We start from the raw sequence: 128,686 nt of genomic DNA on the forward strand, positions 1-128,686 counted from the left end.
AACAATCTCCTTGCGTCCGGTGGGATGCTCCTCTGAGACAGCGACGGGAATAGAGGCGACACAGTCTGTGAAGGTGCCGCCTCGGTCGATACAGACACGAATACTGTTCTTGCCTTCTGTTTTTAGCATTTTTTCTCTATGTGGTGCGTTTCTATGGGATGGAATGAGAATATGAATGAGGGCACAGGGAGTGGGATGGGGAAGCAAGGAATGAGCGAAGGATAAATGCGTGCGAAAAGAAGGGATCATTTTAAGTCACATCTCAGTGATCATTCGTGGGAAGACCAGGGAAATCTGCACGGACTTCCACAGTGCGGACAGGCACTGGTACATATATGGGTTCGTCTCCATGTTGATTGATACAATTAAACACCCTGACTCCGAGTCGTTGCTTGCGTTGCAAGGAAGACGCGACCTCCGACTGCGCGGAAACAAAGACACGATCCTAAGCGAGGAGAGTTGAACATCGTCGGGCCAGATGGGTGCCCAAGGATGTCGCTATAGATGATGCCATAGCAAGACTGTTGACGGCGATTAGAGTGCTCCTGTTGCCTCTGCGTGTTGGGTGTGAGTGAAGTGTGACAATGGGAACACTGGGTTCAAATTTGGTGGCGATATCCCAGAACGCGCAAGGTTCAATAATAGGCAAAGACGCCCTGCCCCTTGGAAAGGAAAAAAATTCTCTGTACGTTTATTCAGGACGACGCGCGCTCCACCTTCCTGTAAAGATCGCCTCACAACATCCATCCTACACGATCAATTCTGCGCCCATCAACTATTCGCCGTCGACCCGACTACGAGCCGATAACAAATAAATACAGTCTGGAGAGGACCCGCATAGCTCTGCCCACGGAACAGTGGAATGTCCTGGAATGATTTCCTGCCCGAGCTGGCAGTCAAGCATGAGGTCCTCGAGTCCCTCTATGCTGACATTGGAACCCCAAACGATGAGAAAGTAAAGCAATGTCAGTCGCTCTTCGACAATCTCATGACCGTCGTCAGCCAGCATATCGAAACCGTTGAGCGGGAAAGGACTCGTCGTGTTCAGGAGTGCGAACAAATGATGGACGATATCAGGCGCATGACTGGACTCGTCGGACAAGGCGAAGAGGGGATCACAAAGCTGGCCGAAACATTGCATGGTATGGCTCTATGGGATCGACACTCACTACTTAGAGAGGAGTATGCATACATATTTGAGGTGAGTTCTGCTTCCACGTCGCACCACTTGTTATGATCTTTTGAGCGTTTCAGACGCCACTTGATGGCGGTGTCAGCTAATGTAGGAAAATGTCGCTCCGCCATAGCATTACAATCAAAAGCTGGAAGAAATTAGGGCACTCCATCGGGAACTATCGGGATACGCAACTGTTCTTGGACCAACGTACGTTCAGCCTGGGCCTTATCCAGAGGAAGGTGCGGCGGTGACCTTTGACGTTATCCAACAGTTCTCGGACAACATTGACGCATGTCAAAGGGAGCAGGTAGGATGTCTTTACCTGGCCTCCTAACTTCATATGGATGCTATATCAGGATAATTCAGACTAACGCATGTTACCTGTCTGCTCTTTATAATTTTAGAAGCGGCGCATTGGGGTCGTCGAGAGTGCGATCGTTACCATAAAACACCTCTGGAATGAACTTGGACTGACAGCACAGGATGGATTCGAGCGAGAGATTATCGATTCTGATCAAGGAGATATTCCTATCTCAGACGACGCTATGAGACGGCTGGAAATGAAACAAGCTATGGTAATGCAGATGGAATTGCAATATCGATCGCTCGTGCACACTGATGATATGCATACTGATCTTCTACCCTATCCATATCATAGTTGGAAGACGAACGATCCAAACGGGAAACTCTTGTTAAGGATCATATGTCAACGATCACCTCTCTTTGGGACAAACTGAGGATCGAAGAAGATGAACGCGAGGAGTTTCTCACTGCTCATGTCGGGCTGACTATGGATGTGATCCGAGGCGTAAGTGGTACTTGAAGCCTGTGGACATTGTGCTCATTAGTCTCATCAGGTCGTAGCCATCATTAATGATCTGTTCTATATTTCGTTGCTTAGTACAAGGCGGAGATGAGCAGGTTGGAGAAACTGAAGAGTCAAAAGTTAGAGGATTTTATTATGGAGGAAAGAGATGCTCTAGATGAGCTATGGGACAAATTGTATTACTCATCGGATCAACGCCAGGATTTTTCACCGTTCTTTGACGAGGATTTCACGGATGAAAATCTCGCGCTCCATGAGGCCGAGGTTGCACGCCTAAAGCAGGAGGTCCAGGATAATGAGCATATATTGCACGCAATTGAGCAGTATAGGGCAATGCTGGACGATATCAGGAACTTCGAGATCAGCTCTATGGATGCACAGCGACTCTTCCATCGTGATCCCGGTCGCCTACTCCGTGAAGAAAAGTTCCGCAATCGGATAGCCCGAGAATTCCCCAAGGTCGAATCAGAGTTAGAAAATGCGTTATACGAGTGGCAGCAGAACAAAGGACGACCTTTCTTAGTGTATGGCGAGGAGTACATCAACACCATGAAGCAGCACGCACAAGAGGCACGAGAAGGCAAAGAGAATGAGAGACTCTGGAGGGTAAGGCGTCCAAGACCTTGACTTGTCGCATTCAATACGTGGTCGAGGAGAAGCTATTCTAATTTGCGTTTTATTCAAATATCTGAACATACAGGAACAACGGAAGCAATTGATGTTGCAGAGGGATCTGCGGTATGGCTCTAAGAACCCAAAGAAGGTCGCACCGCAATCGCCTCACCCACGGCATATTTCTACAAGCCTTATTCCTTCAATTGATCCACCTGCTACCAGCGTATCGCTCCCACAGACCCCCACCTCTAAACGGATCGGGATACCAACAAGTCGGCCAGGAACCCCCAGTTCACAACACACTAGGACTATATCGTCGTTCATCTCAGCCATGCCAACTACACCCACGAGAGCACGCTCACAAACACACCAGACAGGTTTAACCTCGGCTATAGGGTCGATCCCATTCCCCTATTCACCTCGGAGCCATCAGGCGCAACGACATTATGCACAAGATGTCAAATATTATTCTAGGAGCGAATCCCCAGCAACAATGTTTTCCTTGACAAAACCTCCCTCAACCCCTACCTCCAAGAACAACGGCATGCGCAGCTCTGGGCCTGCAGCGATGTCGACAACCAGAGAACAAGTCAGACGGAGCAATTCTGTAATCTCAGTTTCATCCGCCACAACTGAAACCCAGGCAGAGCCCTCGACGCCAACGCGGCCTCGAATCAACCACCCTATCAGTTTCGATCTCACTCGATCCTCTATTCAAGAAGAAGACGAAGTGCTGCTTTTATCGCCACGACGACTCAAGAGGACTGCAGCTGATCTCTCCTCACCGTCGCATACACCATCTGGATCGACAAGAATTCGCCGTCAGGATCACAGGAGGAAGTCAAGAAGCCTCTCGCCTCAGGCAGAGATTTCCTCCGCAAAGAGTCGACTTCAAACAATGGAGTCTCCATTTGTGTTGAAGACTGCAGACAGACTGGGCCCCGCACAGCTAGCCGCAAAGGGGGCAGAGCAAGGAAATCGGTTCCTGAAACAGCTTCTAAGAGCAGCAGATGAGCAAGACGATGATATTGATGACGAAATGATGGGCATCGAGGACGATAGCATAGAAGAGGAGGACAGCGTTATTGAACTCGATCGATCTGAGGCTGAAAAGATCTTTTCGACTCCACGGAGGGCCGTGGAGGTCGTGGAGGTTCAGGATGGCCAGGATTATGAAAGTGATGGCTGGGAGACTGACAACGACGAATCGCCACGGTCAAGGAAACAATCAAAGGTCAATGCTCCAGAAGCATCATCGAGCGCCCTACAAACGCAGCATGAAGCGAGTAGAGATTCGTGGAACAGTGATGGCGAGGCTTGTCGAATCGAAAGGATGCCATCGTCTTCTACACCATCCTCCAAGCAGGCGCCGGGATTTGAGATCAAGTCTGGAGGTTGTTGACGTGGCTGTCCAGGCCATTCCTATTTGTGATATCCTACTCTATACTTAATGTTACCAATCTTTTTTCTTTGTGTTTTTTGTCTGCTTCAATCCTGTACATTACGCTTCGTTTTCATGTAAATAAACCTATATTTATCTTGTCTTCTAAGCATTTTATTTCGTTTTCCGGTGCGGTAGAAGCAGCTTTAAGCAGTGGTGGCATGCTTCGCAGCACCACGTTTCATGTTCTCCAGCAAGATGGCACGGATACGGGGCCAATCATCCTCAAAGAGCTCGTATTGCCAGAGAGAGAGCCACTTCTCGGTTGCTTGACACCATACTTCCTCCTTGCGGATATAGGCCATCGGCACACCGCATGTCTCTTCCAGGAACTTGCGCATACCCACATTAGCCTCCGTCGTCTCGTAAAGCAGCTATTGTTTGTCGTCCAGAGGTTGCTCGTTGATTAGTGAAAATGTACATTTTCCGCAGAGATCCTTTTCAAACACAAGAGTTTGTAGTATTACCTTGTGCAACTTCAGATCCTCAAAAAGCCCACGCATGAGCTCGAACAACGCTTCTATGCCATATCCTCCGGACCAATATTTCTTTGAGAGAATGATTCCAACTGTTGCATTGCGATCCTTCATATTGATCATATTAGCGCCCATGACGCCCGCAAGCTCTCCTGTGGACTTGTTGTGGATATAAAATGTCGATCCCCGTTTATCGTTCATGGTCTTGATGTGGTTCTCGCGACGCGCGACTAATTCCTCGGGTTTCCAACCGCCTTGCCATGATTTGGCCATGTACTGGAGGTGGACCATCGTTGCAGGGTCCGAGAGCATAGCGCCCATGGCGGCATCGTCCACAGCCGAGGGTGGGTCAAGTGAGAGACGAGCGGTTTCGACCTTGGAGGTGCTACTGGCGGTATTGTCGGCCATAGTGTGGGAAGAATGAAGAAAACCGAGCTGAAGAAGGTTACATTTTATAAACACTGGAATGTTGTGACACTTTCAATGTCACTCAACGTCAAATTTCTTCTCCCAAAGACTTTTTCACATCCTATCCCGCCACGCATATTAATCCAACTGAACGACCATGTCGGCTATATACACGTACATGGAGAACCTGTTCAAGGAGTCTCACACCCTTCCGACGATCGTTGTCACCGTCGCCTTGGCAATCCTCATCACCCTCTTCCAGGACCAGCGAAAGCAAAGCAAGAAGGAGGACGACAACCAATTAGAAACTACAGACCTTAACAGCCAAGACAAAAAGTCATCCGACGCTGATGCATCCGAGTCCGCTGCGCCGAAACCCAAAGCATTCGCACTTCCCTCTACGTATGTCTTTTGCACTCTTGTTCATTCTGCTTTCTATGAATCAGTCCGTTCATCCCAAATAACCTCCCATTTGGTAAAAAAAACAAATCTTATATGGCACGCTGTAGCCCATTGCCACCACCAAATTGGTCCCGGATCTTCTCACAGGACGAGCTCGCACAGCATGATGGCGCAGCCGATGAGGACAAGCCTATCTATGTAGCCATCAAGGGTACCGTCTTTGATGTCACCACCAAGAAGGCCATGTATGGACCATCGGGCGGATACCATTGCTTCGCAGGAAAGGATGCCTCCAAGGTAAATAAAATGCGCTGCAGAATATTCCGTGGGAAACATGGTTTTGCATTTTGCATGGCTCAAATATGGCCATCCATTAATCACGCCACTGTGTTTAAACAAACAGGCACTCGGAATGAGTTCGCTCAAGGTCGAGGACTGTGTCGCCGACTATAGCGGCTTGGACGAGAAGGAGGTAACGAGCAACTAGAGTTGTCAAAACAGCGAGTGAGGATGACTATTGCTGGTGATGATAGATCATTAATGTCTTTTTTGCTTTTAATCTGAAATAGCGAAAGACCCTGGATGACTGGTACACGTTCTTCGAGAAGCGCTATCCTATTGTTGGCAAAACTGCCGACGCGTAAAGAAATCCAGATCGGTATAGAAAAAAAAAAAGAAAAAAAAAAAGAAAAAAAAAAAGAAATAAATCGGTTCGCGAAGACTTTGGATCTACGTGCTGTGGCTCTTCATTCCTGCTAAGCGGTGATAGAAAGACAGGGGAAATCCATGCGAGGTCAACGCCTTTGACAAATGTATGTGGTTGATGCGCTGTTTTATTCGAGTTCATAGCCCAATTGCTCCTGTTCTTGCGATTTGATCTAAATGGGCTTAATCTAAACGATAGCACATATATGAAGTAGAGACATGAATACTGTGCCTCATCTGTAAAAGAGAACTCTGTGGCCACATCGAAGAAATGAATAGACAGCCTTACCTTCCAATGCAGAGTGATCAATGAGAATACTAGGCACTTGAGGTCCTGCACCAAGTAGTAAAAGACACGGAGACCCTCGGGATCTTCGCTTCCCTGCACATCCACAAGCGAGCCAATCTTGGCGGTCTAGTAGGGTGATGATTAATAGAGAATTGATCCGAAATCAGTAAAAAGTCCTGTATTGTTTTTTATGAGCATTGAAAATTATCCGCGTTCTTGGGTCGCCACTCCTGAAGTGTCCTTTGTCAACCCGATGTACTCTTCGAACCGTGTCCTTGGACATGGTCAGACTGGATCTGTTCCATGCACTTATATTCCTATAACAGCTGACTGGTTACTATAACCATGCCGTCCAGTTCCCTGACATCTCGTATCCTGCAAATGTTCTATTGCCAAAATTCCATTGCCATGATCCTTGCCCATAGCTATCGTAGAATGATCCTGATGGTATTTCGCTGGAACTTTACCTCAAAAGAAACGTGCTCGTTGCCAAGGCGAATCTCGAGCTCCTGCTTTCCGACGACGTTCTTCTTGGGCCACTTCTGATCATCTTCCTTCATCACTTCCGAATCCGCAATGATCCTCTTGAGCTCCTTGATCATCAACGAACTCACAGTCACTGCAACGAGCGATGTTGGTAACAAATAAGAGCATAGAGTGAGTCCATGCATCCCGATGATATTGATTATAGCATAGGATACGGAGTGATACAGGGTACAATAGCACATACTCTCCTTCTTGATCAAAGAGTCGTTCCTGTAGTTGGAGTTGTTGGCATATCGGCAACGTCCGTCAGCGTGGAACTCAAACTCGATGAATTCGTGTCCATATCGGCCCTGGTGACCCGAACTATGGTCAAAGAAATAGTGAATAAAGGTAGATGTCTGAGGGTAAGCATGGATACGCGCTATGTCTGTGTCTTCATGCCTTTGCCTCCTCAATGACCACCATGAGATCCACTCTTTTGAGGTCGTCCTCCTGTTCCATGAGTTTAACTCTGACAAGGCTATCCTGACTTACTAGTATCGCACATAGAATTCCTCGGATGGCATGATGGATGTGTGTACTGTCCGATGAAGTGCTGGAAGGCGGTCGGCTTGACTTTGGGAGAGGAGCTGATTCGATGCTTGCTCAAGAGTCGCTGATGCCCTTACGTTCAAAGGCAGTCTTCGCGCGAAGTGGCCTCCCATGACGTAGTCAGCGAGTGCTTCCGCTTGGAAATCCATTCGAACCAAACCGCGGTCGAGGACATTTTAAGTTTTCTGCATGCCAGTGCAGCGGGACATGACGCACCGATGCAACAAACCGAACCGCAGTTGTATTTTATTTCATCCGCAGCTGTGCATCCTTGGGCTTTGCTCCTCTGATTTGATATAAAAAGGCTCTTTTCTTTCTTCCTTCACCCATTTACCCACTTTCTTCCCCTGGTCATTTACTCTACTCGTTCTTCGTCCAGCATCTCTCTCGATACCTTGTCACATACACCTTTAAACTCTCGTAAAAAAATGCCCTCCATCCGCCTTACACTCGTTAATAATGCAAAGCAGACGCAACGGTCAGCAGTCATTCTCAAAGTAGACGACGTTGGATCTGGCGATCCCATCAATGATATCCTTATCCTAGCTAAGAACAAGTTGCGACTCAAGAAGGCAAAGACCTTGTACCTGAACCATGGAGTCGAATTCACCGATCCAGCCTGGCTGATCAATGGCAAAGTTGCTCAGGATAGGTACTCTCCTCGAAGTCATTGCCAGCTTGAAAAGTATACATTTAGAATGTCTTATTAACGCAACCGGTTTCCTTTCTGCGCGCTCTAGTCTGATCTACGTGTCTTGCGGGGAGGGATATATTGGACAAACTATGGCAGAAGCCGCGCCATCACTAGTACCAGTATCGTCGTCATCGACAGCGGCACAAACAGCTGGCGAGTCGTCAACAACATCCGGCGAGAATGGATCTACCGAGTCCAAAGAAAAAAACGATTCAACTACCGCAGCAGACTCATTGGCCCTTGACGCACTTGTGCTCGACAGTGATATATCTGCAACCATCGCCATCCTCGCCAAGAAGAGCTATATCGACCCGGACGCAAACTCACAACTCAATAGGACAGCAATGTTATCCGGGATGCGTCGAGTCATCGGCCAACCTGACCTCCACCCAGGTAAGGAGAAAAAAACACGACTGTTTGCCTCCTGATGTAAACTTCGCGGTTCAAATCTCGAGCTGACACTTTTTTCCCCGGGAATGTTACTTATGAAATGAAAGGCAATCAATATCCCATTGGAGCAACGTTCATCACCCAAAAACTCATTTATCCAGCCCTGATCGGAAATGATATCGTAAGGATTGTGTATTCACTTTATTTTCAGGCACAAAAGAGATCCATGCCAAGTCAGCTAACAGCAAAGCGCATTGATCTCATACGACTATAGGGGTGTGGAATGGCCGTGTACAAAACACGGCTCTCCTCCAATATCAAACCGCAAAAGATCGTCGACAAACTTCACAACCTCGAAGGACGCTGGAAAGAAGGCGACCCTCACGCCTTCCTCATCTCTCAACTCGGCGAGGAACATTCCGAGACTGGCAAAGCCCATCTTGATCAACTCGGCACCTTGGGCGGTGGAAACCACTTTGCGGAATTCGTTGTGATTGAAAACCGCGTCGATCTCGAACTCTGTGACTCCTTTGGGCTGACCGATGACAAGACCTACCTTATCGTCCACTCTGGCTCTCGAAAGTTTGGCCAAAATGTCCTTGAACTCTCCAACAGTATGCAGACCAAGGCCGAGAAGAAGCATCTTGGTATCGATGCCGATTCCGACGTCGGTCAGACTTATTTGAAGCAGCACGATCTCGCCTGCGCCTGGGCCAAGACCAACCGCGAGCTCATCGCTCATCGCGTGCTTACCCGCCTGAACGCCGAGGAGGACGCGGCAAAAATCCTGGATATCTGGCACAACAACGTCGAACAAAAACTCATCGAGTCCATCGATCCTGAACGACCCTGCTGGGTCCACCGCAAAGGTGCCGCACCCAGTGATCGCGGACTAGTCGTGATCCCGGGCAGTCGCGGTCATTTCTCGTACCTCGTGCTTCCTGAGGGTGATCAGGATAAGAACGGATTCTCGCTCGCGCATGGAGCAGGTCGCTTATTGCCCAGAGCCAAGGCCTTACAGAAACGACCTCAGACATCCAAACAGGCATCAATTTCGGCACTACAGACGACCGAGCTGGGTTCAAGTGTTATCTGTGAAGATACAGATTTGTTGTTTGAGGAGCAGCCGGGTGCTTACAAGGAGATCACAGATATCATTGACGATCTGGGACCGTTTGTCAAGGTCGTGGCTATCCTCCGTCCCATTTGCACGTACAAGATGCGCAAAGAGAATCGCACATAGACACCATAGACACATTATTCTTAATACACAGCGGAGTGCTCAGCGCTCGAACAGCGTTTTTCATTCGTGTGATTAGAACATGGAGTTTTTTTTTTATTGAAGTTTGAAGTTTGTATGATACACGGGGATTGTGGTAGAGAGAATTTGTAGTGTCCGCGTCTAAGCACGGGTCAGCTTTCCGTAGATGTGAAGAGCAAAGACAGAGGCAATGAAGGCCAAGGACAAAACGAGGACAACGACAGGGTCACTAAGCATGAGCAATAAAAACGAAAGATATTAGTCAATTGCTGCTCCCCAAGATCCAACCAATCGGTTGTAGAAGACAGAATAAATGTATGGGCAAAAGAGGTGTGGGATATGTGTGGTCGACGGACACAGTAACACCTCTCCAGCATCTTCGACTGCATATCGCGCCTCCCGATTGAACAATTGCGACCCATTGAAAGCAAAGCAGAGAGTGCACTTACACGCGGAGACCAGGGGAATCGTCCGTGTAGATGCGCATCATTCCAGAGGTGCTGGGACCAGGAGCGCGGGAGGTCTGGCCCTTGGAGGCAGTCGTGCGTCTCCTATTCATTGTGAAAGAAACAAAGAGTTGTTGCCGCTGTTTAGCCTCATCAGATCTTCTAGCTGATCAGGCTCATTCAAAAGACACAGGTTTCCAAGTCGTCGAGAGTCGAGGCATCGGTCCTTAAAGTAAGACTGACAGCCCGGACGCACCTGACAGCGGCAGCGCGGGGAGAGGCACCGGCGGGGTTGGGGGATGGAGCAGAGTCAGACTAAGAAAAGACGAGAGGACAAGAATAGGATGTTAATCATCTTTATCCAGATCTGATCCTGTACTGCGGTTTCACTGCTGAGTAACATGGCTGCTTGAAGGCTCTGCTAGAAATAGTCATTGCCCAAGTTATCGTTCGCAGGCTTGCATACCATTATGAGGAAATGAGGAAGGAGTGAGTGAGTAAAAGGGAAGGATGAAAAAGAAAGTGGATGAAGAACGATGGAACGAATAAAACGCTGCTCGAGGCATGGGCCAATAAGAACGCGCCTTTTCAGTTCCCCTGGGCAATATCTTTCCCGCAGATATTTAAGCACATCTTTTTGTATTCTCCACACATCAGCTTCATCCTTTCTCATCAACTTCACTCTAATAGCGCATCAACCATGGCCAACCTTACAGCCTCCAACTTTGCTGATCGCACTTATCCTGACACCATCTGCCTGTTCGATGTCGACGGCACTCTGACCCCTGCTCGCTTGGTAAAACTCCCCCCTTGGTCGTGTTTCCCCTTCCTGTCCTATATGAACCCCAATTGAACATGCAATTGCTAATACCAAACGAACTTTCTTATCTTTCGCCCCTCACAGGAAATCACAAAGTCCATGGAGGAGACTTTGGTTGAGCTCCGCAAGAAGTGCGTTATCGGTTTCGTCGGCGGATCTGATCTCAGCAAGCAGGTTGAGCAGCTTGGTCCCAATGGTAAGTAAGCGGCCGTATCCATGCCATTCATGTACCTGTATCGGTCTATTTGTTGGAATTCTGTGCTGGACCAATTGATCTTTGACACGTTGAACAATGAAGTCGATCTTTGGGCCACTGCTTCCTGCCGTCCCCCTCTCTCTGTGCTCTAAAATTAAATGTAATAATAGATCGCTAATCTTGGTCGTCCATCTCTCTTTGAAAAATAGTGCTCCAGAACTTTGATTACTGCTTCTCAGAGAATGGTCTGACGGCCTACAAGATGGGTGTCCAGCTCGCCTCTCAGGTAACTGACTCCCACCCTATTCTGACAGATCAAGACCAGTTCGTTTTGTCTTGAGAGAATAAGAAAAAAAAAGAGTCTAACTTTGATGTATCAATGCGATCATAGAGCTTCATTGGTCACTTGGGCGAGGACCGTTACAAGAAGCTGGTCAACTTTGTCCTTCGCTATATTGCCGATATGGATATCCCTGTTAAGCGGTACGTCTTAGGGGGAAAAAAAAAAAACGCCTGTTCGCGCAGAATGTATTCTCCAGTCTATGATTCTTCTTGCCTTCTTTTCGGTTTAGCTGACATTCTACACATTTTCGCTTTCTACAGTGGTACGTTTATCGAGTTCCGCAACGGAATGATCAACATTTCTCCCATCGGACGAAACTGTAGCCATCCCGAGCGTAACGAGTTCGAGAGGTTCGATTTGGTATGTATACTGCCCTTCAATCACGACTATCGAGAAAGGACCGATCGTATATGGTCTGATATGTCTTCGATCTACTAACACTCTAATAACCATATGGATCAATAGGAGCACAAATTGCGCGAGAAGTTTGTCGCTGCTCTCCAGAATGAGTTCCCCGACTACGGCCTCACCTACTCCATCGGTACGCAGCCACGAAACAAAATAGCACAACGAAAAGAAAGAGCATATACATCAGAACCAAATACTAACGGTGCTCTTAACAAACTTGCCTGAATTCTGAATTTGCAGGTGGCCAGATCTCGTTCGATGTCTTCCCAACTGGATGGGACAAGACCTACTGCCTCCGCCACATCGAGCACGAGAACTTCAAGACGGTCCACTTCTTTGGTGACAAGACCTTCAAGGGCGGCAATGACTATGAAATCTACAGCGACTCGCGTGTTACCGGTCACGCTGTCAACAGCCCCCTAGATACTGAGAGGATCTTGAAGGAACTTTTCTTCTAAAGTACATACATAACTTCAACCATAGACACCACCACTTCCAATGTAATCTTCCGCTTTTTTAAAAAAAAAATATACTTCTCATCTCTTTGCTTGAAAGAAGGGCCGTAGACTTGTCATATCCGCGTATCATTTGAGATTTTCAAAAAACTGAAAGTGTGCGTTCTTCAAAACAATTCGGTTTTCTATGCAAATATGATATTATTTATTCATCTGAAAAAGACGCGTAAAATAGTACGCATCGTGTAACATCCATACTGGCTCGCTATAAAAACCCAACATTACTCTTCCGTCTGATCAAGAATGAAGGTCCATACTTCTGATACCCCGTCTTCATAACTATCACCTTCTCGGACGCTGAAGGTGACTTCATAGTTACATCTCCGATCTGCATCGATAGCTGACGGTTTGGACGGCGCAACCACCTTGGTTTTAGAACCCTGGAGTGGCTAGCTTGCTTAATTTCTTTTGCAGACGCTTATCTGGTTTTTGCAACAGGGGTCATCCCGTCGGATAGGACGGCGTTTCCATACAAACTCCCAGAGTTCGGACGTGGACTTGTTGGTGGGGACCGTTGCAATTTTTGTGGGCTGAACAGTACTCTGTGGGACACTCAAACCTACATGAAATAAGATAGTACCAGAGAGATTGTCTAAGACAAAAGGCATACAACAGAGCAAATAACTGAAGTAGGTATTTACCAACAGAAGTTTATTGAATTCCGTGGCATTTTCATCTTGGAGACCCATAGTGCCTCAAATATCCTCAAAGCCCACTCTGTCACCCAACTACTCCAGCACCTCCTCAAAATCATCCGCGATATAGGTCTCACTCTAGCTGGTGAAAGGATCACTCCGCCATCGTCAGAGGCGTCTTTAGCGTGCTTGTCAACTCCTTCCCTGCCGGATTTAACAAGCCAAGGAGACACATGTTCGGCGCACGCATTTGTTGCACTCTGCTGCATTGAAGGCCCGTTCGTGCGCAAATAATTTATTCATTGGGCGTTGCATCTGTATCGACGTACTGAACATCGAATAAATTGCGCCCAATAGAGTACCGTATAAGTTGCGAGGTGATCTGATTCAGGATGAATGCAGAAAGCAACATGAGCGTTGCATCAGTCTTCTGTCTTGTTCCCCATGAGCTCCCTTTTCCCCCACTTGTGTCGATTTCTTTTTTTTTTTTTTTTTTTTTTGTAGAATAAAGAGAATAAGGCCCCCTTTGGGGCCTTCAAAAATTAGTTCGCATTACCGCGCGATATAATGCGATTCGATCCTCAGATGGTCAACAACTCTGGTGCTTCTGCTCGCTCCTAGGTACGCGTGCCCAACCCCATCATTAAGTGTCCCTGTCTACCCATTGTGTGTGGGGATTAGAGTGCGCGTCACGTTAACGTTGGAGACTTTCAGGGGAAGAGTGCGTACCAAAAAGGTCATTGCATTTCGCTAGCCATTGTCTAGGACCATAGAGGTCTGAGCCATTTATGAGGAAGAAGAGAAGGGAGAAGAATGGTCTTTTTATACTGGGAAGGAGCTAGTCACTCGGAACAATTGATCAAACCGTTGGACCATGTTTGTCCATTTGCAATTGTGGGACCCTTTGTTCAAAAGCACAACAGTCAATTTGCATGAGTGAGACAGCGCATGACTTTTATTCAGTAATGCTATTGAAGTGAACTTCCAGCCGTATTTTACAGCGGTCAAGGAAGAAGTTCTCCTGGCACACACATAATCGAAACAGCGCTGCAGACATCCTGCTTCTTCGACTGCTCTGAGTCCTCAAGAGTCGGTTAGCTAATCAACGCAGCCGACCATATCGAATAGGAGTGTGAACCTTGAGCGCTCTCATTGTAAGACAGAGCTGTCCATTCTGCACAGGCCAGGCAATGATCACATTTTTGATCTGAAGCATAGTATGCCATGGTGTTGTAAGAAACCAACGGCAGCACCTTCATACGTCTGGAGCACCCGCCCTTTCATGAGCCAGAGGAGTGCCAGCCAACTTCCATCATCCGAAGAGTGGCGCCATGTACGTAAAAGCATGCGTACATATTGTATGAGGATGCGACCCGGTGACGCGTCGTTTTTATTTATTTTCCTCCCAAAAGCACAAACAGCATCCCTCATCTCTCCATCCATCCATCTATCGATGATACAATTAGCACCTCGGTGTCTTTCAGGTATGTTACTGTGTGAATGGAGCTGTTCATTCTGCTTCGCGAACTGCGATTTGTTGTTCCCTGGCTGCATGGTGCTGCTGTCTAACGATAGTGCTGTGCTTGTGCCTGAGCCCACTCTGTGATTTCCATTTTTCTCACACTTGTTTACTCCGCAGTTTTGCACTTTGCTTCGCCCATCAGTGTCTCTGCCTCGCTATTCGAGCGAGACTGACACAGACTCAGTGACCCAAGAGCTGCAGTAGCCACACAGCTGCAGCGGATCACCGCAGTGGCCAGCGAAGCTTCAGAAAGGTATGCTTTGGAGATCCAGTTGCTGATATTTTCCTTTCGTGAATATGGATGCCATCGTCCTTTTTTCTCAGCATTAATGCCCGCGCCTGACGCCAGAGGGTGTTCGTCACTTGATTTCTAAGCGTGCTTTTCTTTTCTCTTCTTCTTCAGGGAGCGAATGAATCTCCACTCCACCGCACCTGCCATTCGACTACAACGGCCTCGATAGCACTCTGACCCTGTCAACTGAGACCCTTCAAGGAGAAAGAAGCAGAAGTTTATAAAGGTATTATGGACGGCCATTACCTACTGTCGTACTTGCGGATAACAGGTACCTGTGTGTGTGTTTCTCGCTTCTTAACTGTTGCTCCCCTTTGAACTACTTTTCTTGTAGCCCCCACTCCCTTCTACTTCAAGCGAGATGCGGCAGCAACCATGCACCGTTTACTCGCAGCAAATGCCCCAGTCCAATCAAGCCTGGTGCTGGACACACGCAAAGAGGCGAGTGCGCTATGGGTTCAAGGCGGTGGCGGAAGGGGTAGGGGGAAGGCAAGAAGAAGTGCTGACTGGGGCCGCACAGCAGACCATCCTCTCTCAGCCGAAGAGCAGCAATTTCCGCGTCCTGGGGGTTGCTGGTCGCGAGCTCGGCTCCTCTGCGGAGATGGTCAATATGTACGGGGCACAAGAGGGGGAGGGAGTTGGGATATTGTCATAAACGATGAGGAAAAATGGTGAGAGAAGAAGCAAAAGAGTGCGGGCGATGAATAATGGAAGGGTTCAAGAGGGGTATAAGAGGGAGTACAAGAGGGAGTACAAAAGGCACGCGTGGGAGGCATTGGGGAGTTGTGCAAGGTCCATCTCGGGTTCGAGCAACCAACAAGGTAAGTACCATTCCTCTGATATGTTTCAATGGTATTGCACATCGATGTCTTCGCTAATAATTCTTCTTATCGTGAACACTGACCAGGAGGCCCTAAGCCGATGTCATAGTGGTGTCAAGGCAAATCACCACATGAGGACTCGCTCTTCAGAGCTGTCGCTCGTAGACCACTGCTCAAGCACCGGCTGCGACGTTCATAGCAGTGCCATCAAGAACTGCAGTCTCAACTGAAGTGGTACCAGTTCACGCTTACAAAACCAAGTCAGTGCGCCAGCAAGATATCGCAGCCATCAATACCAACAAGCAAAACGAATAGTGCTAGCTGCAATAGCTGCGACACACACAAGGCGCGGGCCGAGGCAAGACTTGAAGTACATGCAAAGAAATGCCAAATAGGACATCCAAACGATAAAGGGCGGCATTTGGGTCGATACCGAAGTCCGAAATTCTATTGACTCACAAATAAGAGACATTGTTTGCTGTATCGATGAGAGCGAGGCAAGCGAGTGACCGGGGGAAACACAACCGCCAAAGTACTTTAAACCCCTATCAAGAAAAATATAAAAATAGCCTCAATAAAGTCCTCAATAAACTATACGAAGAACAGCAACAACGGCCTTGAATTCTACCTCTGCAAATAATACAAATGCTCGGGTAAAGATTATGGAATAGAATCGGCTTCTGTGCGTCTGGTGAATCGGAAGAGGGCTCTTCACAACTGTTGTGCTTGATAACTGGACCTATCGCCTTGCTATCCTTTTTTGTTGAATTCGTTGGCCGAATCCAATTAATGAGGATAATACCCTGAGCAGACAGCCTCTTTATGGTGTTCATCAGTAGGTACTTCATTGATACAGGCTTCATTTGGTGTACCCCGTTTGTCTGGCGTAAGCTTGGCCCTATATTATGTTCAAGGGAAGCAATGAAATATCATGGCTCTTTACTATTCCAAGTATCACCAGCGCGACCATATTTCTGACCACAAAGACGTCCGGTATCAACACATCTGCCCTTCGGGATGATATGCCAAGCTATTGCTGAACTGCTGGCTGCTGTGAACAAACCTAATATCATTTTATTTGCTTAAATATACTGACGAACTAACTGATACATGGGGATGGCTTCGGAAGGGAGAGAAGGAGACGTAAGGTGGGTGGATGGCATATGCGCGCATGCTTTTTTTTTTTTTTTTTTTTTTCATAGAGGTCCCATCAGTAGTTGTTGAGCGGATGATGTTCAGTGTAAACAGGATCTTGCATGTAATTACTCCGCGCGTTGTGTCTGGTCAGTCCCGTCAAAAACTGCAGTATTCAGTGAGCTAGGTCATGGTCACTGTTTTTATGAAGCTCTCCTGTAGAATAGTTTGCGCTGTTCTGCGTCAGACGCGACAACGTGCTGTGCTCGGCCTTAAGGTTTCTCGCGTCGACGCGACATGTCACCTGATACTTCAAATTGGCAAACCCTGGGAATTCCGGGCCTTCGAGCTCACAGGGCGGGGGGATCTGATCAGCTCTCAAGGCACGACTCACCATTCGACCATGTCGAGCTCCACATTCCTACTGAGGCAATGGCCTCGCTGCGCACGCGGTGCAGGAACACTATCGAGTCCACGGTATCCCACCCTGCAGCTCCTCAAGGCGCGCGCTCTTATCTGTCCACATGCAGCCCTCTACAGCACTCAAACCACCTCGCCGGATCTGGCAGAAAAACCGTACTACATTACAACGCCCATTTTCTATGTCAACGCCGGTATGGAATTGGATCCTGGTTATCTGGAAGCGAGGCAAATTGACCTTGACCAATAGAATGATTCATTGTTCTGACGAGCTATGGTTTGGTCGCGCTTTATCAATTAATAGTTCCTCATATCGGACATCTGCACTCGGCGGTACTGGCGGACACATTCAAACGGTTTCAGGAATTCAAGGGCTGCAAAGCGATGCTCAGTACAGGAACTGACGAACATGGACTCAAGGTGTGCAAGCTGATATATACAGTTATGTACCATGGCGATCACATTCGAGCAAGACTGTACTGACTAACGAATCATGTCTTTGCGCATCGATAGATCCAACAAGCGGCAGAGCAGGCAGGAGTGAAAGAAATTGTACTCTGCGACACTGTATCTCAGCATTTTAGGGCTCTATTCGATGCAGCCAACGTCAGCTATACGACATACATCAGAACAACAGAGCCTCGCCACGCAGATGCAGTCAAGGAATTGTGGGATCAGTTATGGACAAAGGGGTACATCTACAAGGGCAAGCACGAAGGCTGGTACTCGGTCTCGGACGAGGCTTTTTATTCGCCATCTCAGGTGGAAGAAAAGATGAACGAAAAAACAGGAGAGAAATACCATGTAAGGCAAGCTTCTGTGCACAGTGTTTCCCTCTAGTCCACGGACATAGATTCTCATACATTTTATCAACCAATTAGGTCGCAATCGAAACAGGGAAGCATGTTGAGTGGATGATGGAAGAAAATTACAAGTTCAAGCTGAGTGCCTTCGCAGACAGGTTGCTTGATTGGCTAGAGCAGAATCCCGATAGTACGTACCAGTTCTGTCTATTTTCGCTAATTCTACTGTCACTTTCTGGACTTTAGGTTGGAACTAACACGTCGTCATGCTTGAATAGCCATTTTACCGAAGAGTAGACATCAGGAAGTTCAGGGCTGGCTCAGGAATGGACTTTCAGACCTTTCAGTTTCACGACCCAGATCAAGGTTGACTTGGGGTATTCCTATCCCCGGGGACGATAGCCATGTCATGTACGTCTGGATGGATGCTCTTACCAATTACCTCACTGTTACTGGATACCCATGGAGCACTATTTCGGAAGCACAAAAGGCTGTTTGCGGATGGCCTGCAGATGCCCATGTGGTCGGAAAGGACATTCTGCGGTTCCATGCTGTCTACTGGCCTGCATTCCTGATGGCCGCAGAGTTGACGCTACCCAAACGAATTGTGGCGCATGCACATTGGACGCAGAGCAAGATGAAGATGTCGAAGAGTATTGGAAACGTCGTTGATCCCTTCACGGCCATGAAGGAGTTTGGCACGGATGCAATCCGCTTCTATTTGATGAACGACGGAGGCCTTGCTGACGATGCAGGTAAGGGCACGACCCAAACACACATTAGTGCTATCACCATGTCCATGAGGAACGGGAACTGACGCTTTCGAAATTTCGTCCGCAAAGATTACTCGTCTGCATTGGTAACGGAAAGATACAGGAAACTGCTTGCTGGTCAGCTTGGAAACCTATTGAGTAGATCGTGTTCACTGGCATTGAATCCATCGTCAACAGTTCCTGCGTGTCCGTCCATGGATAATGTGAATTTTGGCGATAAGGTTCTGCACTCGAAATTGGAGCAGCTCCCAGAGATGGTTGACGAAGCCATGAGCAACTACAGAACCACACACGCCACGCAGGCCATCTTTGACATGCTTGCAGAGGTATGATGTCCTTCATTATTCACGTATCTGTACGGATCGGTCTATTTCGCCACATTGCGTTTATACTAACATCATCACGTTTGGTTCTATTATTTGATACAGGCAAACGCCCATTTTAGTCATTGGGAGCCATGGAAGCTCGTTAAGGACCCAGCCAGCAAGGATCGTCTGGATACTGTTCTGTGGTATGCCATGGAGTCAACGCGTATGGCTGCACTGCTCCTCCAGCCAATCATGCCCACGAAGACCTCAGAGATGTTGGATCAGCTCGGCATTCGCAAAGACGAACGTTCGTGGGAGTTTGCTCGCATTGGACGTGGCTGGGAGACGGGGGCCGAATTGAGACGCGTCGTTGCAGGCAGTGCGCCCATGTTTCCTCAGTTGAAAGCAAAAAAGCCATAGTCTGAATCCGGCTGAAATACATATTAGAGGCATTTTGCATTGTAAACATTGAGTATCGGGTCGTATCAGGGTCTTTGGGGCTAGCGAGCTTGCGCGTTCATGATGATTTTTTTTTTCTGCAAATGCAGGGTTCTTTATTTGCTACGCGTGAGAAGAACGAATGTTATGTACAAACAATCAAAGGGGAAGGTGCTGAAAGCGAAAGGAGCCGAGAGATAAAACGACTTGACTTGTTCTTTGTCACAACGATATAGTGCGGATTTGACTTGACGACCTTGTACTGGGACTTGACAACCGATTTATCCACCGAAACCATAGAGGGTACGGCCCTGGCGCTTGAGGGCATAGACGACATCCAGCGAAGTAACGGTCTTGCGCTTGGCGTGCTCAGTGTAGGTAACGGCGTCGCGGATGACATTCTCGAGGAAGACCTTGAGGACGGAGCGGGTCTCCTCGTAAATGAGACCAGAAATACGCTTGACACCACCACGACGCGCGAGACGACGGATGGCGGGCTTGGTGATGCCCTGGATGTTGTCGCGAAGGATCTTGCGGTGGCGCTTGGCACCACCCTTTCCGAGACCCTTGCCTCCTTTGCCGCGACCAGACATGATGTTGAGGGAGAGTGAGAGAGAGAGAGCTTTTTACGAGTGAAGTGGAGGTGTGCTTTAAATTCGTTTAACACGAAAAAAAAAGAAAGTGATGTGGGAAGGGACGGACGAACGAATGAAAGGAAAAGGAAAGAACACGGAAAATCGAAATGTATTATGTCCTCCCTGGTAAAAATGCGGCTTTGCACAGCATGCTTACAGCAGACCGACCGTGAAGAGTAAAGGACGTCCATGCCCCATCAACCTTGTCTTTGACAAAGAAGTCCGCTCGACCCTCCTTCCTCGTCACATCCCTCGAAAGATCCTTTACCGCCTCGCGGACGAACAGGAACAACCTTACTCTCGACAGCAGCGCCATGGCAAACCATGTCCAGGTCCTGGGACCCGACGGTCAGGACTACCTGATCGAGATCGCAAAGCACTTTGACAGGGTCTCGGCCTCACAGCACAACTCGTCAGGGATGTCCTTCACCACCGGCCTCCTTCTCGGCCAATTGAGTGTCGTCCTGCTCGTCATTGTCTGCTTCAAGTACTTGCTCCTCGAAGATGTCCGATACGGTCGCAAGGTAAAGGATGCCTTGTTCTACATTTTGCTATCCAGTTCTAGGGTCTCCCACAACCTGTACCTTTTCTCTCAAGTCTAATTGCCGTATATCATTGACATTGCTCGCTGTTAGCCCCGATCGTTTTCAAACAGAGGAGTGGTAATCCCAGCACCCCCGACAAAACCTTCACTTCCATCAACAACGACAATCTTGAACAAGACCTTTTACGATATCTACGACCATACTCCCGAATCACTCGATTGGATGTCGGTCTTGATGGCCCAGGCGATCGCTCAGTACAGAGACGACTCCAAAGTGAACAACAGATTGATCAAGGCATTAGCAGAAGCATTGAACGGGGGCGTCAGGCCGGACTGGGTGGTAAGGGCGTGTGCTTCACTTCATGGAGAGCGCATCAAATTGTGCACATGTGTTTGTCGGCAGAGTTTTCGCTCACACCCACGATGGCTGACTTTTGTTTATGATACGATTAGGGACATATTCGAGTGACAGAACTCAACCTCGGCGAGGATTTCCCGGTCCTGAGCAGGGCTAGGATCAGACCGGCAGATCATCCTGCTGGCACTGTGGTACGGAACATGGATGCAGCAGTATCAAGAGAATTTTTGGACAACAACTGGTGGCCATGAACGGATTCAACTGACAAGAGAACAAATTGCTCCATTTATATGTTCATACAGAGGGCGGAAATCGATATCGACTTTAATGACCAGATCATGTTGGGTATCGAGACGTCAGTGCTGATCAACTGGCCACGGCCGAGGATAGCGGCCCTGCCAGTGTCACTCGTTCTCTCTGTTATCAAATTCCAAGCAACGGTATGGCCACTCGACTCGGCTTTTTTATTCGATGGACGGAGAGAATACCCGAGGAGGATATTGCGCACTAATCAAGCAAATTCGCCTCCCCTTCCTTGACAACTCTGTAATAGATAACGATGCAATTCAACACGATCGACGGACAACAACATATTTCAATATCAACACTCCCGGATTTCAATCTTGAATTCGGGGTGCAATCGCTTCTAGGCGCCAGGACAAAGTTGGAGGACGTACCAAAGGTCACGGATCTGATCACGTCCAAGTTGCAGAGCTTCTTTGTCGACAAATGTGTTTATCCGAACGGACGTAATATTGCGATGCCGACGTTCTGGGCGAAGCGCGACATTTATGCAAAGAGCCAGAGTAGTAGTAACACTGGCGGTCCCAAACAGCAATGAAAAAGAGCGTGTTTTTTGTACAGTAATTTTTCTTTGGCTTTGTATAAATCTGAAGTATCGACTACTGACACGAGAAAAAACGGCATTAAACCAACGGAGGGCAAATGAGTCTACCGATATTGTGACGGCACCAGCACTGCATGAAGCGCATCAAAGAAAGAAAGGGAATTGGAGGAAGGGGGGCTATTTCGCCTACGATGGTGCTTTGTGCTTGTTCACAGCTCAATGCCTAAACAGCGGCAGTGCTGTAAAGGTGCTGGTGTCCATCACAGGAGACTCGATTCTCTGTTGCGGCGACAAAAACCTCTGCTGCTGCTGCTGTTGCTGTTTCTGGCCCTAACCTCGAGCCTGCTGCTGCTGCTGCTGGACTGTCGCTCTCACACCACCAGAGGGGCTCATCCGCAGATTCCTGTCCTTATGTCGACTCGCGAGCTCCTCCCTCGAAAAGGCCATCATATTATCTACCCCGGCATTGATCGTATCCACCACATCTGCAAGTGCATGGCATATTGCCTGCTCTAGACCCTTCCGAACCCTCTGAACCAAAAGTGCGTGCATCAACGTGTGCATCACAGGGTGCTTTGTCGATAGCACCTGGATGTCGAGTTTCCGAACACGGACCTTGCACTCCTTCACGTCCAGGAATCTCTTTCGATTGAGCTCACGGTCGTGGCCCGTTGAGCGGGTGTCGTCGGAAAGGCCGGGGATAGTAGTCCTAGATCGATCTTGGTCTTCTTCTAGAGGGTGACCCGGCGTGCTGGAAGTCTCGATGGGGTCACGATAGTAGTCCCGCACGGCCGCAGTTCGGGATTCGAAGGAGATGCCGCGACGGCGTGCGCGACCCCAGGTAATGCGGTCGCCTGAGGCGACCCGGTTCGAGAACATCTGCTCAACGCGGTGCAGGCTTTCGTAGGGTTCTTCGAGACTCCGCAAGGAACGGTGGCGTGGCTGGTTCGGGTAAAGAACCGAGCGGATGACCCTAAAGGCGGTGCTAGCGTCCTCTCGGACCACGTCTCTAACATGTTCGCCGACTTGGGCGCCGGTTCTGGCTAGGGATCGTCCCATCTCCATAGCCCTGTAAGCAGGTTCCGAGTGGCGTCTTCCAGTTGTCTGGTCCTGTGCAGCGGAGACGCGGAAGGGAGATCCGCCGCTGCTCTGTCGACGTGTGTGGGCTAAGTCTGTGATTATGGCGTCGGGAGCGGAGGATGCTTGAGGCGAGAGCGCAGCGTAGGCGGCGGTGACGATGGGATGGGTCTTACCAGGCTGTTCTTGAGCGCGACGGAGGGCCGTGGTGGCGCCGCGACGGATCTCGGGGACCGTTACCGTAAACCTGATGTCGAGGTCCAGACTGTTAGGTGGGACCCTGAGGCTGATCTCGCCAACGTCGACAAAGCGGCCGCGCAAGCGGGACTCAGCGACGTAGAAATATGGAACGTTGTTGACGACGGCCTCGACTCCTTTGCTATATATCGCAAGTTGACAACGCAAACTTGTGTTAATGTATCTGAAAAGAACAAGATGAAGACGTGCTGTGCTCGGAGACCTCGAGAATGATGATTACACTTTGAGATCCCACTGCCGACAGGGCCTGTTACTTCTATCAAACCCCGTAGACGTCTGCAGTTGGATGCCACCTGGGACCAAGTTCGGCAAATGAACCTCCATCGCACCCAGACAGATCTTCGAGTCGCCACGCGTCCAAACGATACTCGGCAAGGGGATGGGCGTCGCGTCGTTGCTGATCGCCTGCACAAACTGTTCAAAGTCCTCCATCACATCCCATCCACCTACTCCGGATCCCGCATCCTGGTCTCCCTCAGTCCCGGACGCGCGAAGCAGCTTTTTGATCACAGTCGCCAAACACTTCTCGATTACAAAACTCATATCCGTTGTCCTCCCACCCTCCCAGAGCTGATAGGTTGTGCAAACAATATTCCGGATCAAGCGCTGGGTCGGTCCGCGGTAGTTAGTATTATACAGAGTCTTCTGCAGGTTCTCGAGCACTTCATGTCCCTCATCCACCCAATCGGACGCCGACGCAAAGTTGTACTGTTTGAGCGATAGCATCACAAATTTGAACAACAAATAGGTCCCGGACTTGACGGCAGGATCATTTCGGCCGGTCTGCAACAGGTTGCGGTACTCTTGGACAATGGCTGCATGTCCAGGAAAGAACTCCTTGATGATCTCTGGCAGGTCTGGTTCGGTCTCCTCGAGCTCCTCGGGCTTCATGCGCATCCCATCCATGGTCCACTCGTATACGACCGTCAAGAACCGTCTCAGACTGGCCTGGGCGATGGGCTGTTCAAACAGATCAATAAACACATCCCGCAGTTTCTCTAGGACGAAATTTCTCTCATCTCCCAAGAGCGGACGCGGGTGCTCGCCAAAGGCCTGGCCGTTCATGATCCCGAACCCAGCCTCGAGAAGATGTGCAAGCAGGCAGATTCGGAAGCGCAGGAGGGGTTCTGTGAGGAGAAGATAGAGTAGCAAGAGATCATATGAAGACTCGCGGGTCTTCTTGATGACCGCCGGCATTTCAGCTGGCCGTGGGAACACGACGCGCCTCTTGCTTGCTATCGTTGTTTCCGTTATTTTTTTATAGGCGTTCAGATGACAATGGGCAATGTATCGGTTGATGATCAGCGATGGAATAGCATACTTAATGGTCAGGTCGCATGACGCATGATCCCTTCCCACTTCAATGGAAAAGAATAAAATATCGATCGATCAAAGCAAAGCAAAGCAAAGCAACACAAAACAACGAAAGAAAGAACTCAAAAAAACGAAGCAGGCCTTACTGAAGGTAATTCGAGCAGCCTCTTCGAGAGTGACAAACTGTTTCCTCGAGAGTCTGGTAACCCCATCTGGTTGGAGATACAGCGCTTGCACAATACGATCGATCTGGTGTCGTTCCAGAAAGTGCTGATAGACCATTTGACAGGCATCTTTCAGATCCTGCGAAGACTGGAGAGCGGGAATACCAATGGTCGTGTCGGCCGGTTGAGTGAGTGCTTGCATAAATTCCTGGGTGCCTTTTGGCATCGGACCGATAGGCGGGCTGAATGTGGCTGCGGAAGACCTATAATATGGCATATGTGCAACACTGTAAGTTGTCCTGACGCTGTGAGAAGTGGTTCTGTTTCTTCAAGAAACGTCGCACTGCGATGTGGAGCAGTACCTTAAACCTTGGGTGCTACTTCGCGTTTGGTTGCGTTCGAGGTGCGGCTTGAAGCCGCTGGCAAATCTGGCGGACTGGCGAGCCTCCATCAGGTTAGTGAGACCAGAGTTGTTGTGGCTGTGTTCTCAAAGTTCTTGAAGCGGGCGAGAAGCGGGACAAAAGACCGAGGATTTGGAGAACAGAAAGGAGATGGTGTTCAGGCCAAAAGAGTGTCAAGACGACTGGAGAGAGGAAGGAGGAAGTGGGAGAGGAGGAACGAAACGGGGCGTCTTTGGTATGTTATATAAATCTGACGCGTCTGCTTTTGTGTCATCAGACACCCTGACCTGATATACGCGCCTTGGTCTCGTCCTGGTCGTGATTTGCATGTATCTGAAAGCCGCTTGAACTAGCGCCCCGGAATATAGAGCAGGAAGTTGAATCAACGTGTCTCTGATAGTGTTGAAAATAATAGCAATAATAAGGGCTTACTGAGAATATTGGCTTTCTCTTATCGGTGCCACTGGCATTGGCACAGGAAAGAATCGATACCCGAGATGAACTGGCCTTGTAACCCGTTGCCTTATCTCTGCTCAGTGTCCACAGGCTCATTGTCTGCAGAAGCAAGCCGGTTTCGTCGGCATTGTACTGGATACTGAGCGATCACCGTCTTGATCTGCTCGACCCTCTTCCACGAATTTGGCTCACGTCACAGAACCTGATTCGCCCTGCACCTTACGTAAACTGAATCCCCAATGTTTCTTGTACCCTTCGACCCCTAGCTGCTTGAGAAATTAGGTCGCTCGAAGCAGAACCTATTCTTTTTCTCTAAAAGGGTGTACACCTCGCGAGCTAGAGTCTTTAACAGCGCCTGATCGACAGGTAAGTGCCGATCAAGAATCCCATTGATCCAATAGATAAGAGCCGTTTTTACTGAATAAAACGGGCGCTCCCTGGTATACACATAGCAAGTTCTCTTTTGGACGCGTTGCAAACTCGGCGATGAAATTGAAGGAAATAGGGAAAAGAAAAAGAAAGGGACAGGCTGTTCAAGACAGAGGTATGCAATAGTACTTTTATAATTTCCAGCACGTTCGCTTCGAGTCGAGCGCTAGGAAAGGCTTCATCGCTCGAGACAACGCATAGAAGTCCTGTTGAGCCGCAGTGACTTTATCTCTTGTCTGGGGTCCTCACTTTCTGTTAGATTGTCGATGCACAGATGTTGATCCTTCTTTCTTTTTTGCTATCGATCTGTGTTTATTCTTCTACTCTTTTTTTTTCTTCCATTGCTTCGGCAATTGCGAACAGAAAAAAAAATAAAAAAAAATAAAAACTATAAACCGATACTTCACACTGATTTCTACAGTCAAATATGAACGGGCAGCTTGTGCGACAAGCCAATAGCCCAAAGAGGTGGGATTCTACTTCGCCTGAACTAAATTACAGTTTAAGTCGAAGTTCATGCACTCCACGAGACACCAGTGTGGCATAGTCTTTGACAGATCCGATTCATTGGGACCCATCCAGAAGCAAGCCCGTGGACAGAAAGCCGTCCGAACAATATTTTCGCAAACCAGAACCGCATTGCTCTTGATTGATTGATAGGTAGAGGGGAATGGTCAATCCATTTCAAATCTGGTTGCACCCAATAGTCAGCATGTTTCTATGAAAAGCGGCGATTATCTTAATTAAGTCGCATAGCCTGCGAGACCACGGATACATAACACTCAAACTGATGTTTCAGCTGCTCCATCGACGAAGTAACGTCCTGCGCCCATTTCTCCTCTCTCTGGAAGATTTCTGTGTTCCTCCGCCTTATCTCCTCCAGTGCCCTCCGACTTTCTACCAACTTTTCTTCTGCCTCCTGTCGACTCTTTTCCAGCTCCATGCTCTCAGCCTCCTGCTGCGCCCGTTTTGTTTGCTGTGTTCGCAATAGTGCCGATGACTTGTCCTCCAAACCCCTGGCCCTTCGCTCGTTCTGCTCCAGCTTGGTCCTGAGGGTCGATAACGACAGTCGTTCTTTCTCGATCTGTGACTTGACAGAGTTGACATCGGATATATCTTGTTGTACCAGCTCCAGTAACCTCAGAGTATCGGCCATCATTTCCAGGATCATCGAAAGATCCCTGGGCACGGATTCCATCTTCTCTACGTCTGCGTACCGGCTCTGGATCTGTTTGCGATATTGCTCAATCTGGCCCGCAATCGACTGGATGGACTCGGGAATTTGAACAAGGTCCTGTTCGAGAGTTTTGGGGACCTCGACCCGCTGTGCCTGCAGCGCGTTGAGCTCCTTGGTGGACTTTTCTAAAGCTGCACTTAGTTCTTTCTGTAAGGACAGAACAAAAAAGGATGATGCAGACGAAAATTAGAAAACCACTGAAATAGTTGCTGAACATTTTTAGAGAAAAGAAACTTTTAGAAGAAACAACCGTGTCCGTACATTTTTCTCATTCAAGGCCAACCTGTCCTTGGTGACCTCGTCCTTTTGCCTCGTCATTTGAACCTCCCGCTTCTTGTAGACTTGCATCTCCTCTGCCAGTTTTTGGTTGGAAGCTTTCAGCTCTTCTACTTGTGGTTCCTGTGCGATTTTCTTTAGCCTAAAATACCGTAAAGTAAAAGTGAATTAGCAAAAAGTAGTGTGTACCCTCTGAAAAACCGCTTCATGCCAAGATTCTGCCAAAGTTGCATACCTAAGTGCTTCCAACTCGGCCTTCAAGATTTCATGCTCCCTGTCACGTTCCGCAATGATTTCGAGAATGCTATCGGACGTCCGCAGCTCTTGATAAAACACGCCCTGTCGATCCTCCTTGAATTTTGCAAAGTTGATTACTGCACTGAGAATTCGACGGACCCGCTCTGCCTCTGGCCTTGTCAAGTCCCTGGAAGTAAAATCCGTAATCCCGACGTCGCGCATCATGCTCGTCAATTGATTCAGAAAAATGTAGAACCTGACGCCGTCATAGATATATTCCTATAAAAATAAAAGTTGGCCCCTTGTCAGCCAAGTCATATAAACAGACATCACTCCATGATCCATCTTCCTCATTGATGTTGATGTGGTTGTTGCGCATCATACCGGATGTGGAGAGACGTTCATGCTCTGGAGATTATCCAGCGTCATATCGTCGCGCTTCCTGCCAGTGACAATATCCAGGAAGGTCTCATAAATTTGCATCATCTTTTGCTGGGTCGGCCTGGCGAGCTCCTCCTCTGTGCATGAGACCTGAACATCAGCCAGACATGATACGATCGCCTGGGGTTTGAGCAGCGGGAAGTGGTAAACTTCACTGGTCGCACGAGAGGATACCGGGTGGAGTTTGACGCTTGAGTTAAGTCGTACACTCGAGTTGAGCTTTGAATTCGAATTATTGCTAAGGTTGCTATTGCTATTGTGGTGGTGGTTATTGGCAGGTGGAGTGGTGTTGACAACTGTTGCAGTCGTTAGCCTTGGGATGCTGGATCCTGGGCGCCCGAGTAATGATTGGCGTCCAGCTAATGACTGGCGGTCCGCTGGAGACTGACGATCGGCTAGGGATTGGCGACCGAGTATTGACTGGCGAAAGTTGCTCATCTTGCGATGTTGTGGGTGTGCTGGTTATTTTGTGAAGGGCGTTCGTTCGCTGCTGTTGAAGGAGAAAACACAAAAAAAGCGCGTCGAGCAGCGCTCCACAGTCACGCCTTGGATGTCGCGCCCTGATTTGGTGGCGCAAGATTCAGGGGTAATGATAACCAGGGGCTTCTTGGGAACTACTGAATTTGGTCCATATCCACAGTATGGCGAAGGATCTGCTGCCATTCATTAACTCCATGCACCCTATTACCAACAGCGCGGGGTGCTTCAGAAGGGGAAGTATTATACTTCCATGACAACACCATTGAACACGATCTGCGCCAGCTACTCAAGCAGCAGACAACCATTCGACGACACCAGGCCTGGACAGCTCAACGCCGTGTCAAGAGAGCGATCTCAGACCTTGACGACGTCGAATGGCGATCGACTCTCGCCCTTGTTCATGACAGGCGATCTGTATATACATTCTACAGCAACGCCGCAGACACGCGTCGGAGAACTCACCACATCAAGAAGCTACATGGTATGCTGCCCACTATGAACGCCATGAGGACTCGCCATCCCGACATCTATTCCGACCGTGTCTGCTGCGTCTGCGACATCTAGGACGAGGACAACGACCACCTGTGGACTTGCAGCGCCAATGGCGATGTCTGCAAACAGATCTGGCACAATGGTCTGCAGCAGATCGACAAGTGGGGCTGAGCTGAGACGGCAGAGCATACAACAAGAAAAGCAAGAAGCAGCATGAGCACGACATTGCCTGTAACAAGGCCCGTGCCGCTGCCCCGAAACCCATTGTATGGGTTTGTCCCAAGGCATCGACCCATATCCAAGGTCTGTCCTGCATCGGTGGGACTCAGTCGCTGCTCCTAGGCGACGACTTTATCGACTGCTCTCCGGATTTAACCTGGAGGATTAGCGATCTGTACCGCGATATCACGCCCATCAGCCTAATCAAGGAGTGGGGTAGCCTATTCACCTCGCCACCTTCGATTGCGCGACAGGTCATCCACAAGTTTTTCAGCTTTATTGAGATGCAGGCTACGGAACTGACCTGGAAACCACGCTGCAATGCGACCATTGCTTGGGAAAGAGAATGGGGAATCACAGCCAAAATGAAACGCGCATCATACAAGGGCCCTCGAGGAGACTGGAGTGAGGGCAACGGATACATTCGCGACGCTGGCCACTGTCCGTGTGGTGCGTTGCTCGCCGATCATGCACACGGGAGCTACCCTGGCCCCGTACTCGACCCAGGCGCAGCGGATCGGACGCTGCTAGACTGCCTGCAAGGGAGGAGGCGGTTGACAACCATGGAGGAGATGGAGAAGATACCCTTTTTGTAACAAAGGGTTTTCAGCTTTTTAACACACTGATGAGGTGTGGCAATTGCTGCACAGGTCCTAGGGGCAGGCCCGGGGATGTGACCTGTCTTTTGGCGACTGTGGATCGGCTCTACATTGGTGGAAAGGACGACTGTAGTAGGTCATTGCTAGTTAGGTCCGATAGAGTCGCAGGGTCAATCGACTCGAGAGACAAATTGATATAAAAAGGAGAGGGAAGTATTGTACCTTGAAAAAAAGGCCTGGCATGGGCGGAGGAACAAGAAGCGCCTTGAAGTAATATGCCGTGCCATTTACGCCACTCAATTTCCTATGCATGTACCACCTTTCACCCTGGAGTTGACGATAAAATACTGGTGCATCAAAAAAGGATGGTCGGTCGACTTTGGTTATCCTCGAATCGGATGCTGTATATTTTGTGCCCCATGGATCCAATCTGAACTGTATAAATGCGACTATAACCTTATTATTGTATCCATATGGAGACGCGAGAAATTTTTGGCGTATTTTTTTAGAATGACACTTCCGACGACTTCGGATGCGCTGCCGAGCGGGATGATGGGTTCGGTAGTCCATGCCGTGTCTGCAGGTCCCAATAGGTGGACGTGTTGTTGGCGGCGCTCATTGTTCGAACGTATAAAAGGAGACGTTTCAGCCTTAGGATACAAGCACATTGCTGTCGCCTGCTCGTCGACATATGAATCTACATCCTCATCCATACCTTGACTACATCGTACCCACTTCCGCGCCTATTCACACACACACACACGTACCCACTTCCACGCCTATCCACACACACACACACACACACACACACACACACACACACACACACACACACACACACACACACACACACACACACACACACACACACATACCCACTTCATCCTGCGCGCTTTCATCTCTACAACGTTGCTAAAGCAATTGGTAGCATCATAATCAATTCAACATTGTATGAAATCACCCCTTATCACCACACCACAAGTTTCGCACTCACAGAACCTGCCGCTTATTATTTGTAAGACAGGCCAATCTTCGCTCAACTCCTCATTATCTCCAGTCCTTTGCTTTCTATCCATCGCAGCTATTGAAAACACTTGACGCTTTGGATTAAACTTTGCGAGAATGCATGTATACAACCATCCACAAACAAGAAACGCAAGATGACAGTTACAGTAGAATCATATTATAGGTATATTTTAATGATGATGATGAAGACTACAAGCTACATTGCGCGACCTTCTATTTAATAGGAGCCAATGGCGTAGTAGGGCTCACCCTCGAGAGGGCACAAGTCGTCACGGGTGCCCCACCATTGTACCATAGAGGCATCACGGATGGTGAAGATGAAGAACGACAACAGGACCATGAAGGCAACACCCGAATCAAAGGCAGCCGAAAGGACATAGGTGAAGCGCAAGTGCCACTCGGGATGGTAGCGGCGGGCGAAGAACTGGAAGGCGAAACCGAGAGCCAACCAGTTGGTATAATGGTAGGCCTGAGCGGGAGGCATCATACCAGTAGCGGCCAGCAACACAGGGATGTGGACATACTCCAACCAGCTGTTGGGGAAAACCTTCTTGAGGTAGTAGAAGGGGATGGGGAGGACGAAACCAATCAAGAAGAAGTAGTTGATAGAATTGTACATCGAGGTAGATCCGAACATCTTGTTGGGCGAGATGACACCCCAGATGACCGAGGCAGAGTAGAAGGTTCTGGCAGAGGGGCACGAGAAGAGCGCGTTCTTGGTCGTGCAGACATCCGCCTGGGATTTCAACAGCCAGTTGGCAGTCAGCAAGTTAACAAGACCAGCAATGACGGTTCCGAGAAGCTGAGCCCAGAACATGGCGCGTGGGGGAACCTTCATGTAGTGACCCAACTTCAAGTCAGAGGTGAAGGTCATAGCCTGAGCCATCGAAATGTAACCGAGGGTCTTGAAGGTAACGTTGGCAATGGGACGGCCAGGAAGGATGTAACCGATAACGTACTCAGTGATGATGTTGAGACCGGGCTGCTGGTTGGTGATGGCCTGGATGAGACCGACGGGGAGGGAGAAGATGGCAGCAAGAGCAACAGCCAAGATGACGCCCCACCAGGGGAGCTTGTAGTCCCAGACCTCGCAGGTGATGACGGCAACGGCGGTCATGATGACGAAGAGAGCAGCGTACCACCAGTCGGGAACCTCAGGGTAGGCCTGCATGAGCTTGTGGTGGATATCCTCAGAGTGCTCGCGAGATTGCTTCCACTGGGCAACCAACTTGTGGCGATGATACAACCAAGTGTGGGTCATCATCGAGGCAAGACCAGCAAAACCAATACCGTAGGTCAGAGCGAAGAAGGTCGAGATGCGAAGAGGACCATAGGCCTCGTACTTGGTCTCGTCCAAGACGTTATCGGTCATAACCGACACGGTAACGTATTTCTCACCATTGTCGCGGAAGAGACCCGAGGTAAGAATGGGGAATCTCTTAGCCTCCCACAAATTGGTATAGTAGGCAATAGGAACCAAGACCCAGGCGATCAAGAAGAAACCAAGGGCGATGTTGACCTGGGCCCACCAAGGAACGATCAAAGGAGAACCCAAGAAAGAAACGATGTTGTTCCAGTCGAGAGAGATGGCACCGAATCCAAGACCACCAGCACCAGTGAGCTGAGACAGCACCAGGTTGTCAGGCTTGATCCAGCAGATCCAGGCAATGGAGCTGACGACGGGGAAGAGGAAGCCAGGAATCCACTGGTACAGGAACATGACCAAGGTAGCGACCAAGAAGAACTTGAAGCGAGACCACTGGCCAGGGGCGAGGTCCTCATCCTGGTGAAGGGTGTTGAACAAAGCGACCTGGACCAAGTTGGCAGGCCAGATCATGGCAGCGGGGTAGACAAGGTAACGACGGAGGACACCGGCCATACCGTAACCCAACATCTGTGTGCAGAGAATGAGGAGGAAGTTGGCGAGGAAGCCAAAGTCCTGGCCATAGAAGACCTTCTGGATGACAGTGATATCGACAGCATAGGCAGTACCACCAGCGCAGTTAGCAGTCAAGGCAACCAAGACGTGCTCCTTGATGTTGAAGGGACCGGGGTTAAGGCGACCAGCGGGGAGGACCCTGGCCAAGAACTTTCCGAAGGGGAAGGACAACAACTGGATGACCAAAGTTGAGATGGTCATGGGCTGCGTACGGAACCAGCTGTGAGATGCAGAAAACGAGTGTGAGGTGAGTACATGTTATGGAGGATGCGTTAAGAAATATGGCTGGTTGGTAGTCGTTGAAGGCATGTTGACGATGACTTACAAGAACTGGTTGAAGAAGGAGAGGATGACTGAGAAGATAACAGCCATGATCCAGAAACGGAAGGTGAGAACTGGGGTGCTGGGGTCGTCCTTGTTGGAGACGATGGCAGCAACCTCGGGGATGGGGGAGTTCTCCTCCTCATCGAGGATGACGGACGAGCGCTCGATATCGAGCTTCTCGTCGACGTACTCCTTCTCGTTGGCGTATTCTTGCTTGTGCTCAGACATGATGCCTGTGCGTGTGAGGGTGAGGGAGGTCGCGGCAAAGATGGAGGGAAGAGAGGGAGCAAGGACCTTTTTGTTTCCTTTGGGGAGGAAAAGGGGAGAGGATGGAGTATGGGGCGCGAGTGAGAGATGGTACTGGGACAAGGAAACAATGGTGATCCGGGGAAGGCAGGGCTTTTATAGGCGACTGAGCCTCCTGAGAGGTGCCCATACGATCTGTAGTCTCTTAGTCCCCCCTTTCTGAGCACAACAGCTCCCACGAGTGCTCATTTCGAGGACGCAAAAGGGAAGCGCAATAGGGTTCTGTCCAAATGTGGGCACCGCCTGTGGTTGGTTGGACAGGACGCCATCCTCGCTCCCTTTTTCTTTTCCAACGGCTGCAAATGATACACTAAGGGGGGTGGTACAGGCCGTAACCAGGGATACAAAATCAAAATAGATTATCCAATAAATGCACCCCTCGGTCTGCTTGGTCTGGAGCGACCAGCCAAAACAAGTGGGATGCAAACCGAGCTACAGGATCCTAGTGCTTTGCATCGCACCAGTCGTCGTTGCCTCCCATAGCTATCGCGCGGATCATCCTGTTCTAGAGACCTCGGTCATCGTTCAGAACAGAGTAACCCTGATGGTAATAGTAAGGACTGTAAGTGGAAGGCATCACCTTCAGCTCCTTCCTTGCAGTGGGATATTACCCACCCTTCTGCTCTCCATCTCTTCTTGAACGAAGACCGCGAGATACTCCTTTACAGTTAGCTTTTGCTTTTTTTTTTTTTCCGTGCGAGAGAGTACCAAAGCAACAGAATGCTTCTCTGGCGCCATTGAAGGAAGAATAAGACTCTCCTGCTCCCTTGATCCTGTCGCCGCGGATCCCTGGTTTCACAGCAGCATATAGACATCAAAATTGCTGCCTTGTGAGCAAAATGTATGCAATTGCATGGTGTTATCCATCTCCATTGTCAGGCAGTCTGCTTAGTTCAACATATTTGTTTTCATTTATTGAATAATATTCTTGCCATTAATCTGGTTCTATTGCTTGTTTATTTGTTTGTATTATAAAAGCGCTTATACCATCTCCGTCATTCTGTTGTGCCCCATTCGAGCCCACACAAACATCTGCCTCCATGAATGATGGGTAAGCTGTGACACTGTGTGTATGTGTTTGTGTGTGGAGGAATATAGGTCGATATTTGAACTCCATCATCGTTTGGCTAGTAGGATAGTTGATAGATGTAAGCAACGCGACAGCGATGACAAAGATTCCTCGGACACGAACTGAAAAAGGGTTAGGGACACCACAACCTCGGAAACGGAAGCGCTTGACCGATGAGCAAATGTTCATTAGCATTAGCACTAGCCGACTGTCTCGGACTTGGTGCAAGTCTGAATGGTGGGCACTAATGAAAGAAAAATCACACGCCCGCAAGTGAGAACGCTGGCAGGCATGCCATTCGCTCCTTCAGTCGTCTGCTCACGTTAAGCATTCAACTCAGACGTAAACATTAGCCATGAATAGAGAAAAGAACGCTTCTACGCCTTCCATTTCTCTTCGTATTGCCATGCTCCCTCTTGCGAGTATCCAATCCCGTGCAGGGGATGGAAATTAAGCACTAGCAATGCAGCTTGGACAAAAGACGCCAAAGCGGGAGCGAATCGGACTCGTTCCTGGCCACAGAGAGGTGTTTTTGGAAGCTGCACCATCCTTTCCTGGGATTGAATTTTATATTTCGGGAAACGCTCGTGGGCTGCTGGAACGGCGGTTGGACTGAGCTCGTCACGAGGAAGCCGCGTTTGGCTGCTTACAGTTTGACTAGACCCAAAACGGAATAAGATGCGTGAAATAGTAAATCCTTCTCCCCTAGTGTGAGCGTTAATGAGAGATTGACAATGGATGGGAGCCATAGTCATTTAATCATTCTTAGCCCCTCGTTTTCCTAAGCAAGCACGGCACCGCAACTGAATGACCCTTTTCTGTAACCAGAGCTCATAGCATAACGCCATCGCTCTGTTCAGCCTCGCGACTCGGTTGAAATTAATCGGTCTGTCGCTCCATGGACACGCCCAGTTCGATCGAATAGTCAAAAGAACAAGCAACCAAAAGGTCTTGCTTCATTTACCTCATTCTGGGTTTCTCAGCAAATCCCGGCGGGCCATCCTCAGCTTTCCCATCATTCAGCGATAGGCATAGCCCACCATAAAGCTCATTTTTTTTCGCGTGACAAACGATGATCCCTCGGATTCCGGGCTTTACCTTCCCGGTCTCCAACCTTTAATTCAAACTAAGTCATTGGGACTTATGTTGCATCGGTAAGAGGGTTCACAGTTTTTCTTTGTAACCCAGATAAGAGCATACTCGGAATCGGCTGAAAGACGCCTATTCGCTGCCGTGCCTTGTACACGCGAACTAATACCTGACATCCTGGGAACCTCGGAAAGGCGCTCTGCCGCCAACTACCCAATGGTATTTCATCTCCTTTAACCTTTCCCTATTTTTGACGATACGATCTGAAGTACTGAACCACCAAGGTTTGCTTCCAACTTCGGTCTACAGTTAGACTACAGACATCGTATGTACATTTGTGGTGGCCAGGCATCTCGATTCTCCGGGAAAAGAGTTGTTGGGTAGCCTGCCTTTCCCTCGGATTCCAACAAACAAGGGAGCTCAAAGGCGCGATTCGTTGAGGTCTTTGCAGTACAGTGTGTCGGGTATATCTCGGATCGACTTCCGGTAAACTATGTTCTGCTTGCTCATAACGAACTCTATCCATTCAAAGTTCGTGTCTGTGAAAATGAAAGGAGGAAGCCCAGCGCTAGGGTTTGATGGATTTTGCGGATCGTCTTCCGATAGCCCGCCGGCGATTTGGCGCTTGTTCTTTGGGTCTAGAGCATCACTCGGCTTTCACATCAAGAGCTGTTGAACACATGGGCATTCATGCATCCTGTCGCAGTAGGCTGGCTTCTTCTGCGCACTTTCCCAGCAGCTCACCTGCACTATTTTCATTTCATCGCTTCTATGGATTGACGATAGACTAGTCGACCAATATATGCATGTAGCTTTGACATTATAAGAATACAGTGCGTTTTTCTTCAGGTTTTTCGAGATCGACATGTCATGGGAATGCTCTCTTTTCTCGGAGGTCACTTCTATGGCCAAACCAGTTACCGAATCGATCACGGCGGTTGCACAATCCCACATTCGCCACGGCACAGTATTACCATCCTGCTCTGGAGATACATTCATTTCATACTAAATGTAATAGATGTCTATTGCGCATGAGAGCAGTCTGGCCACAGACTCAAAGGCATCGTGGGAAGATCATCCTGTCTGCTTGCAATCCAGTCTTGTGCGACAAAGAATAATTTATTTCAGATTGCATCCTATCAAATCTCAACCTGCAAGAGGCCCTCCTTGTTGGCAGGCAGCGCTCCCACAAGTTCTGGCCCAGACGCCGACAGTTTTAATACGCATGAGCTGCCTACAAAAAGATTGCCTAGAAGATCGCGATACAAAAATTGAAAAGAACAAGGGTTAGCAGACCGTAACGAAACAGGTTCGTGAGCATCCATGCAAGTGCAGGTATGCAATACAACGCAAAAGTTACCTGATTCTATCCCGATTCTGTTCGCAACAACGAGATACACTTCTTGCGAAGATCGCTGACCCATACCATAGTATGGATTCATTCTCACTGCCCAGTATCGGATCGTTTCGTGCTGCAGCTCCGATTGCTCTTCGTCCTCTTCGTCCTCTTCGTCCTCCCACTCCTCGTCATTATCATCGTCATCCTCGACCTGGTCTCCTTGTTCCTCCACGTCGCCGGCCTCCTTATAATCGCCACCTTCAGATGCCTTCGCTCTTGCTTTGGATGCGGCGGATTTGAGCTTTGGCTCAACCTTCTCCGCCTTGGGTGCCTCATCACCCTTGTTCCAGGCCATGGAGCACAACAGAAGGTTGGTGTTCTGCTTGAGATGAAAGTTGGAGAACTCGTAATCCAAAAAGGAGGCCTTAAATTGATAAGGGTTCACATCCATGCAGATGCCAAACCCCACCTAGACAACACGGTAACGACCAATACGCCAGGCTTAGAGTAATGATTTTATTTTTCGAGAGTGCGGATCAAATTTCCAGATCGGTGATGTTCACTTACTTGACCGAGTCCTGGCACCGGCATCGATCTGAACCCCGCCCCTTCCTCTGCCCAGTTTTCGTCCGTGTAATACAAAAAGTGTTTTGAATAGGTCGCAAGAAGGTTGCCCTCTGGAGATACGAAGCAGACAGAATTGTAAAATTCTTCGTGGAACTTGTCTTCCTCATTGATGATTCTCTTTTCTGGGTATCCAACCTGCACATGGGCACCCAAGCGTACAGCTAGTATGTAGTTTTGATGGAGTGTAAGTAGGTGGAACGTAATTTCTCTCCCGAATAATAATACGAATACTAATAGAAACTACCTTGAGTCTTGGCCCATTGTACACTTGGTCCAGTCTCGGCGTCTTCCAGGTATGGTCGGATGTGTTCCTTACTCGTAAAGACGTAGCCTGAAGTGAACATTGAGCCATTATATTCTGATCAGTAGCAGTTCCTGGTGCATAAGCACCATTGTAGAGCAACTAACCCGCCCATTCATCAAAAAATAATAAAATAAAATAAAAAAATGTCTTGACCGTAGCTTAAACGACAACCCCATACCTGTGAACGCCATTTCTGGAAGCACCAGCACATCCACATCCTCAGGCTTCAGACTAAAAACACGTAAAATGTGGGTGGTATTTTGTTAACATAGTATCGTTTCACGCTATATCTTTTGAAGGCCTTCTGGTAGCTTACTCTGCAATCATCTTGGTCGCATGGTCAATATTTCGCTGGACCTCGCCCAGGAAGGGCTCGAATTGCAAACAAACTAAGCGCGGTGGAAGGTCGAGGTAAGGTCAGACTGATCGCGGGGTTTAACGAAAGGTGAATAACCGTGTGTCCATTTACCAATCTTCATCTCTAATGTGTTGAATGAGATGTGTAATGGTGGGGGTCAAAACAAAGATAGTTCAGGCCAGGGTTGACGTTGGGCATAGTATTGTGCGCAGCTTTTCCTTCCCCCAATGTGCACTACCTTCGATTTGGATATCATATAGTGGCTTTTGACCTCCACCACGACCTTGAAGGGTCCGAGATCGCGGGGAAAACGTTCTCGGCATTCCTCACCAACATTCTTGTCAACCAAACCAGCACCATGTCAAGCCTTCCGCTCATGCGAAGACTCGCGCTGTCTCTCAAATCCATAGCTCCAGGAGGCGGACGTCGACTGGCGGGCAAGGATCTCGATGGAAACCTGTACTTTGAGAAACCAGATCCCAACGGTAATACAACCACGGAGGTCGAAATTGGAACTCGGCGCCTTTGCATCGCATACGATTTAATATACATCGACTTGATTGATCCTTCAGCTCGCATACTTCGTCTGGGACATGTTAGCGCATGGATCTAACCAATATACCGATGCCTTGCGCAACTGGATCATGGGGCATTAGGCGGACGATACCCTCGCAGGACTGTGGAACTTGCCGATCCAACGTTATCCGAGGCCAACTACGACGATGCCAATATTACAGGTATGCTTCAGGGAAATTTCCAATCGTCAAATTCTGTATTGCCATGATTTTGAGCCGTTCCACTAACTGAGATCTCATCCTCCTAAATATTCTAGTCCAGTGGCAATCATGGCTCAGGAACACGCGTAAAGACCCACCGACATTAGCCGAGATTCAAAGAGACGAGGCGCGGAAGCAATTGACGATCACTCGTGCCATGGCTCTGGATCAAGCATGGCAGGATAGGAAAGCAGAGCTGGCATTGGAGCAGGCGCAGGGCCGTCAGGCGATCTTGAGCATTGCCTCGAAACAGGCGGCTGGAACAGAAGCATCTACGTCTCCATCTACTTCCCCATCCACGCCGCCATCCACATCTTCATCTACGCCATTACCGCCAGTATCAGAGGACGAAGTTAAGAGTGCAGCTAGGAAGCAGATTGAGGAAAGAGAGGCCGCACGTAAAGGTAACAACGTGCATTGCCGGTCTTGTAGATCAATTGCTGCCTTTTATGCCTTTGGGCAAAGTTATTAACCGCGTTTTCTTTGTCTTTGTGTTGGTGTTGATTTCGCAATAACTAATAGCTGGTTTCAAGCCCCAAGTGCAGCAAGGAGACACATTCCAGCCTCAGGCCTGGTCGCCGACGGCTTCCCGTCGTCGCTAAACGACTTTTGGATTAGAAGTATAGGTCTACCTTTCGCGGCCCTGAAAATAAATAATTTGTGATCTTTGAGTTTCAGCAAAGTACCCTTTTTTTTTTCCGAACGCTGCTTTACTCGGTCAGATCTAGATCAGCATGAACTGTTGCAACAGCAGCAATGGCAGCAGCATTCTGCACCTCCTCGTGCGCAACATCAGTCAAAGCCGAGCATGGCCACATTCATCGAACACAGCTCCGTCCAACGTACGGATCTTGTTTAGCACACGACTGATCGACTGTCCTAAGCGGCACTATTCTTTGACACCTCGCCTTTTCTTGCAGCACACTACCGCGGATACCATCAATGGCACCACAGTGGGTACAGGCGCGAAGGTCCCACACGTTTCCAATTCTCTCAGGCCCTCATCCACTCGAACACCAGCATGGACTCGCGACGAGGACCAGGCCCTGTATAAATACGTCCAGCAGGGCAAATCCTGCCATGAGATCTTCTTAGCCTTCCCAGGGCGCACCCTGAACGCTATCAACATCCGCATGTCCCGCGTCCGAAACGCCAAATCGGTTTCAATGAATGAAGACGGTAGCGTGGTTTCGCTGACAAAGGCCCACCGGGAGAAGGATCTATCCGAAGGAAGGCAGCTAGTGATTATGAAGAAGATATGGAAGGAGCAAGGCGCGCAATCCAAGCTGGAAAAGTTGGAGAGGGAGGACGAGAAGGAGGCATTTGAGAAATACGAGCGCCGAAATACCTTATTTCAGTCGACGAGAAAGCTCAGGCGCTGGACTGAGGAGGAAAGCAAGCTTTTGATAAAGTTAGTGCACAAGTACAGGGAAGAACCTGGGATCTGGGGCTTGGTCGCAGGTGGTACGATCGAAGATGATGACGGGAATATGCAGACACTGGCTAGGATGGGGATGTCTTGTAAACGCCAATGGGTGTACTTGAATCGGCCAGAGCAGATCAAGACTGGCTATTGGTCGGCAGACGAGAAACAGAAACTAGTAGAGGCGATCCGCAAGCGAGTAGGAAATGGTTTTGAGATCACCATCGATGTCCTTCGAACCCCAGGGACGACCACAGCAGCAAAGGCGAACAAGGCCAAGCGAGAGCAGGACAAAAGCACAGCGACAACAGCATCAACGGCGAATTCGACTACGGCGATAGGAGCGGACGCCTTAGAGCGGGGTAAACAGAAACTGCTGAAAATGGGTGGACCAGAGCTCTCGTCATTGAACTGGCTCGACATTGCGGCGGAGGTGGGCACTCGGGATGGACTGCAGTGCCGGAATCATTTCTATGCCAACATGCATAATGGTCGACGCGGACATTGGACTGAGGAGGAGCGGAGGTTGTTCAAGGAGGCTTACAAGAAGTACGGGAACCAGTGGAGGGCCATTGCGACCCATGTGGGCACGCGCTCATCCGCCCAGGCAAAGTACGCTTACCAGACTATCATGGGGAAGGAATAAAAGAGACCCCTTTAGCTCTGTCAAGTAACATAGATCAGGGTGAATGCAGTAATTAGTGCCCTTGGCCGCACTTCCCTTTAACGTTCCCTGCAGAGCGAACGAGGGGGTCCTGCATACGATGATAACCATGGGTGAATTGAATTATACGGTAGACTATAGAAAATAGACGGTGGGGCAATACATAGAAAGAAAGGAGGACCATTCATTACCCCGCACTTGCAAGTGTTGACCACGGAGACGAGGACGCAGCAGCGCGTCCAATCCATTACAAATGAACGCGGGCAACTTGTGCTTCCGATCGATCTGCATCAGCTATTTGTTTATTAGCAACAATTGAACAGCAATTGCCATATCAACGGGCCACACATCCCCTTCACCCTCTCGTAATAAATGAACATGACCTAATGCTGCAGGAACCTATGGACGTGATGAAACACATTGGATGGTCGAGTAGGCTGTTAGGCGCGCGGAGTGCTCTTTCAGTCCAGACGGCGCGCGTCCCCAGTCTTCAGTCTTCTGGCCCCTCCTCCGCAATTGTGCAAGCTGCAAGGTGTTACACCAAAATGCCAGACTTGGTGCTGTTTCTGCTGTTGTGGGAGGTGTAGATCTATAAACACACAATTACTTTGACAACATGCACGGAATGTGTGGCCCAACAATACAACGAAAGCCGTGTCGTATGCTGCCTAGATGCTTCCTCCATCTTCCACCCCGGACTTCCGAGGCTTTTGACACTTTTGCTCACATCTTCTTTTCCGCTTATATCTCCTCCTTCCCTCCCATTTCCTCGTTTGCCTTTTCTTCCATTCAAAACGCCGTCTCCTTTTCAGAGCATCCATTTCTTTCCCCGCACAATACCGTTTCCTTGAACGTGCTCAGTCCTTTGACGTCCAACGGAACAGAGCACATCCCTCTAACACACTCTGGCCTGCAAAAAAAAAAAAAAAAAAATGACCTTCTTCCTACCCGCCTGGAGCGACAAGCGCAAACGGAGCGCAAAGTCCAAGAGGAGTCCCTCGCCAACCCGGCTCCCCTCACGATCCACCTCTTCGAATCATGACTCGGGCTACGGCAGCTCCACCATTTCCTCGTGTGCCACAACAACCTGGAGAACCTCGGTCATAGCTCATTGGGGACGCAATACCTCCAACAGCGATCTTGCACAGACACAGCGGTCCTCACGTTGCCTCAATGAACCTAATCGTCAACCTTGCTGCTCGGCTCCATCCAAGCTCTCCCGACACCCCGCCTGCAGCGCTCACTCAGACTTTCGGGGCCATCCTTCTTCTTTGAGCTCCATAATGTCCTCTCCTCAGACGACGGCGAGCCCTGGCGCTCCTTCGGGTTCTTCATCGAACCGGTTCAAGGCAGTCATGTCGCGGTTACTATCCCGGAAAAAGGACCATCACTACCACCAGCACCAGCATCATCCTCATCCTCACTATCTTCATCTAAACCTTTATGGCCTGCACTCGGGGCAGCATCGGGAAGAGAGTGTCATGGCCGAATCCTCTGCAGGATCTCTTTTTGCGGAAGAAAAACAGAGCCAAAAGCAGAAGCGGCGGTCCCGACGGTTCAACAGCGCGTTGTTTCAGCGTCGTCGTCCTCGTTCCCATGTAGTCGTAACTGCAGCTGCAGCTGCAGCTTCATTTGAAACTGTAACTGCTGCACCTGCAGCCGCAAATGCACCTATTTTGGTCCATCCGTACGACGTTGCTGCTCCGGCGTGTTATCCAGGTACTGGACCTGTGGCGATTGCAACGAAGCAACAGCAGTTGTTGGGCCTACAGAAGGCCTCGAAACGACCATGTTCGGCCTCGACAAAACCATCAATCCAGGGGAATACGACCACAACAGTTACTATGCCAGGAACGGTGCCAGCGGCTACGATGTTGAGATCTAGAGGTAGCCGGCATTTGATACCGCACCATCATACCTGCCGCCAACACGACCTGACCGGAGGAGGCGCAATTCAAGTACCGCAAGACAATCAAGCATGTGGCACCTGCCCTTCTTCTCCTCCCTCTTTGGGATTCCGCCATTCTTCAATCGATTCCCTATCTCTCACCTCTGGATCTGCAACAGCTGCTTGTCTTCCCTCTCCTACGTTGTCTTCGAGCGTGTATAGCCACCCTCATCCGCAATATCAGCATCAATGGACGGCCTCGAGCTGGATCTCGGCCTCAAAAGACGATCGGTCGTTCATCTCGAGGCGATCGATGGACGAAATGGAGGTGGTTCCAGCCGTAACATTATCGACAGCGAAAGCGGGAGCTGGTGATCGTCGGGGGTCAAGCCAATCGGCCCTGTCCTCGACGTCTGTCGCCAGCATGCTCTCCCCCTCGTCATCGCCTTATTCGCTCGCCCCGGAGCGTAAGAAACCTGGCACAAGAGCATTTGGACAAGGATACGATATCTCGACCATGTTCAAAATAGGCCCTTTACCTTCTGGTACTCATACCATCATTCCATCCGAGGTGGTATCCTGAGCAAATCAGAGGTTCTTTTTCCTTGTGTTCGATTTTTACTTTTATTAGTTTCTGCAGTTAGTAAAGTAAATAATAGTATTACACTTGCATCCTTTAACCTCGATGAATCCACTTGATGACCAAGTGCGCGAACCAAGTCCCTTCTAACACGACCCAGCGCACCATAGCCTCGATAACGATACAGTCCACCACGCCAGAATAAAGACCCAGAATCCCATCTCTGCGAATCGATCGTATCCAGCAATCCCAGAACCCGGAATAGGGCGTCGGTAAGACTCCGATCCCTGGGAACGTTCCGCCCTGGGCAGAGACGCGACACGCCACAGTATCGAGCGGATACAGCAGCACGCGTGTGATCATGCTACTGGTCATCGCACAGACCATCTCTGGATAAAACTCTTGCAGCAGGGTAGGGTTCCGAGGCGTAACCGTCGATAGGTACCGGAGTCCTCTTCTCGCCCGATTGACGGCCACGGTGTTCGTGGAGCTCGGAGCATTGGATGAGGTGTAGGTCGGCATTGCGGCCATGATCGTGGCCGAGATCTCGGTCGCGGTCACGGCTGTCATCGTTCCATTCTCGGAAGGCGATGGTGGTTGCTGTTGCTGGCCGCCCCGATGCGCTGCTGCCGTCGATGCGGGTCGTCGGCTGGGCGACGCTGATGATGAAGACGACCCAAAAGCATCTGTGATATTCCTAGAATCAGGCCCGCTGGTTGTGCTTAGAGGCATGGCTGACAGCAACGGTGGAGGCGATGGTGGTGACACGCCCGATTTGGATGATTTCTTCCTTGTAAAAAAGCTGGCGGGGACCAATTTGGGGTAGATCCATCGGAAGATCCAGGTCTGGATGATTTCAAAGAGCAAGTTCAAGATATACGATGGGAGTACCGTGGAGTAGAGCGGCAGAATGCTTGGAGACCGGCCTCGGCTGTAAAAGAGGCCGATAAGGTCATGGACATAGTCGATCGCAAAGGTCTTGAGGAGGTAAAAGTAAGACGAGTTGGCGGGCCAAGGTCCAGTGCGAGAGTCCATTCTGAGGAGCAAGGAGTTCCGGAGGAGCGGATAGAGGGGTATATAAAGAAGGAACTCGACTCTATGGTTTCATTTCCGTAGCATAAAAAGCGGCGGAAGATATCAGTAAGAGAGCACGAGCTGTAGGAGGAGACGTATGTGTGATGAAAGAACAAAGGGCTTCGCGGGGTCATACATCCGCGTTGAGAGATAGATCATGGCCTTGGGGAGGACTTTGCGTGATCGCTGTCGAAGTCGTCCAATGATGCTGTTGAGAAAGGCCTCGTAAAAGATGGTGCAAGTGTGGCAGATCATGCTGCACGGCATCCCGTACCAGATCCCCAGGACTCCTTGTGATCGATATACTTGTCGAAGATATTGAAAAGAGGATCGGGGCGATGTCTCTGGGAAGAGCTTTGGAAACACCTATTCAGCATGGACACAAGAAGAAATTGGCGTCAATTTTATGTGCCTGTGTTGAATATCAAACTTCGACGTCCAGATTTTGGGGCGTGTAAGGGAACGTTCTAAATGCTCGTGAAGTACCTGGTGCCTGTCGCGGATCCCAAAGAATGGATAGCATCCAATGTTATTGAGGGTCAACGAGGTAACGACGAGGATGAAGCCGCTCTTGTTCTCGGCTGTCTCGTCGCGGATGCTGGGTGCGGGCAGATAAACGGTCGTCCCGAGGATGTCGCGCTCTGCCTCAGTCACGTCCCGCTGTCTGGCAAGTATCTTGGCAATGTTGACCTCATTGTCATCGTGATCCTCGCCGTGGTTCTGGTCGTGGTCGTTGCTGGTGATATGACTCTCATCCTGGGTCTCCGGTAAGGGGTTGTGTGTACCAAAGGCCAGGGTCCAGATTGCGCTCAGCACCATGGGTGATTTACCGTAGTCGTCTTTGCACTAGTCTGCTAAAAGTATTACTGTTTGCCTGTTGTCGTTATTGTCATGTCCTGCCTTTCATCGAGTTGTAAGCGAGGTGCCATCACCTCGAGAAGGGCTCCATACTCGCCCATTCTCCTGGCCAGGGGCGAGGGACCCATTTTCAAAGCCACGCTAGCAGACTCGCTTCCAAAATCCACGCATGGTCTCCTGCAAACGTTCCGCCGTGTCATCATCAGGAAACAGATCAGTTTTTCTAACATCCACATCAACCTCAGGAAGAGCGGAGCATAATACATAATACAGACAGGAGCAGGAGCCTCTACTTTCACCAATTACACAAAGAAGCAAGGAAGCACATTAGCACACATCTTTAATACCATGGCGGACAGTGGGGATACTGCCGCGAAACCAACACCAGCATCAGCACCCAGCTCGCCAAAGCTGTATTACATCAAAGAAGCGCGAGGTACCGCAAGTGAAATCTCATCAGCACCATCGACTGTTCAAAATGGTCGTTTGCAAACTGCCATTCTGATCCGACTGTCTTGTCTTCTGGAATAGCCAAGTCGGTACCACAGCAATTTACCGGAAGTCATGATCTTATGACCACCTTCAACCTCCTACCGCTCTACAACCAATATGTCAAGCAGAAGACAAAGAATAACGAGGACCTACCACCAATAGAGCCGACCTATTTTCCGTTCATCAGCGACCTACCAGGTACAGATATAGAACGTCGCCGGGAATGACCTTGCTAGCTTTCAAGTATCGAACAGGATGCAACGACATATGATACTCAATTGACCAATTGCTCTCTATCCTCATATGGACCTTTAATATGTCTCTGGTCTGACCTGCAGGAAAGAATGCAATAAGACCAGGAAACTATATTCGAGCCTTATTGGAGGCGCCAGAAAAGAGTTACGGTCCCATTCACCCATTTGCGTCGTCGACAATCCGAGACGGTTTCACTCTTCGTCCAGGGCCTGTACCAGGGGTAAATGTCTTTTGCAGATTTTTTTTTTTTTTGTTACATCCATGAACCCTGTGAGGAAAAGTGCTGGGTTGTTAACGATGTATGCGCTCCGGCGTTTCTTATATTTTCAGTTTGACAGCTCAGTCCTTGGTACGGATGAAGATGGCGCCTACAAGCAAATAGTCAAGGATCTACCAGTAGCAGGAGATTCTCTTAAGGCCATCAACAACACAGTGACAGGACTGGGTGTGGCAGGATACGCGGATCTGAATTCTGTGCCGCTAAGTGGTTCTCCTGCACCATCATCCCATAGCCAGCAGCATCACCAGGGGAGCCACAGCCACAGCCATAATCATGGCGACAGAGGCGAGCGTGGAGATGGCGACGGCAGTCGAGAACATAGACACAAGAAGAAGGTAAGCAATTGTGCATAGAATGCACGTTCTTTTAACAAAAGTTCTTTTTAAAGAATCCATAAGAGCTAACAAGATCCGTTTTCTCTATACAGAAAAAGAAGAGAAAGCACGAACACGATCATGAGCACACTCATCATGAAGGCGAAGGCGACACTGAACACCGCAAGAAGAAGAAAAGGAAAAAGGTACTGTAGTTTGTTCTTTTCTTATTGTGGAGCAATCGATGACTGGATATGGATTTACTAACCTAGCATCAATGTACGTTTGTCCCTTTCCCATTATGCTACTATTAGGAACGGGAGGAACATGGAGAGTACGGCGAGCATGGTGAACATATTGACATTGTTTAGCATATGTGTTTTCTAGACCTCCCCCTGAATAAAGCAGCGGGCAAATAAAGAAAAACATATAAAAACCAACACCTGAACTTTGGGGGGTGGGGAACGAGCCTTTCCGTTGTTTCGCATTCATTCACCAATCCCCTGTTCAACTTCATTTCCCATGATGACCGCCTATGAAGGACCTCGCAAGCTGACCCTCGGCGAAAACCCTGTCATCATCAAATGTAACCCATTTGGTCATTCCCCTTCGGTGCTCATGTCATACAGCCTCAAATACGTGAACTAACCGAACAACGTCCTTTGTCTTTGTCTCTGTCTTCGTTTGTATAGTCAAGTGTGCAGGAACCAACCTTCGCGTGTCGATTGCTCAAGTACCAACCTTCAATGAACTCTGCTTCATGGTCCAGCGGCTCTTTCGTTCCGCACTCTCCTCAAACCTGGACAACCTAATCCTGCGATATGAGGATGAAGGTAAGGGTTCCAATCCATTATGTTGGAGCCCTTTTTTTTTTTGTGTCTCTGCTGTGCTCTCGTTTTCAATGTCTGATTCGCTTACATGTTCAAATCCAAACGCGCGTTGTACGCCGTTGTTAGACGGCGACCTGGTTACCATCCAAGACGATGCAGATATCACGCATGCAGTTTTGCTTTCACCACTCCTGAAGCTAACAGTGAATGGTAAGCCGACACAGATACCCCCGTTTTTTTTTTCTTTTTTTCATGCATCGACCACAATGCAACGACGACCTCCTTGGAAGAGTCGACCGTGTGACTGAGCTAACCCCTTACTGCGCCATTTTTTTTTTTTTCGGTGTTTCATGCGTAACAATAGACAAAGTGACCCATCCAGTCGTGTTGCCTATAGAGCATCTCCCCAAGACCCTCGGGGGCATGGACGAGAAGCAGACCATTGCAGCGGTTACTGCGGCTCTAATCGATCTCCAGGAACGAATTGGCCGCGCTGTACTGGTGATCCAGTCTCAGCATCCTGCTGCTGCTGCTGCCGCTCTTTTCAACGGCAATGGCGGCGATACAGCCTCGACGACAAACTCGAGAGCTGGAGGAAGACAGCAGGAGAGTGCGAATACCGGCCATAAGGCAGCACAAGACCGCGGGTTTACGGCGCTGGATTCGACCCCGCTCGTTCTTTCGGTAGAGTCCCTAGGTAAGCTATAACATTTCCATGAAGACCAAATGTTTTTACTGACTGGTTCTTGTCGGTGCCGTATCCTTGTGAATCAGCTTCTTACTGCTTCTTCAATGGCTGCACTATAGACCAGCTGCTCGCACCACGGAAGAGTCTTGTCCAGCAGACGAGCGTATCCAGCCAAGCATCGCATCAAAATGCGCTGTCGCCATCTACGGTTAACCAAGCGGCAACACAGCCGACGACCTTGACGAATATAGGTTCTCAGTTGCAGCAACAGCCACAGCAGCAGCAACAGCCGCAACCACAGCCGCAACCACAACCACAGCAGCAATATCAGCAGCAACAACAGAATATGGCATCCATGTCCTCCCAGCCTTGGACTCCTCAACCAAACCAGGAATCCAGCACTATGCAACAACAACAGCCTTCACCTGCTCCTACAGGTGTACCAGGCTCGTCCTTCCCACAGCAATGTAATCAACAATACCCTCCTCAGCAACAGCAGCAGCAGCATCAACAGGCAATGCCATTTGGACAATATACCGCAAGCAATGTGCCCCAGCAACAACAACAGCAAGCGCAAGCACAATTCCAAGCAGGCCAAGTCCAGACTCAAGGACAGCGGCAAGCCCTTCCTCAAGAACAGCAACAGCAACAGCAGTACATGACTCAGAACCAGGGCTACCAACAAGCCCAACAGCCGTTACCTGGACATGCCGTGCAAGTCCCCCCACAGCAGCAACAACTGACGCAGTCGCAACAGGCGCCATACATGCAGATCGCGTACTCGCCAAGTCTATCTGTGCAACAGCCACGGTTTTCGAACCATGGAGCGTATAGTCCAGCCGCGACTGTAGCTACATCGGGCGGAAGCACGCCATTTGTGCGAAACAGTAGTTTATATATGTCGCAACAGCAACAACAATAACAGAATTGAGGAGTGGAATAGAGGGATAGCAGCGATGGCTATCCAAGGGGAGACGGGAAAGTTGTTGTCGTTGGTGTTTTTTTTTTTTTTGTGTTATTGTATTTAAGTCTGCACATGGCGCCAAAGGGAAATTGTTGCAATAAAGATATTCAGATATTCAGAATCCTTCATACAGTCAGAATGTATTCGTTGTCTTCCGGTATGCTGTTCTTTGAATATCGGTACTGAAAAGACCCCTTTGGATTTATACCATCGATAAGACTTTGTCTGTCCCAACATGCGTGTATTATTCAAACATCATACAAGTCAGTCAGGGCTTGCATGATATCTACGCGTCGAGAAGCAAAAAAAAAAAAGTTCGCGCGACGCGTATGAATCTGACCCAAAAAGGAAGGAGCCTACTCTAACAATCTATGGGTCACGGGAAAGGGGGAAGTCAAGTAAGCAGCGACCAGCTGAGAAGGAGCACCACAAAAAAAAAGGGGAGGGAGGTGGGGAGTGAGTTGAGCATCGCATTAAACTCACGCTACGCCAGTTACCCTTCAACCACGACCGCATCAAGCATCAACCCAACCCAAGACCAATCCGACATCTTTACAGGAAACCGAAATCGTACACCATCATGAAGCCCATGTTCTCGGCCGGCCACGCAACGTGCTGCACCATCCTATCTGTCTTTGGAGTGATCTTCCTGGGGACCATGTCCTTTCTCTTCTCCTTACCAGCCGAGTCCTTGACCCATACCGTCAACGACCCCGATAATCCTGCCGAGGTCGCCAAGGCCTGCTTGACCGCCACGGCCTTCTATGGATTCATGATCCTCTTCTGTGGTTGCCAGGTAACAGACCAGTGTCCAAAGACAAAAAAGAAAAAAAAGGATTGCCTACGAGTGTGACGTCGAGCAGTTTGGATAGGAATGCTGGAGAGGTCGACTTTCTTACAGTTTGAACGAAAGGAAGCAATGGATGACAGGACTACGAACAGACAGGAGTACCAAAATGGCATGAAAGCGGCCTAGAAGGAGAAAAAAAAAAGGATGAGGCAGTAAAAGTGTACTGGATGGACAAAGCAAACGGGAGCCGGCAGTCGAAACGGCATTCAAGGATCCTCTTTCAATCCTTTTTTCTGCCCGCTAACACCAAGACTCGTTTTCTTATTTCCTAATATCCTAATAGAGCTGGTTGAACAAGCGGGAAGAGCGTGCACAAATTCAGTTGCAATAAAAAGTCGTCTTTTTATTCAAGGAATCTACATTGGTATAATCGCTTTGCTGAGATAGCAGTGATGCCTTGCTATTAATATTTTTTGTCCGCACACTGATCCCAGTTGCCTTCAGACCTGTGCATCGATGCACCCGCTAAGAATGTTTATTTTCGACATGTCTGCAAATGTGTTCATAAAGTCTTTGAACAAATCCTCGATGCGCCAATAAGCAAGAAAACGACATCATAAGCACTATGTGTATTAAACAAAGGCGATGGGAAGAAGAAAAAAAAAAAGAAAAGAAAAGAAAAGAAAAAAGAAAAAAGAAAAAAAGAAAAAGTGGAGTAAATGTACACGGAGGGAAGAAATGCAGGTGTAATAGAGGGGACTTTTACTAAAGCAAAAGGAAAAGGATCGAGGAGAAATTGTACAGTTTCGGAAATAGAATAGCGAGAGATAGCAAAATGAAGACAGTAAAAGAAAAGGCTAGGTAAATTGAAGAAAATAGAAAATAGAAAATAGAAAAGAGATCAAAGAAGCAACTGCTTCTTTACGCATGTGGAATTTGACACGCTGGATTGATCAGCGTGAGTCCTTCCATGTCGGTGGGCATGCAGCTCGACATCAACGCCCCCAGGATCTATCACAGCATTCACAAAGGACCCAAACAAGGATATCGTAAGCAAATAAGAAATGACCCCACAAAGCAAATAACCATTAAACACAGCACATCATCGCTGGCTTTGCTCACCTTGAGACTGACGGGCTTAGTCATATACCCATCCACTCCACACTCAAACGCCAATCGCTTATCCTCGTCCCCTGCCAACCCAGTCAGCGCAAAGATGATCGTCGGGTGATAGCCTCTCCCCTGCTCCATGTTTGCGTCGACTTCATCCGCGCACGACTCAGTCTCTAGCGGGTGCGACAGCTCAAACTGCTTCGTCATCGACCGCTCAAACTCCCGGATCCGCTTCGTCGCTATATTACCGTCCATCACCGGCATCTGCAAATCCATCAATACAAAGTCAAACCCGGCCCTACCCTCCCGTCGCCACACCTCTTCCTGGAACCGCTCCACCCCTACCTTGCCGTTCTCGGCCTCAACTACACTGATCCCGCGCTTCTTTAGGAACGTTCGCAGAATCATCCGGTTCGTGATATTGTCCTCCACAATCAGCACTCGAGGCCATGGCTTCCTAGGCGTCTCACCGCTGCTCTTGATATCTTTGGCAGGATGACCTGTAGTCGTCCCAGTAGTACCAGCAGCCAGTGCAGACTTGTTTCTCTGCAGCTTCTTTTGCGCTTGGTAGTCCTTCATCGATCGCTGTAATCTATGTTTGGGCGCGCTCTCCTCAATATTGTATTTGGACCCCTCCATGCTTACAGTGCCATTCGACACGGATCCTTGAGCAGGCGGTGTTGTAGATTGTACGTTCATGGTCCCCAGTCGGTCCTCAGAGTTAGTGGTGCTGTTCCTTGGGCGCGACTCTTGATCCGGGGTCTTTACCGAACTGGGTCTCGACTTCTGGGTTCGAGGAGGAAGGACAAGTCCACCTGGAGAATGCGGAGGGAGTACAGCCATCGTTCGCCGCTCGTTTCCATCCGCCTGGGCTATGGTAGGTAATGCGAGCGATTTTTCGATAGCTGTGCTCGCAGAGAACAGGCGGCTGTCATGATGAATGCCTAGGGTCGTCCTAGCGATTTGGGGTATGGTCGCTGATCGAGTCAACGGTATTGGATGAAGGCTCATCGATGCCACATCTGACGAAGAATGTGGCAACTCTTGAGACGAGGACTGCTGGCTAAGGTTCGAGAAGGCAGGCGTGAAGCATTCGCGAAGGCACTGTATCAACTTGACGGGTCCGATTGGTTTGGTCATGATCACGATGCCGGCCGGGCGTTCAGAATCAATCTGCTTCTCCAGATACGCGTCCACTAACTTTTGAATAACCTTTGTGTTCGGTGGCGATGTAAGTACCAAAAGTGGCATTGGGGTCTTGGGGGTCTCGATTTCACCCTCCTTGATCGTTTGATAATATTCAGTCCAGAACGACAAGTAGGTCCTAAGTCGCGTAACGTCGTCGTTAATAATCAAGAGACCGCAACGAGACTGGTCGTAGAGATCTCTGAGCATGTCCTCGCCAGTGATGTCCTGCTCATCGCCTCTCTCAACATTCATATTGAGTTGCTGACCCATCATCCGCTCCCCCATAACCTTGAAGAGTCGATCAGAACTAACGGAGTGCTCTCCAGCATAGAACCTACAGGACGCTCCATGCCAAGGGCCAATGATATCCCTCAACGACTTGGTCTGGTGGGGCGCAGGAGTGGCCCAGACCAGCACTCTCACTACGCACCCCTTGCCCTCGCCTTCACTCCAGACTTCCATCCAGCCTCCTAGTTTCTCGACAACTCCCTTGACAAGAGCCATGCCCAGCCCGGTTCCAACCTGAAGTGGATCCTCTTGTGAGAATGGCTTGAAGAGGTGAGACTGCACAAACTCTGCAGAGATTCCCTTCCCTGTATCGCGCACAGTGAACACAATGGGACGAGCCTCTGGATGTGGAGGTTTCATTGGGACAGGACTGTCTGTTAAGGCAACGGCCGAGATCTCTACAAACCCGGCTGTTGTGAACTTGATCGCATTCTCCACGAGCTGGCAGTGGGCGCACAATAAAAGAATAAAAAAATAAAAAAAAATGAGAAAGGGAAGATCAATGTGTCATTATACCGGTTCATACAAGCAAGCACAGCGGCCAAGTAGATAGATATTTCACTGACCTGGGTCAGAATTCTGGTTATCGATTTAACATCCATGGAGAAATTCCAGTATGTACCCTGACCAGGATCTCTTTCCGGCTCATCCATGGCCACCATTAGCTCGAGAATCGTCTTACAAGGGGAGCGGATCCTTCGCGCCGTAAATGAGCTGCCCAGGGACTCTGTCGATGAGGTGTATGCGATGCCTTGTAGTGGGTGATTAAGTGATGTCGCGACATTGGTAGCCGACCCTGCTGTCGAGTTGGATGTGGAAGAGGACAGCGAAGACAGCGAAGGCTTCGACCAGGACGGAACCACCATGACATTCTTGTCTGTACAGAGCTTCGCCATCGAATCTGCGACTTTCTGACATAAATCACGGATATCTACGGTTTCCAAAATAGTTTCTCTCATATCGGGAGAAAGTATCGAAGTGCTATCGCGGCGGGTATCTCGAGCTTCCATGTTGTTATCAGGGTCCAGTTTCGCCAGGTCAATGATGTTGCTTATTGTGTCGATCAGATTCTTTCCGGAAGCCTCTGCGGACGAAACCATGGCCATCTGCAAGTCGCTCAATGGTTCTTCTGGATTGGCATAAAGTAGTTCCAGAACGCCGAGAATAATGTGAAGAGGCGTTCGAAGCTCGTGTGAGATGCTAAACAAAGTGGAAATTCATGCCAATGCTCGTCAGTATATGCAATCGAGATATTGCTCATAGCATACGGGGGATTGATGATTCAACGAATATGTGGACAATCCACGAATGTAACATTCTTACCTCTTGATGAAGATGCCCTTGGCCTTGTCGGCTGCCTCGACTCGTCGCTTCATGACCTCGGTAACCAGACAAGACCCAAAGTTCTTGAGATAGATTCTCTCATGGAATGAAAATTGCTTGGTGCGTGATGCGGAAAGAATGACAAAGTACGCCCAAGGCTCCTCCATCGACATGTTGTGAGTTGTCGAAGGGCCCAAGATCGGCACAACCACGGCTGACTGGTACGGTGTAGCTGCCCCTGACGCAAGTGCCGGCAGCGTTCCCTGGAAGGTATGACATAAATTCTTCCGTCGGGTAGGGTCCTTGAACGTCGAATGGTTCGCGAACGAACCGAACCTATCGTTCTCGATCGCGTCTTGATCATGCGAATACGTATAGAGGTCTCCTTGTCCTGGAACGCGTGGCGGCTCTGGTATTTCCTCTCGCACATATCCGAGCATCTCCTTGATGACAGGCAAGTCTCTTCTCCAGATGGGCTCAATTGCATTCAACAGGGCGTCACCGAGGCGATGGGGCCTACAGCCTACATCCGTACACACCCATGCCGACTCCTGTCTCTTGGCATACTGGTTCTCCTCATCAAAAACCGGTCTTGCAAATGCCCTATCCTTGCGGGATGAAGCAACGCATGTCAGCGATGTGTTGGCCTGTTCGGTCTCGACATGGGCTCCTTTCACGACGCCGACGAGATTCTTGCGACGTCCTGCAGCGTCCAAATAGTTCCAGACCACTGAAGATCCCGAGGGTGGAATGATACACTCGCTGGAGGAGGCCTGTACAAGATAGACGGCGTCCACATTCAGTGTAGCCTGGATCAGCATGCATGCGGAGGGGAACGCTTTGTCCTGCAGAGAGTTCCCGGTTGTATCTGCCGGTGTCGCTGATGCGGTTGAGGATGCAGATGAAGCCCCATCCTTGGAAGCGGACGCAAATGTACTGGAAAGGAAGGTGGGAGATCCTGAAGGGGTAGGGAATGCTGGCTCTGCTGGCGGAGACATTAATGCCGGCTCATCCTGCATACCCAGGCCCGCTGCTGATGACCCCAAGATCCCGGACGAAGAAGTAGAAAGATCTGATGGCGTTAGGAGAGCTTGTGGTACGGGGCGGAAGGCGAGTGGTTGCCCCTGTCGGTAATCCTGTGAGGCGACCTCCCTATTGATTGGCGGATCTTTTCCCATGTCTAAACATCCTCGAACCCAGCGTGTCACGTCTCGCATCATACGGTTCCTGATACAAAGCTGGACTTGATCGTTCCACAGCTCCATCTCGCGCATGACAACCGCAGCAAAGTCGACCAGTAGCTCTTTTTCTCTGTTCGAGAACGTTGCCCGCGGCTCAAAGTCGATAAGACAGAGTGCTCCGACGTTAAGCCCATCTGAAGTCGTTAGTGGAGCACCGGCATAAAACCGAACTGATGGCTCCAAGACGACAGCAGGCAAGGCTCTGAACCGCCAATCCGCTTTGGTATCGAGAATGACTAAGGGATCATTAGAAGGGCGCAAGATGGTGTGTCCGCAGAATGAATGCTGTCTAGGGACCTCTGGAAATGTAGTCACGTGCTGGGCTTTGACTGATACACAGCGATGGTCCACCAAGGTGATGACGCATCCTGTGGCATTCATAACGGCTGCCACCAACTGCGTGATGCGCTCAAAGTTGGGATCGGCTCCCGTCTGCAAGATCTGAAAGCTGTGTAGTGCTCGTAGGCGCTGCTCCTCGGTTGGTGGTAATGGAGGCGCCAAGAACGGCAGATATTCATATGGAGGACCAACATATGGTGGCGAGGGTAGAAGTGATGTTTCTAACTTTGGCCTTGGGATAGGATAGTCCGCAGGAAATTGCCCTCGTCGGTAATGGTAAAGAAAGTCGTCCCATGATTCGCAGTCCTTGTCCAGCGAAGTACGACATATCAATTCAAAGCGGTTGATGTTATCGGCCGAGGGCTGAGGCGACATCCCACCGTGCGAAACTGGTGTTGAACAGGTGGAGTTAGATGTCATAGTCGGAGAAAATTGTCCTGGAGAGTGTGATGAACGACTGAAGCTTCGAACAGTTTGTGCGAGTCGTTCAGCAAGTGCCGAGGCAGAAAGTTTTGAAGAAGTGCTGATCCCTGGCTCGGATATCCGGCGGGTCCTTGATTCGTTGACTTTGAGCTGATCCACGCTGGTCTCGACGCCGGCCTTGTTGTTCCGTGAAAAGGTCTTTCCCGAAATCGAGGTCGGGGCCAGTCCTAGGCTCGATTCTCCAACGGCTGAATCGGCGACTCCTTGCTCTGCTCTTGGTAGTCGAAGACTTGTTCCCTCGGATTTGCGTCTCTGCACGGACTTGTGCTGCATTGTCGAAGACCTAAACACGACAGGAAATTACGTCGAGAAGAGACGCTCCATCGCCGATTAGATATCAAAATACAAACACAGAAATGGAGGCGCAGGGGTGCACAGCGTCCGCTCAATCAACATAACAGAACGTTAAATGAAAGGAAGATTGGAAGTGCCGTTTTTTTTATCAAGGCAATGTTCACACAAGGAAACAAAATACGACTGCATCCATCCTGCGCTTCGGTCATATAACGTCTGCACATACACATATAATGCAAAAAAAAAAAAAAAAAAAAAAAAGGCTGACACCAGTGGTGTCTGCCGATGCGCAGGAAGAACAGAAATGCGGCAATTTGGGATAATCATTCTCAGTAAGAATAGGTGACAGAAAGATGGCAATGCTGGTCATGACATTGTAATGTATTGTCCATGGGGTCCAGGTCGTTGTTCGCCCAAAGGAATAGACAACTCCACTGTCCATGATTGGTGCATTCGTCATGATTTCTGGGCTCATTTTTGAACCATGCACAGACGCAGCCCACCATTTTGCAAACAAACAAAGGGCGACATAAAATATATGCATCTGGCATAGATTGGACCAACCAAGCAAACCAACACCCCGATTGTCAACATGTTTGCTCTTTTAAATCGCTGTCTCCTGATTCCGGGAGAGGCGGTTACCTCCAACTCAAATGTCAATCAGTGCGCAACCATATACACAAATAGGAAGGAACCGGTTTTTAAAGAGAAAAAAGAGAAGAGTATAAAGCATCCCTCTCCCAGAAAGATAGTAATGGATAATGGCATCTAAAAAAAAAGAAAAAGAAAAGGGTGCTTGGTTGCTGAGGGTATTTGCTGTGTATGCTTTTTTTTTTGGTGGCAAATGGAAACTGAATACAGCCAACTTTGTTTGGATACAGTTGGGTTGTGGGGGTCTGCGCTTTCCTTTTTCATTTATGTCCCTGTGCTTTTGTTGTACAAAGAAAGTAAAGTAAAAAGCACAAGAGAAGATGTTTGCGCGGAAGAAGAGAAAGAGGCGGGGAAAAGTGCGAGAGGGACAACGGATACCGTACCCAGTTAGGGGTGAGTTAGGATGTCGAAAGAGACTATGGGACCAAGGGTTTTGATGAAAAGACAAAACGGAGGGGAGATGGTGGTGGAGGACAAGGAGGAGGAGGAGCGGAACGAAATGGATGCGATGGATGAATGGGAGTATGGATGCGATGGTATTCGTTCGTCCTTCTCTTCCTCTTCTTTCCTTGGCAGCAAATTCATTCAGCACTAATGAAACTAAGAGATGCGACCGGCCTAATCAGACGCCTGCACGACCGCACCGTACCTCCCTTCCTTTTCGTGATGACATCAAAGCTTCTGGATCGAGGACCACCCGTCCAGATACCCAAAACAGGAGAAAAGAGATAAAGACAGGGAGGAAAGGGAATAAACAGAAAATAAAAAGCACGTACTTCATAAACGATACTCATAACGACGACGACCAACGGTAATAAAATAAACTCACACAGATACGGATAGTATATAAAGGAAAGAAAGTAACTACGCTCGGACAAAAGATCATCTTCGTTCAAAAGAGTCTCAACCACCTTACCTCGAGGATATCGACGATGAGGATTGTGAACATCTCTCCAATCCAGGACTCTTGCGACCACTACTCCCGAACCCTGGCATCCAATTGAACTTTAGACCCTTGGACCACCGGTGTTCCTTGAGCGACTCCGTGATAGAACTCCTGGGCTGCTGTTGACTCGATGACGGCTTGGATGACGAGGATGCGCTTGTCTGGGCCATATACGGAGGGGGTACAGACGGTGTCGAGTGCGACCGTTGTTGGCCATCACCATTTGGCTGCCGATCCTGCTGAACTGGATGAACTCTGGGGCGGGTTAAAGCCTGTAAGGTCTGTTCCTGAGATGTGTCCGGTGGACCTATTGTTGTTGCAGATTCAGCTATTGATGCCATGAAAGAGGGGTGGTGATGGTGGTCCTTGATGGTGCCGACTGATGATGATGATGTTGATGAATCCGAGTCGAATGAGAAGGCTTCTCTGAGTGCAGGTATAGGAGAGGTAATCGACCGTAGGAAACGTGGTCGACGATGGAAGGGACCCTGTTGTCTCTGATGTGGAGCGTCCTGGCTCGAGGGATCTGGCGGCGACCCATCTGAAGGGTGTGAGGTGGATGGTATGGCTACCATGTACGATGATAAAACGCAAAATGCGAGAGGGAGGGCGGAAGAGGCTGGTGCAGTGCAACGATACTCCTTATTGAAATGAGTGTTTGTTGCTTCGGTTTTTGCTTTTTCTTTTTCTCTGGGGGAGGGGGTGAAAAGAGGGTTTGTGCCACTGCCGCTCTTCCACTGCTGCAAATCCAGTCAATTCTTTACTTTGCTTTGCTCTTTCTCTCTCTCTCTTCCTTCTGGGTCGATGATGCTAGCGTTGTTTACGCCGTTGAATGGTTGGTTGGTTGTTAGCGGGGCTATGCGTTGGGTTTGCTTTTGCAGCCGGATGTGAGGGGTGGGTGTGATGGAGAGCGATCAGCGGAATGGTGGAAGGTGTTGCAAATATGAATATGAATATGGATATGTAAATGAATACGACAATGTTAATTGATAATTGATGATACGGTGTGAGTCTGTGAGGACACACACGCCACTACAGTTGCTGCAGTTGGTCAGTGGGTAGGCACAGGCAGGCGAGGGGGAGGAGGAGAGAGAGAGGGTGGGCGCGAGTGGCGAAGAGGGTCAAGGGTATATGTGAATGCGTATGCGTGTATGCGTGTATGTGGGTGTGATTACGGGTGGTCGAGGACGGAGGAGGGGAGAGGGTGATGATGGGGATGGCGAATGGGAAAGAGGGAAAGAAGGAGGATGGGACTCTAATCGCGTTGTTGCTTGTGTTGTATTTTAAAGTAAGACAGCTGAAAAGAGAGTTAGTTGCACGAACAAACTCTTTTTTTTGGGTGTCTTCAACAAAAAAAGAAATATGCTAGTCTATGGAGCATTGAGGAATGCCGGTGGTGACGCCTCTGTCCACGGAGGGGACCCGTTCAAAAATCCCCTGATATCCATTCGTTCATTCATATATAGAACAAAAGAACAAAAGAGCAAATTATCAGCGGTCAATGGTCAAATGGACACAAAAGGTAGATTTGGGGATAGACTGAAGGAAGAACCCCCAACACGAAGAAGAATAAAGACGAAACACGAGGGGAGACAAGAGGGAGGAAGAGGGTTGAAGAAAACCGTTGGATGTTGAGTCGGAGAAAACCTCGAGCTGAGTATCCGTTAACATTTTAGGGACGCGTTCCTTCAGAGGATCATCATCAGAGACGAACAAGATTTTGTGGCAGATGGCTGCCGAATAAGACTCACAGTACTTGGCGCGTCCCTACGCGCGTGCAAGGCCTGCAAGGTACTGCGGCTACAAACACGGCGACCTGGGAAAAAAAGAAAAAAAACCCCCCATCCCCATGCATAGCCTACCGCAACGGGCAAAAGGGGGATCTGCACCAATCACACCAATCACAGTACCCCCAGATCCTCGCTATATTATTATTTACCGTCAAGGACCACTCTTCTTTTCAATTCACAAACAGAACCCATTGGCTATCAACACATCCGCTTGTAGAGAGTACATAGACCCAATATCTAGTATCGGAAAAAGACGAATGAGCAATTCACCTTTCCATAGCGCGTGTTATGTGTGTTGTTTGTCCATTGATGATCCCACCCTCGCCCCGCCTCCCCTCGCTCTCGTATTCTTGGGCAAAGAGAGTTTATTATGCTCTGCGGATATAACAAATATATATATAATATATATAATATATAATATATAATATAAAAAAAGGGTAGCCCCAATGGTACCACCCAGAGCGCGTTTTTTTTTTGTCACCCGATAATCCAGCAGCATACAACGCAACAGCACTTATAAAAACAAGGTGATCTGGACCATCCAAGTATGGGAACTCACTTGAAGACGGAAATGGTCGTACAGTGTGCTCTGCTTGTACGTGCATACATCTTACGCTCATGTCTAAATGAAAAGCATCGATTCGTTCCACCTCTGCGGCACCACGCCCACACACACGCATCCCTTCATCATCCCCTCCCCCTCTCCCCTCAACAACACCACTCTTTTCTGGGCGTAAGTACCAGATAGTGCATACCGTTATGAGATTACCAATAATAATACACTTACCGCTCGCCGCCCACTGCCCACCGCCCACCGTCCACCGCCCTCCGCCACACCGCGCACTCTCGCGTTTTTTTCTTTTGGAGCGTCTTGAATAGACTAACGTGCATTTAGCTCACAATGCACGCGAGGACAAAAGCATGGGCAATCTTTTGGAACGCATATTTGTATGTGGATTTTTTTGTACCACAATTATCAGCCATGCTACCATGCAACAAACATGTTGCGTGTGTTGTTGTTGCTATTGTTGTCGCTGTTGTTGTTGGCGCTGTTGGCTTTTTTTTTTTTTTTTTTTTTGAGAGAGAGAGAGTGTGTGTGAGAGAGAGAGAGAAAGAGAGAGCGTGTACAACTTCAATTTCGATTATCGAGCAATGGGCTTTGAGAGGATTCAAGGTGGCGGAACAAGTCCATATATCCATATAAAACTCCTTCAAGCACACATGTCCTTTAGAGAAAATTCTTGAGTATATATTTGGATAGTCAGTTTCTCCAGCTTTTGACAGCGGACAAAACTCTTTCGGAGTTTGGAGATGTAGAGATGTACATGTACTTTTTTTTTCTTGATAGCTGAGCAATCAATCAGGATTCTCAGCTCTTTTGCTATTTGCTTTTTGCTTTGGCGGCCTTTATTTAACATCATTGGTTTGCATAGCACAACTGCGCTTTACTCTACTCCATACGAGGCCGTTTTGTGTTCCTGTCATCCTTTAAAGTCGGTACCGGGTGCGTCTTCTGAACCGACGCCGTTACCCTCATATCCTTGTCCTCGTTCGTAATCCTTCTCAGCGGGAATTCCACGGGTTGTCCAGCAAACGAGCTTTTTTTTTTTTTTTTTTTTTTTTTTTCAGAAAAGGAAGAACCGGTCAATATCACCGCCTCAACTACATACACAAAAGCACACACTATCAAAAGAACTTACTCCATGCCAGGCTTCGGATCTTCTTGGAAGTATGGGTGATTCAATGCCTCTTCTGCCGTGATCCGCTTCAACGGATCATACTCGAGCATCGCAGCCAAAAGATTGCATCCTTGCTCGCTCTTGATCGGCCATGTCTGATAGAGCGATCGCAGCACGTTTGGTGTTCTAACAAAGAGGCGTTTTTTCAACCCTTAGTTCACGCTTTTTTCCATTGCCGTCCGAACACGTATGAATGGAACTTACTGCCTAAATTGACTCAGGTTCGGATACTCTGGTTGCTGGTCAATCGTGGGCCACCGCTCCTCTATCAAAGCAATAAAAAACAGCGTAATAAAAAGAATAACCCTTTCGTTAGGAAAAAATAAATACTCTCACTTAACAATCCCTCCTTGCTCGTTACTTATCATATTAACTCCAAAAAAAAAAAAAAAAAAAAAAAAAAAACTTACTTGTAGGGTTGCCGAGGATATCAAAGATCTTTTGAAGCTGGTTCTTCTGAAACGGGACCGTCTTCTTATTCTCGACCTTGGCTTCCTCGCCCTTGAAGATCGGCCGCAGTGTAATCAATTCGGCGAAAATACATCCAATCGCCCAGATATCGATCGCCTTGGTATAATGTCTCGATCCAAGCAAGAGCTCTGGTGCTCGATACCAAATTGTCACCACCACCTTGTCTCCGTTGAAGAGTGGTTGTAAAGGCTTGTAGAACAACCGCGCCAATCCTAGATCGCCTGATATTGTGCGTATTCCGATTTTTTTTTAAACAGGCGTTAGTTAGTTAATATGCTGCTAAAAACAGAGTGACCTGAGTTAAGATCATGATCCGTCAGAAAGGGAAAAAAAAGTCGATCCCCTTATGTTTGCATACCAACTTTGACAACTCCATTGGCGGTGACGAGGATGTTGGCGGGTTTGAGGTCACGATGCATCACCCAGTTGGCATGGAGATATGCGACTCCGTTCAACAGTTGCCACAAGAATGACTTGATGGTGTATTCAGACATATATTTCCGCTCCGGATGACTGTGGAAACCGATGATTTGCTACACGAAGGAAAAAAAAGAAGTCCAAATGCATGTTAGTAAACATGTTGCTGTAGTGGAATCTAACAAAAAAAAAAAAAAAAATAGTAAAAAGAAAAAGGCATCGGCCCTCGGAGTGCTTACAAGGAGATCATGTTCTGCATATTCAAACACCATGTGGATCGACTTATCCTCCAACAGAACCTCCTGTAACCAGACAATATTTTCATGATGCAGTTCTCGACATAACTGGATCCAAAAAGAAGACAGCAAAAGTAAGCAATTACGGTGACGACAATTCCATCGACTATCGACGATCCACTCCTCTCATATCGCTTGAACAGTCCACATACAGCGATCTCTCGACAAGCCGACTGTGAGATCCCGATGTACGTTGCAGCCTCGCCCTCCTTGTCCGGCTTGAACTTCTTGATAGCGTATTCCTTGCCATCGTCCCTATGATCGCACAGAACATCCATATGAGCACATTGTCCAAGCACAGCGACTTAACGCTTCTTGTTCTTATCAACACACACACACATATTAAACGGGCCCCTTCTTTAATAGTTTCACACCATCCGCCTCCCATACTTGTTCTTGGACTTTGCCTTGTACACACGACCATAAGTTCCTGAGCTGATAAAGCCCAGAATATCGTATTTCGACGCAATCTTTTGCCGACAAGAGTCCCGCTTCTTCTTGTATTCCGTCATAGACATGACAGGTAATTCGTTCGGGTTCTCCATTTCGTGAATGTCAGCTTTGATGTCCGTTTGAGTTTGATGAGCAAAGTTTGAAGTTGAGTGGTCCGTTGGTTCTGCAACGCTGAATGAAGAAGGTCGAGGTCGTCCTGTTTTACGATGATGTTTTCTGTTCCTGAAAGTTGGAAGATGTGGGAATAGCCTGCCCAGCGGCTAACAAAAACTCAAAGCTGAAGCGGGCGTGACGGCTCGATGCGATCGTCGGCCCCAAGAGTGATCCCCCACAGGCACGCACAGCACGCCTTTTTTTATTTATATTTTACATATACTTCAGAACACAAGTATTCGGCAATGAAATAGCTGAGGTGTTTAAAAGGTGAATATTTATTTGCGTCAAATAAAAGAGTGTCAATCCTTATTTGCCCTTCCAGGGAGGTATGGAGAGGCGCTCTAACTCGTGGAATCTAAAAAAAAAGCGGGTGAGGGATGTATGTAAATATGTCGCGTCCAGAAGTCGGTCCTGTATGGTGCCGCGTCGCGCACAATGTCGTATAAGATGAGGGAGAGTGGTCGAGATGAAATCGAAGGTTCAAAAGGTGAAGGATGCTGTTAAGCGATTGTATGATGATTGTTGAAAATCCTGTATTTTTTCTTTTGGACGTGCTTTAACCAATGACGACCTTGTTGCCCTCCTCGAACGAGTAGGCAGGGATCTCAAGGTTCAATGGTGCGGGTCCCTTGCGGATACGGCCAGAGATATCGTAATGGGATCCGTGGCAAGGGCAGTACCATCCACCGTAGTCACCAGCCTCTCCAATTGGGACACATCCCAAGTGAGTGCAGACACCCAACATGACCAACCATTCGGGCTTCTGGACACGATCGGCATCGGTCTGGGGATCACGGAGCTCAGCGACGTTGATAGAATTGGCTTCTTCAATCTCGTCCTGAGTGCGGTGTCTGATGAAGACGGGCTTTCCACGCCACTTGATGGTAACGTTGCGACCCTCGGGGATGGTGCTGAGATCGACCTCGACCTTGGCCAAGGCCAAAACATCGGCAGAGGCAGACATGTTCGCCAAGAAGTCAGCGACGGTGGTCTTGGCTCCCATAACGGACAAGGCACCGGTGGTTCCGACCATGAAGTAGGAGAAGGCGCGGTTGGAGGTATCGCCAGATCCACTCTTGTACTTGTCGAAGTTGGGGATGTTGGTGGTCTCGTGGGCGGAGTTGTGGTTGAGACGGACCTGAGCGGCAAGTCCAGCAGGGGCTGATTATAGGGAATGCAGGCAAGCAATTGCGTTAGCACAGGCTCCATGAAGATAAGTCCTCCATCCTGCTGTCCTGTTGTACGATAATGTTTGCGGTCTATATAGGAGCTATAAAATCCGGGGCTATGTCGGAAAATACTCAGTGTTGACATTATTGCTGAGCTTCAGTTTCGGACCATGTCCAAATAGGGTCGTAGCAATACATAGCTCGAATAGAGTAGCCCTGGAAGTGTCGGAGAAGCCCTGTTTCTGCAATAATCCTGTCCGCATACTCAGGATCTTTGCTAGGTTGTGTTCCTCCGACGATTCTGACGAGCTGCAGTAGTAGATCGAGTACGAGCACCGGTCATTCACTGCTCCCGAAGCTCCAGACGTCCTTCGGAGAAAAAAACGTCCGAATCCATACATCTGAATGACCTCCGGGTGCACGCAAGACGCATCCTGTTACATTTCCGAAATCTGATCCAGTTAAGACAGCATAGCAACGTCTCCAGCAATGATTCGGATAACCATCCAGTGTTTCCAGGGGTCGTCCCCTACGTTGATGAAGCTCGGCGTAATACTCCGGTGTTCCCATACAGCCACGAGTGCATGAATCAAAGCTGGAAGTGGAAAAAATAAGAAGGTGTGGCGGACATACCGAGGACGTTGCGGACAGCAGCGGCACGGGTCGCGCGGTTCAAGGAGGCGGAAGCCAATCTGGCGGCAAGTGAGGCCATGGTGATGGATGGAGAATAGGGTGGAGTGGAGAGGAGGAAGGGTGGATCGCACTGCGATGATGCTTTGTTTGTACCGAAATCCGGTTCTAGGGTGTCATGTGATCTATAATACCCGATGGTTTTGGGGACGCGTCCGTTGCTGTGCTACCATTTCGAAGGCTCATACGAGATAGCCGTACCTCATCTGCCATTGCCGAGCGCGTTGCCTTTGTGATGAATCCGAGCCAACTGTTTACGCTAATGCCTTCATGGACAAACATATTTAAAGGCAAGTTATGGACTAGGAGGAGGTATTATATTTGTCTGGTTATTGGTCGAAGACCTCTTTTATTCGAGCGCTCGAGTGCGGAGGATCTTTCCTCGGATCCGATCAACATGTGGGTTGTAGAGGAAATTGGCGGCAGCTTTGAGCCGAACACGCGATTGACGAAGGCACGATATCGATGCAAAGTATGCTAGAGTGCAATACAAGCAGATAGAGGAGACGCCTCGACATGGTTCCCAGTCATGAAAGAAAAACGCGCTTGATGGACTAGTCCAAGACCATTGGTGAACGTGTGGAATGATGCAACGGCCTCCGATAGGTTGTTGAATAGGTTTTTGGATGCAGAACATCACCATGACATGGGATGTCGCACTGGACGGCACTGAGAGCTACACTAGTGTACAATCTCTTCTCCATTCCTCTTCTTATCATTTTATCTTCCCGTAGATGCTGTTTGACACAGCCATGATGAGACTCTGTGGGGTGTCAGAAGTGACGCGACCCCATGTCATTTCCCACGGCTTACGCACACCCAACACCGCGCACGTCCTTTTCTTCTCCCACGACCTCCGTCTTCCTCATTCCTCTTCATTCATCTCTTTCTCATTCCCATCCACCCAACCGCGTTCCTCATTTCACACCTCCCACTTCCTTGACAAAGCAACACCAACGAAAATGTCCACGACTACCAAACGCGTTGAATTGAAAGGCCTGACCTCCTTCCATACCCTGAACAACGATCATCATATCCCTCGTCTCGGACTCGGTGTCTACCAGGTCCCCGACGGAAAAGAAACCGAGGATGCCGTGCTCTGGGCACTGCAGGTATGTTGCATACTGATTCCTGTAGCCTCGGCGACAACTGCGCGTCCCAGTGCGCTAATAGTCGAATTGCAATTGTCATTTGTACATAGATGGGTTACCGCCATATCGACACCGCAACCATTTACGGCAACGAAAAGAGCGTCGGCAATGGCATCCGCAAAAGGTCAGTACACACATCCCCTCCACCGCACTCTTTCCCCTCAGCGCGCTATCCATCATGGCAAATGACTCACGCACCTATCCACGTCTTCTAAACAGCGGTATCCCCCGCGAGGAGATCTTCGTGACAACCAAACTCACCGAGGACGACCAGGGATACGACTCCGCCATTGCCGCTCTGAACCTTTCCCTCAAGAAGATGGGACTCGATTATGTCGGTATGGACAAAAGGAACATTGTTCAGTGTCGTATGCTTGAATCTTCGCACAGTTCAGGGCTCTGACTCCTCCGGTCTTTTTTTTTTTGTTTCCTGATAGATCTGTACCTGATTCACTCGCCTTTGCGTGGATCGGGACTGCGCAAGGAGTCCTGGAAGGCCCTCGAGACCTTGGTTGCACAAGGAAAGGCCAAAAGTATCGGTATGCATTCCACCCCGACTCTGTCTCCTGTGCATGCCTTTACTTCAAAATAACACCTCCAAGATTTACATGTACCAACATTCGCGCCTTCTTTTTTTTTTTGTTATAGGTGTCTCGAATTACGGAGTCTCCCACTTGAAAGAACTTCTCGCCACAAACCCAAAGATTCGTCCGGTCGTTAACCAAATCGAACTCCATCCCTGGCTGACTCGCCCTGAGATCATCTCCTTCTGTGAATCACACCAGATCGCTATCGAGGCCTACAGTCCTCTCTGCCAGGGTCTTAAACTCCAAGATCCCCGACTTGTGAAGATCGCGAAAAAGTATTCAAAGTCTCCAGCACAGGTCTTGATCCGCTGGAGTTTGCAGAAGGGGCACATTGTGATCCCAAAGAGTTCAAAGAAGGAGAGGATTGAACAGAACGCGGACGTGTTTGATTTCGAGATCTCAGTCGAGGACATGGACGTCTTGGACTCGATGAACGAGAACTTTATCTGTGGTAGGTTTTTCTAAAGATCTATTTTTTTTTTGGCTTGTGGCGCGATGTGGAGGAATAGGTAGATGAAAACAACACTAATGTCCATGCATCTTTTACACTCTTTGAACTGAAATAGAGTGGGATCCCACAACCGCACCCTGATCGCTAGACAGCCACAGCCGCTTCTAACGATCTGTTTTCTCCATCCAGCTGCAAGACGTGCGTTGAGCTCTTCCAATGGGCTTGATCCGCACGCACACTTTTCGCACCGTACATATATCACGTCTTCTCATTTCGTCTCTCTCTCCCTCCTCTCTTTGATCTCTTTCTTTTCTCTTTCTTGTATTTTGTCGAGAACTGTTCCTGGCAACGATGCCAGGTCCTTTCTGCATTAAAACCGTGAAACGCTGTTATGTATTTCAAAAAAGTCTTCCATGGATTGCTTAGTTTTTTTTTTGTATTGTCCTTTAATGTGTCAAAGAGTCCATTGATAATCCCGTTATTGGGTTTATTCGACGAGACATTTAAACGCTATATGAGAAACCAAGAGAAAAACAACGGATGACGATCGTTAGTAAAAGAATAGGGCCACAGTCGACTCATATGCTTCATCCATGCTATTTCCTGAAGCAATCGCAGAAACAGATCGTTGCACATACCGGGAGGGGTACATCATCTGCATCATTTCCCGAAATGAATAGGTTGACCAAAAGAGCGCGCACATAGAAACGATACCGAAAAATTAAATGTGATTATTAGTAAAAGACAACACCCTTCCAACAAGATCACCCACTGAACAGAACAACCGCAAAAAAAAGGAAGAGCGAGTTTGAAACGTACGACGCGGACAGAGGCACCGAAGGACTTGGCGGGCAAGTTGTTGCGGAAGCGGGCCTTGACGGCACCGGAGCCACCGTGGGCACGGGTGATACGGCCCCAGATGCAGCGGATCTTCGATCCGTTGACCTCACGCTTGGCGCGGTAGACAAAAGCAACACGCTTGCCGAGGTAGAAGTCGGTGTCGGCAGCAGTCTTCACACCCTCGATCTGGATGAGCGAGATGTCAGGGCGCTGGTTACGCTTAGCACGCTTGAATCCAAGAACACGACCTTTGGCGTAAAGACTAGAGAAAAGAAATAGGTAGGTGTTGGTAAAGATGGAAGCGGGAAAATGAGGGGTGATAAGTTAGACGGTTGTAACGAAAAGACGGTTGGAGACTGGCGTGGTGTGTGCACGTCTTCCGCCTCCTATGGTGATAGCGTTGTTCCTGGAAGTAAAAGAGATCCCTTTGGAGCTGCTGTAAAGAAAAGGTTCCTGACATTCGCTTTGAAGTGCGTTGATGTTGATGGCGATCGGATGGCAGCCAAAACTGTGCATAGCTTCTCTGTTTGAGAGTATTGGTCATCCCCCTCCTGGTGAGTTCCGTACAAAGTAACAGTTGTCACCGGAGACCATAGCTGTCCCTGGTTCTTTCAACTATCTCGCCAAGTATCACTCCTGGGTCGTCTTGTTTCGTTTTGCTGAACCCGTTGTAGGTGATCCTTCTCCAGAAAAAGCAGAGTCGATAATAGTCTCCCCATGGATCACGCCCAAAAGTCGTCGAAAGTAAGCTGATGTTGATGCAGATGCCAACAGCGTCCGTGCTATTCATTTCTTCAAAGTGACCTCTTTTAGAAACGTTGCCGCAGATGCTGTTGCCATCCGCTTTTGTGGGCAGCCTTCCTTTCCATGCAAGATTTGATGATGGGTATCCTCAAAAAATAAAGAGAAAAGCTGGAGCCCTGCTATAGCGATCTTTCACATCGGATGTCGAGCTTTATGGTTGCTGCAGTGCCGGTTTCCTGAATAGATGGGACGGATGGATAGATCGATGGCTGCTTCCGTAGGTCCTTGTGCTGCATCCATGTGGCGCCCTAATTCCCTGTATGTAGGCTGGTTCACTCTCACAGTCACGCACCGAGACATTGTGCTGGGTTAATTGAAGCTGAAGAGAGGGAGATTGTTTTCCAGAGCCCTGCAACCAAGTTATTCGGCCGTCTCAAGTTAAGGGTTACTCAATTAGCTCGAATGTAAGAAGTTGGTGGCAAAACGCGAAATCACTGCCTTGAGATTGACATTGATATCTTTTGGTTTTCATTATGATGGGTAGTAGACTATTAGGTGGTATAAAATATGATATAAATAGAGATTCCTGATCCCTCTCCCATTCTGTGGCCACTCCATCTTGCATTTGGTATCTTTTTTTTTTTTTTTTTTTTTTTTTGCCTTTGCCTTTGCCTTTGCCTTTGCTGCGCTTAGAAGCACAGGAATCCCTTCTTCTTCTGCATGGCCGCCTCGAGCTGTGTCTGGAGTCGATCCTGTGTTCGGATAGCATCGTCCTTCAACTGTTTCTCCTTCTGTACCTGTGTCTCCAACTGTGACTTCAGATCCTCCAGTCCCCGAACCTGGTTCTGTGCCTGGTCCAGACTCTTCCGGATTTCCTCCAACACCTGTGCCAGCTCGGTGTTCTCCTGCTTCAGTTTCTGCATCTCAAACTCCACGGACGGACCGCCCTGCTGTTTATTCGTCTGCTCCTTCTTGACCAACTCCGTCTCGAGTTCCTGGTTCTTTGACCGCGTCTTCGTGAGCTCGGCCTCAGCCTGCTCGAGCTTCAAGGCAAGTTCCTTCTGCGCTTCTTGCTGTTTGGCTACAGCAGCCGCGACAGCCGCCTCAGTCGCTGCAGCCGCATTGGCGGTCCTGCTGACAAGAGATTCCGACGAGACAGTGTGTGCCAACGACGACTTCTTGCGAGGACTCAGTGCATCATCCTGGGCTGGCGAGGAGGACCGAGGACTGGACGAGTCTCCGTTGTATTCTGGTGAAGTCGGAATTGGTGGCAGCGCAATAGTCGGTGGAGGCGTGTCTGGAGGATTGTTTAATAGGCTTGATCGCAACGTCTGCGAGCCGTTCCTGGACAACGCGGTACTTGACCGTGGCCTGACAGATATCGGTGGGGACGGGAACGCTTGGTGTTCGTCAACAGTCGGGGTAGATGGCAATGGACCTCGCTTCTCGAGCTCGGCAATCTTCTCCTCCAAGGACTTGATCAACTTGATCTGCTGAGCAGCCATCTCTGCCTGCTTCTCACGCTCAAGAGCCTCCTGCTGTCGCTTCTCTTCTGCTCCAGCAAGATCTGCCTCGTCTTCATCATCACCCTTCTTGCCAAAGTGAGCAGCCAGCAGTCCTGGAAGGAGATCGCTATTATTAGGAGAACCGAAAGGCGTAGCCGGGGCCGTGAGTGGAGGCGTCACCGGGAAAGCATCGACTCTCTTTTGCATTTCTTGCTCCTTTGTCAACAGCACTTTCTCCTTTTCTCGCAGGGAAGTTTCCTTCAAGGTCAGCTCCTCTTCCTTCGACTCGAGGGATTGTTGCTGCTTCAAGATCTCATCCTCGCGAATGCGTCTTTCCTCCTGAACCTTCTGCTCAATCTCCTCGCGCTCCAACCTCTCAAGTCGCTCGAGCTCATCCCTCTGGTCACGCTCCTCCTGGAGCTCAGCTTCATGCTTCGCCTGGGCACTCTTCAGCGCATCCTGTGCCTCGGTGGTCTTCTGGTTCGCAAGCGACAAGTCGCTGAGTAGCGACTGAATCCTATGCTCCAGTTTGCTAATCTCGCCCTCGAGCTCCTTCTCCTTGGCCCAGGGCTCATTCAAAGAGACATCGTTCAAGTTGAGGAGGTAGGCGTGGAGCTGAGACTCGTAGTCGTAGTCGTAATCATTGTCGCCCATTACTGTCGTTTCCGTACTATCACGGATGTGCGATGTCGTATCGGACAAGTGGGAGGGCCGTCCTTGGAGCTGCGACAAGAACTTGAGCATTGTTCGAACAGACACTATACCAGGCTCCGAAGAGGAATCGATACCTTTGGTCAATGGCTCCGCTGCTGGGACTTGGGGAGTATCGTCAGACTGCTTCGCAGGCTTGTCGCTGTCGATTTCAGCTGGAGTCGTCGGCGCCGCCGATGGTGACGCTGATGCCGATTTTTGCACTATGGCATTGCTGAGCTGCAAGTGATACTCCATATCCAATGTAAGCTGCTGGCTTCTCCTCTTGGTGTTGGCCTCCAGAATACCAGCGCGTTGCTGCTCGCCCTTGACGCCCTCGACCTGTCCATCAAGTTTCTCCTCCAAGTCGCGAATGGCCTGGAGCTGTTCCTGTTGCGATTGCTGCTGCTCAGCAGACCACTGGCTCAACGACATGTGCTTGCTGTTGATGGGGAGGCTATGTCGCAGGGCCTCGAGCTCCTCTCGAAGTGACTCTAGTGCTACGACGGCCTCGTCTCTCGACTTCCTGGCGGCATCCGCCTCCTCATAGATGGTGGCCAGTGTAGCCTGCAGGGAGCTTACAAGGCGGTTATGAGACTCCTCGAACTCGGTCATGTTCTGGCGAACCTGTACCACCTCTTGGTCCTTCTGTGCGAGGGCTTCGTTCAGTTCCGCGGTAACCTGGTTGATGCGTGCGTTCTCAGTAGATTGAGAGTCAGCCACCGAGGCCAAGGCAGAAGTGAGCCGATCGATATCAGCTTGCAGCTTCTCGATGATCTGTTCCTGCAGCTTGTGCTGTTCTAGCTCGGCCTTGAGAACCATGATCTCCTCCGAGCGTCTGTTCTTGAGCACCTTAAAACCGTCTGAAAGTGCCTCGTATTCAAGTTCGGCCTAGACGTGTGCAATGCTAATTAGTCATTTGCTACAAGGCATTTTCTTTTTCTTTTTCTGTAAAATGGGAATGTAGCCAGATAATATTTACCTTGCCCTTGAACTCCAATGCCTCTGCTTCGACAGTTGAAATCTTGGATTCCAGCTCCTCAATGAGGGCAGCTTGCATATCTCGGGTGTCCTCGAGACTTGTGATTTGCTCATTCAGCTCCTTGACCTTGGCCGGCTCAGTTTCAGTCAATTCTCGCTGAGCGCTGGCAGTCTCGCGATAGGGAGCCAACTCCTCAAGTTCTCCCTCTAGGCCCTGGATCTTTTCTTCGTATTCCAGGTTTTTTTTCTGGTTTTCCTCCAACTGCTGACGCAGATTTTTGATGTTCTGGTCAAGCGTCTGAATACGAGCAACACTCTCATCCCTACAAGACCAAAGTATCCAAGTCGTAATGTCAACATGCTGTCGCGTAGTACGCGTATAACATTGAAACAAACCCAATGGAATTACACACATACTTCAATCTTTCAAGGGCTCTAATCTTGGCGTCTTTTTCTTCTTGGCCTCTGCTGAGTTGTCGCTCGGCCTCGACGAGTTTTTGTCGCAGCTCTGCAAGTTCGCTCTCGTAAGCGCCCGACATGTCTATTCAAAACAATGTGCGTGAGCGTGAGCGTGTAGTAGATGCAAACACATGCAGACATGGCCGCACAGGTACATGTAACTGACAACAAGCATTATCCTATTTCGCATTTAGCCTGCATTGCATGCAGCACAAATGATCTGCAGCCTTGGAGTAAAGGACAAAATGCAAAATCCCGCATACCTTTAACATCTCCCAGCTCTGTCTCCCTCCTCTTGAGGACATTGCGAACCAGCTGAAGTTCAGTCTTCAAAGACATGACCGTGACCCGCTGAGCTTTAGCGTCAGACTCGGCCTTGCTCTTAACTTCTTTAGTCTTGACCAATTCCGCCTCCAGCCTCTTCAAGTCCTCCTGCACATCGCCCGAGCTGACAAACGCCGGTGAGGGTGGCACCTCGTCGTCTACACCTCTATTCGCATTTGCGGTAGCGATAGACCCATTGCCGTTGCTGTTCTTGAAGCTTGAGGGGAGTCGAGTGGGCATGGAGTTCTTGGATAGCAAGGCAGGGCGTGGTGTTGACCTGGGCAGAGTGCTGAAGGATCTCGACACCGTGGTTTGGTCTTGTCTCAAGAGTTCTTCAAACATCGAGTCTGGGTAGTCGCTCGGGTCGGGCGATTCACGACCAGAGGGACCTGGTGAACTTGAGGCCCTTGTGTGCTCGATCGTGTGCTCGTCGCTGTTGTTCTCGTTCTTGCCAGCAGCAAGCATAGTGATTCGGCGACTGATGTTGGACCCTGGATTAACACGAACCTTTTTGGCGCCGAACCTGTTGGTGGTCGAAGGTGTTACATTGCTTTCAGTTGAGATGCCAATAGCCTCTGAGTGAGTCGCTGTTGTGGGAGTGGTGGGAGTGGAGGGGGTAGGTGTGGTTGGGGTAGCGGTTGGAGTAACGTCTGAGGCGGACACAGGCTGTGGTTCAAGGTCGAGGTCGAGGTTGCTGTAGAAGGAAGAAAGGGCGGCAGAGGCAGACGGAGATGATGCCGCCTCTGGAAGGGATGTCGGGGGGACGGTCGTTATCCCATTGCTGACAGGAATTGGTGCTGCAACTGAAGGAAGGTCGTCAGCTGGAGTGTCAACGGAGGGACTGTCGATTTCTTTTGGCTTCTCGATATTCAAACTGAGTGTCTCTGCTCCAGCAGGAGCAGGGGCCAGAGCCACTGGTGACACCCTCTCTTCGATTTCTTGTGGCGGTGGTACCGCTTGAGGATGATTCTGCTCAAACGCCTCCGGATGGGTAAGCTCGCCCGAGATAATGGATGGGGTCTCCATCTGTTAATTTAGGTACGTTGAAGCTGGTACCTGGTCTTTCAAGTAAAAGTGATGGAAAGGATATTCAGGGGTAAAACCCAAGAACAGAATAAAAATATACAGTTATACAACTGATTATAGAACACAAAGACAGCGGGTAAAGGGGAAGAGAGGAGGAGGGATGAGGAGAAGGAGGAAGGAGGAGGGATGAGGAAGGAGGAAGGAGGGATGAGGATGGAGGATGGAGGATGGAAGAAAGAGGGTGAAGGATGGAGGATGGAGGAAGGGAAGGGATGAGGATGGAGATGAAGACGAAGGAAAGAAAAAGAGAATTGGCAAAAGAGAGACGAAAGAGAGCGAACGGTTAGTTGGGTTGAATTAGTTGGGCTGCCTGCATGCGATACTTTACTGGCCATAGACTAAACAGTTTGTCCCGCCATATAGAAAAGCAATGGTTGGAGTGGAAGTGAGCCTGGCAATGGTGGTGGGCATGCCCTTCTTTCTTCTCCGGTTGCTGACCGAATGGGTACTGCCATCATCCATCCATCCATCGAGGGTCGAGGAAGGAGGAGAGAGCAGTAGATGGGGCAATAGGGAGTTCCCCTTCTTTTTCATTCTTCCCAGCTCTCTTTCGTTTTCATTCCTCGATAACCGTTTGATCCTCCCTTTTTCACCCTCAATGGTCAAGGCAAAGGGCCATTCACCAACAAAAACCCAAAAGAAAAAAAAAGGATGGGAGCAACAATAACAAGGTTTTCTTTTGCAGCAGTGACCTGCCTAAACAGTTCCCTCCTCCATTTCCCAACCATGGTCCACTACCGCGAGTCGTGCATGCTCTGCGGGGCTCTTGTTGTTTTGTCTTTACTCTTGCTCACTCTCACTTTGTCTAGTGGGTAATTTGACTAGACTAAAAAAATGAGTGCCATTTATAAAGGAATCCGCCTGATATATTATTGTTGCGACCATTGATCAGTGAAATGACAGCTCATTATTCAACCAAACGAGGGGACCAGGGCCATGTTCTCAAAAAGGTTTTCTGTGTACAGTTCACGACCTCAAAAAAATAGTCCGATGAACACAGGCTTGCGCGTGGATGTGGGGGATATGTAGCACAATGAAGAACAACCATAGCAAGCGGAATGGGTAATGGACAATGAACATAACACAGCGGCTTTAGCATGTCATTTAGCTCGAAGATAACTCACACCTACCTGCTTGTCTTCAGTCAAAAAAAAAAGATACAGGAAAAGAATCGTTATAATGCTTGCTAATGCGGACCAAATAAATAAAAAGAAGAAAAGAGCTGGACTGTTGAGATGAGGAAGGACCGAGAGCCAGGAATGGATGAGTGAGATTATTATAACGGCTCCAGAAAGAGAAGAAAGCGAAAGCAAGGAGCGAATGAAGAAAATAAATAAGCGAATGAGAGCTATTCATTCGTAATCCAAAGTGTGATATCTTGTTACTTCGTCCTTTACTTTTTAGCTGTCTGAATGTAGTTCAGCCAGCATCGCATCAAGCAGTCTGAGGACCGGGCCAAACAAACACAAGACCCTTGCCCCTTTGGCAATTGGCGTTACTCCTTTTGCACCACCCCTGGCTGAAGGCGGAAATAGTCTTCATGCTGCCCCCTGTCATCTGCAGGCTACGGCAACAACTAACGACGCAATGAAAAGCACGCGGGCATTGGTACAAAACAAAGGGCGAAACCATTCAGCGAACGATTCCGATGTCCCTGTTGTTTGCCCCTTCATCCAATATGGGTCCCAAACCTCCTCCCCTGTTTCTTTCTGCTCAGGGCAAAATGGGGGAGGAAGGCACGGTTTCTCTCTCCATGAGTTTCCTTGTTGCCGGCGTGTTCCAACCTCCTGTAGGATGCAACGAGTGCTTTACATTGCATGTCATGACATGATGGCGGAACGGTTGTATCTATCCCTGGAGCCATTTGCCCACACTCTGTCCTGCTCAACTTGTCTTACCCTGATCGAATATTATATTTTGGTGGTACCGTCGTCGTCGTCCATCACTGTAAAACCCTGAGAGCGGTTATTTTCCGCAATAAACCGCTCATGAAAGAACCCTAAGAGCCATCCTGGTACACGCAATCAGGAAACGATCAAAAGAGAAAAAGAGAATAAAAGAAATTGTCCCGACTTCTATTGGCTACGTTTGCATAACGCTATGCTGAGAACGAAGCGCCATTGTTGTTATGGAGTATTATAGCCACTTGGTCTCGATCTCTCAGATGGTACTTCTTAACGATCCACCAGACGTTTAAACAGAGCAGGCGCTCGACGAAACCGAAATATGGATGACTTTGGATAAATATGTACTTTATTATATAGGCGCTATCGGACTCTCTTTGGATCTCCTTTAGGGGCAGCGAGGCGGGTCTGCCAAATGTGTGTTCTGTGCATTTGTTCTCTTTCGGCAGCTCGCATTGCTTATTGCTTGTCGTTTACCAATCCTTTTTGATGTCGAAAGACTAGAAATAGATACCATGCAGAAAAAAGCGAATAAGATTTAGCATTCCAACCACCGTTCTGCCTCTAACATTTTTTTTTTTAAACCACGAACTTTTTTTTTTTGTTCGTTCTGGCATCTTCCCGTTATCACCGGAGGAAAAAAAAATAAAAACAGCAAACCCGACGTACCCAGTTCCACTCCTTGTGAACAGTGCCATCATCATCAACGAACATGGATCTGGCTTCATAGTGTCCACGTGCGACCATACCGCTTGGTGCCTCCTCGACAGCGAACTAGTGTTTATCAAAAGTGAAAGGTCGTAGCAAGTTAGTTGATGAAATTGAGCATTGAAGGACATTTAGTATAGTCAATGATACTTGCCTTCTTCTCAATGATGTCGGGCTTGGCAGCATAGCTTCCGATCATCTCCTCAGACTTATCGACTGTTGATTCCAGATGGAGAACGCGTAGTGTTAGCATGTAAAGAAAGAAAACCATAAAGGTACTATTGCTCTTCCTCGCAATGCTCAAGAATATGAAAGCTACTTGCCTCGGACTCCCATACGCTTGACGACCTGTCTGTACTTGAGGCCAGAGACCAATGAGTGCTGAACCCTAATTGTTCAGATAGAGTATAGAGCGAGAGAAAAACCGCAATTAGAATCGAACAGTAAAGGCCAGAAATGCAGAGGGGAGGAGATTGATGGTCTAAGACATAAGATGATGAGGGGAAACGTACTTGAAAAGAACCTTGAGACGGTACTCAACACCCTCCTTGATCGTGAAGGAATGTTTCTTGAGTTCCTCAGCTACAAACGAGCATGATAAGGGGACGATAATGGAGTTCAATTAGTTATTCAATTAGGGCTTTTCGACACGACACTAGATGCATGCCTGAAAGTGTCCGTATTTCCGTGATGAAGTCAAAGGAGAAAAGCGCCCTACCAGTCTGAGTAAGATCCAGAACGACGTCTGGACGACCAGCAACCTCGAGTATCAATTGGAGGACGACAACGTTGTGGGGATCATCGCCGGAAGCAGCTAGTTTGACAGGTGTTCAAGAGAAATCGAGAAAGTGTGAGAAAAAAAACAAGGCCAACTTCAAAACGCGCGCATCAACAAGATGAGAAGCAGAGGAATGAAAACGCGTTTTGTGAAGAGGGCTTACCGGCGCTGGAGACACCGAGGGACTCTTTCCAGCGGCGAAGAGCCTCGTCGTCAGCATCCAGGGTCTGGTATTCGTCCATGGTCTTCTTCTGGCCGGGCTTGTAGCCGTTGGACACGGAGGGACCAAAGTCCTCATCGTCGATTGGCTGTTGGTTAGACATGGCTTTTGAATGTAAGAAAGGTAGAGTAAAGAGTGCGGGGCGGAGGTGTGGGTGTGAAGCTGTGAAGAAGAGAAAAGAAGAAAAAGAAGGACAAGAAAAGGAGAGGATAAAAGAGATGATGATGATGATGAGAGTGATGATGACTGTTGGAGGGAAGGGGTATGGGTGCTGATGAACCTGGACCAACCAGCGGACGACTTCCCTTTGGCCAGTTCCCGCTGCCCCCTTCAACAGCACACTGCACCGCACCGCACGAAAAATGCCCACATGTGCCGAGAAAGAAGAGTACGTGCCTCCCTGACTGGCTGACTAGCTCAAGGCGCCCCAATTGGCCAGTACACGCAACAGACACACGTCCGTCCGCCCGTATGCCCATACGCATGGGGCACGGCGACCGAAACCATGTCCCAGGGCTATGATAATACACATAAACAGCCCGAGAGAAAGGGAAGGAAAGGATCCCATGAAGGAGGATCATCCCTTTCTCTCGCTGATGCCCAATCAGCAGGCGTGATTGTGTGTGGTGTATATGATGTGTGCTCATCGCTCTTCGTTTCCTTTTGAGGGTTGGTCGCACCAGCCAGTTGGCTGCTGTAGTCAAGCGTGTCTAGTGGTGGCCCTCTCTCACCCATCAACGAACGACGCTGTTTCTCTTCCTCAATTCCACTCGCCCTCAGAAGAACCATCCCCTCATCTCACTCTCTTCTTCCTCTACTTCTTTGTCTGCCAATCCTCGTTCTCTTTGACTCCAACACCTCTTTTTTTCTCCTTCTCTTCCTTGCAGTCTTGACCTCACACCTCCCCTCTCTCTACCTCTCTCTTTCTCTCCCTCTCTCTCCCTCTCTCTCTCTCTCTCTCTCTCTCTCTCTCTCTCTCTCTCTCGCTTTCTCATTGTTATACCCCTACACAAGCAAGCCATGGCAACCTATGGTAATAAAGATAAGGAAGACCTCGTCTTGCCAGCTCACAGGAGCACTATACACCACATTCAATCTCTTTTATTTTATTTTATCCGCATAACACTCATCTTTCTCTGCAAATAAAGAACACTCGCAAATGCCTTGTTATCTCTCTTTGACAACTTGGTTTTGATCGAATGGACCTCCTTGTGCCGAAAAAAAAGAGTACTCCCTCCCCTCCCCTTTCTCCAGGGACCTCTTCTCCCGCCCATCTTTGTACATCTATCGACCCTCCCTTTTTATTGCCATGCGCTGCTTTGCTACCCGTCTCGTCCTTCCTCGGTCAAAATGATATATGCATGAGCCGGGGACAAAACATGCAGGAATGGACATATCCTTCCTGGAATGGGAATGGGGGCCGGGCCCCATTGCCGACTCGTTTTCCTTTATCTCTCCCTCTCTCTTTTTTCTTTTCGTCTCTTGTTTTGCATTGGTATGAGCCATTGGCTATCTATTCTATTGATGCCAAATGCCCGATCTATTCTAACCAGTTCTTCCTCCCTCACTCCCTTTTTTTGTGTATGCGTGTATGCGTGGATGGCTGTCGACTTTAGATTTCTTGCTAAAGTTCCTCATCACTGGCGATTCAGGCACTGGAAAGTACGTATTGCGTGGGTCATCAATCACGAACTGCGCTGGACTGGACGGAGCTGAACTGGACTGGATTGGACCCGAGAGATTACGAGGACAGGACTTAACAGGACAGGGCGCGGGGAGAACACACATGTAGTAATCATGATTGTGAGTGTGGAGAGAGCAAACAAACATTTGCTTACACAGTGCAGACACGGACTACAAGCACAGACTCCGCAACACACCATGTGCGCAACAAATCACATCACGGGGAGGGGAAGCAGAGAGAACAGGGGAGCTCACACACAGACTAAATACGGTTCTTTTTGTGGTTGTTCAATAGATCATGCCTACTCCATCAGTTTGTGGAAAACAAATGTGAGTCAGTCTATCATCTCACGCGGAAGTTTACAGCGAGGGCAGCGCAAAACTATAGACGAGATCTTGATTTGCTGACCTTCCATCCTAATCCTATTTCAATGTTCAACCGGCTAGTCAAAGAGGGCGCGACTCATACCATCGGGGTTGAGTTTGGGAGCAGGATTGTCACCATTGGAAAGAATCAGGTCAAGCTGCAAATTGTAAAGTCATCGTCAATCATCGACCGTTGTCTGAGCCTGTTCAATCTGTTGTTCTTCCCACTGTAGCCTGATCACGCCTTTGCTAACCCTGTCTTACGGCTGAATTTGTTACCTCGATAGTGGGACACGTAAGACTTCAACATCTCTAGAATCGGGAAAGGATGGCTTCCCTTTTTTTATGAGCGCCCCGGGGGAGGTTTCAGGCACTCAAACTAACATCGAAATCTTGTCTTTTGTTCACGCTTCGTGGATGCAAAGTGCTGGACAGGAGCGCTTTAGGTACTATATCCCACTTCGGACTGGACTCGACCTACCACGATGTATTTTTCTTACAAATTGTTGGCGCATCAACTCATCAACTCGTCCTGTTTTTTTCCTCTCTCTCTACTAGGTCAGTAACGAGGAGTTATTACAGAGGCGCTGCGGGAGCTCTCTTGGTGTACGATATCTCAAAGTAAGCTTTTGGCGCGCGCTAGTGAGGAGAGTGGGCAGGTGTTGAACACAAGGTGGACTTTGAATCTTAACTTTTTCGTGCCTGCATTCCTTCCTCTTTTGTGCGTCCCATGGGAACAATACAATGACATAGTCGTAACACGTTTATGAGCATCTCAAAATGGATTGCAGACGCACGGAAACTGGCAGGAGCGGACATTGCATTGATGTTGGTTGGGAATAAGCTGGATCTGGAGGATCGAGAAGTATCCTATTTGGAAGCAAGTCGGTTTGCGCAGGAAAACGGTAATAGCCTACGCAGGAGCAAGTACTTGAACAAAACAAGAGTTGACTGAGATCGCAACCGACTAACCATCACTCGATGCTTTTTTTGACACTGTGTTAGAAATGACTTTTTTGGAGACGAGTGCATTGACGGGTGAAGGTGTAGAGGAGACGTTTTTGAAGTGTGGTCGAGCAATATTGACAAAGATCGAAACAGGCCAAGTAGATCCGGAGAGACCTGGATCGGGTATTCAATATGGAGATTCATCGTTACGGAGGATAGCTCAAAAGAGTCGACCTGTACGCCAGAAAAGTCTTTGCTGTTAGAAGTAAGCGGCGTATTTTTTGATCCTAGTTGGCACACCATCAAACTGCTTTTTTTTTTTTTTTTTTTTTCTTTCTTGGTTGCATAAAGACAGAAGCGACAACTCGACTCACGCTTGTTGTTGGTAATAGAAATAATAATGGAACAAATGGCAGGAAAGGCACCGTTCATTTTGTGAGATTCATCGGCATGGTTCGCACTATTTATACAAGTCATGGATGTTCATCATGACAACCAAGTAAACTGCTTGGTGGCGTGATTGTATCGCATCTGGTCCATTGCTTTGGGACTTATATATGGCGACGGTGATGTAGTGCTTTCTGAGGTGAGTTCCCGAGCTGCCAAAAGCGGTCGCAGGTTCAAGCCAAAGGAGCGTGGGTCACTTGCTGCCACGTAGGTGTATCCTGTAGATTGACGGTATTGATTGGCAAAGATGTTACAGAGCTCCCTCGTGGACGTAGGGAGGAGTGTGCCATGGATATCAACTCTGAACTCGCGCTGCATCTTATCAGTTCCTTCGATATGCTTGCTAACGACCCTGCACTTGGAGATCTGTGAACAAACAGGTGTGTTGTGAAATGAAGTGGGATTAGAACCAATATGGTGATCTGGCTTGATACAGCGAAGAAATTACTGTTGTTTTTGTACCTGCGCCCGCTTGAGTGCACCATGAAGGAAGGGGACGTCGGCGATGAGAGTGGGAGATTGATAGAGGAAGCCGTCTTCGTAGGATGTTTTCAAGTTCAAAAGGTATCCAAAGAGTCCGTGAACGCTCACTAATCCCTTGAACAAGAGGGCATCCGACAGATCTCGATCGTCCATTTGAGATGCTGTTGCTGTGGTCACATTGGGTTCTTTCCTACAAGATAGAAGAACAATGCACAGCGTTAGTTGCGGAAAGCGGAAAGACGATCATACGATGGTCTAACGTGCCGAACATAGAGAAGCAGTGCATGTACGTTGTATCCGGATCATTGTCATCGAAGTTTTCCAGATCTCGTTTCGAGCTCAAGTTATGAATCGTCGTTTTGCGAGTAACATCCGGCAATCTCTCGAACTTGATGTCTATTCATCAAAAAGAAAGACCATATAAGCAAACACGTTGAACTGTTTGGCAATGCCGCAGTCCAATATTTCGTCCGCATTACGGAATATACAGCTCCTCTACCTTCTTCCTGCAGTACTTTTCGTAGTCCAGGGGTCGAGTTCGTCAGGATGGCCTCGAGGTCGCCTGATAGAGATGTGGTTCCATGCAAAAAAAGAATCGTCCATGTAGTGCCGACGTAATAAAAATACGGGCATGCTCCGTTGCGAAAAGATTGGTACAGTGCTTTGAACGCTTGCTTCCTACGTCCAGTGGATGAAGAAGCGAAAAGTAGAACCGTTAACAAGAAGTCGCGGAGCCCATAAATCTTGAATCAAAATACCAGTCCATCCGATGCTACATACCATTCTGTGGATCTTGAGAACATATCTGAAATGCCGTTCTTCTCGCCTGATGACATATTGCCTGTATTTTTGAGTAGCTTGCTGATACTCTGGGCCTGAGGTATAGTTGGATTGTTGGGTGGGTAGATCCAGTGGTATGTTGCTGCCAAGAGTAGTACTCGTGTAGGTGTGGTATTGTCATTGCCTCGTTCAGAACCACTCTTGTTACTGCTGCTGGTGTTGTTGGTCTGTAAGGACCGGGGTTTAGAGACAAAATGATGTAGTGCCTTGATTTCATCTATGGGCGAGCCCTGATCGCACCATGCAAGGGTGTCCGGTGAAGATATGGAAATTGAGGTCCTGAGGGTCCAGTCCAGCGGTATGCTATATGATGACTGAAAGTGCAGTGAGGCATGAGCGAGTCGGACACTATCTTTCCTAGGTAAGAAAGTGTCATTGAGACGTTGCCAAGAGAGAGCGTACCTTGTACTCTGTTCCTTGTTTTTTTGAAGTGATACTTGATAATTCCGGTGCTTATAACACAATACGCACGCATACAAATATATATATATATATAAAATGCTGTAAGAAACATAGCGACTGGTTTGAGTGGTGTTTGGAAGGCGTAAGCAGAATGACGAGGCTGTAGATGTACCTTGCAGTTCTTGGGTGGTCTGCGCGTTCTTCTTGCTCTACAAAGTTTCAAGGGCAAGGCAGGGCATCAGTTCGATGAGCTATGTAACTACTCAAAAGCTCCGGTTCATCCTCTTAGGAGCCCACTCACAGCCGATTTCTCTAATGCTTCTTGTAGGCGTGGTCTTGCAGGGTACAAAGAGAGGTGATCAAGTTGTTCAATGTTTGCTGCAGAGTCGGACCGCTCGATGTCTGCTGGCTCATCTTCGTCGATTTCTTCCTCGAGATCCTCATCGCCTTCCTCTTGCAGTGGCGTGTTTAAAGTTCCTGAAGTTACTGTCGCTGGCTGAGAGTAGGAAAACATTTGCAGGGTCCTGTTGGGATCCAAGGCCAGGTCTTCCTAGATCACATATCAGATTTGTATGTCAAAATTGGTGGCAAAATTTTTGTGCCCCTTACTCCACAGACCCACAAAAATTATTCCGAGAACGAAGGGGCATTTGAAGGCCATACCTCGGACTCTTCCACTTTGTTACTCTGCTGGACTATATCGATTGCGAAAGTAGAAGTCGAGGCGCTGGCTGCAGTGAGCTTTTCGAATGGATTCCTAACGTTCTTTCGGGACGGGTTGACAACCTGGAAGGGACTTGACATGGTCCTGGTGAAGCTGGCGCGTTTGCTGAAGGGTGGACCTCCCTCTGTACCCTCCTCGCCTCCCTGGCCGCCACGTGTCTGGGTGGTCTGAAATGAACGCGCGCGTGTGAATGGCGAGGATCGCTTCGTAGGGATCATGGTGTGGGCTGATGGGGTTGATTCAGGATGGATTCAACGAATAAAGAGCAGACTGAAGAAGCTGTGTACATCACGTGCGGGGTAGTCGTTGGTCTTCCCAATAACTTTGTTTCCGCCAGTAATTCATCGCAAACTGCATGGCACTTTGAGCTGCTTTGCTCCGTTGTGGTTCATTTCATCAATTCATCAATTCATCAATTACTTCTTCTTCTTTCACCACACCTCCCTTGCCATCACTGATCACTGTGATCGGCACCATAATACTACAATTCTCCTCCACCTTTTTTCCCTACCTTCATCCACCTCTTATCCTCACTCTTCTCCATCCCACCCGTCCTCCTTTTACGTCTTGCGCCATGACTGGCCCTTCTCCCGCACCTTCCTCGTCGGTTTCGCCCATCACTCTCCATGTCAAGACTATCGAATCGCACACCCACACTGTAACTGTCCCCATCTCCGAAACGGTGCTTCAGCTCAAGGAGCGTCTTGCAGTCATGCTCGAGGTGCCAAGCCCCCGACAGCGACTGATCTTTCGGGGCCGGGTCATGGTCGACAACAACCCGCTTACAGAGTATTGTATGTTTCTCTTTTGTGATGCACAGGCGAGGATACTCCCTCCCCCTTGTTACTGGGCCGCGTTGACTTGACTTGTTTGGTAGCCGTTCGCCTGTCCATCCCTACGCTGCAGCGAGAGAATTCGAAATCCCTCAAGCGACGGAGCTTTGTTATTTCTCATTATTCATATTTTTTCCCCCCAACTCGGCCCCATTTGATCCGCTCAACAGACTTGTGTCTCAACAAAGCAATGACCAGGAACTCGGTTGACTAATCATTTTCTGTCGAAACCCTTTGTGTGAATCGACGCCTAAACCTTTTTATATCTCCCACCGGCAACTCTTTATCCGCGCGCGCTCACATACAATGTTCTCTGTGTCTTGTTGTTGCACACACTTTGTCATCTCTGTTTGACAAAAACAGCACTACAGGACGGGCACACGATTCACCTTGTCACTCGGCCAGCCGATGCGCCAGCGAACCAACGCAATGGTAAATAGCCCAAGCATAACACCTGCTCGCGTTATTCGTTTTTTCCAATGTTCTCGGAAGGTCTTTTGGAGTCCTGACAGAAAGACCTTTCCTGATGCTACATAGATGCACCACACGCCAGAACAGGAGCTACTTCGGATACAGGGCCTCTTCGATTCGACACACGAGATTATGTATTCAGCATCATCGGCGTAGATGATTCTCTGGACCCACAAAATGTACGATCATCAGGCAATTTATGCGCGTGTGGTGTTGATTTGGCATGTGCTCAGCTCTCGTGGTTATCAATCGGGCCAGATCTTGAGCAATAGTCCACTGGCAGAATTGCCACCATCGTTAATCTGGCTCCAACTGGGTAGCCAGGAGTCGGACTGAAGCTAATGTTCAAAGAGTCGGGCGATGTTATCCATTCGTATGAAGGTCACTGATCATCGCGTTCTGCACACACATCCAACAGATCATGCAGGCGATCGCCGGAGGCCTTCCCTCGGATATGAACTTTGATGGGGCAGCGGCCTTTGTCGGAACACCCTCAGCTGTTACTTATCAACACCAGCCACCGCCATCCAATGCTCCTGGATCAACACCTAGTACCGGAATCAATAGCGCTCGTCCGGCTGGATTCCCGCGTGGATCGGTCATGCGTGGTATACCTCTTCCTGCGCTCGCTCGTGGCTCTGGAATGACCACAGTCTCTCTTGGCCTGCTACCTTCAATAATGGCTCATGCGCGCGCTTCGGCTCAGAGTGTCAATGCAATGGAAGCAGCAATAGCGGCGGCGGTAGACCCTAATTCTAGAGCCGATGATACATCACCAGCTTCAGCTCCACCACCTTCAACTTCGCGTTTGGCCTCCCGCACAGCCCCAGCAACCAGTTCAGCCTCGTCTACTTCACCAAGCACTCCTCAACCTGGAGCAGGACCAGTAGGCCAGATGGTTCTTGGACCCAATGGCAGTCTGTCATATACGATCCAGAATCCACCAAGACCGCCACCAAGAAGTAGCAGTTCCTTTCAATCATATGCCGCCGCTGCAGCGGCAGCTGCCAACCCATTTGCCTCCCACCACGACCCGACTGCATCTGCCCGTTTTTTGATCCCAGCAGACTACGCAGGAGCTGGATTCGTGGACTTTTGGCGAAATCTATCAGGACAGCTGTCCCCTTCTACCGATTCTGCGAGCACTTCCAATTCATCTCCTGCTGCTCAGGCATCTGCTCGATCAGCTGAGGTTGCGACGAGCACTACACATGATGCCACTGAACAATCAGACCAAGCCACAAGTTCGTCATCTTTGAGGAGAAGAGAGAGGCCTGAGGACTTTTTGAGCGGAGTCGATGACAGAGTGTCGTCAAGAAGACGCCTCGCTGCTCAGCAATCGTCTTCTGCAGCGAACTTAGGAAACCGACTGCGTCAAGAACTGGATCGATTGATTGCGACAGGACTTCCAGAAACTATGGTGGCGACGCCTCAAGTATCTGCTTCAGCCTCCCGTCCCGTCACTGGCGCCACCCCATCATCAGCACGCACTCAACTTCCCTCACGACCTGCCATTACCCGTTCTTCTTCCAATGATACGAGGCGGGCACAAACAGCGGATTCATCCCCAACGGCGTCGAGTCCATCTCCGAGCAGCCCATCCATGCCATCTTCATCCACCAACAACAGCACTAACAACAGCTCTTCAAATCCCTCGCCAGCATATAATTTGGGCCGCATTGGAGTGTTTATCTCAGCTATCTTGAGAATGGTGGATCAACCGAGAGAGGACGGATCTCCTAGGACACTTGCAGATGTCATTTGCAATGACCCTGAATCGCCCAGCACGCCCTTGCAGGAATTAGTCAGGAACGTTGCAGAATCAATTACTATCAGAGAAACGAGATCTATTGCTGAGGGCCACCCGATGCCGATGCGCAATATTCATCCGGTTTTAAACGCGTTTATTCGCGAGCGTGCTCTGCACGGACAGCAGCTGACGGAGAGTAATTTGGATGTAAGTTGAGCTCTTGGCTCTGAGCTGCACCGTGTCAAACTCATCGTACGTTGGAATTGTGTGCTGATGTTTCATCTGCTTGTTGAATTTTAGTCGGTGGCAGTGATGTTTGCTCATGGAATCATGAATGCAGTACACGTGGAGGAGATTTTGGAGACATTGACACCTTCGGCTAGCATTCAGATCACCAGTGCAGATATTCGTCGCATCTCGCTGGACGTGCTTCGGGAGCACTTTCGACGACTGATCTATCTCGTTGTTGCAGCCCCATCGGGACGAGAGAACAACTGGCCGACGTTTGCAAGAGATTTGGTACTCTGGATCCGAGACGTGGTTGGGTCCTGGAGAGTGGCATTCTATGGTCTCTTCCCGGAACGTGATCAAGCAGAGGCGCAGAGGGTAGCGACTCATGTTGTGGGATCGGCGATTCACGCGAATGGACGTCGGTGGGTCGAGCTGTCGAATCGCGCTACGAACACTCTGGTCAATGTGCTCTGTGCGAACATTGTACCTAGACGTAGGGGCGAAGAACAAGGAGGACTTGTGGGAGGAGCTTGGCCATTGATGGCGACGGCACCTCGACAGAATGTTTCGCGGTCGAGAAGTTGTATGGCTCCTTCGTTGCTTGGATCAACTGCGCCTCCGGCGCCTCTTGGACCAGCGGCTAGTACAGCGAATAATGCGAGGGCAATCGCAAGCACTTCATTCTCGGATGCTCCTTCTGCATCTGCGTCTGCGTCTGCGTCTTCGAGGAATGCTGCTGCAGGGGAAGGGTTGGCACAGTCAATTGAGACGGACACGCTGTCACGGAATTTGACGAGGCGGATTTTAAGTATGATGGAACCTTTGGGCGTGAATGTGGGTGGGATGGAAGGTCTGGCAGCTGCGTCTATTCAGGACGCTGTGCGGGCAGAACTCGCGGCCTTACGGTCTTCTTCTTCTGCAACTGGCTCCTCGGCATCTTTAGACGGTCCGACTGAAAGCGGTACAGCTTCGACTGCTCAAGCGGGTGCTTCAGATACAATTACCAGCTCCAGTTCTGACTCCGCCTCTGTTACGAGCCCCTGCACTACGGAGCCTGAAGAGAAGAGCGAAGAGAGTGAGGAAAAGATGCCCCAGGAAGAGCCTAAGAACATCCGCAGGACTCGTGTGGAAGATGTAAACGATGAGGAGGATGTGCTCTAGACCCTTTGTTGGGAGGAAGGAGGGAAGCGTTCGATTTGATTTCTATTCACCAATACTCCTATTAAGAATTGATCCATGTGTACATGTACATGTAATAAAAATTGACGCACAAGGCGTCAAAAATTCACAAACTGGGTATGGAGAATGCAAGATATAAAAGAGTAGAGAGGTTGCTCCATACCCTCATTATTCCTGCGATACTCCACATTCCATACAAAAAGTCATCAAAACCCACATCCTTTCCATCAACACCAACACACTTTCTGTAATATTTCCTGCTCAATCCCCTCTATACCTTCAAAGCGCGCCAAACTTATCTGATGTCCTCACCAATCAAACCTCCCAGCGAACTCAGCTGTTTCTTCTAATGTCATTCAATCAGCCTCGGCCTCTTCTGCCTCGGTTACGAATCCCGTCAGTCAGCCTTTTCCATGTCAAAAACAATACTTATCGGCTACGATCCTCCTCTCTCCACGGCTCCTCTCAGCACATCGATAAGTCGTCCGATGAGAACAAGGAGAGTTTTCCTCCAGGCACTCCTCTTCACCACGATCCTGCCATTAATGACGGAATTGTTTCCGCCCTGTCGTCTATTCCTTCTTGGCTTGAAGAGGATATTTCAAGAGTGGCCAATCCAACTCCTTCTACATCCGACACTCACAATCGCATCGTGATGCCTGTGATTCGTGGACGGTCTCTCTCCCCGAAAGCGTTGTCGAAACGTTCAAGATCAACTTCGCCTGAGTCGGACAAAGACAACAAGATGAGACGCTTTAATTCTTTCAGAGAGGTGATTGAAGGGAAGCCCAAGTTGCTCGCATTCAACTGTCCTATTCTTCCGTCACCACCAGCACTTTTTACCAGCACCATCAACCCACAACTGGAAAAAGAGAAAGCTCTGGAATTTGTTACGAATGCCGTCGGTCAGCCTTACCATGACAAAGTCAAGACTTCTCTGCCGCTCTCCTCCGCTTCCCATGATGGCTCTCAGGACCTCGATACATCTTCTGATAACACGGCCACTCCAACTTCTGGATCGAAGCGAAAAGTTTCATTTCAAGCACCGTCTAATCCGCCGAAACTAAGAAGACATGACGCTGCCTATGACCTAAAAGCTGAGATGTACGATCCCTTTCTGAAAAGTGTGGAAAGTTGCAAAAGCTGGGGAATCGAAAAAGGTTATTTATTAGGTGCAGATCACGATGAGTCTACAATAGGTGGAGTTAAAAAAAGGGTTCGCGTTTAGTCGACGAGCTTACTGCTAAAAGACTGGATCTTCGTTGCGAGGTGCTTCATAGAGTAGTGATTGGCAAAATTCACATTAACGCTATTCCATCCTGCGACCAGATGAAGGAAAGTTTCGAAATTTCTGCCGCCATACACTGTTTGAACAAATTGATAGGAGGTTTAGACAGAGACGAGAAGCACCTCCAAAAAAATACACAGGATGTTCCTGAAGGAGAGATTTAGTCCAAATGACAGATCATTTCTATCTTTGGTTCATTTTTAATTTTTGGTTCCACAAGAAAGTCTAATAAAAATTTAAGCTCAAAAGATTCATTCCTTACGCATTGGAAAATAACGCGTCCCGGCACACTGTGGTACTGTGACAAACTTCATTTATTCTTGATCCATGCAAAACCTCATCTTCTTCCGGAGCTCTGCTTCTACATCTTCGTCACAATACGCTCTTTCCCTATTGCTACCATCGACCTCGTTGCTTGAGTCGCCAGAGTCACCATCATCTTTTGAATCAGATGAATCATCGTCACTGTCAGATTCCCATCCGGCGACAATATCAGGGTCCAAAAAATCACTGTAAGATCCATGCTCAACACGTCTCCTCTTCCCCTTATTTCGCTTCGAGACAATAACAGCACCAACTTCTGAACCCGTGCTATCGCATTCAATGCTATCGCTTCCAAGACTGTCGCTGTCGTAATACCTTTTCTTGTCTTCGCGAAAAGTAAACCGATCGTTCTCTTGTTGGTCCAACAGGTTATTGTCATTGGTACTTTGTCTTCCTCCTGAACTGCATCCGTTAGCCTCTTCAAACTCTGGCGTGTTCTTCTCATCAATGGACAAAAACAAACCACTTTCATCATGTTGCTCAACCTTGTCCTCCTTTTCTTCCCACCATGTGTAGTCATTGACCGACTGTTCTCCGCCACTCTCTAGATCAACAGTTGAAGATCTCTGAAATAAAGACCTATTGCCGGAAGTTGGAATCGCCTGTCCACTTCCATAAAGCAGATCTAGAACTGAGTTGGTGTAATCCTCCCATCCTTGCAGCCGCAACTCGTGCTGTCGCATATTAGAAACCTCACCTCCTCCTGCCTCGGAATCGAGCTCTTCTTGCTTGTCCATCTCTTCATCTTCTTTTGTTCTTGATGCCTCAGAATCCTTTGTCAAACGAGTTATGACTGCATGTTTTACACTCAATAGCCCCTTTGCCGACCAATTCTTGATGAACAGATCATTACTGGTGCGAACCCTTCTCAATGCTACATAGGCTTGCCCACTAGCAAACACATCACGTAGATTGACGGCGACTTTGTTTAACGTCAGCGATTGACATTTGTGAATCGTTAATGCCCAAGCAAGAACCAAAGGGAACTGGCGTCGCTCTTGACCATTAAATTTCGTTCGTCGGCACTCTTGTTGAATATTGAAAATTCTTCCAGTGTTATCTTCTCTCACTTGAACGACATGTTGATCATAAAATCGAACCACTATACCGGTAGCTCCATTAACGACACCACCAGCAACGTCGACGTTGGACGTGCACATGACTCTTGCGCCAACCTTTAGCCATAACACAGAGGCGAGTCCAGTCTCTGATTCGATAGCTCTCCTCCTATCTTCGTTCTTCGTTATCCTGGCGTTATCATACGCAATAGAGTACCACTCTTCACCAGGAAGATTTTGCAATTTGTTCAAATTAAACCTGTCGACATCCCTTTTGAACGGATAGAGATGAAGAGCATCTTCAGGAATATCACTGGGTAGATTACAAATATCCAAAAACATGGATACCGTGGCACTAGTAATCATGCTACATCTGATATCATCGAGCAATGACTTGAACTCTACATCACCAGACTGTCGACAGGGCTGAATCAGATCTACTCGTTCAAACCAACGATAAATCTCAGAGTTCCAAATCCAATCCGTTCTAGCAAATGATTTGTTGACAGGCCCAAGCTGACCAAAATCACCAAAGAGAATGACTGGAATTCCCCCAAAAGGGACACCTATTTCCGTGTTTACAGCTTCCTGTAATGCCTTTGATAAAATATTCAAGATATCACCAGATATCATGGACGCTTCATCAATCATAAAAATTGGAGATAATCCTTGATCAGTAATGTCCATCAGTTGCTCTCTTATTGCATACGAGTTGCCTTCTGATTGTCTTCCTGACATGGTAAGCTTAAACCAACGATGCAATGTTTGACCTTTGATATTCACGGCCGCAACGCCAGATGGGGCTAGACGGATAGGCTCAAACCCTTCGTTTTTAGCGATCCTACAAGTCTCTTCCAGAACTGTTGACTTGCCAGTGCCAGCTGCTCCAGTCACCAAGATCAAACATTCTTGCTTCGATTGAATACGTTGTGTCACCATCTCAAGAACATTCTTCTGGTCCTCCGTCCATTCGATCTCTCTTGGCACGTTGATGAAATGATCATCCACCACATTTTCATAGACATTGCCATAGTCTAAAACCGCCACCAATCCATGGGCCAACTCTTGTATCCTTTGGCGTCCTAAAACTTCCACAGCTAACGACTGATATGTTCATGATCTGTTCCAGTTCCAATCCAGCTTTCAACATCCGTCCTCCAAGGGTGATCCAGCATTAACAAATGCATAAACGCGTCTTCTGATCTGGTAACCTTAATTTCTCTTGTTCTTATCAGGGATTCTTTTCCAACACCTCGGCGACAGACATCTTTTCCTCGGCCATCGACGTAATTTGGCCCACTTTTCCTTTTAGCAAATCGGAAAAACTTGAAATACTTGTGATACTTCATGTTATCAAAATCTGGCGTTCCTTCTTGGGTTTTAGGTCGTTTCAAATACTGAGTCCATTTATTGTCAAGGAAAATATCTGTATCATCCTCCAAAATCCTAAGATCCTTTGCTCTCTTCAGTATTCGCCTTCGATTGTTCGGTAACTCTGTTGGCAAAAATTCGTCAACACGGGAGCAGCCGTGCATCTTCCAGCCACAAATGTCCATTACAGCTTCTACCACGCCCACACTTCGGTAATGAAAATGGGAAATGTACTCACTAGAAGAGCGATCGTCTTCAGCTGATGTAGCCGACCCTCCAATTTTGTCTTTTTCAGTAACAATCGTTACCTTCTTTGGGCCACCTTGCATAGTGACATATTTACACATATAGTGTTTAGCCCTTTCTCCTAGATTGTACTGCAGGTCCATATTCACTCGAGCAAAATGAAGGAGGTCCATATTGTATCCAATTACGCGTTCATCTCCTTCACCGCGCGGCAAAACGTATCGGTCGTCTTCGTCTACATGGGCAGGCAGATCAGTCGGAGTTTTTGGGTACTGCGGTGTAGGGGGTCTACTAACGGGTTCTATAACTTCTACCATTAGTTCTATTTACAACGGGAGTTACCACGCGAATAGGACTTCGGCAAGGCTGTGCTTCGGTCACTTACTGGTTCGTGGTGCAGGGTCCTCCTTTAGATCGGAATGTAAGAACACAAAGGTAAAATAGACTAGACGTAAATGGAAAGGAATAAATATAGGGATCTGTTTAGCTAAATGGTGCGAGCTAGGACTATATTCCTTTGGGAATGACTGGGGTAGTTGCAAGGAGTTCGCATATTGTGATGTCCGATGAGGTGAGGAGTCGTGACAATGAAGTCCACCCCTCTGGAGTCGTTGTATGCCAATAGTTGCTGATCAGGCCTCCGTTGTACCTTTATAATGCCGTTTGACGAGGGTGGGCCGATGACGGATGCTCAATGAGACGATCGGTAATCGGGGAGGCGCTGCGGGGCAAGTACAATGTCTAAATAAGAGCGATTGACGGCGCAAAGGTGGCGAATGATCAGGATCGGCATTCCCTGTTGATTGTATCTCGTTGCATGGGTTGCTGACGGTGGTAGTCAGTACCTGTCGTTGATGCGGTGTTATCCGGACAATCTGGACGAATACAATGTGTGATACAAATGATTTTGGTGGAAAGAAGACTCTGGTTCAGGTACCAGACCGTTTATTCTTTTATTCTGGGGGCGGTGCTCTTCCCCGTGATCTAATATTAACTTTGCAAGAACAACCAACTGATTCTCATTTACTACACCACAGCACTTGTGGATCTATGTCAACGTTTGAACGGCCCTCTTCTTCGTTTGATTCTGGCGGCATTGGAACGAAACGAGAGACATCAGTCGATAGGAAATATGATGATCGAGATAAAAAATACTCGGCCATATTTATCGAAAAATGTTACTTTGCCACAAGGAACAGGCTAAACCCTACGAGCTCAGTTTGCCGCAATCGAACACGCATTGAGCCACACTTTCACGCCGCCCCACTGTCTTGTTCGTTCCGCCTCCGCAGACAACATATTTAATTCAATGACTTTCATATCTTTCAATTTTGTTACCATCTCTCAGTGAAGCAAAGACTCTGTGTCAAAAGGGATTGTATAGCAATGAAGTTTGCAAAGATCCTCCAAGACGAGGTCGTCTATGAGAGGCGCAAGGCATCCATGGACTACAGGCTAGGCAAAAAGTATCTCAAGAATTTCTATGCGGATCTCGAGGATTGCGATACCACTCAAGATCTGTCTCCACCTCCACAGCTACCAGCAACACCATCATTGTCAACATTGCAGCCAAGTGTTATCGGCACGGCCAGAAGCTCCCTTATTGAAGATAACGTCCAAAGCCAAAAGGTTGACCCACACCAAAACAGCGGCCATACCGGTATCCTGGGAGGCGACACCGTAGCAGAACTTGATACCAGCTCCCTCCCTGAATATCCAGCACTCGTCTACTCGCCTGATCTTTCAACATCCACACGCACGACACCGATCATCCGACAAAGCCAGACAGTCAAAAACGATGATGTGAGGGACATCTGGCATTTTCATTTTTTTCCTATGCGTACCCGAGAACCTGCGAGAAGAGATTCTAAACAACCATCTCGTTGGCAACAACCCATAGACACACTATGCTGTGACAATGCGGGCTGGCATCCTATTAGGCGCGTCATTGATACTTTTGATCCATGGAATTGGAGGAGCGCTCTCCAAGTATCGGCAGGCACAGATACCGTACTGGGCCGATCTGATGGCAGTCTACGGCGGTTTGTTCTTGACAATCTTGCTTGGATGTCTATTCGGGATCAATATCCATGCGTGGTCAAAGTCAAGGATCAACTACAAGTTCATCTTTGAATTCGATCCTCGCGACAACCTAGGCTACCATGAATTTATTGAGGTAAAAGAAGAGAACAAGCAGACTTGATTGCTGATTTTCTTGTCTTGGTGCCTGGATGGCTCGTTTCTCAACTCGCTAACATGTCTTTAGATTTCCACACTTGTATTGTCTCTAGCTACCAGTGATTTTCATGTTTCTCCTCTGCTTGGCATTCTACTTTGATTTCGGATGGGACCGCACGGCCCAGGCCTCTGTTGGCTACCACTACCCATTACTTGTTGCGATTTGTATCATCTTGGCCATCCTACTTTGTCCATTCCCAATTTTCAAGTGGGAGGCGCGTCGATGTTTCCTGCAGGGCATGGGAGGGATCTTTGTGAGTGGCTACAACCGAGTCGAATTCCTCGACTATTTCCTGGCCGATGAGATGAACTCTCTCACGTACTCGATCGAGCAGTTTGAGCTTGCGATCTGCGCATATTCAATACGGTGGCATGATGTTCGTAAGTGATGTGTTGTGAGGAACCACCCAACCATGAGAACAACCATAAAAAAAAGTGTAAGCAAGCAACTCGTATTGAGCCTCCTATGTTATCCCGTCCTAGCCCAATTTTGCACAACAAGTCAGATGTGGGCGACACCATTGGTGACAGCGCTGCCAGCGTGTTTCCGGTTCCTACAGTGTCTCCGTCGTTACCACGACACTTTCGAGTGGTGCCCACACTTGCTCAACGCTGGCAAGTACCTTACATCATTGGTGCAACTCTTTGTCTATTTTATATACCGGAGCGACACAAGCCCTCAGACCAAGGCTGCGTACATTGTGATCTCGTTGATCACGAGCACGTATTCATATACTTGGGACGTGTATATGGATTGGGGCCTGTTCCAGTTTGAAAAACATGGTGCTGGGCCTGCTGGACATCCGTTGCTGAGGGCCGAGTTCATTTATTCACAAAAGTGGGTCTATTATTTTGCAATCGTGGAGGACTTTGTTGGGAGATTTGCGTGGATTGTGAGGTTAATCCCGACGGATTTGAGTCCGCTGCTGCTGTCGTTCATCATAGCGTCTGTCGAGGTGCTCCGGTAAAGTTTACAAAAAAAAAAAAAAAAAAAAAAAAAAAAAAGTATCCACAAAAACTGGTTGTTGAAAAGAGAGACTAAGAAACTCACACACATACCTATTTGCCTTCTTGTATGCTAGTCGTTGGATCTGGAACTTTTTCCGTGTAGAGAACGAGTATCTTAACAACTGCAATCAACTCCGTGCCACCAAGGATATCCTCCTGCGAAATAGCGAGAGCGAGACAGAAGATGAGAAAGATAATGATTGTCGATCTATGTCAACATTTAAACGACCCTCTTCTTGGTTCGATTCTGACGGCATTGGAACCAAATGGTAGATACCAGTCTATAGAAAATATGATGATCGAGATAATAAAGACTTGGTCATATATCTCGAAAAATGCTACTTTGTCACAAGGAACAGGCTAAAACCTTAGAGCTCAAATTGCCGCAATTGAACACGCATTGAGCCACACTTTTATGCTTGGCTTCAGATACCATATGTAAAGTCTCCAAAGGATCTATTCCTCAATTAACCAATTAACGAACAATGTCACGCAAGTAAGAGGGTCGAAAAGAGTCGAAAAATAATGCACCAAGAAAGAGATCTTACCCTGAAATAAATCATTCTTTTCTATCAAGGTCCAAGGCTGTAAGAGAACTTTTCTTAGCATTTCAGAAAATCGAATCATCCACAGTGTATATCTTTTTCGAGATACAAGATGACCTAGTTGGAGCAGAAGCGACCAATATTCCAAAGGAGCCGAGGAAAGTGACCTTGAAAAATAGAAATGGAATAAGGGTTACACTTCAGGAAGACATTGCTTTGCAGCAATTCCATTTGTTCTGGCTCGCTCCAAAACTGAAAGATTCAAAACAAGTGTTGTTCCCGTTCACGAAGGTCGAGTGGGAAGATTTATGGGAAGATTTAATTGCGAAAACAAAAGAAGCTTCCAAATTCATCCCACTCGCGCCATTGAGAATGTTGGCACCCAGCGCCGAGGGAACAGATAGGCTTATCCAACAGATTCTTCAAGACACCATTCCTACACAGCGACCCTCTGTCCTCTGAGAGCCGTAACTGCCAGTTGCTATCACGTTGTCAGATACACGTTGTCAGATAAATTATACATCAATAAATTATTCACATCAATAAATTATACATCAATAAGGATGATCAATAAAGGTAGATTATGAGATATTTTGCGGTGAGTTGATGTCAAGGAGTGGGGTGGTCTGCTAGGACGCGACAGATTATTTAAGGGTGGGGAAGAATTTAAAGTCAGATAAATTTCACAATGGAGGCGTTTTGCGGCTCAATGCGTGCCAAAATTTTAATTCACCTGAAAAGATCTTTCCCCAGGGTCTCGTTCATCCGGCCAAGAACATAATATCAAAGGTTACCGAGCGATGGTGTAGTTCCTTGTTGACGGTGACGTTCACGGTGTGGGTCCAGACGGGCCAGACGGGCATGGGTCCGGCCATGGGGACGCCGTCCCGATGCGAATTGTGGCGGCACGTCGGATAACATGCCACCCGATAAGCTCGCGGGCGCGGGCGATATTGGCGACGTTGGCGGTGTCGAAAAGCGTGTCGTAGATCTGACGAAGCGAATCTAGCTCCATGTTGACGTTGACGTTCTCGGTGTGGGTCCAGATGGGCCAGATGGGCGTGGTTCCGGGCATGGGGACGTCGTGTGCGAGGGAGCAAGTGGTTTGGTATTGTTGGGACATGGCGGGTGGAGGTGGAGGAGGAAAGAAGGAGAAAGCGCGTTACATCGACGTTGCCAGACTGCATTTTCAACCTGGCCGCATTCTGTGCCTCAAAAACACGCAACCGCCCCTCGCCTGCTGTCCTATGTCCCCCAGCGTCCAGGCCTCTTACACAGCATAGATGGCAACTAGCGTTGACGACAGGTAGATTCGCCCCAGTTATAACCCACTGGTGCCACGTTTCCAAGCAGAGACAAAAAAAAATGTGCAGTGCAGTGGATTGGGAAGCAGAGGCAACAAAAAAAAAATCAAAACGGAAAAAGGCGAAACCAAAAACGGCAACAGCGTTACCAAAAAAGGCAACAGCGTTACCAAAAAAAAACAGCCTTCTTCTTGCCAATGAGAAGTGATCTCAGATGGGACGAAAATGGTGTTTGTTGAAGAAAATGCGTTCTCAAATAGCTTTAAGGTATTGTCCACAACTGCTCTGTCCAAGGCATTGTTGTTCGCTAGAGTGGCGAGAGAATGTATTGAAATGTTGATTCCGTTTTGATTGTAGACTTTATTTCGCAAGTTTTCGTCCTTCTCAATCATGTCGGTGAAAGAGCTGGGGAGTTCTGTGTGATTAAATGTTTTCAGCCACGAGAGCAAGGGTAGCGCAATGTCTCGGTGGAATCCTTCAGCGCTCAATTGCTCAGACATTGTGTTAAAAAACGGTTTGGTGAAGGAAGAAGGAAGGAAATGAAAAAGTTTTTCGGAAAGGATTGTCGAAAAGAAAGAAAAGTTGTCAAACCCCAAACGTCACCCCCTAACGTCACCCCTAAAAATTCGCTGAGAATTCGCTGAGTGTTCGCTGAGTGTTCGCTGAGTGTTCGCTGAGACAGCCTTTTCTGCTGGACCCTTTTCTGCTGGACTTTTTTTTTGTCCGGGGGGACACCCTTTTGCGCTGGAATTTTTTTTCCTGAAAAGTCCCTTGCGCTGTCAGATTTTTTTTTTCTGCCGCTGTTTCCTGTGCGCTGTCAGAAAGATGACACGAAAAAGGGTGGTCCTTGCCGTGTCACGACAAAAATGACAGGGTGTTCCTCACCGTGTCACGAAAAAAAAATGACAAAAAAAATGGCACGAAAAAGGGTGAACCTCAACGTGCAACGGCCACTTGTCGGCCACTTGTCGGCCACTGTCAATCGTTGTCGGCCACTGTCAGTCGTTGTCGGCCACTGTCAGTCGTTGTCGGCCACTTGTCGGCCACTGTCAGTCGTTGTCGGCCACTTGTCGGCCACTGTCAGTCGTTGTCGGCCACTTGTCGGCCACTGTCAATCGTTGTCGGCCACTGTCAGTCGTTGTCGGCCACTTGTCGGCCACTGTCAATCGTTGTCGGCCACTGTCAGTCGTTGTCGGCCACTGTCAGTCGTTGTCGGCCACTGTCAGTCGTTGTCGGCCACTTGTCGGTGTGGTGTGGTAAACCCACACGGAGTATAGACGGGGTATCCAGGTACAAGGGACGGACACAACACCTGATATGACACGATGGGAGGAATAGGTACAGGACACTCATACGATCATACCAGGCACGTGCTGCACGTGCAGTTACAGGATGTGCAAGTAGAAGGACATGCAATTAGACAAGAGTCAATAGGGTTTGCATTTATAGAAATTTTCTTTGGTCAATAAATATCACAGAACGACAGGACCAAATGGTTCCTGGTCTGTTTCCTCACTATACTTTGCTCAACACTTGCCCCCGCACGACACTCCAAGTCGCTCCACGCATCCCTGTCCCAACACACTGTACCCTTCGATCGGTATACTCTGCCACAGCTGGCCTTCATAGCATATCGCCCAGCAAGAGTAGAGACGGGACCCGTGCGTCTGAACTGCTGCACCTCTAGTGCCCCCCCAAGTGTTTCTGCGAGTCCGCTCACATTACCTGCCTGCCCCCACGACAGGTAATGATCATGGTCTTATAACGAACAAGAGCGGAGGATCAAGAACAGTACCCCTCGATGCCGACGTCTGGACACAGGAGTCAAGACAGAGTCCCTTTGACCTTGCAGATCCCTAACCCGAGTGTGTTGTCGCCTTTATTATTCTCGTAAATAGTTTTGCTGTCTTTATTATCCTCACCGTTGAAAGATCTCTTACCAGTGCCCCCACATCTGGAGCTTTATCCATACACCGTAAGATAATTATTATGTAGAGACTTCGTAAAGCAGAAGAGACTTTTATTGAGTAACATATTCACAGCTAGTACTTTTACCTGATATAGACCCACTACACCACATCGGCCACTGTCAATCGTTGTCGGCCACTTGTCGGCCAAAAATCTGCCACTTGTCAACAGTTCGCTTGATCAAGCTTTTATTTATTTCCTTAAAAGAACTGAAAACTGCACAATCATCCTCGTCCGGCGCCTTGATCTTTTTCATCCCATCGCCCAGGTCCTCTTGTCCATTACGTCAAGCATTCAACGGCAACGGAATCAATCACGAGAGCTCGGACATCTCATGCTTCAGCAGTGGGACCACGACCTTTTCGTTGCAGTTGCGTAACTTGGTTGAGACGAAGCCCGCGAGTGAATTCAACAAATTTTCCAGAGCAGAAAAGCGGTTGTTTCCAAGAATCGAAATCTCATGCTTGTCCTTGAAGAGATTCAAAATCTCCCTGAGTGGCACCAGGCAGTCCTTCTCATTTTTGACTTCACCTAAAAGATCCAACACGAATTCCTTCTTCAAAACCGCTTCTCGACCTCTTGCATTCACTTCTTTGGCGATGCGACCAAGAAACGATGACACCAGACAACCATCTCCAGATCCCTGTGAGACAAGACTCAAAGTAAAAATCGATGCTACTTTGGCAGACACCATGTTGGCGATAATGTGACTGGACGCTCGACCCATTCGAAAAGAGTGCGTAGAGCAGAGGCGAGATCGGATCTGTCTGAGATTTTCTACTTCAAACCGTGGAGTGAAAACACCGGACACAATGTCTGACGCCAAATCAAATGAACGCTTGTCAACGAAAATTTTGATGTCCTTCCTCCCAAACAACGGAAAAGCACTTGAGCAACAACCGGCGGTGAATGCGCGTTCGAAGGAAGAATCCTTGCTCAATCGCCAAACCTGGGTAAACAGAACGTTGAAAACCTTACAACCGATAACAAGGCGAAAGTCGTTCTTGTCGTGCTGAATGCGACAAACAGTGGCATGGGGATATGAACCAGAGGTTAATGGCTGAGAAACTGGGGAGATCTCTTCACCAACTCTAACGGGCTTTTCACAGTGAACATCAACATCACGATCTCGCCCGTACGTTTCTGCAACAAGGCAAAGAATTGCGTTCCTGTCTTGTGGATTGAAAAGTACACAACCAGCAAACAAAACAGCAGTCGCGTAATTAAGGATCGGCTTTTCGAGCCAACATCCAGAAACAATGTCATCCCACTCTTTTGGAAGTCGCTGACAAGTCGGAAACTCAATCCAACTTGTGCTCTCAATCAGTTTAACGTTCGGCGAATCTGACAAAAGCGACAACAGACCCTCGGCAGGCGTTTTTGGAGTTCCAACATCCCTCACGCCAAGATCCCGACCTGACATGCTGAATTTCACGTCAAGTCTAAAAATGCCTTCTTCATAGCGAGATTTCACCAACTGAGCAGACATGTTCAAGCGCTTCGTCACAAAAGATGGCAAAGGAGAGGATGACCCTGTTATAAAAAGAAGAACACAAACAATGAGTCCTAAATTCAAAAAATGAGTTGATTACTGATTGCAATGAAAAAGCTTAGAGAGCATACTTTTTTCTCTCTGACTCGGGCTGTGACAAGACGAATCCTCACTGCCTTGGACTTCAAGGGATGCCACAACCTCATCACCTGTTATGCAATAGCGCAGAGGACTCAATTAAAAATTGCAACAGCATAATAACCAACTATCAACGCCTTTCATTCAACTGATGATCTTACAAGACAAGACTGAGTAACTGAAAGATTCATCATCCACGAAAGTTTCATCACCGACATCAGTGCAGTAGTTCTTCAGAAAGTTGGAGGCAATGGCACCAACTAAAGACAAAGAATATCAAATTAAATATTAAAACGAACAGCAGGAAGGGTGCAAGACTACCAAATATTGTTTGCAATCTTACATTCCTGATCCTTGGTTAGATCCGCAACTTGTTTCAAGCCATTTTCGGTGGCAACTAAAAAAAATGAGACGAGATTAAAAACTTCACTCTTCAGAATGTCTGCCATATTTTTCGATTTCAATTTTCAGCATTTTGAGAACTTACACCAAGGACACCTCAGTAAACTCGCGTGCTTCTTAAACATTTTTCTGTTGCTGCACTTTTCTTGACATTGCGAACACTCCAGCTCAGGCTTGTTCTTTGAAAATACAGGGACACCAACGCAATGGAACGATCCGTGATCATGACTTACAGTCACTTTGGTGTGATAGTCGGATTTGTGTTGTCGCATTCCGCTGGCGCTGCCGAAATACTCACAAGGAGGTATAGAGCATTTCATTTTTTCGATATCTGACTCGTTTCTTGCAGTGACATCCATTCTTGCTTGTCTTTTGTTGGAGGGAGTCTGGTGTTTGTTGGAGGGATTCTAGTGATTGTTTCCAAAAATGCAACCTGGGAAATGTCCGGTATTTATCTGTGCATTGCGTCTAAATGCATTGCGCAGTGTTCAAGAAGTGAATATTCTGCGAAAACAAACTGTCAAATGAATGACCCAGCCCCTAAAAAGCATCCACTTTGTGAGTTAAAAAAAGGACTTGCATGAGGGAGAGGAAGCAAAACAGTGTGCACAAGAGCACAAGGGGCAATCAAGGACACAGGGCAAACCTTTACAGCGCTCTTTCTTTCCACACCGACGCCCCACGCAATTTGCATTTGTGTTCACAGACATTTTCAAAAATGTGTCCGGACGAAAGGATGCGTCCACACAAACAGTTCCGGACGAAAAAAAGTGTCCGTGAAAACTTTGCATGAGCAGGGCGAGGGACCCTAAAGGAACAATCGAGGCTGTTTTTTTTTCTAGAACAAGAATTGCATGAGCAGGGTGTGACACCAGTGTTTGTATTCGCAATTTGCATGATCACGGTCTGGGACCTGAAAAAGGGACAAGATTCTGTGTTGACTTGTTTGCATCCACAGACTGCATGAGCATTTCATGGGCCAAGGAGATTGTAGTGAATGTTTGTGTTTGCATGAGCAGGGCAGGGGCATGAAAATCCCAAAATAGTTACTCATTTATTTCTCCACACGAATCCTGTTGCTTGTTCGAGTTGACCTGCGAGGTTTGGGAATCTCATCCGGCGTTGCAACATCTCTGGCATGGGGTTCGGGATTCTCATCAACTTCCATCGCCTCCCGTGATTCAACTTCCACCGCCTCCTCGGAATCATCTTGAACATCGACTTCCTTGGCGCTCATTTCTGAATAATGATAGGACATCGTTGGGGTGTCACGAGCGATACGGTGGATCACGATTTCTTGAGTTAACACCCGTGTTGCTGGGCAATCCTTATGAGTCTTCTCATCGCCCACAATGTGCACCTTCAGATTGTAAGGATTGGCGAAAGTGCTTGCGCAAAGACAGCGATATTTCATATCAAAAGAGGGATCTCTTCTGAAAACAAAACTTGCCCCAACGACGCGTTGTGGTGTAGTGGCTCTATATCAGGTAAAAGTACTAGCTGTGAATATGTTGCTCAATAAAAGTCTCTTCTGCTTTACGGAGTCTCTACATAATAATTATCTTACGGTGTATGGATAAAGCTCCAGATGTGGGGGCACTGGTAAGAGATCTTTCAACGATGAGGATAATAAAGACAGCAAAACTATTTACGAGAATAATAAAGGCGACAACACACTCGGGTTAGGGATCTGCAAGGTCAAAGGGACTCTGTCTTGACTCCTGTGTCCAGACGTCGGCATCGAGGGGTACTGTTCTTGATCCTCCGCTCTTGTTCGTTATGAGACCATGATCATTACCTGTCGTGGGGGCAGGCAGGTAATGTGAGCGGACTCGCAGGAACACTTGGGGGGGCACTAGAGATGCAGCAGTTCAGACGCACGGGTCCCGTCTCTACTCTTGCTGGGCGATATGCTATGAAGGCCAGCTGTGGCAGAGTATACCGATCGAAGGGTACAGTGTGTTGGGACAGGGATGCGTGGAGCGACTTGGAGTGTCGTGCGGGGGCAAGTGTTGAGCAAAGTATAGTGAGGAAACAGACCAGGAACCATTTGGTCCTGTCGTTCTGTGATATTTATTGACCAAAGAAAATTTCTATAAATGCAAACCCTATTGACTCTTGTCTAATTGCATGTCCTTCTACTTGCACATCCTGTAACTGCACGTGCAGCACGTGCCTGGTATGATCGTATGAGTGTCCTGTACCTATTCCTCCCATCGTGTCATATCAGGTGTTGTGTCCGTCCCTTGTACCTGGATACCCCGTCTATACTCCGTGTGGGTTTACCACACCACAGCGTCCATCATCGTTGTCTGTGATAGTATCCTAGGCTAACCTTCTGCTTAGCCCTCAACCGCGCCCCCATCACCGCGCCTCCACCACTGCGCCCCCTGTATATTAGTATAAATACAGTCCACGGAAAAAGTGTTAGCATGTTTTGCTATTTTGGACTTATACTCCTTTATCTCCCTATTACGCTATTACCAAGGACCGAGATGTCTGGTGGACAATGTCGTAATTTACAAGGAGTTTTCTAGAATGTTCCAGGCTTGAATGACCTTCAGCTGAGGAACGAAGGATCTCGAAAGTCATGAGGTGCACTCTAACACTTTTTAAAAAATCCTATAAATTGTGCTCTTCCCTTACGGTCTGCATCCTCACTCGCAACTAGAACAATACAACTGCACAGTTATCCACTACTCCCATCCTACGCCACATTCATCCCAAGTTTACATCAAACATGAAGCGGCTGCGAGAACAAACCGTACGCGATGCGATTATCCAACTTCGTGCAACAGCAGCAGAGTCAAGGGGTCAAGGGCAGTGGTCAAGTAGGAATGCGTAGAAATGAATGCTGTTTAATGATCGTAAGTAGGGTCTATATATACATGTCTGGGGCCTATTGTACAGTGTCGTAGTGGAGTTGTCATGATGCCGGGCTCCCATCCTGGCTCTGTGTGTCGTAACCGTGCAGCTTGGTAACCGAGTGGTAATCCTGTTGCACTTCGGCAAGGAAAATCTGTCCGCGAGGTCTCAAGATCCTTGCATATCTCTACTTTCTCCGTTTCCAAGATTCGTCAAAGGGACAAGGAGAACGTTCCATCCCCTAAAATAGGGCGTCCTTCGAAGGTTTCGAAGAAGACCAAGACCTTACTTGCTCGTCATTTCGTCACAGGAAAAGCCGTAACCCTCCGCGACGGCCAGCGACTTATCCAATCGGTGCAAGGAGTGCAGGTTCATGTAGACAGTGTCCGGAACTACCTTAAACAGGAGGGCTTAAAAGCATACGTCCAGCCTAGGAAGCGTGATCTGACACCGGATCAAATCAGAGCACGCTACGAATTTGCTAAGGCGCACTTGAAATGGACCGTGGACGACTGGAAGAATGTGATGTTCTCGGATGAAACTATAATCAGCAGGATTGGGTCCTTCGGCAGGAAATTCTATTACAAGAAGCCCAACAGGAAGGATATCCAACCTCACCAAGTGCAGAAAACAAAGCAGGGCGGAGGGGGCAAAATTATGGTCTGGGGTTGCATGACATTTTATGGCTTGGGCGATGCCTGCTGGATCCCAGGAAGTATGGATGCACAAACCTACTTCGATGTACTGAAGGACTATCTTTGCGCATCTCGGGATTGGTTTGGTATGGATCCAGCAAAATTCATTTTTCAGCAGGACAATGCCAAAGTGCATACAGCAGGCATAGTCGAAGACTTCCTTAGGAAATCCAAGATCGCAGTCATGGAATGGCCTGCGAATTCTCCGGACCTCAACCCGATCGAGCATCTATGGTCGCACCTCAAGTACCGACTTGATCAGTACCCAGAGGCACCAAGCTCTTTGGACGACCTCTAGGAGCGTGTTCAGGATATATGGACAACAATAGATATCAAATTCATTCACGAGCTATATGAGAGCATGCCCGAGCGCATGAAGAGGCTTCACGCAAATAAAGGAGGCCATATCGATTATTAATGGCAGAAAAGTAGCTAACAGAATCAGAGGGTGGTCATATTTCGAAAAAGTGTTAGAATGGGGTCAATATGTTCATGTCCTCAATTAGCCGGATAGAGTGCATCCATTGGCTCGTAACTTGGCAGGTAATCTTAACAAATATACGAGATTGATCGCGTGAAGCCTCGTAGCAGTAGGCGGTATTGATGTACAGTATGGTGCAAAACTGATTCAATGATGCGATGATTTTTGCGTTGGCACTCGCCTACAAGGAACCAATGCCTCAGCCATCGTCATATTCACCACAAATGTAGCCCAGCCAATGACGAACAGGGTTGCTTGCTTTGGAGCCAGAAGTATGCACACCCATTGCTGCATGACGATTGTGCCATCCGTCATCATTGAATCAGTTTTGCACCTACTCCTTGAATACGAAGAACAGATTTTTTTTTTATTCAAAATGGTACCTCTTTAGTACTTAGTTTGCTTGCCCTTCGCTCTGTGGACCGCGCTGAGCCTCCTCGGCATGCTCCTGATGAGTTCCCGGCAGAAATCAACTGGTATCTTGTACCATTCCGTTGATATTCTCTCCCATAGCTCCTTGCAGCTTTTTGGCGGGTTTGGATACTTTCCCAGCTGTACTTTGAGATAGGCCCACATATGCTCGATCGGGTTCAGATCAGGAGACTGTGCTGGCCAATATAGAAGGCGCTCATCAGCCTCAGTCATATGGACGGACTCCAGAAATGCCTTGGTGACCTTGGCCGTATGCTTCGGATCGTTGTCGTGCTGGAAGATGAATTCGTCCTTGGCCATGCCCCACTCCTCGACAGACATCTGTAGATCCTCCTTCAGAATCTGGATATACAACTGGGAGTCCAGGGTCTCATCGATCTTTGCGATATAGCCAGGTCCGTACCATGACATACAAGACCATACCATGACGCTTCCGCCGCCAAACTTGACTGTTCCCTGGACTGTACGGCTTGTCAGTCGCCCCGGCGCGTCGTCCCAGACCCACCTAATGCCATCAGAACAGATCCTATTGATTTTGCACTCGTCTGACCATACAACTGTGGCCCAGTCCTCTTCCGTCCACTCTTTGTATTTCTTGACAAACTGCATCCGACCTCTAATGTGCTTTGTTTTGAGTGCTGGTCGCTTGACAATCTTTTTGGCCACTAGTCCAGCTTCCCGAAGTCGCCGTCGAACTGTCCACACCGATACAGGTCGTGCCAACATCCTGTTGGCCTCGCTCTTGGCCTCCACGGCAGTCCTAAGAAGTCCGCGCTTCATGTTCAGCTTGAGGTGCTCCACGGTTTCTTGACCAATCTTTCCCGGACGGCCTCCCTTGTTGCTCGGTATGTTTTCTTTGTAACCTGAACGTATTCTGCTAGCCGTTGCCTGAGAGATGGTAAGACGTTGGGCTGTCTCACGAGTGGAAATACCCTCAGACATGAGGCTTATTGCTTCCTTAACAGTGGATGGAGGTAAGGGCTTCATTTTTTGCGGATAGATAGAGTAGAATAAGGCAAACAGGAAAACGAAACACAAAATGGGTTCATTTATAATGAATCTGATGAAAATGACGATGGTATTTAAAATTACATAAAAATGAGGTTAAGATGCAAAACTGATTCAATGATGACGGATGGCACAATCGTCATGCAGCAATGGGTGTGCATACTTCTGGCTCCAAAGCAAGCAACCCTGTTCGTCATTGGCTGGGCTACATTTGTGGTGAATATGACGATGGCTGAGGCATTGGTTCCTTGTAGGCGAGTGCCAACGCAAAAATCATCGCATCATTGAATCAGTTTTGCACCATACTGTAAGTATCAAAGAAAAAAGGTCGAAATTATGAAAACATGCTAACACTTTTTCCGTGGACTGTACCTCTATCTCTCTGTATAATAAAGATCATCCGTTCTAGCCCTTGTCTCTTGTCCCCTGCCTCTTGTGTTCCTACCTCGTGTCCTCTTGTTCCTGCACTTGTTCCTTCCTTCGTTTTGTTGCTATTACATTCCGCCATCCACTCAAATGAGGACTCAAATGAGAGATAAATTAAGGGGAACATACCAGTCGACTCTTTGAGATCTTGTCCTCTTCAATTTCTTTGGAGCAACATCCGAGGTGACAGGGATCTTTGCACAGGCTGCTTGAAGAAGTTGTCGATCTCCAAAAGGTAAAGGCTTGGCAGACATCCTTCGGAGTGTCTCTTCTTTCACTAGAAAAGCAAATTCAAGACAAGCCTCCATGCAACGACGCATCTTTTTGCCGAAATCATTTTTGGTAAGAGGTATCACCATACTGTTGATGGCATAAAATCTGAAAACACCAACGAAGTCCATCTTGTAGAAAGTTGTTTCATTTCCACAGGAAAGTGAACCGAAGACGGAAAATCCTTTCGGTGGTTGACACTCAAGACTGAGTATCTTTATCTGGGAAATCCAAGCGTCCCGCATACACCTCTTGAGTTTGTAGAGGTCAAAAAGATGCTTATCCGGTTTAGGGTGATAGAGTAATCCAGCCTCTGCGATATAGATTTGTTGTCCATTATGAAGCCCAACACCGTCTGCCATCTCTGAAGTTTCCTTCGCCTCAGCCATCAAATCACGCCTGAAGTTTTTTCGGACATCCACTCCATCCAAATAAACCTCGAATATCCTTGTTTGAACGTCTACAAGATGCAAAGCCGAACTAATGAATACCCAAGTGCACTGAGAAAACCCCTGACGTTCGCAAAGCTCTGTTGGTATCTGATTGGAGAACCTGAAATGATCATAACTGGAACAAGAACAAATGTAAGTAGTCAATACTCATGCAATCAGAAAAAACCCACAAAGATATGACATACTATGATAAAACGACCTTGGAAACGTAATCTGCAATGTCATCCTCCAATAGTACTCCGCGACGAATGCTGTTGACGTCGTCGAAATTTGCATTGTCAGGGCAAAGCTGCTGAAATCGACTCGGCAAATTCGCCCATTCTAAGATGATGCCGCCGATTACACCTCGTTGCAAGGCAAGGACGGGTGAACAATAGTTCCTCTGAGAAAGGAACATCTCGAAATCAGAATCAGGACCTGTGAGGTCTGCAACAAAGTCTAGTGCGACAGAGTGTGGATTATCACACTTTGTTCTAAAGGATAAGAACAATGATAATATGTCGTGTCCATCAATCATCCACGTTGTAGATTGGTTGAGTGTTGCCAATGCATCATGTTCCAATGCCTCGGCTACGGATGATTGACGGAGGAATTAGCGGATAAAACATTTTGAGATTTGTCTCCATTAACAAAGAAGTTCACTTACCAAGAGGAACCGAGAAAATTGTGGAATCTGATTTATCCGACCCCTAGTCTACGGCAACTTCTTTCTTGTCAAACCCTTTTTCTAGAATTTTAACAAGTGCAACATTAAAACGAAGGTGTAAATATCAAATAAATCTTGAAACATCATCTCAGAATTCCGATAATTCATTTACCATCTTTATAGACCTTGAGACTATGTATCATTCGTGCACGGACAGACTTTTTCACATCCGTAGTCGTAGGCCGTGAAAGCATATCATATATCGTCAATGACGTCTCATCTTCATCCAGAGAATTGGTTTGAAGGAATGCGATATATGATACGTCGTCATTTTCTGGATTATTCAACAGTGTGCACAAGGGGCAATCAAACATCGCTCTCCTTTAAGAGTGAGGAGTGTGCGGCGTAAACAAATTGCGTGATCGAAGATCTTGGACGGGGGAGCTGGAGTTAGCCATTTTTGGCTCCTGTGTATGTGCCAAAACGACATGCATAAACAAACTGACTGAGCATGTGCGGGGGAGCTCGAAAAAAGAGTGAGGGGTGTGCGGCGTAAACAAATTGCGTGATCGAAGATCTTGGACGGGGGAACTGGAGTTAGCCATTTTTGGCTTCTGTGTGTGTGCCAAAACGGCGTGTTGACAAACTGACTGAATCAATTTTTGGCTTTGTGTTTTCTTTTATTTGGTCTTGTCCAAACAAATTAATTCACAGCTTGCTCTTTGATCTTCCTTTTACACAATGTCAAATCCGGAAGCAATTCGTTGTCAGTATTACCACTGCATTCATGGATATCTCGACCATTCAAAGCAAGACTTGGAAAAAAATCAGCGACGACATGTTCTACTGTATCATGAGGATCAACCACTCATCTTAGGCTTCAAAGGAGCGCAATTTACGTTCAAGAGAGATTCTTCTCACGACATGAAATACGTTTGCCTTTGCGACAAGGCGTGTCACGGATAGCACCATAGCGTGTGGTGCAGAGTGACAGTTGAGCTGCGCACACAATTGCTCATATTGATTTGTGACTGCTTCTACGCGCTCACGCGCTTGCACGCGTACCTCTGCCACCGTATGCTCGATCAACATATGTTCAACGAAGTATCTTTATTGATATTGCCATTATCCGGCCCGCCTAGAACCATTGTCCGGCCCGTCTAGAACCATTGCACCTGATCCATACCTTTGTGCTATTCCTAGCAAATATACCTCGCGTCCCGTAGTAGCCATCCGAGTATCCTGACCAAGAATCCTAGAAACACATAAATAGAGCCATAGAATCCATAGCATATATGCAACAGGATTACCACTCGGTTACCAAGCTGCACGGTTACGACACACAGAGCCAGGATGGGAGCCCGGCATCATGACAACACCACTACGACACTGTACAATAGGCCCCAGACATGTATATATAGACCCTACTTACGATCATTTGTCGCATATTTCACCAGAGTTCACTGTATATTTAGTTTAACAAGTGTACCTCCAGCTCACTATTATATTTAATACAAATAAATACCTAATCGGTGTGGTGTGTGGAGCCACATCTCTTTCTCACTTAATTCTGAATCCCAAAAATATCTCATCATTAAACAGCATTCATTTCTACGCATTCCTACTTGACCACTGCCCTTGACCCCTTGACTCTGCTGCTGTTGCAATATAACCTCAGTCTGCAATACATTTCTTCCTTACCTTGTCCACTGTCTGGCTCCTCCATAACACATATCCCACTCTTCCAAGTCTGTTCCTGACAAGGCGTTTCCGAATCCGTACACTCTTCGACAACATATTCAGGGTGATGGAAAGGACCATAAACCTTGCAGAGTCATTGGCTTTCTTCTCAAGGATATTGCAGCCGGCAAGATGACCCGTGATAGCGATACAATCTCTTTTGGTCCATCACAGCAGCGAGGAGACAGCAAAGAAGCCGATGAGATTTCAATCCAAAAACAATAAAACGAAATTAGATCTTTTCCTGACTCTTGTTGTAATAGCTCTAGGCAGTCGAGGGCAGGGGTAAGGATGGAAAGGGTTGGAATGCGTGCTGTATTAAGATGGCAACTAGCTGGTCTATATATCTATGTCTACGGTCCGGTTCCGGCCCGGCCGGTTGTCTATAGCCGAGGCCCCAGTCCTTTCGGAGTCGGGGCTATAAGCGGGGTTATCCTGTTACACCTTCCCATTAAAAAAAATAATTTTACAGTCTATGCTGTTTCTTGTACTGCCGTAAAAGTCGCGCACAGTTGGTCATATTGCTCTCTGGTTCCCATGTGGAGTCCTCCCTTGCATATCCTTGCCACTTGACCAGGTACTCCACGCGATTGTTGTTGTTTCGATGCTCCATGATCGTCTCAGCCTCGTATTCTTCCTCGCCATCAATGATCTCTGGTGCTGGCCTCGCATGTGCACGTCGGCCGAATGTCACCGGTGAAGGTAAGTAGGGTCGAAAGCGGTCAACGTGGAATATATCGTGTATCTTCATGGCCGGGGGTAGCTCAATGCGGAAAGAGACCGGTGAGTGCTGTTCCAGGATGGTATAAGGTCCGATGAAGCGTGCCTGCAACTTCTTGGTGGGGCGATTCCTGTCAGCAGCAACAGTGATGTCTTCTGTACTCAGCAGCACCTGGTCTCCAACTTTGAAATCGTGATCACGGCGACGAGAATCCGCATTCTTGGTCTGCCGTTCCTGAGCATCTGCGATGGCCTCTTGCGCGAGGACTAATGCTGTGCTCTGTGCCTCTACGAATTCCATGACACTGGGATTGGGACTGGGCTGAGGTTGTAGCAGAGACGACGGTACGCGTGGGTGAAATCCCAGGTTCAAAAAAAATGGGGACTGGCCAGTGGTGGCATTGCTGGAGTTGTTGTAGGCGAACTCAGCGGCGGATAGGAGTAGATCCCAGTTTGTCTGTCGCTGGTCCACGAAGGCGCGTAAAATGGACTCCAGTGTCTGGTTGGCACGCTCGGTCTGTCCATCGGTCTGAGGGTGGAAGGCGGTCGACATGGCCAGCTTGACGTCCATGAGGCGGTGCAGCTCCTTCCAAAAACGACTGGTGAACTTAGTGTCGCGATCAGAGACGATCGAGGTCGGCATGCCGTGCAAGCGAAAGACGTTGTCAAAGAACTGTCGAGCTACGTCGGATGCTGTGTCGGTGGTGTGGGCTGGGACGAAGTGGACCTGCTTTGACAGTTTGTCGACGAAGACCGTGATGGAGTCATAGCCGCGAGGAGTCTTGGGTAGCTTGACAATAAAATCCATCGTCACCGTCTCCCATCGCTGAGTAGGGATCTCGAGGGGCTGGAGTAGACCGGCAGGTCGCTGGTGGCTGGGCTTGTTCCGTTGGCAACTCTCACAGGTTTGCACGTACTGCCGGGTGTCACGTGCGATGTGAGGCCAGTACACAGTGCGACGGAGTGCATCGTATGTCTTGTCGAAACCAAGGTGGCCGGCGATGGCGGAGTCGTGGGCATCGTGAAGAAGAGAGAGACGAATGTCAGATTTCTGGGGGATGCAGACAAGGTTGTCTCCTCTGCGATCAACACAAAGAAGACCATCAATCAAGCGGTAACGCGGTGGTGTACTTCCCTCGAGGCAGCTTTCATAGATGGGACCGAGCTTGGGGTCGTCCCGGTAGCTGTCTACAAGGCGCTGCCTCAAACCTGAATCCAGCTGAACGGTCATTGAGTTGATGTTGACTGCAGGGGGGTCTTGGTCATGATGGTCCGGTCGTCGCGATAGAGCGTCGGGAACGATATTGTCGACTCCACGTTTGTACTTGAAGTCGAAGTCGTACTCCTGCAGCAACTCCATCCATCGTGCCTGGCGTCTAGTTAACTTGGGTTGGGTTGGGAAGTGCTGAAGAGTAGCATGGTCGGTGTAAACGACAAAATGTGTCCCGTCCAGATAGTATCGCCATGTCCGAAGTGCGTGCACAACCGCCAATAGTTCCTGTTCGTGGGTGGGATAATTGCGTTCGGCGCTGTTCAGTTTGCGGGACGTGAACGCCACGGGTCTTGACTCACCATGTTCATCAGTCTGGAACAAGACAGCGCCTAGCGCGAATCCAGACGCGTCGGTTTCAACTGTGGTTGGTAGATCGGGATCGAATATTCGCAGCACAGGTGCTTTGCTGATCGCCTCCTTCAGGGTGGTGAAAGCGCGTTCTTTGTCCGTGTCCCAGGAAAATTCCACGCCTTCACCTAACAGAGCCGTGAGAGGGAGAGCGATGTTAGCAAAGTTGTTGATGTATGTGTGGTAGAACTGTGCGAGGCCAATGAATTGTTGCACGTCCTTCTGCTTCGATGGGCGAGGCCATTCCCTGATAGCCTTGACGTGGCCGGCGCTGGTGTGGATGCCATCCTTTGAGATGACATGTCCGAGGAATTCAGTTTCTTCTTGCATGAAGGAGCACTTGCTCAACTTCGCATAGAGGCCGTTCTTGCGGAGGAGCGCCAGCACACTTCGGATGTGGGCAATGTGCTCTTGTTTCGTCTTGGAGTAAATAAGAATGTCATCAAGATAAACAACAACCCATTTGTCTAAAACCGGATCCAAAACCTTGAACATCATGTTGGAGAAAGATGCAGGAGCATTAGTGAGACCAAAGGGTACCACATTGAACTCGTAGTGTCCGTACCGACAGCGAAATGCTGTCTTGTGCGTATGAGGCTCAAATATCCGTTGCTGATGGTATCCTGACAGCAAGTCCAGTTTCGAAAAGTATCGTGCCCCTCGGAACCTGTCGATGAGCTCGTCGATGCGAGGGAGCGGGTGGCGGTTCTTCCTTGTGATTCGGTTGAGTCCACGGTAGTCAACGCACATTCGGAGCGCACCATCCTTTTTTCTGACGAAAAGGACGGGCGCGCCATAAGGCGATGTGCTGGGCTTAATGAATCCTTTGGCGAGGAGGTCGTCGAGCTGTCTCCTGAGCTCGTCCAGTTCCGCAATAGAGAGGCGGATCACAGGGCGGAATGGCGGGTCTGCGTTGGGGTCAGTCTCGATTTTCATAGCATCCCCTCGGTCTGGTGGTAGACCGGCGGGGAGTGAGTTGGGGAAGACGTCTGCAAACTCCTGAAGTACAATGGGTCGGACTTCGGGCGGAAGATCAGGTGTGGAAGGTTTGGTATCGTCGTCGTTTTCATCATCGCCGTCGTTGTCATTGTCGTTGTCGCCGCCGATTTTCACCAGAGCCATGAACACTTCCGCGTCAGGCTGAGCTGCAAGAGTATGAAAGTGCAAGTGACTCATCAAGAGGCCACGGGACTTAGCTGTAATGGATGAGGGTGCGAAGCCTCGACACGTCCAATGAACGGTGTTGCCATTATGTGTGAAATGAAGGTCGTTGGTACGCCAGTCGATGTTGGGGTTGATGTGTGTGAGCCATGGTTTACCGAGGATAAGGTCGTATTTTTTAAGGGGGTAAAGAAGGGTGTTGATGGTGTCGGAATAGGAATCTCGTTCGAGTGTGATGGAGGCGGAGTGATTGGTGATGGAAAAAGTACCGTCGGGGAGAACAATAGGAATGGGGGAACAGGAATGGAGAGGAAGTGAATGTCGTTTTTGAAAAGAAGAGCTAATGACGTTTCCTTCTGCTCCTCCATCAATCAAGATGTGGGCGGGGCGACCGTTAATAGAACCAATAAAAGTCAGGAGGGTGCGCTCGGCCTCAGCCGTTGTGAAGGACTGCAGCCGAACGGTACGCTTACGAAGGCGCTTCAGCTGGGTCTTGGAGAGGGCTGGTGCTAGAGTAGCGAGAGAGGCAAGTGGGTCCAGGTCCACTGCCTCAGACGACCTAGACACCACGGACGGGTCGTACGTGGGTTGTGGTTTGTCTGAGACGGTTGGCAGGACATCAGGGGCATGGTGAGATTCGATGGTTGTTTTTGTTGTCTTTGCTTTTCTTGGAGCATTTTTGTACGATTGGAAGGGAGCGAGCATAGGCACAGTGGAATTGTTTTTATTTTTTGAGGAATAATTACTTAACTCTGAGTGGTGCTCACTCCCCTTGTCCAGAAGAGAAGGGGAGGGAACTTCAGCGACCAAGTCCTGGACTAAGCCTGATCGCTGGAGGCGTTTCCCGCCGAAGCAGAACCAACACCCGCGGCAACCGAGAGGTTGTTCATATTGCTGCCACGGCAGTCTCGTGCCATATGGCCGTCTTGTCGGCACTTGTAGCAAGCACCCCGGGCTCGAAGGCGGGCGCGTTCGGTGTCGTTGAGTGGGGCGAGGTTGTGGCGGCCGTTATTGTTGTTGACCTGGCGGCGGAGTGCATTGAGCTCCAGTCGCAGGTTATCCAACTCCATGGCCATCGGGTCGGGTAGACTGGCGGTGTGGGCGGTGAGGAAGGCATGTGCAGGGGTAGGAGTGGCATGGTTGGCGTTAGTGGGAGTGCGATTGGGTAAGGAGAAATTATAAATGGTGTCAAACTGCTCGGCAGCCTGACACATCTCGTGGATAGACACCGGGCTGCGGCTGTTGATGGCGAGGCTCATCAACATCTGGCGCAGGGCTAACGGGCGCCTGCCAAGAAGCATGACTTGGCAGAGTCCTCGAGCATAATACGAGCCTCAGGGTGGGTCTCGTTCGTGCACAAAATGGCCAGGTAGCGACGAGTGCGACTGACATAGTCAGCAACAGTGCTAGACATTTTGATTCCGAAGAGGAGGGTTCGGACATGATCATAAAATCCAGCGGGGCGGAACTCCGCTCGAAAAAGCTCCTCGAACTGGAACCAGGGTGTCGTGTCCGGCGCTTGCAAGCCGTCCCACCAGAGGAGGCCAGTGGGGCCGAGGTACGCAACAGCTGTGACCGTGCGCGAGTCTTCGCTGATGCGAGCACCAATGAAAAAACGGCGGACAGTGGTAAGCCATGCTTCGCAAGCGAAGCCATCCCGCACTCCGTTGAAGGCAGTGGGAGACGGGTACCTGTAGGAGGGTAACAGGACCTGGACGGGGGCAGGGGCGGGGGCAGGGGTGGATTCATTCATGGTTAGGGAGGAAAAAAGGGATGACAGTTGGTCGGCCAAGGTTTAATTTAATTGGTGGATCAGGGTAAAAATTTAGCAGAGTTTCGTGGTACAGGGGGATCGTGGTTCAGGGACAGAGGTGCAGGGGATCGAAGAACCTTTGCTACCATGTAATAGCTCTAGGCAGTCGAGGGCAGGGGTAAGGATGGAAGGGTTGGAATGCGTGCTGTATTAAGATGGCAACTAGCTGGTCTATATATCTATGTCTACGGTCCGGTTCCGGCCCGGCCGGTTGTCTATAGCCGAGGCCCCAGTCCTTTCGGAGTCGGGGCTATAAGCGGGGTTATCCTGTTACACTTGTGCACAAGATCACGCGATTTGTTAATGTTGAAACATCATGCAGTCCTCCTGAGAGTTCAATCATTTTGTTTACGCACAGAAACACAAATCCGAAAGTCGATCGATCCTTTTTTGTTGACACGCAATTTGTTTACGCCGCACACTCCTCACTCTTTTTTTCGAGGTTACCCGCACACTCCTCACTCTTTTTTCGAGGTTACCCGCACATGCTCAGACAGTTTGTTAATGCACGTCGTTTTTGGCACTCACAGTGCTCATGCAAGTCCTTTTTTTAATTCGCGTAGGGCAATGTCCTACTCCTGTTCGTGCGGATGGGTGAATACAACAATTCCCATCTGTGGTGTACCATGTAAACAATCATCGGGTGGGCGAAAACAAGCAATTTGCTTCTCATGTTCGTTCCATGTAATCAACAGAAAATGTAGATATAAAATCGTTCTTTGCTTGACTTTTGAGCCAAAACGAACAACAATCAATCATTACCATGACTTGCGACCTGTCAATTCCTTTGAATATTTGGGATTCGTGATTCTCTCAACATTGTCGTTCCACCATCCATGACAGTTCAAGAATCCATGGACGCTATTCGAAAGTCACACCCCGGTTGTCTGGATAAGTTTGATCCGTTTCTCTGGCAAGCAACTTGGAAGCACACCGTCTTCAAACATGGCCGGCGAACGCATGTTTTTACCGAACTTTCCCAACAAGATGACTTTGCGGAGCTTACTCAATTAGGGATCGTCTTTGGAGGCAGCGTGATAATTTTCCGGAAGCCCCTGGTAGCAATCGCTGGCATAACCAGGTTGTTTTATTTCGAAATAAAATTTATTTCAATTTGAACAGAGTCCATAATGTATTGAATTGAAATGCATAATAAAGCTCTAAACAGCCACGAAATAGTAATCGCAGATATAGGCGATTGAATTGAAATGAACGGCAATACAAGGCTCTCATCGACGCGTCGCAACATGCAAGTCCTTATGAAGCAGGCATGATGCCCACTGTTAGCCTATCCCTTCGTTTGTTTTCTCACTCTGGAGTGAGGAATTTTTAAAAAAAACTACATAAATGAGAAATTCTCTAAAATGGGCTAGCTTACCCCCCTAATTGCTTATCTGAATCTGATTCAGATCGAAATTCCACGTACGGGGGCCAGCTCCCATAAAACTGTTTCATTATGATTCCTGCCTTCGAAATTGCAGATGAAAAGTGCCCTCCACCAACATTTGCGATTCTTTACCATTACCATCAAGCTAATTCTAGCCATGAATCCCCCCAACAATTCTTCATCGGGAACACCTTCTGATCAGGCGCCATCTGGTGGCCAGGCTGCTAGTTTGAGGCAGGTGGCTGCCCTGTTGTCCCAAGTAACAACCATCCTTGGCCAGACTGAGCCTTCTAGCCACGCTGCAGCTTTCGTAACACAAGCTGCAAACCTCATGCAACAGCTTGCTCCACTCTTTGACCAACCCGTGCCTGTGCCTGGTCAACCTGGGGCTCTGCCTAACCCAGCTACCCAGGGGCTTAACGCTTCTGTACCTGGATCCAGTCAGACTTCGTCTCATGCTCCAGTTATGCCCATCGCTGTCCAAGTTGCACCTGTAATCATCCACGGCACCTCACCCCTCGGGCCAGTGATGCCTTTGACCATCCAGACCGCTCCTACCACCATCCAAACTGTGCCTGTCGCCACCCAAGATGCATCTCCACTTGCTAAAGGAGCCAGTGGAGCCCACTCAGGTGTGGAGGAGGGGCATTCGGCGACAATTGTTCGCTCCCGTCCACTCCTCAATGCTGAGGAACAGTTTGATGGTCTGGAGAACGAACCTGGTAAGCAATGTGCCCAATGCTTTTTGTTTTTTTATTTTATTTTTTATTTTTTATTTTTTTTTATTTTTTTTTATTTTTTTTTATTAACCACGTAACCATTCAAAAGTCGCTAGCATGGATACTGCCGACAGTGTCAGCAGCAACACCAATTGCAATAATAAACGCAGGCGCAATCTTCCCCCCGTCCTCTTCTCAACTGTCTTCCGCCTCTTCCTGCATTTCATGCTTTTACTCATCCACATCATCATCCTCACCATGGCTATATCAACCTCCCTGCGCCTATGCGTCTGGACGGGTCCCTTGAGCCTATCCACATATTTTCACTTTTTTTTACGGATGATATCTTGGCTGAACTAACATGGAACACAAACGCATATGCTACAAAGAGGAAGCCGGAATGAAAGTTGGGGCTCGTACATGGATGTGCACCTCCTCAAAGGAACTTAGTCTTTTCTTGGGTATCCTCATCTACATGGGCATTTTCCATCAGCCTCGTGTTGAGGATTATTGGTCTCTGTCATCACAATACCCATCACATCCATTCAAGCGCTTCATGTCACTCACTCGATTTCAACAACTCAAGCGATCCTTTCATGTTTCCAACCCGTATGCCCATCCTGAACCTTTGGTATTTCATTCTGGAGCCACTTTCTACCAAGCTTCAGGAATTGTTCCACAAATTCTACACCCCTTCGACAAATGTCTCTATTGATGAGATGATGGTTCGGTTCTCAGGTCGAAGTATGCATACTGTTCGGATAAAGAACAAGCCAACGCCTCAAGGATACAAGATCTTTTCACTTTGCGACTCTGGATACACCTATTCTTTTCTGTACACCTCGAGGGTTCATCCTTTCAATGTTATTGAGGAAGTCCCTGGCTTGAGCAAAACCTCGTCTGTAGCCTACCAACTTGTCAAACACTTCCTTATCGAAATTTGTCCTACAATGTCTTCATGGACAACTATTTCTCCAACATCCCTCTTTTCATTGCTCTTCGGGACCTCAATATTGGAGCATGCGGCACAGTACGGAGTTCATCGTCGCGATTCCAAAAGAACTCAGGGTTAACAAAGGCGATAAGCTTGACTGGAATACTTTGTCTGGTGTTGTGGTTGATGATAAGGTCATTGCCATACTTTGGATGGATAATGGGCCGGTTACAATGCTGTCTACAATCCATGAGATCGTGGGTGATATCTCATTTCGTCATGCGCAATAGACGCCGCCCTCGAGAAACGAGTACAAATGGCAGAACTGTCCGTGCAGTTTTCCAGGACATCCCCGAGCTGACCTCAAGATCCCCAAGGTTATCGATGATTATAACCATTACATGAATGGCGTGGATGTCAGTGATCAGTGTCGCATGTACTATCACACACAACTATCAGTTGTCCGAAATTGGATGCCTCTTTTCTTCTGGCTATTTGACACAACTATTGTCAACGCATACCACATTTACAAACGGAACAATGGGTCTCTTTCTCATCGCGATTTTCGAGTTCAGCTGGCATGGTCTCTGATGATGAATGGCATTCGAGAGGAGCAAGCTTTAACAAGGAGCCGCCATGGCCAACCACTTGTGTCGCGCAAGGTCAATAACCCCTAACATTTCTAAATTGAAACCCACGCTCTCTGAAGAACGTTTCGTTATTGGGAACCACTTTCCTGAATATTCAGATAACCGTTCCGAGTGTGTACTCTGTCGCTACAAGTCAAGCATACATGGGCCTGGCCTCACAAGCTTTCATCACAAGATTACACATTGGAGCTGCACCCATTGTGCCCTTCCTTTGTGTATCATCAAAGAGCGGAATTGTTTCCAAGAGTATCACAGATCTCAGGATATTTAATTATCAATGGTTTTCCCTCTCTTACGATAACAGAATGATGGCACCAACGCCTGTTTTCCCTTTGCGCTCCGGTGAGGTGATGAGACCAGTGTGCCAGGTTGTTGTTCATGCCGGTTCGGGAACCGGATGTTGAACGCAGTGAAAGATGTAAAAAGAAGACGGAGACCTTTTTACTTTGATATAATTTTTCGTTACACGCGTTTGCACGGAAAATTCCTCACTCCAGAAAAAAATTCCTCACTCCAGAGTGAGAAATTTGTGACAGACGAAGGGATAATAGCATCATTCACTTAGACTTTCACGTTGATATTTATTGAGGCCGTGCCTTCTGAAGCCCCTTCTCTGCTGCGATACCGCGGCTAAGCTGTAAATAGTACTGATTGAAGGAACCAGCCCGCGCGATTTTTGTTTAACGACCAGCAATCCAGCCTCCTTTCTCAGATCCAACGTTGGCTCTGCGCCTCCGAGATAGCCTTCAATGCTGACTCAATGACCAGCCGATTGAAAGCCATAATGCTTTCGTACCGCAGCGCTGGCGTTCTTGCGCCACTTGTAGTACTTGTTCATTTGCCAGATCGAGGGTTCCCCGTCAACACCATGAAACCATTCTTGCCAAATTGGATCGATGGTACGTGGACGGTTCTTCATGGTAATGAGGAAATGACGGGCTTGTCCCGAGCCATGCCAGTTACTCTGCCAAGGCCACCAAGTCGTCCTTGACTGGCTCGGCCTCCATTGAGGGTAACTAGGGCTGTGAAACTGATGGCGGAGAACGTGGCGGTGGAGAACGTGGTGGTGGGAATGTGGTAGTGGAGAATGTGGTGGTGGAGAATGTGATTCATTCTCTGTAAATGGCAACCGAGATAGCAGTGGCGACCACGGTTGATCCTGAACAGATGGCGGCAATGGCTGTGGCTGCAGTTGTTGTTGCGTTGGCTCTTGTAGTGTTGAAGGTAACATCTCTGACGCAAAGGCATTTCTGGCATCTGTGCTATCTTAAGCTCTGTTCTAGCCATAGTATCAGCTGCAGTGGCCATGATCTGCTTTAAGACGTTGTGAATTGAGATCAAGCTGTTGCCTATATTATTGTTCACTGTTATTATGCCGCTGTGCATAGTGACCATGTCGCTCTTCATGTGGTTCATTTTGTCGTGCTATTGATGCTGACCAAACGTTCCTGTCGCGCTGCATGTCGGTTGTAGTGGGTATTGTTTTAAGCAAGCTTGTCGCGGATGCCACCTTCTCTGAAATGTCCCGCAGCCCATGTTGAATGGCGGAGGCTATCTAAGATAGGCGATTTGACGTAGCCATCTTTTCGCGCAAAGCGGCCCGGAACTCGCTGAACATGGTAGCCTGAAGACTGGCTCATGAAAATCCGGTGGAAGTCGTACTGACACTGTGGGTCACCGTTAATTTCCATGAGAGCTGCAGCATCCTGCAAGATGACCTTGCGCAAATGGGCTAGAAGGATAAATACATGTAGTTTAGTAGTTGAACAATAGCATGGCCACAAGCATATGCAGCAATATATCAGCTTACCGATCTTTCTTTTGTACGCCTCCATGAATGGCCTAGCTATTTGCGCGGGGATGTCTCTGCTCCCTGCCACACTCCATTTGGTGCCGAAGCTGCCTGTTCTGTCCATAGATCAACAACAGCCTTGATGTAGAAATCAGCCGTCTCGGGCATGTAGTAGTCCTTCAGCGCATCGGTCCGCGGTTTCTTTTTGCGCAAAGGTTGAACATCAGGGCTCCGTGGGTCGCCTTCGCCAAAACGTTCCTTAAAGTATCGTGTAGCGCGTGAATTTTTTACAGAGTCGTCCCTGTAGTGATGGCGCGCACACCAGGCCTAAGGCAGAGTGAGTGGAGGTAAATCGGACAAAAATTAAGGACAGAACCAACAGCATCCTGACTTGAATTAAAGATCATCTCTTACTTTCTAATGCTCTCGGTATTTGTCGTATGATTTTTGGGTGGATTGGTGTAAGTTGGCGCGGCGCACTTGTTGGGCAATGAAGACAGCATCTACCTCCTCTCTGTTATTGATCCCGGCCCACTCCAGTTCCGACTTAGGCATTCCTACTTGTTGGACAATAGGCCGAGCCTCTTCGTCGCTAACGCCCTGGTCGATGGTCTCGCTGGTCGTTCCATTGGTGTTGTCTGCCAGCAGCAGCAGCCTCGCTTTTCTTTTTCGTAACATTAGTTCTGGCATGAGTCCCATTTGCAAGAGCGGAGCGGACAGCATTTGAGGTTGATGCAGTGGCAAGGAGGGAGACTCGACAGCATGCTGGTACTGGTGCTGTTGTATGTTGTGTCTCCTGCACCATGTGTGCCGTTATTGCGGTACCACCTTCACCCTCTGTCCATGCACTCTCGTACAGCGCGCTCTCCTCGTCTACTACGTCGTCCTTATCGTCCTTATCGTCGTAATAATGATTTTGCACTTCGGCTACGTACAAGCAAGAGAGTCAAGCAACAGAGAGAATTAAAGAGGCCGCATTGAAGTGCAGACTATTACGCTATCAAGAATCTCAGAATAAAAAGTATGAGCCATCACCTTCGATCAGAGGGCAGAGTGGGAAATCGCAGACTGAGTCTGACTGCTTTCGCCGACCTTGTCTAAAAAGTGCGAAGAGTAAGGGGTATGACATATGGCGCCGCTGCTTTGTCGCTGGGTTATGAGTTCCGCTTGAGGCACTACTGCCTGGCTACTGGCAGGGCGCGAGAAGGAGATGAGAGATGGCAAGAAGATACAATACAAATGGACGGCACATCGTGATGCACATTTTTTTTTTAGTATTCTCGGTCATCCAAAAATTCAGAAATTTGTGAACTGGTTTACAGGAAATACCCTCAGGGACGTGGTGCGTTTTGACCCTACCCATGGTGATGTGGGCCTTAGTTTTTGTCGCCTATGGCCGGTTCATATGCAACAGTAGCACCCGTGCATGCGACAGGGTGCGGTGGGGTTTTGCTAGCTTGCACAAGCATCATCTGCTGGAGGGAGAAAGCATAAGTCAGACTGTCGTGCACGACTCCGATGGATGTGCTCATTTTGCACCTTAAACTCTGCAATGTCTATAGGAACGGGCACTTGATTTCCTCCTCGCAACCAAGGCCCACCAATACATCATTGAATCAGCGCAACCATAACGGATCATGCGAAAAATGCGATGAGGACGACGACTAGGCCTCGGTGGGGCATTTCATCTATTTATCTGTGGACTTGTTAATGGCCCTTGTTCTTTTCTTGCCTTTTGCTTTTTTTTTTTTTTTTTTTTTTTTGCTGTCTACGTATTCATATCTCCATGGAGCAATGCAGCATTAAACTTCCTTCGGTTTTCAAGAAGTCGCTTAGATACCGCGGCTATCTGCATCGTAATAGAAATGTGTAGTGGATCGTGATGACGCGAACTGCGGCTTCTGTTTTTTGTTGGCAGAGAATCTCGATTCCCCACCTTCTTGGCTCCTGGCTCACTATAACATGCATACGTAAAGGATTTGTCCAAGGGATTAGGACAATACAGCTTGTGGTGGTTATCCGGCTGCAGCTCTGGATTCAGCAGAGAGATTATGCTGAAACCTATACTAGTGAGGAGATTATACCGTTTACGCGACTTGCTCTACTGAGAAGACTTATCGGGCGCTGAATTCAGCACAGATGCGGTCCATTCTGGCGAGTCTGACGAAACAGGATGTAGTAAACGAATTGCGCGCACAGATCGAAGTAGCGATGCCGGTGAGGAATATTGAGGTTGCTATGTTCATTTGTGATATGACGGTAGGGCTGGTACAATCATTCCATGGACTGTTCTTTGCTCGGGTTACAGGGGCTTTTGGCGATGGGTTTAGTGGACTTCATATCCGAGGGTCTTTTAAGATGATCGTTCACTTCCATCCATTTCGTCTCCTCTCTCATTTTTTCATGTAGACGCTCATCTCACTACCTTTATGCTCTTATAATAAGTCCGTATCATAAAGGCCCTGTTTTCTTTATTACGCATTTTCTCTAAATCCCACCACACCCTCTCGCAAGGTCACCAGTTTCCTCCTGCCCGGTTCCTCTGTACCACTTCGAAAGCCGGACGACGCAACTTCCCAGGCTGTCATGCCTACAACGCCTCTAAGCACGCAGCTGAGTCATTATGGACACCCTTCTGATAAAAATCGCGTCTTAAAAGATTGATATCTCGGTTATTGAACTCGTCGGAGCTAAGGTTCCCATGGCTGCATCCTTGCCCTCAGTGTATGAAGTCGTCTGGCGGAAAAACGGCGTCAAAGATCCGTGAAGATATATGGTCAAAAGTTTATTGAGGGGCTGATGAAGCATAACGAAAACGGAGCAATGTCGGCGAGGACAGTGGTGGAGGGATCGGTAAGGGTATTTTGCGAGAGAAGTGGAGCGAAGGGGGCTAGGGTGATTGTGGGAGTCTGGTGGGCGGGAATAGCGATAGGAGCTCAGGAAAAACTGCTAGAGTTGGGAGATCGATGGGCGATGCGATGGTGTGTGAAGTACGTGTGAAGTTGGCCAGAGGGCCCTTTCCCTCAGAATACTATCAAGGAGCAGTAATGGCAGTGGGCGGAGTCATGATATCTTTTGGTGTAGTGATCATCAGCAATTAGCGTTAATAATAATAAAGGAGAGGATAGCTTGTAATCTAATTTGAAGGAGAAAGTGCTGCGCCCAAATACAGCCGTGTACGATTTCGTTGTGCTTTTTGAACGCATTCACTGTAAAAATGTGAAACCGAATATTTATGTCCCACAGACTGAACGTCAACAGCACCACAGCAGGATCTTGCCTGGTTTGGTTTGTTTCCTACCATGCACGAAGTATATATACACGGGACATATATCCTTGCATATGCATGGCGTAAGCGTATACTCCAATATCATCAGACACCACTCAAGGGTCAAGAACGAAATTGAGCATCAAGATGCTTTCTAGGATGCCGTGATGTCCTTCATGGCGCTATACGCGCTCAGATTCCTTTTAATCATATACTCCATGCGAGTGTGAATTTGCCCTCCGCAAAAAAAAAAAAAAAAAAAAAAAAAACCTGAAAAACTGGGTTCTATTGCCTGGTGTATGCAAATGAGTAACATGTCCAGGGCTGACGCGGGGCAGTCGGACCTACTACAATACCAATATCGATTGGATATCCACGGAGGCTGGCCAGTATTTATTACACTGCCTGATGTTCTCAGTAGGGGACATCATTGGTTGTTTTTCATTATGGGGGCTAGCGGGGGTGAATGGGCATGAGGAGAGGAGGCGGATGCAGTGAGCATTTCCTCGGCGGAGGTTTTGGCGAGAATGGTCTTGCAGAAAGGGCTTTTGGCTGTGGCCCGTTTAATCTAATTTTCTTCGCACTCAGCATCGCAGGAAAGATGTAAAAAGACAAGAGCTAGACCTTTGGAAGTAAACGAGAATGTCCCTGTCCATCGGAAATCCGTTTATGTTAGAACTTTGCGGATCTGATGCTAATCCACATGGATACACCTGAAAGTGGAATGGAGCAAAGTGGGGAATGGCAGAAAAAGGAGGGAGCAGGCTCCACGCAAAGGGCTTACTCAACGTTCATTTCTTGACTTAAAATTTTTCTTAACGGTTGAATGTCCATCCTCTTCTGAAAACTTTTTTCTTCGTCACACCTTCTCCTCCTTTAGCTTCCTCATCTCATTCCTCTTTCTTCATTCCTCCGCTCCCCATTTCTTCATTCCTCAAAAGGGTTACTATGCCAGACGGCCATCCGCATTCCCATGCTATCCAGATGGATGACCCTCTCGACAGCAACAGTACCGACACCGCATCAATCAGCACTGTAACGACTGCCGGCCATGGCGCTGTAGTCCCCGCCCTAATCCTTGCTAATATTACCAGTGCTTCCCCTACTCTGATCGACACCATCAGCCCCGGCTCTGCAGTCATTTCCCCGCGAACCACCTTACCTACAACTGCGAACAATACTCATGGGAACACTGGCCTCTCCTCCGGATTCGCACTCCCTACCGCCAATCCCTTCACAGAAAGAGGCGAGCCCGTCAACCCCTTCAGTCCTGCAGGAACACCCCAGGAGACCCCGATGGTCACCCCTCTCGGATCACCCACACAGGAGCTGCAGAAACTCAGTCTTGGTGTTGAACGATACGCACGAGCAATTGAGGATCCTGGCCCCATGGGTTCCTTCTCAGGGACGGTGCCCTTGCCCTCGCTCTCGCAAGCAGATCATTATGCATCAAGGAGGAGACCCTCTCGTATTCTGCTGGATGCGATCGTTTCGTCCTCACCGTCCACAGGCAAAGCGGCCGAATGTTCGGGCGTCAATAATTCGTCACAAGAGGGCGGATCTGTAGAGTCACCCACGGGCAAGAGCAGCAAAGGGCTAAACCTTAACACCATCAAAAGAGCTCTCTCTGGAAGGCGTCGTATGCAGGACGCAACTATGGTTGATCTGGAGACCAACCATACGGGTGACAGCAGTAACACAAGCAACAACAGGGATGGAAGGAAGAACAGCGTCATGATTAACGATCTCGGAAACCCCTTTAGTAGTCCGATGCTCTCTGCCAATAGTGATGCTCAGGTCGCTCTGTTGAATAGTCTGTCGTTCTCACCTCAACCACTGCTGTTGCCGTCAACGCTCTCGAATCATCCGCTGCAGGAGGCCGCGAACGAGAGTCGACCGAATGAAAACGACGAGATCAGGAGACGATTGGAACAGAGTAATAGTCAGGTTACTGCCACGGCCACCGTCGATAGATCATCGCCCGATATGCAAGCGGACTCTACGGCTGCCACAGGAATGCGCCACAGAAAGCCCAAGGGGGGCATTCTTAGTCAACTGCTGAAACTGCAGAGGAACGAGGCTGCAGCGGCGGCGGCGGCGTCTGGATCTTCGGGTGCCAGGAAACCACATGGGAGCCCACAGCATCCTCAGGTGAAGAAGACAAAGAAAGGTTTTATTATCGATCCTCGTCCAAGAACAACTCGTTCACAGATCTCAATTCGCCCTCGGCCACGACCACACGCGTGTGTCCCCCAGGAACTCGAGGATCTTTGAGCTAGACTCGTCAAATGCCTCGACCACAACCACACGTCTTCCCACACAACCGCCGACGTCGATCAACAATGCCTCCTCACCCTTCAACAGACCTGACCCACATGAACACATCGAAGAGATGGAGGCCATCAGCGCGGCGGCCACGGCGGCGGCCACGGCGGCGACACTCTCGACCAGTTTGGGAATCCAGCGGGATATCGCTGAAATCCTGACGCGGCAGTCGTTCCTGATCATGATTGCCAAGGCTCTGATTCTCTACGGAGCACCGTCGCATAGGATTGAGGAGACCTGCGCGTTGTTGGCAAGAAAAATGGATGTGGACGCTTCATTCGCGTTGCTGCCTGGGTTAATGACCATCTCGTTCAGCGATCCCGAGACACATACCAGTGATACAAGGCATCTGCGGTGCACGCAGGGCATGGATATGTACAAGCTCTCGAAGGTCTACACAATCGCATGGGGTGTCCTGCATGGCGAAGGTATCGAGGAGGCAAACAAGAAACTCGAGAAAGTCACTATTGAACCTGGATATTATCCCGTCTGGGTCACGGTCATGTCCTGGATGTTCGCTGCGGCGTTCGTGGCGCCCTTGGCGTTCAACGGCAGTTGGCTCGACACAGTGTTGGCGGGATTCTGTGGTTTGTTGGTGGATTGCTCGGAGTCGTCGCGGCCAAGTTCCCGGTGTATGGAAATGTGTTTGAGGTGACCTCGAGCATTTTGGTCGGGTTCATTGCGAAGGCGTTTGGAGACCGAGTGTGCTTCTCGGCCGTAGCACTCGCGGGTGTGGTGGTGTTGTTACCAGGGTTGTTGTTGACGCAGTCGATTATGGAATTGGCATCGAGGAATATCGTGTCGGGCGCGGTGAGGATGTTCTATGCGCTGATGTATGCCTTCTTCCTCGGCTTCGGACTCTCCCTCGGCGCTGAGATCTGGGACTCTGTAAGTACTATTGCTCTTTGCAATGTTATAGTTGCAATGCTGTCTTTGTCAACCTATTGGCGCATAATAATTGACATGAGATATTGCATTGCGCTGATGCTTAGATTGGTGGGGAATCGACGGCCCCTGCGTCGGCATGCGAGAAGGGCGTGAACCATTGGTGGCTCTTTTTGATCTTCCCTGCGGTGTCGACTTCGATCAACATTGTCTTCAACGCGCATCCAAGCCAGTGGCTCGGTATGACCGTAGTCACCGCCGTCGGCTTCACGGTCTCGTACTTTATGACGGCCGGTCCACAGGTTACGCCCGCGGTTGCGGCGTTTGCGGTCGGCGTTGCAGGGCAGGCCTACGGTCGGATAACGGGCAAGCTAAGCTATGTGCCTCTGCTGAGCGGAGTTCTTTTGCTGGTTCCAGGAAGTGTCGGCGTGAGAGGAGTGCTGGCCATCATTGGAAGTGACCCGGGTCAGGGCTTTCAGTTTGCGCTGCGGATGGTCAATATCTCTGTGAGCATCACGGTAAGCATTTGATTGTATCTTTCGTTTGGTCGTATACGGCACTTTCGATCCCGTCTGTCCTTTGGCAGACTCTAATTGCTTCTTTTTTTATTTTATTTTTTATGACAATTCAGCTCGGCGTGTTCTGTTCTGCATTGGTCTGGTACCCATTCTGGCGCAAGAGTACATTTATGAACTTTTAATGTGTCTAATTCGACCTCTCTATAATGGCCATCTGATTTCGCTATCTTTGGCAGGCGGCCATGCATTTTCAACCAATTATTCTTAGACATATACCCTCTCTCCCCTCCTCCTATTTTCGCAATAAT

The 128,686-nt window shown here is 48.6% G+C and overlaps 40 protein-coding genes across 40 annotated transcripts in view; 21 read left to right on the top strand and 19 right to left on the bottom strand.

The window, feature by feature from the left end:
- Window positions 1-617: 617 nt before the first annotated feature.
- BC939DRAFT_465276 (microtubule associated protein-domain-containing protein) lies at window positions 618-4,127 on the top strand. The gene is made up of 6 exons (XM_051557483.1): window positions 618-1,201; window positions 1,308-1,484; window positions 1,582-1,752; window positions 1,836-1,985; window positions 2,079-2,609; window positions 2,704-4,127. Exons 1-6 carry the CDS (start codon window positions 863-865, stop codon window positions 4,018-4,020), a joined length of 2,685 nt encoding a protein of 894 aa, XP_051407670.1. The 5' UTR covers window positions 618-862; the 3' UTR covers window positions 4,021-4,127.
- Window positions 4,128-5,032, bottom strand: BC939DRAFT_465280 (acyl-CoA N-acyltransferase). The gene is made up of 2 exons (XM_051557484.1): window positions 4,527-5,032; window positions 4,128-4,433 (listed from the first exon to the last, which is right to left on the bottom strand). The coding sequence occupies exons 1-2, from the start codon at window positions 4,941-4,943 to the stop codon at window positions 4,206-4,208; spliced, it is 645 nt and encodes a 214-aa protein (XP_051407671.1). The 5' UTR covers window positions 4,944-5,032; the 3' UTR covers window positions 4,128-4,205.
- On the top strand, window positions 5,033-6,052 carry BC939DRAFT_465284 (cytochrome b5-like heme/steroid binding domain-containing protein). Its single transcript, XM_051557485.1, has 3 exons — window positions 5,033-5,642; window positions 5,749-5,817; window positions 5,915-6,052. Exons 1-3 carry the CDS (start codon window positions 5,439-5,441, stop codon window positions 5,987-5,989), a joined length of 348 nt encoding a protein of 115 aa, XP_051407672.1. The 5' UTR covers window positions 5,033-5,438; the 3' UTR covers window positions 5,990-6,052.
- On the bottom strand, window positions 6,010-7,460 carry BC939DRAFT_465288 (Mago nashi protein). The gene is made up of 5 exons (XM_051557486.1): window positions 7,360-7,460; window positions 7,070-7,188; window positions 6,807-6,958; window positions 6,340-6,465; window positions 6,010-6,238 (listed from the first exon to the last, which is right to left on the bottom strand). The coding sequence occupies exons 1-5, from the start codon at window positions 7,389-7,391 to the stop codon at window positions 6,224-6,226; spliced, it is 444 nt and encodes a 147-aa protein (XP_051407673.1). The 5' UTR covers window positions 7,392-7,460; the 3' UTR covers window positions 6,010-6,223.
- Window positions 7,461-7,844: 384 nt separating this feature from the next.
- BC939DRAFT_507219 (tRNA-splicing ligase RtcB-domain-containing protein) lies at window positions 7,845-9,743 on the top strand (the record flags this gene model as incomplete). The annotated part of the gene is made up of 4 exons (XM_051560863.1): window positions 7,845-8,068; window positions 8,157-8,503; window positions 8,608-8,681; window positions 8,775-9,743. 4 exons carry the CDS (start codon window positions 7,845-7,847, stop codon window positions 9,741-9,743), a joined length of 1,614 nt encoding a protein of 537 aa, XP_051407674.1.
- A 66-nt stretch (window positions 9,744-9,809) lies between these two features.
- BC939DRAFT_465292 (Sec61beta family-domain-containing protein) lies at window positions 9,810-10,523 on the bottom strand. The gene is made up of 2 exons (XM_051557487.1): window positions 10,211-10,523; window positions 9,810-9,990 (listed from the first exon to the last, which is right to left on the bottom strand). Exons 1-2 carry the CDS (start codon window positions 10,318-10,320, stop codon window positions 9,903-9,905), a joined length of 198 nt encoding a protein of 65 aa, XP_051407675.1. The 5' UTR covers window positions 10,321-10,523; the 3' UTR covers window positions 9,810-9,902.
- BC939DRAFT_465299 (eukaryotic phosphomannomutase-domain-containing protein) lies at window positions 10,490-12,556 on the top strand. Its single transcript, XM_051557488.1, has 8 exons — window positions 10,490-10,522; window positions 10,674-11,003; window positions 11,112-11,223; window positions 11,433-11,509; window positions 11,615-11,706; window positions 11,827-11,926; window positions 12,032-12,107; window positions 12,215-12,556. The coding sequence occupies exons 2-8, from the start codon at window positions 10,734-10,736 to the stop codon at window positions 12,430-12,432; spliced, it is 945 nt and encodes a 314-aa protein (XP_051407676.1). The 5' UTR covers window positions 10,490-10,522; window positions 10,674-10,733; the 3' UTR covers window positions 12,433-12,556.
- Window positions 12,557-16,503: 3,947 nt separating this feature from the next.
- On the top strand, window positions 16,504-16,936 carry BC939DRAFT_465313 (uncharacterized protein). Its single transcript, XM_051557489.1, has one exon. The coding sequence runs from the start codon at window positions 16,582-16,584 to the stop codon at window positions 16,735-16,737; it is 156 nt and encodes a 51-aa protein (XP_051407677.1). The 5' UTR covers window positions 16,504-16,581; the 3' UTR covers window positions 16,738-16,936.
- A 360-nt stretch (window positions 16,937-17,296) lies between these two features.
- Window positions 17,297-20,835, top strand: BC939DRAFT_485161 (tRNA synthetase class I; the record flags this gene model as incomplete). Its single annotated transcript, XM_051559291.1, has 8 exons — window positions 17,297-17,507; window positions 17,618-17,733; window positions 17,827-18,075; window positions 18,195-18,306; window positions 18,395-18,871; window positions 18,959-19,215; window positions 19,318-19,504; window positions 20,759-20,835. 8 exons carry the CDS (start codon window positions 17,297-17,299, stop codon window positions 20,833-20,835), a joined length of 1,686 nt encoding a protein of 561 aa, XP_051407678.1.
- A 133-nt stretch (window positions 20,836-20,968) lies between these two features.
- On the top strand, window positions 20,969-22,013 carry BC939DRAFT_402400 (uncharacterized protein; the record flags this gene model as incomplete). The annotated part of the gene is made up of 4 exons (XM_051552678.1): window positions 20,969-21,154; window positions 21,268-21,363; window positions 21,475-21,612; window positions 21,726-22,013. Coding segments are annotated over 4 exons (708 nt in total), but the record flags the coding sequence as incomplete, so codon positions are not given.
- Window positions 22,014-22,349: 336 nt separating this feature from the next.
- BC939DRAFT_507225 (uncharacterized protein) lies at window positions 22,350-25,283 on the bottom strand (the record flags this gene model as incomplete). The annotated part of the gene is made up of 4 exons (XM_051560864.1): window positions 22,350-23,475; window positions 23,575-24,712; window positions 24,815-25,095; window positions 25,195-25,283. 4 exons carry the CDS (start codon window positions 25,281-25,283, stop codon window positions 22,350-22,352), a joined length of 2,634 nt encoding a protein of 877 aa, XP_051407680.1.
- Window positions 25,284-26,513: 1,230 nt separating this feature from the next.
- BC939DRAFT_496515 (Nuf2 family-domain-containing protein) lies at window positions 26,514-28,875 on the bottom strand. Its single transcript, XM_051559684.1, has 4 exons — window positions 28,253-28,875; window positions 27,867-28,147; window positions 27,617-27,773; window positions 26,514-27,502 (listed from the first exon to the last, which is right to left on the bottom strand). Exons 1-4 carry the CDS (start codon window positions 28,745-28,747, stop codon window positions 26,858-26,860), a joined length of 1,578 nt encoding a protein of 525 aa, XP_051407681.1. The 5' UTR covers window positions 28,748-28,875; the 3' UTR covers window positions 26,514-26,857.
- Window positions 28,876-36,872: 7,997 nt separating this feature from the next.
- On the bottom strand, window positions 36,873-38,688 carry BC939DRAFT_465327 (carbon-nitrogen hydrolase). The gene is made up of 7 exons (XM_051557490.1): window positions 38,592-38,688; window positions 38,439-38,511; window positions 38,301-38,353; window positions 38,063-38,149; window positions 37,759-37,979; window positions 37,213-37,660; window positions 36,873-37,101 (listed from the first exon to the last, which is right to left on the bottom strand). The coding sequence occupies exons 1-7, from the start codon at window positions 38,599-38,601 to the stop codon at window positions 36,992-36,994; spliced, it is 1,002 nt and encodes a 333-aa protein (XP_051407682.1). The 5' UTR covers window positions 38,602-38,688; the 3' UTR covers window positions 36,873-36,991.
- BC939DRAFT_465330 (uncharacterized protein) lies at window positions 38,689-39,921 on the top strand. Its single transcript, XM_051557491.1, has 4 exons — window positions 38,689-38,965; window positions 39,137-39,217; window positions 39,313-39,660; window positions 39,779-39,921. Exons 1-4 carry the CDS (start codon window positions 38,839-38,841, stop codon window positions 39,856-39,858), a joined length of 636 nt encoding a protein of 211 aa, XP_051407683.1. The 5' UTR covers window positions 38,689-38,838; the 3' UTR covers window positions 39,859-39,921.
- Window positions 39,922-40,389: 468 nt separating this feature from the next.
- BC939DRAFT_481011 (uncharacterized protein) lies at window positions 40,390-41,325 on the top strand (the record flags this gene model as incomplete). The annotated part of the gene is made up of 1 exon (XM_051558990.1): window positions 40,390-41,325. The coding sequence occupies one exon, from the start codon at window positions 40,390-40,392 to the stop codon at window positions 41,323-41,325; it is 936 nt and encodes a 311-aa protein (XP_051407684.1).
- A 777-nt stretch (window positions 41,326-42,102) lies between these two features.
- Window positions 42,103-43,860, top strand: BC939DRAFT_318943 (uncharacterized protein). The gene has a single exon (XM_051551509.1). The coding sequence runs from the start codon at window positions 42,276-42,278 to the stop codon at window positions 43,812-43,814; it is 1,539 nt and encodes a 512-aa protein (XP_051407685.1). The 5' UTR covers window positions 42,103-42,275; the 3' UTR covers window positions 43,815-43,860.
- Window positions 43,861-43,907: 47 nt separating this feature from the next.
- BC939DRAFT_507233 (mitochondrial carrier domain-containing protein) lies at window positions 43,908-45,704 on the bottom strand (the record flags this gene model as incomplete). The annotated part of the gene is made up of 3 exons (XM_051560865.1): window positions 43,908-44,907; window positions 45,022-45,251; window positions 45,372-45,704. The coding sequence occupies 3 exons, from the start codon at window positions 45,702-45,704 to the stop codon at window positions 43,908-43,910; spliced, it is 1,563 nt and encodes a 520-aa protein (XP_051407686.1).
- Window positions 45,705-45,898: 194 nt separating this feature from the next.
- Window positions 45,899-47,510, top strand: BC939DRAFT_318959 (uncharacterized protein). The gene is made up of 6 exons (XM_051551510.1): window positions 45,899-46,179; window positions 46,275-46,433; window positions 46,574-46,710; window positions 46,821-47,105; window positions 47,198-47,290; window positions 47,399-47,510. Exons 1-6 carry the CDS (start codon window positions 46,092-46,094, stop codon window positions 47,453-47,455), a joined length of 819 nt encoding a protein of 272 aa, XP_051407687.1. The 5' UTR covers window positions 45,899-46,091; the 3' UTR covers window positions 47,456-47,510.
- On the top strand, window positions 47,454-49,690 carry BC939DRAFT_318974 (uncharacterized protein). The gene is made up of 4 exons (XM_051551511.1): window positions 47,454-47,670; window positions 47,777-48,124; window positions 48,279-48,611; window positions 48,722-49,690. The coding sequence occupies exons 1-4, from the start codon at window positions 47,607-47,609 to the stop codon at window positions 49,522-49,524; spliced, it is 1,548 nt and encodes a 515-aa protein (XP_051407688.1). The 5' UTR covers window positions 47,454-47,606; the 3' UTR covers window positions 49,525-49,690.
- Window positions 49,691-50,033: 343 nt separating this feature from the next.
- On the top strand, window positions 50,034-51,066 carry BC939DRAFT_465341 (uncharacterized protein). Its single transcript, XM_051557492.1, has 2 exons — window positions 50,034-50,362; window positions 50,700-51,066. Exons 1-2 carry the CDS (start codon window positions 50,147-50,149, stop codon window positions 50,745-50,747), a joined length of 264 nt encoding a protein of 87 aa, XP_051407689.1. The 5' UTR covers window positions 50,034-50,146; the 3' UTR covers window positions 50,748-51,066.
- On the bottom strand, window positions 50,849-56,735 carry BC939DRAFT_319071 (uncharacterized protein). The gene is made up of 4 exons (XM_051551512.1): window positions 54,269-56,735; window positions 53,512-54,145; window positions 51,479-53,386; window positions 50,849-51,367 (listed from the first exon to the last, which is right to left on the bottom strand). The coding sequence occupies exons 1-4, from the start codon at window positions 56,602-56,604 to the stop codon at window positions 51,278-51,280; spliced, it is 4,968 nt and encodes a 1,655-aa protein (XP_051407690.1). The 5' UTR covers window positions 56,605-56,735; the 3' UTR covers window positions 50,849-51,277.
- A 1,018-nt stretch (window positions 56,736-57,753) lies between these two features.
- On the bottom strand, window positions 57,754-59,190 carry BC939DRAFT_319085 (uncharacterized protein). The gene is made up of 2 exons (XM_051551513.1): window positions 58,193-59,190; window positions 57,754-57,876 (listed from the first exon to the last, which is right to left on the bottom strand). Exons 1-2 carry the CDS (start codon window positions 58,795-58,797, stop codon window positions 57,858-57,860), a joined length of 624 nt encoding a protein of 207 aa, XP_051407691.1. The 5' UTR covers window positions 58,798-59,190; the 3' UTR covers window positions 57,754-57,857.
- A 2,192-nt stretch (window positions 59,191-61,382) lies between these two features.
- Window positions 61,383-63,639, bottom strand: BC939DRAFT_465347 (Serine/threonine-protein kinase SSN3). The gene is made up of 8 exons (XM_051557493.1): window positions 63,326-63,639; window positions 63,088-63,190; window positions 62,879-62,983; window positions 62,581-62,755; window positions 62,162-62,443; window positions 61,956-62,016; window positions 61,713-61,877; window positions 61,383-61,610 (listed from the first exon to the last, which is right to left on the bottom strand). The coding sequence occupies exons 1-8, from the start codon at window positions 63,478-63,480 to the stop codon at window positions 61,463-61,465; spliced, it is 1,194 nt and encodes a 397-aa protein (XP_051407692.1). The 5' UTR covers window positions 63,481-63,639; the 3' UTR covers window positions 61,383-61,462.
- A 461-nt stretch (window positions 63,640-64,100) lies between these two features.
- Window positions 64,101-64,655, bottom strand: BC939DRAFT_402456 (cytochrome b-c1 complex subunit Rieske; the record flags this gene model as incomplete). The annotated part of the gene is made up of 1 exon (XM_051552680.1): window positions 64,101-64,655. A coding segment is annotated over one exon (555 nt), but the record flags the coding sequence as incomplete, so codon positions are not given.
- A 1,710-nt stretch (window positions 64,656-66,365) lies between these two features.
- On the top strand, window positions 66,366-67,733 carry BC939DRAFT_507240 (aldo/keto reductase; the record flags this gene model as incomplete). Its single annotated transcript, XM_051560866.1, has 6 exons — window positions 66,366-66,515; window positions 66,605-66,678; window positions 66,774-66,892; window positions 66,992-67,093; window positions 67,203-67,592; window positions 67,708-67,733. 6 exons carry the CDS (start codon window positions 66,366-66,368, stop codon window positions 67,731-67,733), a joined length of 861 nt encoding a protein of 286 aa, XP_051407694.1.
- Window positions 67,734-68,002: 269 nt separating this feature from the next.
- On the bottom strand, window positions 68,003-69,561 carry BC939DRAFT_465353 (ribosomal protein L35A). Its single transcript, XM_051557494.1, has 4 exons — window positions 69,529-69,561; window positions 68,412-68,694; window positions 68,231-68,247; window positions 68,003-68,102 (listed from the first exon to the last, which is right to left on the bottom strand). The coding sequence occupies exons 1-4, from the start codon at window positions 69,534-69,536 to the stop codon at window positions 68,096-68,098; spliced, it is 315 nt and encodes a 104-aa protein (XP_051407695.1). The 5' UTR covers window positions 69,537-69,561; the 3' UTR covers window positions 68,003-68,095.
- An 89-nt stretch (window positions 69,562-69,650) lies between these two features.
- On the bottom strand, window positions 69,651-72,264 carry BC939DRAFT_319219 (uncharacterized protein). Its single transcript, XM_051551514.1, has one exon. The coding sequence runs from the start codon at window positions 72,191-72,193 to the stop codon at window positions 69,866-69,868; it is 2,328 nt and encodes a 775-aa protein (XP_051407696.1). The 5' UTR covers window positions 72,194-72,264; the 3' UTR covers window positions 69,651-69,865.
- A 4,192-nt stretch (window positions 72,265-76,456) lies between these two features.
- On the bottom strand, window positions 76,457-78,370 carry BC939DRAFT_465358 (immunoglobulin E-set). Its single transcript, XM_051557495.1, has 7 exons — window positions 77,775-78,370; window positions 77,552-77,647; window positions 77,346-77,415; window positions 77,157-77,221; window positions 76,988-77,049; window positions 76,795-76,899; window positions 76,457-76,625 (listed from the first exon to the last, which is right to left on the bottom strand). The coding sequence occupies exons 1-7, from the start codon at window positions 77,932-77,934 to the stop codon at window positions 76,599-76,601; spliced, it is 585 nt and encodes a 194-aa protein (XP_051407697.1). The 5' UTR covers window positions 77,935-78,370; the 3' UTR covers window positions 76,457-76,598.
- BC939DRAFT_465360 (uncharacterized protein) lies at window positions 77,945-78,370 on the top strand. The gene has a single exon (XM_051557496.1). It carries the CDS (start codon window positions 78,096-78,098, stop codon window positions 78,351-78,353), a length of 258 nt encoding a protein of 85 aa, XP_051407698.1. The 5' UTR covers window positions 77,945-78,095; the 3' UTR covers window positions 78,354-78,370.
- Window positions 78,371-78,795: 425 nt separating this feature from the next.
- BC939DRAFT_465363 (ras-related protein rab-4B-like protein) lies at window positions 78,796-81,160 on the top strand. The gene is made up of 9 exons (XM_051557497.1): window positions 78,796-78,864; window positions 79,448-79,493; window positions 79,810-79,844; window positions 79,962-80,047; window positions 80,168-80,175; window positions 80,306-80,326; window positions 80,439-80,501; window positions 80,634-80,785; window positions 80,886-81,160. The coding sequence occupies exons 1-9, from the start codon at window positions 78,852-78,854 to the stop codon at window positions 81,089-81,091; spliced, it is 630 nt and encodes a 209-aa protein (XP_051407699.1). The 5' UTR covers window positions 78,796-78,851; the 3' UTR covers window positions 81,092-81,160.
- Window positions 81,161-81,220: 60 nt separating this feature from the next.
- BC939DRAFT_319251 (uncharacterized protein) lies at window positions 81,221-83,990 on the bottom strand. The gene is made up of 9 exons (XM_051551515.1): window positions 83,664-83,990; window positions 83,302-83,546; window positions 83,173-83,209; window positions 83,001-83,050; window positions 82,539-82,912; window positions 82,258-82,436; window positions 82,049-82,154; window positions 81,738-81,948; window positions 81,221-81,641 (listed from the first exon to the last, which is right to left on the bottom strand). Exons 2-9 carry the CDS (start codon window positions 83,512-83,514, stop codon window positions 81,315-81,317), a joined length of 1,497 nt encoding a protein of 498 aa, XP_051407700.1. The 5' UTR covers window positions 83,515-83,546; window positions 83,664-83,990; the 3' UTR covers window positions 81,221-81,314.
- A 101-nt stretch (window positions 83,991-84,091) lies between these two features.
- BC939DRAFT_465372 (uncharacterized protein) lies at window positions 84,092-88,330 on the top strand. Its single transcript, XM_051557498.1, has 5 exons — window positions 84,092-84,518; window positions 84,921-84,989; window positions 85,095-85,207; window positions 85,447-86,985; window positions 87,079-88,330. The coding sequence occupies exons 1-5, from the start codon at window positions 84,299-84,301 to the stop codon at window positions 88,168-88,170; spliced, it is 3,033 nt and encodes a 1,010-aa protein (XP_051407701.1). The 5' UTR covers window positions 84,092-84,298; the 3' UTR covers window positions 88,171-88,330.
- Window positions 88,331-88,369: 39 nt separating this feature from the next.
- On the top strand, window positions 88,370-89,640 carry BC939DRAFT_523242 (uncharacterized protein; the record flags this gene model as incomplete). The annotated part of the gene is made up of 2 exons (XM_051561237.1): window positions 88,370-89,348; window positions 89,417-89,640. Coding segments are annotated over 2 exons (1,203 nt in total), but the record flags the coding sequence as incomplete, so codon positions are not given.
- A 2,636-nt stretch (window positions 89,641-92,276) lies between these two features.
- Window positions 92,277-92,747, bottom strand: BC939DRAFT_390057 (uncharacterized protein; the record flags this gene model as incomplete). The annotated part of the gene is made up of 1 exon (XM_051551900.1): window positions 92,277-92,747. A coding segment is annotated over one exon (471 nt), but the record flags the coding sequence as incomplete, so codon positions are not given.
- Window positions 92,748-93,861: 1,114 nt separating this feature from the next.
- On the top strand, window positions 93,862-95,994 carry BC939DRAFT_507249 (EXS family-domain-containing protein; the record flags this gene model as incomplete). The annotated part of the gene is made up of 5 exons (XM_051560867.1): window positions 93,862-94,278; window positions 94,376-94,651; window positions 94,767-95,094; window positions 95,197-95,677; window positions 95,796-95,994. 5 exons carry the CDS (start codon window positions 93,862-93,864, stop codon window positions 95,992-95,994), a joined length of 1,701 nt encoding a protein of 566 aa, XP_051407704.1.
- A 60-nt stretch (window positions 95,995-96,054) lies between these two features.
- On the bottom strand, window positions 96,055-96,770 carry BC939DRAFT_465377 (uncharacterized protein; the record flags this gene model as incomplete). Its single annotated transcript, XM_051557499.1, has 1 exon — window positions 96,055-96,770. A coding segment is annotated over one exon (204 nt), but the record flags the coding sequence as incomplete, so codon positions are not given.
- Window positions 96,771-99,698: 2,928 nt separating this feature from the next.
- On the bottom strand, window positions 99,699-101,980 carry BC939DRAFT_465382 (uncharacterized protein). Its single transcript, XM_051557500.1, has 5 exons — window positions 101,656-101,980; window positions 101,512-101,565; window positions 101,330-101,428; window positions 101,162-101,239; window positions 99,699-101,071 (listed from the first exon to the last, which is right to left on the bottom strand). The coding sequence occupies exons 1-5, from the start codon at window positions 101,927-101,929 to the stop codon at window positions 99,852-99,854; spliced, it is 1,725 nt and encodes a 574-aa protein (XP_051407706.1). The 5' UTR covers window positions 101,930-101,980; the 3' UTR covers window positions 99,699-99,851.
- Window positions 101,981-104,236: 2,256 nt separating this feature from the next.
- BC939DRAFT_465385 (uncharacterized protein) lies at window positions 104,237-104,981 on the top strand (the record flags this gene model as incomplete). The annotated part of the gene is made up of 2 exons (XM_051557501.1): window positions 104,237-104,356; window positions 104,575-104,981. Coding segments are annotated over exons 1-2 (229 nt in total), but the record flags the coding sequence as incomplete, so codon positions are not given.
- A 2,500-nt stretch (window positions 104,982-107,481) lies between these two features.
- Window positions 107,482-109,183, bottom strand: BC939DRAFT_465395 (uncharacterized protein). The gene is made up of 4 exons (XM_051557502.1): window positions 109,018-109,183; window positions 108,846-108,926; window positions 108,399-108,769; window positions 107,482-108,314 (listed from the first exon to the last, which is right to left on the bottom strand). The coding sequence occupies exons 3-4, from the start codon at window positions 108,473-108,475 to the stop codon at window positions 107,576-107,578; spliced, it is 816 nt and encodes a 271-aa protein (XP_051407708.1). The 5' UTR covers window positions 108,476-108,769; window positions 108,846-108,926; window positions 109,018-109,183; the 3' UTR covers window positions 107,482-107,575.
- A 16,266-nt stretch (window positions 109,184-125,449) lies between these two features.
- BC939DRAFT_465410 (uncharacterized protein) overlaps window positions 125,450-128,686 on the top strand; it is a 3,262-nt gene continuing 25 nt past the window's right edge. Inside the window, exons 1-6 of the mRNA XM_051557503.1 lie at window positions 125,450-126,801; window positions 126,846-126,893; window positions 126,926-127,562; window positions 127,586-127,863; window positions 127,968-128,378; window positions 128,492-128,686. The exon at window positions 128,492-128,686 is cut by the window's right edge and continues 25 nt beyond it. Of these exons, the coding sequence (XP_051407709.1) occupies window positions 125,599-126,801; window positions 126,846-126,893; window positions 126,926-127,562; window positions 127,586-127,863; window positions 127,968-128,378; window positions 128,492-128,560 (2,646 nt within the window). The 5' untranslated portion in view covers window positions 125,450-125,598 and the 3' untranslated portion in view covers window positions 128,561-128,686. The remainder of the gene's footprint in view (window positions 126,802-126,845; window positions 126,894-126,925; window positions 127,563-127,585; window positions 127,864-127,967; window positions 128,379-128,491) is intronic.

Source organism: Gamsiella multidivaricata, assembly GCF_025024155.1.
Source record: "Gamsiella multidivaricata strain RSA 2152 chromosome Unknown BC939scaffold_89, whole genome shotgun sequence".
NCBI classification, from domain to species: Eukaryota; Fungi; Mortierellomycota; class Mortierellomycetes; order Mortierellales; family Mortierellaceae; genus Gamsiella; species Gamsiella multidivaricata.

Coding starts and splice junctions, on each gene's coding strand:
- BC939DRAFT_465276 (XM_051557483.1), top strand. CDS start 863: ATGTCCTGGAATGATTTCCTGCCCGAGCTGGCAGTCAAGCATGAGGTC. Junction 1,986..2,078: donor CTATGGATGTGATCCGAGGC/GTAAGTGGTACT, acceptor TTCGTTGCTTAG/TACAAGGCGGAGATGAGCAG. Junction 2,610..2,703: donor AGAATGAGAGACTCTGGAGG/GTAAGGCGTCCA, acceptor CTGAACATACAG/GAACAACGGAAGCAATTGAT.
- BC939DRAFT_465280 (XM_051557484.1), bottom strand. CDS start 4,943: ATGGCCGACAATACCGCCAGTAGCACCTCCAAGGTCGAAACCGCTCGT. Junction 4,434..4,526: donor AGGATCTGAAGTTGCACAAG/GTAATACTACAA, acceptor GACAAACAATAG/CTGCTTTACGAGACGACGGA.
- BC939DRAFT_465284 (XM_051557485.1), top strand. CDS start 5,439: ATGGCACGCTGTAGCCCATTGCCACCACCAAATTGGTCCCGGATCTTC. Junction 5,643..5,748: donor CAGGAAAGGATGCCTCCAAG/GTAAATAAAATG, acceptor TTAAACAAACAG/GCACTCGGAATGAGTTCGCT. Junction 5,818..5,914: donor GCGGCTTGGACGAGAAGGAG/GTAACGAGCAAC, acceptor AATCTGAAATAG/CGAAAGACCCTGGATGACTG.
- BC939DRAFT_465288 (XM_051557486.1), bottom strand. CDS start 7,391: ATGCCATCCGAGGAATTCTATGTGCGATACTA. Junction 6,959..7,069: donor CTCTTTGATCAAGAAGGAGA/GTATGTGCTATT, acceptor CGCTCGTTGCAG/TGACTGTGAGTTCGTTGATG. Junction 6,466..6,806: donor ACGAGCACGTTTCTTTTGAG/GTAAAGTTCCAG, acceptor TCACCCTACTAG/ACCGCCAAGATTGGCTCGCT.
- BC939DRAFT_465292 (XM_051557487.1), bottom strand. CDS start 10,320: ATGAATAGGAGACGCACGACTGCCTCCAAGGGCCAGACCTCCCGCGCT. Junction 9,991..10,210: donor GATTCCCCTGGTCTCCGCGT/GTAAGTGCACTC, acceptor GCTCATGCTTAG/TGACCCTGTCGTTGTCCTCG.
- BC939DRAFT_465299 (XM_051557488.1), top strand. CDS start 10,734: ATGAAGAACGATGGAACGAATAAAACGCTGCTCGAGGCATGGGCCAAT. Junction 11,004..11,111: donor CTCTGACCCCTGCTCGCTTG/GTAAAACTCCCC, acceptor CGCCCCTCACAG/GAAATCACAAAGTCCATGGA. Junction 11,927..12,031: donor AGTTCGAGAGGTTCGATTTG/GTATGTATACTG, acceptor ATGGATCAATAG/GAGCACAAATTGCGCGAGAA.
- BC939DRAFT_465313 (XM_051557489.1), top strand. CDS start 16,582: ATGGTGTTCATCAGTAGGTACTTCATTGATACAGGCTTCATTTGGTGT.
- BC939DRAFT_496515 (XM_051559684.1), bottom strand. CDS start 28,747: ATGAGCAACTTTCGCCAGTCAATACTCGGTCGCCAATCCCTAGCCGAT. Junction 28,148..28,252: donor TGAACGTCTCTCCACATCCG/GTATGATGCGCA, acceptor TTATTTTTATAG/GAATATATCTATGACGGCGT. Junction 27,503..27,616: donor TGGCCTTGAATGAGAAAAAT/GTACGGACACGG, acceptor CTGTCCTTACAG/AAAGAACTAAGTGCAGCTTT.
- BC939DRAFT_465327 (XM_051557490.1), bottom strand. Junction 37,661..37,758: donor CGGTGCCAGGACTCGGTCAA/GTAAGTGAACAT, acceptor CGTGTTGTCTAG/GTGGGGTTTGGCATCTGCAT. Junction 37,102..37,212: donor CAGAATCGGGATAGAATCAG/GTAACTTTTGCG, acceptor GCGATCTTCTAG/GCAATCTTTTTGTAGGCAGC.
- BC939DRAFT_465330 (XM_051557491.1), top strand. CDS start 38,839: ATGTCAAGCCTTCCGCTCATGCGAAGACTCGCGCTGTCTCTCAAATCC. Junction 39,218..39,312: donor CGACGATGCCAATATTACAG/GTATGCTTCAGG, acceptor TAAATATTCTAG/TCCAGTGGCAATCATGGCTC. Junction 39,661..39,778: donor AAGAGAGGCCGCACGTAAAG/GTAACAACGTGC, acceptor AATAACTAATAG/CTGGTTTCAAGCCCCAAGTG.
- BC939DRAFT_318943 (XM_051551509.1), top strand. CDS start 42,276: ATGACCTTCTTCCTACCCGCCTGGAGCGACAAGCGCAAACGGAGCGCA.
- BC939DRAFT_318959 (XM_051551510.1), top strand. CDS start 46,092: ATGGCGGACAGTGGGGATACTGCCGCGAAACCAACACCAGCATCAGCA. Junction 46,180..46,274: donor TTACATCAAAGAAGCGCGAG/GTACCGCAAGTG, acceptor CTTCTGGAATAG/CCAAGTCGGTACCACAGCAA. Junction 46,434..46,573: donor GTTCATCAGCGACCTACCAG/GTACAGATATAG, acceptor TCTGACCTGCAG/GAAAGAATGCAATAAGACCA.
- BC939DRAFT_318974 (XM_051551511.1), top strand. CDS start 47,607: ATGATGACCGCCTATGAAGGACCTCGCAAGCTGACCCTCGGCGAAAAC. Junction 48,125..48,278: donor CCTGAAGCTAACAGTGAATG/GTAAGCCGACAC, acceptor GCGTAACAATAG/ACAAAGTGACCCATCCAGTC. Junction 48,612..48,721: donor TCTTTCGGTAGAGTCCCTAG/GTAAGCTATAAC, acceptor GCTGCACTATAG/ACCAGCTGCTCGCACCACGG.
- BC939DRAFT_465341 (XM_051557492.1), top strand. CDS start 50,147: ATGAAGCCCATGTTCTCGGCCGGCCACGCAACGTGCTGCACCATCCTA. Junction 50,363..50,699: donor TCCTCTTCTGTGGTTGCCAG/GTAACAGACCAG, acceptor ATATCCTAATAG/AGCTGGTTGAACAAGCGGGA.
- BC939DRAFT_319071 (XM_051551512.1), bottom strand. CDS start 56,604: ATGCAGCACAAGTCCGTGCAGAGACGCAAATCCGAGGGAACAAGTCTT. Junction 53,387..53,511: donor TAACCAGAATTCTGACCCAG/GTCAGTGAAATA, acceptor GCCCACTGCCAG/CTCGTGGAGAATGCGATCAA. Junction 51,368..51,478: donor CTAAGCCCGTCAGTCTCAAG/GTGAGCAAAGCC, acceptor ATGCTGTGATAG/ATCCTGGGGGCGTTGATGTC.
- BC939DRAFT_319085 (XM_051551513.1), bottom strand. CDS start 58,797: ATGGTAGCCATACCATCCACCTCACACCCTTCAGATGGGTCGCCGCCA.
- BC939DRAFT_465347 (XM_051557493.1), bottom strand. CDS start 63,480: ATGGAGAACCCGAACGAATTACCTGTCATGTCTATGACGGAATACAAG. Junction 62,444..62,580: donor CAATGGAGTTGTCAAAGTTG/GTATGCAAACAT, acceptor GCACAATATCAG/GCGATCTAGGATTGGCGCGG. Junction 62,017..62,161: donor TATCCTCGGCAACCCTACAA/GTAAGTTTTTTT, acceptor TTGCTTTGATAG/AGGAGCGGTGGCCCACGATT.
- BC939DRAFT_319219 (XM_051551514.1), bottom strand. CDS start 72,193: ATGGTTCTCAAGGCCGAGCTAGAACAGCACAAGCTGCAGGAACAGATC.
- BC939DRAFT_465358 (XM_051557495.1), bottom strand. CDS start 77,934: ATGTCTAACCAACAGCCAATCGACGATGAGGACTTTGGTCCCTCCGTG. Junction 77,648..77,774: donor CCTCGGTGTCTCCAGCGCCG/GTAAGCCCTCTT, acceptor CTGTCAAACTAG/CTGCTTCCGGCGATGATCCC. Junction 77,050..77,156: donor CAAGCGTATGGGAGTCCGAG/GCAAGTAGCTTT, acceptor TGGAATCAACAG/TCGATAAGTCTGAGGAGATG.
- BC939DRAFT_465360 (XM_051557496.1), top strand. CDS start 78,096: ATGGGTGCTGATGAACCTGGACCAACCAGCGGACGACTTCCCTTTGGC.
- BC939DRAFT_465363 (XM_051557497.1), top strand. Junction 79,494..79,809: donor GGCGATTCAGGCACTGGAAA/GTACGTATTGCG, acceptor GTTGTTCAATAG/ATCATGCCTACTCCATCAGT. Junction 80,786..80,885: donor TCGGTTTGCGCAGGAAAACG/GTAATAGCCTAC, acceptor ACACTGTGTTAG/AAATGACTTTTTTGGAGACG.
- BC939DRAFT_319251 (XM_051551515.1), bottom strand. CDS start 83,514: ATGTTTTCCTACTCTCAGCCAGCGACAGTAACTTCAGGAACTTTAAAC. Junction 83,210..83,301: donor AAGCATTAGAGAAATCGGCT/GTGAGTGGGCTC, acceptor GAAACTTTGTAG/AGCAAGAAGAACGCGCAGAC. Junction 81,949..82,048: donor GACAATGATCCGGATACAAC/GTACATGCACTG, acceptor TCTATCTTGTAG/GAAAGAACCCAATGTGACCA.
- BC939DRAFT_465372 (XM_051557498.1), top strand. CDS start 84,299: ATGACTGGCCCTTCTCCCGCACCTTCCTCGTCGGTTTCGCCCATCACT. Junction 84,519..84,920: donor CAACCCGCTTACAGAGTATT/GTATGTTTCTCT, acceptor TGACAAAAACAG/CACTACAGGACGGGCACACG. Junction 86,986..87,078: donor TGACGGAGAGTAATTTGGAT/GTAAGTTGAGCT, acceptor GTTGAATTTTAG/TCGGTGGCAGTGATGTTTGC.
- BC939DRAFT_465382 (XM_051557500.1), bottom strand. CDS start 101,929: ATGGATGTCACTGCAAGAAACGAGTCAGATATCGAAAAAATGAAATGC. Junction 101,429..101,511: donor TCTAACCAAGGATCAGGAAT/GTAAGATTGCAA, acceptor CTTTGTCTTTAG/TTGGTGCCATTGCCTCCAAC. Junction 101,240..101,329: donor CAGTTACTCAGTCTTGTCTT/GTAAGATCATCA, acceptor ATTGCATAACAG/GTGATGAGGTTGTGGCATCC.
- BC939DRAFT_465395 (XM_051557502.1), bottom strand. CDS start 108,475: ATGCAAATTTCGACGACGTCAACAGCATTCGTCGCGGAGTACTATTGG. Junction 108,315..108,398: donor TTGCAGATTACGTTTCCAAG/GTCGTTTTATCA, acceptor TTCTTGTTCCAG/TTATGATCATTTCAGGTTCT.